We start from the raw sequence: 144,179 nt of genomic DNA on the forward strand, positions 1-144,179 counted from the left end.
CAGTGACTCAGTTTCACCAGTCCTGTCACTTTTAGCACTTTTTTTCTCTCTCTTTTCAGCTTGGGTTTTATTTAAGCAGCAGACACGTAGACCCGCAGTGAATTAGATCAGAAGCATTAGCTTGCAGAATATATGCCAATGAGCTAACGATTCTGACACTTTGACAATACTAGCCTTACAGCAAAGTACCCACACAGCAAAACCCATTTTTGTATCTCATTTTTTTAATTGTGAAATGTTTGTCAGAAAGAAACGGATTTATTTTCTGTCAATCCAGGCTAAATATCAGAGGTTATCCGGTTCCGGTCCTTAGGGCTTCAGACAACTAACAAAACACATCTTATTTCTGCTCCGATAGTTCCCTGCTATGCCTTTCAGATACAGGGAAAAGTAATGAAAGCATAAACTAGTTGAATGTGGCAGTACTGTGCCATTCATTGCTTATGAAGCATCACGTGATATGCCTTTATTTTTCAAACAAAAAAAGTGTACCTGCAAAAATGGGAATTTATTTAAAGAAAAATAAATTACAAAGAGATGTATGGTTATTTGCAAGAATACAACTTAAACATTATATAGAAAAATATTCTCTTTGAAAATATATACTTAGTTGAGTTTCTACATAGAGGGAAAATGCATTGCTTAAAAGCAATGGGAATTGTTCATGCCAGGCAAAAGTGCTGGTGTTTATACAAATTGTTGTAGATCTGTGTAGCTGGAGTATCTGCTGTTCAAAATGTGAGACTGAACTTTAATGTCACTATACACACACAGTTCAAATATGTATGGATGTAGGCCTTTCAGTCATTGTCAAAAGCATAAACTGCTCAAAATATCCAAACATCACTATCATGCAACTCAGAAATTACAAATCAATTAAGTCGGATTTACATTTTATTCTGGAGGATTCCAGCTGGGAAAATTAATGTTCCATCCCAGTATCATGTCAGGAAATTCACTGAGTGAATCTTCCCTTCCCAAATCATTCAATCCAACAAATACAACTGTTAGCACAGATTTAAAGTAGAATATCTGTGTCATGTTTTTTTCTTTTTGACAAATGTTTTCTTTTTGTAGGTCACCTTTTTTTGCTCCACTGTTTGTTCCCATACATATGGCTCCAAAAAGTATTCAGTTCCTAAACATGTATTTGGGATGACCTATGGATGACTTTGATTACTTACTTACTTTACTTACTTACAGTGTGGAAACAGGCCTTTCGGCCCAACAAGTCCACACCGACCCGCCGAAGCGCACCCACCCAGACCCATTCCCCTACATTTACCCCTTCACCTAACACTACGGGCAATTTAGCATGGCCAATTCACCTAACCTGCACATTTTTGGACTGTGGGAGGAAACCGGAGCACCCGGAGGGAACCCACACAGACATGGGGAGAATGTGCAAACTCCACACAGTCAGTCACCTGAGGCGGGAATTGAACCGGGTCTCTGTGAGGCAGCAGTGCTAACCATCGTGCTGCCCACCATCCAGTATCTTTGGGATGATATGTGCAAATTATTTTCCTCCTCTGCATCTATCCATGGGGGAAATGAAAGCATAGACTTCTCCTGAGCACTTATTCTCTCCAGCAGTTCAACCAATATTGGCTGCTGAACTGTTTGACAAATTGTGTCTCACCACGCTGCTACTGATTTCATTAAAAATGTTAAACAGTCTACAAAAAGTCTTGGCATCCACAGGGCTGCTTTCTTAGCACCTGAAAAAATTGTGAATCTGATGCTTTGAGCACTTTTTAAAATCATAAGTGAGGATCACTAGCAATCCTAGCATTTGTTGTCCATTCTCAAGTGCCCTTAAATTGAATGTTGCAAGGCCGATTCAGAAGACACTTAAGAGTCAATTACATGATGGTGGATCTGGAGTCACATGTAGGCCAGATCATGTAAGGATAGCAGATTTCTTTCCTTCAAAGAAGCTAGTAAATCAGAAAGGCTTTTAGAATAATTGATTCATCATTACTGATGACTAGCTTTCAATTCCAGATTTTTAAATTAATTGCATTTAAATTCTACCAGCTGCCATAATGGGATTTGAACCCTTGTCCCCAGAACCTCTGGGTAACCAGTCCAGTGACATTAGGAGGAGAGTGGAGAGTGGTTAAATAGTTTGTTCCCTTTGCTTGTTGGTTAACTACCGGGGAGAAAAGAAAGCGGTTGGATGTCTCTTAGCTTTTAGGCCTTGGGATCAACTAAGTGTATAGCTTAAAACAGATACAAAAGTTAGTCTGTTGTCCCAATAAATCTTACTGTAGAACTGAAGGGTATGTACAAGTCCTTAGCAAGAAGTCCTGTAGAGATTTTATGCACTCAGAAGGGAATATCGCAGTTATATTGGCCAGCACATTAACACTATATTCTGGTTTGAAAACTTATTCAAAATTACCCAAGAAAATTTACATTCATCACCAAAATGCCCATTTTTAAATTATGTGATAATGTATGTTTTTGAAGGGTACATTGTCGGCAGATGTATTGCTTCAAATAACTGACAGATAGAGTATTGTCAGTGTACTAATGTCCACAACATGGGTTTATTGTCTATGAATTCACATATCTTGCAGTGCTGCAATACCAATGTGACAATAACTTGCTTTGTGAATGTAAAAGAAGGTAGTGTAGGACAATTTTGAAACAATATAAGGCATCCAACATGAGAAATAGGAGCAGGATAGATTGTACAATCAGACTTCAACTTTACTTCACTTGCCTGCCTTATCCCCATTTCCTTCAATTTCCAGAGACACCAAACATTTGATTACCCCAGCATTAAATGTATTCAACTACAGAGTATCCATAACCCTCAGGAATAAAAAAATTCAAATAGTCAAAACTCTTCAATTTCTCCTCATCTCAATTCTAAATGATAAACCTCTTATTGTGAGACTTTGCCCCTGTGTTTTAGATTTTCCAATCCGTGAAAACAATCCCTCACCATCTACTCTGACATGTTACTTAAATATCTTATATGTTTCAATTAGATCACCTCACATTTTTCCAAGCTCTGGGCAACTTAGGCCCAATTTACTCAACCTCTCATTATATGATAATCCCAATGATCAAGGGACTAATTTAGTGAACCTTCAATGTGCTATGTCCAATAAAAATAATGCAATGCAACATAAGTTTCTTAAATATGGAGACCAAAGCTGCACGCATTATTGCGGACTTAGTCTCACCAGCCCCTGTACAATTGCAGGACAACTTCTACATTCCAAACTCCAATAATGTTGAGTAGTCTTGAAAGTTTTTTTAAAAAATGGCTTCTCTATCCTTACTTCCAAATTGTAAAACTTCACATTTTCCCACATTATACTCCACTGGCCATCTTGTTATCCTTTAAATATCTATATGTCTTTCCATTTCCTTTGTGTCCTACCCACAGGTTACCTGACCACCCAACTTTGTATCATCAGCAAATGTAGATGGAGGGACAGAGTAGTAACATATATAGGTAATTCATACATTACAGTGCAGGAACAGGCCCTTTGGCCTGCCAAATCTGTACCAATTCCTATTCCTTATTTAGACCTGCTATATATTGCCCATGCATGGTATCTCAACATCTGTTTGCCTCACATTCACGTGTCTATCAAGATGCCTCAAACATTGCTAATGTTTTGCTTCTACCACTTTCACTGGCAGTGTGTTTCAGGCACTCAGCACCCTCTCTGAGAAAGATTTTCACTGCCCTTCTCCCCTAAATTTTCCCCCTCTCACCCTGAACCTGTGCCATCTTGATGTCAGCCTTTCCACCTTGAGAAAAAGCCTCTGACTATCCACCGTATCTATGACTCTCATAATTTTGTAGACCTCTCAAGTCACCCCTCACCCTCAGTCTTTCCAGTGAAAACAATCCAAGTTTATACAGCCTCTCCTCATAAATAAAGCCTTCCAGACCAGGAAACGTGCTGGTAAACCTTCTCTGCATCCACATCCTTCTGGTAGTGTGGCGACCAGAATTGCATGCAATCTTCCAAATGTGGCCCAACAAAGTTTTCTACTGTTGTAACATAACTTGCCAACTTTAAATTCACTGCCCTGGCCAAAGAAGGCAAGTGTGCTATATGCTTTCTTGACCACCTTATCCACCTGTGTTGCCCCATTCAGGCATCTCTGTACCTGCATGCCCAAATCCCCCTCTATGTCAATGCTTCTAAGGGTTATGCCATTTATTCTATAATTTACACCTGAGTTTCATCTTCCAAAATGTATCCCCTTGCATTTGTTTGGATTAAATGCCATCTGACATTTCTCTGCTCAACTCTGAAATCTACCTATATCCAGCAATTTTGGTGTCATCCACAAACTTACTAAATATATAGTGTACACAGCTACAGCCCTAGCACTCCTCTAATTGCAGCCTGCCAAATGGAAAATGCCCTGATTATGCCCAGTATTTGCCTTCTATTCATTAACTAATCCTCTATTACCCCTTACTACCTGAGTCCTTATCTTGCCTGCTAGTCTTCTGTGTGGCACTTTATTGAATGCATTTTGTGAGTACAGATATACTGTATCTATTAGTTTCCCAGTATGTGCAATATTAATTACATCCTCCAAAATAATGTACCTTTTGCAAAATTATTTGATTTGTCCTAATTATACTTCTCTAAGTGCATTGTTAGGACACTCATCATCTATTCTGACATATCCCTTTCAAACTTACATGTTTCAGTGAGATTGCTGATCATCCTAGGAACCAAGTAAGTGAATCATCAATATGCCATTTCCAATACAAGTAATGCAATAGTATAGTCTCACTTTATCCCAGAGACAGATGTTAGGTTAACTGGACAGTAATTCGTTTTCTCCCTCCCTAATTTCTTGAAATGCAGTGTTATATTTGCATGCTTCTTGCATGTGTGGCTTGTTGAATGTGTACCTTGCCAGTTAGTCTTCATTGGGGTTGCAAGGTTCCCACACAGAAATCAGATAGCTTGATGAAATGTCTTATTTGTTTTATGGTTTTAAATAAACTAACTTGAGGAGTTAATCAAGCGATTGCCATAAACAGAAGCATTCCCAAATCTAAGGAATTTTGGAAAGTCATAGTTACAGCCTCCCGTACATCTGCATTAGAGGCAAGAAAACTGCAGATGCTGGATTCTGGGGTAGACAAGCAGGAGGTGGGAAGAACACATCAAGCCAGGCAGCTTCAGGAGGTGGAGAAGTCAACGTTTTGGGTGTAACTCTTCTTCAGGTCCTGATGCTTCCTAGCTTGCTGTGTCCTTTCAGCCTCCTCCTTGTCTATCCAGTACATTGCAGCGATCTCCCTTAGAAGCATAGGGTTTTATGCAATCAGTTCTAAGAGATTTGTCAGGTTGAAGTTGTAAAATACTTTAAATTATCTTGACTTTCTCACTACATATTCTCATAATCCAAGTATATTGTTTGATTCTTTTAACACCATAGTCTGAAAAGGTTTGGGTGACAGTGGTTGCTCATCTGATTTTTTTTTTGTCATGTACATTAACTATTTTCTAAATTTTGTCAATCTCATTGCCTGAATTGGGTGGAGGTGAGGGGTGGGTATAGGACAACCTGACCCTTGTTCATTCCAAGGAAGAGTCCTAGAAGGTAAGTAAGAGTTTGTGCTAGCTGGCAGAATATTTGGAAATCCCCTAAAAAAAGTTGCAGTGGTGTTTCTGTGTCAGCATTCTCATGGAGGTAAATAGAATTGACTTCCAATTCTATCAAAGATAGCAAATAACACCACCAGTCTATTCAATTCCTAGCTGTCCTTGAATAGGAAATTGCCTCTTGTTCTCTAGTATTCCATTATGGTTCCATTTTGTTCTATTGGTGTAACAGAATGAAAGTGGAATTTACTTCAACTTTCAGCTTTGAATATTGCAGTTGAAAAACATAAACTTTAACATTTATTTCCATTTTCTCCAATACTAAGTGCCACCTTGTAATCATACAATGTAGTTTGGGCCTCTTTTTGATGTTTGAATTTTCTGTTGGCAATCACTGTAAATGTGTTAAGTTGCTCAAGTAAACTCTGTCTCTATTAAGTGTACAACTACCGGAAAACATTGTTGAAGGAAGAATTCATGGCTTGTTGAGGGTGATATTGAATTGTTTTGAACCGCCACATATCCAGCTGCCTGATATAATTGAACTTGCTTCATTGTCATATCATTGCTTACATGTTCAATATCCAGTTGTATTTCTTCTAAAGTAATAAATTCTCTTCTGAGAATCTGGGAAAAAGGTTTTAGTAACATTTGTAATGGGTCCAAACCACAGCAAAGCCCTTTCTTGATGTCACATGACATGAATTCTCCCTGGAGTCTGTTTTTCTGAGGCTACTGAAGTCAACTACACAACATCTATCACTGCCCTTGATACTACCAAGAAACTGAGATCATAACTTCTATGTTAAAATGATCCCTATCCCTTCTGGTCTGTTTGCATATGAGAAAACTGAAAGCTTTTACATAGGTTTTAATGATCGTTATGAGTAATTCTGAAGATTTGCAAGTTATTGCAAACTTCAGTGTAAATGGGACTACAAAATTATTTCTTGCTGGCAAGTAACTCATTACAGTGTCTCGATCATACTGGTAGCAGACCAAGATCTTATAATTTATCTGGAAAAACCTTCTAAACTGAGTTTAGTATTATTTGATGACTAGCAATTAATTTTAAAATCCCTAACATACTGAATACTTCAGTCTTTTGAGGATGTCACATAAATCAAAACTCAGATTTTGGTCTGTTCAAATATGTCTGATTTCAAACATGTTCACTAGAAAGTTAATAACCAGTTTCTTGAATTAAGTTCCCATTCGAAAAGGTTCTGGATGGCTGTTTGAAATTTGGGTATGTACTATGGTCCTGAGCCGATGTATTTTCCTGGCATCTTTCAGCATTTATTGTTTTCTTTGCTTTTTCATTTTTTTTTCAGTTACTTAATTGAAATCATTGAATTGCAAAAGTGGCAGAGCTGTGGCTACCTATATGGTGATGATATATGTGTATGAATACAAGCTCAACTCATATCTTTACCAGAACAAGTGCCAGTCATTTTCCAAAATATAACCTCAGCAGACAGACATCAATTGTGTCACTATCCACAGGTGATTTCATAATGCACAACCAGGTGAAGGACAGAGGACAGTGTCAATACAGGAAGAGACCAGAGATGGTAACAAACTGACGGTATGTTAGACAGTGCTTGTACGTGGTCACAGATGAAAATGTTCCAGCTTGGAAATTGTATGATCAAGGGAGGAGGCGTGGTTGTCAAATATTCACTTAAAAGTAATTATAACAATATGAGTCATCTCATTTCAATTTCTCAGTCGTACTGTTATGTTATCAAGGTTTTCCATTATATTATTAATGTTCTGGTGGTGGTTTCCCAGAGGGAACTGGGTTCAATCCTAGTTGTGCACTGATCTCTTAACTCTAGGGATTTTAGTAGGACAATGAAAAGTGTGGTCTCGGCTTGGCTTGCCAGCTAAAGTATGGTGCTTTGAGTGCTGTTTGGCATAAAGCAAATAAACTAGTTTTATTCTGCTACCTGAACACCGCACGGCTTCCACTGGCCAAACCTGAAATGGATTATTTCCTCCTGATTGAAGATGAGGGAACTATGGAAAGGATGAAGTAAATCCATAAGGATTAAGTAAATCTAAGCCATATGTTTATGTCAGATCCCATGTTTAAGTAATTGAATTGTCTCAGTTGGTCACAATGTGGCACATGTGCACTGTAGATGAAAAAGCACCTGCTGAAACCCATAATCCATTGTCTTGAACTTAATGCATGGGGTGAGGGAACAAAGCTACATATAGACCAGCCAGCCCACAAATTGTATGATAGTCATGTAGTGAAAGAGAATACTACATAGTAACAACCAAAAGAGCACATTTTCAGCCACAATCACCTTTTCTAGAATATTCCTTTTCTGCTAAATGTAACAGTGACAAGGGTCAAGTGGAGACACAATACTGATCAAATTAAGGATCAATGTATTGATCTGATTAATAAGATATCCTCAACTATAAAACATTTATAATCAATAATTATGGTCAGCCATACTTGTAGCAAATAACATCCCTTTGTCCCAGCATTCAGGAACTTTCTTTCAAAATAAATTATTTTTTAAAAGAGTATTTGCACCTATGAATACCTTGATGTTAATTTTAAAATTAAGTTGTTCATGAGTTTCTCTATAACATTCTAGCCACATGTATTGTTAAACTATTGGCATATATGTAGAGTAATGTCACAAAAATATTTGGGAACATATCCAAATAAATGTGTTATAAGTCAGAAAGGAATCTAACAAGTTTACATTTTTTAAAAATTACAATATTACTACCCGTTAGTGCTTAATCTTGCTTGTGTTCTACAACATAAATAAACATTTTTAAGATATCCAAACAGCTCCAGTGAGACTGGACAAGACATATATTTAGTCATTTTGAAACAAAATGATCTGCATGGCCTCCTGCCTTACTCTGAATGTCAGCACATCATTTCTGCAATGATGCAGCTCAGTTATTTCCAGTTCTTAATTACAAGAATAATTTCTTGTGATCCTTTGCCATCTGATGACTCTCCTAACACCCCGCTGCTCACTTTGCTTCACACTTTTTCTTTGTTGTGTACAATTACTGTTTTCTAGAAGCATAGGATTGTGCCACAGTTGAGCAGAATTTCTTGTGGGGAAGATGAAAATGGGGAGAATCTGTAAAGTGCACAGCATTCTGAGAGTTGTAGCTTGTTCACCTATTGTACAGATATCAACAATATCACCCATAAGAATGGACTGCAGCTCCCAAAGTGCATTGCAATTATTGCAGACTTGCACTGGCGTTACATACGTCAAATTGCATCTGACTTCTGGTTTATGGTGATCATGAGATGGAAACATCAGCCAACCTACAACATCCTCTCAAGCAGAGGGTGCATTTTTAAGTACATGCACAATTTTATACTGAAAGGGTGGTGAGTTAGTATTAAATTCCATTCTTCTTTTGTTGACTCCTTCCAATTTCTTTCTTCTCCGTTTCTCCCTTGTTGTTTCTTTTCCCCTGGATGAAGTATCTGACTTTTGTTTTTCTGGCAGGTTGACTTCCTCACTTACAGGTGAAGACTTCAGTCCTTTCACTGCATGTGTTGCATTTGACGAAACAGCACCAGTGAAACTTGCAGTTGCACTGCCACACTTTGGTATACTGATGGGTATTGTAACCTCGACCACAGCACATCAGGTCACAGCCATCTCCGTGAAGAGAGGTGCGATTACATAGTCTTCCCTGTGTTCCTACACTTCCTGTTGAGCTATCCTCCTCACAATAGTTTGGTGATCGGTCAATATAAACTAAATCTGTATCCATGGGCTTTCGATAGGTCCTGGGCTTCTTGATTTTGAGAAATGTGGGCTGTCGTAATCGGGTGGCCCTGACAGCTTCAACATGAACAGCTTCACTGTACTTTTCTTTCAAAACATATCCAATCTCTCGGAATTTGGGAAGAGTTGTCCAACATGTCTTGGTAGTACACGAACCAGAAACACCATGACATTTGCATTCCAACTTCATCCTTTCTTCCAAAATCTATTGAAGTTAGAATAAGAAGTGTTACATGTGAATATCTTGACTTTAGCTATGCTTTATTTGAGATATTGCTCAACTGATATGAGAGAATACCAAGAATACCTCTGCAACTAGTATATGATTGCTAAAGTAATATTTGCTTATTTTGCTTGCTTGCGATCTTATAGAACTGTAAAATATTACTTGGTTAATGTATTTTAAAAATAGAACTGCTTTGCTACTGATATGTTTTTTAAATCTAAAAATAAACATCTTTCCGTTATTTATCTTCTCAGCTAAGATATGTCTGACTGGATTTGCCCCAACAAAAGTAAAGAAAGAACCAGATTCTTAACCAATTAGTTAGTTAGATACATGAAGTTTTCACTTTGGATTCCAAATTCAGGCTTTAAGAATTTTAATCTATCTTTTGCTTTCAAATGTTGGCAGATCTGATTTTTCTGTTCTTCTTTAAGATTCTTTAAATCTGCTTTAAATTGATGAGATTGTATTGAACCCTCAGATTGCCAGTGTTGGTTTTCTTATTGATTCCTTGAAATTCTTTATTCCACAATCATTTCATGTTGCCATTTCAGTGTGTTTTATTTGATTACCTGGTCCTTCAACACATTTCCTCTATACCTTATGTTTGTTACATTTGGTTTGATAAATTATACATAGTGAAGCCATCTTAATGTGCATTGGAATTGTCCATTGAGGGTCATTCTAATAAGTCCCCATGAGCCCTTTAACCAAATTTCAGTCAATGGTTGGTTAATTTTAATACTTTCCTTCTGCAGTTTTTTGACATGATCTATCTAATGGCAGCATCCCAAAACAAGTTATGGTCAGAGACACCATGGCATTGCCATAAAAGAAAACTGGTGTCCCTTCCCTATACATCTATGACTCTGCTGCTGGGATCATAGGTCCACAAAAAAAAAACTGGGTTTGAGATTCTACCACTAGAAGGCTTACTTAGCAGTCTATAATAAAGTCTCAGAATCTAAATAAAATAAATGCACAAACCTATGGGTGGTAAATAATGTTGGTGTTTGGATTCATCCTTTAAATCTCAGATGTATTGACGCACATTGTAACCAATGAGAAAATAAATTGTGTGCTCTAGTAAAGTCACGAACTTTGAATTTGCACTAATGGAGAGAAAGCTAACTAAGATATAATGCAAAGTATTTTAATTTGATCAAATATTCTGTCATCACAAACTTGTGTCTTCAATACAAGGTTCAGGATGAACCAGTTTTTCCATTTACTTCAGCTGATTAGCTTATTGCCCCTTCCCCGTTGACAGTTAAGTTTCAACTGGTATTCAGAATATGACTTTTTTTTGTATCTGCTTCTTTCTGTTGACAGTCAGGAATGTGGAATACATTTTGAGGAATGTGAGTTTTTTTTCTCATCTGTTCTTTTTGCTGGGGTTAACAAAAAATTCTTCTGCCTACTTGTCTCTTCACCTGGAATCAATGACCCCTGACTCGCCAATCAGTGGACTTCTAGCAGTATATGACCTTATACTAGTTACAATGTGCATGTTTCAACTGGAAATAATTTGGACTCTGAAACATTCTGATAATAAATTGATTACTGCATAAATTGGCTAGATAATAAACAGGCTGCAATGTATCCTTTTGCTTTTCTGCAATATTTGTTGATAGTTTTACTATCCAGAAGTTGCCCATGGTATACTATCATCCAAACTAAATAATTTCCAGCCCAAACAAATACAATAGTCAAGTACCCACTATAAAATTATACGTGTCCAGTCTGTAATGGGTGTGTAAAGATTGTATTTTTAGCTTCTTAAGTACTAGGTGGAAATGTTCATACTTTAACGCTGACATGGCAAATTCAAACAAACATCTGTACTTCAGCATGTTATAATTACAGAATTATGTTACAGATCATTTCTCTTGAAACAGATATTGACATTTTCAAAACTTGATTTAAAAATAATAGATTCCTCCAGAATCTAATGAAAGCAAGTAATAATTCATTTTATACATGGCCGTTCATGTTACATTTGCTGGATTACTAAAATGGGTTAACTAGTGAATTGACTAGCCAAACCAAAAACACCCAAGCTAAATTCCTGAAGTATCAACGGCATGAATCTCATCCCATGATCTAACTTCTATAGCCACTGGTAAGAAATCCCTTCGCTAAAAAAGCAGGCTACTTACAACTGATAGTAATGTGGTGATCTGCATCTTCCTTTAGAAAGTATTTTTGGTTCAGCACCCTTTTCATTGAAATTTCATGCTTATATAACCCTTCAGCTTTACATTAAAGTGCTAAAATTGTTAACTGATGCATCTTCTGTGTTTAAAAGATTTCCTTTCTTCTCCCCCTTTCCCATCCTATTCCATGATGTGGAGGTGCTGGTGTAGGAGCAGGGTGGACAAAGTTAAAAATCACACAATGCCAGGTGGTCTCTGCTCCACAACCACCTGATGAAGAATCAGCGCTTCAAAAGCTAGTTCTTCCAAATAAACCTTTTGGACTATAACCTGGTGTTGTATGATTTTTAACTTTAACCTATTCCACTGTGCTATTTCCATTTTCACTTGCTGTCTCTTGAAACAGCAGTGGAAATTATATTTCTCAAAGGCACTGTTCACGTTTCTCTGCAATAGATAACAGGAGGCTTGTATTTCAAATGTCTTTCACAATCATAGGACATCCTAAATTGTATTACAGCCAATGATGTATTTTTGAAGTGCAGTCATTGTTGTAATGTAGGTATTATGGGGTCAATCCAGGTTTTCTTCAATCCATGCATGAGTAGAATACCACACAGACTTGGAATAAGCTCTAGTTGTGCTGCAGAAAACTATCAAAGCCAAACAAAATCTGAGTATTAGCTTGAATCATTGGTAATATTCTCACACTCTGCATCAAAATGTTGAAGGTTCAAGCTCAGCCAGCCTGAGGACATACTGTAGCTGACATACTATAGCTCAGCTCTCACTCTGAGGACATACTACAGATGTTGGAGATCTGAAACAAAAGTAAAAAGTGCTGGTGAAACTCAGCAGGTCTGGCAGCATCTGTGAGGAAAGAAACAGAGTTAAATGTTTTGACTTGAGTCCAAAATAACTTCTTTGTAACTGATGTAGGGTGTAAGTGCCTTGGGTTTTATAGTGTGGGGTGGAGCAAATGGAAGAAAAGGGAAGGTCGAGGAAAGGTTGGAGGGCAAGAGAGATGAGAGATCACCGGTGTCACAGAGCAAAAGGCAAAGGGAGAGTGAGACAAGAAACAAAGCACAGATCCAAACTAGGTTTTAATCATTAAATATTGATCAGCTCTGCTGAAAACAAAACCATGAAAACTGTGGGGTGGGGGAGGAAGGAGGAGGTATCAGATGGAGGATAGTGGTCTGAAGTTGTTGAATTCAATGTTGACTTCTGCAGGCTGTAAAGTGCCCAATGTCAAAATGTTAGCAATTTATAAATTAAATCAAATACAATAGTGAAAGCAGGATAGGTGATGTGTTGCTACTGCAACATTTGGAAGTTGCTGGACATCAATGGGATCGAGAGTGAATATATCTGTAGTGAGTGTTTGCAGCTTGAGGAACTTCATACCTGAGTTGGAGAGCTGGAATCTGAGCTGCAGGCATTGCACAAATCAGGGAAGGGGAAGGGTTACCAGGACATTTTGCTCCAGCAGGCAATCACACCCTCAAACTAGGTAATTCAAAATTGGTTTGTGATCAGGGACAGGAGCATGGGACTGTAGGTAGGTACCAGGATGTAGGGGGTTCCAATTGAGGAGCCTTGACCCATACAATTGTCCAATAATTACAAGTTTCTTGTAAGCTGTGCAGATGAAATTGGGAACTGCAGGGAGAAGGAGCAACTGGTCATGATGCCTTAGCTCAAGGAGTCATTCAAACGGTGGAGCAAATAGGCATGTAGGTCAGGGAAAGTATTAGGGGGATAGAACCTGTTCCCTACCTCCATAAGCAGGCATTCCAAAGGCTGTGTTGCCTGCTTATTGCCGGGATTAAAGACACCTCCTTGCAGCTGGAGAAGAACATGGATGGGAGGAGAGGGATCCAGTTGTCATCATCCATGTTGATACCAACAACATTGCTAGGACTTGAAAAGAGGTACTGCTGAAAGTTTGAAAATTTGGGAGCTAAACTGAACAGCTGAATCTCCAATGTAGTAATCTATAGATTACGATGCGAGTCACAGGCAAAACTGATATAGGGTAAATAAAATCAAGGAGTTAAATGCATGGTTCAAAAGTTCGTATTGTGTCAGTTCATGGGTCCTTGGTACTAATACTGGCGTAGAAGGGAGTTGTAAGCGGGGGATGAGCTTCACTTGAACCATGGGACCAGTGTCCTGAGGAATCAAATAATTAGGACTATAAGGAGGACTTTAAACTAAGAGGTTTTTGAGTAGGGGTGGGGGGTTATGGTGGGTTGGGTCAGGGGTTGGTGGGGGTTTGGAATGCAGGCTTTTAAGCAAGAGGAAGTAGCAGTATCATAGGGCAGCTATTTGGATAACAATACCCACAGTAGGGTGGGAATGGGCAGAGTATATAAAGATAAAAAAGCAGATAGAAACAGAGTCAATGGGGAAAAATGATAAAAAGGCAAAATTAATGGTTCTTTGCTTGAGTGTATGGTGTATTCAAAATGATATAAATAAATTAATGGCACAAATAAAAATAAATGGGTATGATCTTATCACCAATATAGAGAAATGGTTACAAAGCTGAGAACTAAATACTCAGGGTTATGTGACTTTTCGAAAGGATAGGCAGGAAGGAGAGGGTAGTGGGGTAGCATTGTTCGTGCAAGATAGAATTAATATGGTAGCAAGAAATGATCTTGGATCAGAAGATGTAAAATCAATATAGGTGGAGGTAAGAAAAGAAATAAGAAGGGAAGACAATACTGTTTGGAGTAGTATTTAGGCCCCGAACAGTAGCTGTACTGTAAGACAGAGAAAATGGATATAGGAGCAATTCAAACTTCTCTGCTGGAGAAACACCTCATTATTCATCCAGAGAACTTATTGAAAAGCAAAGCCTTAATAAACAGGATAAGAGGAGAGTACATGCCATTCCATTGTACAAAATGCACTTAGAATGTGACTTAATATGCAGAACACTAAGTAGGAGTTTTTCAGAAAGTACGCATGGATAGAGTTGACTTCCTACGAAGTAAGAATTTGGTCTGAGTAAAAGTTATAGCTTTGCCATAATCAGAGAAAGTCTGAGTGAGGTTAAAGTGATGGAGCTATTACAGGAACAAGTTCCATCATGTGTGGTGACCAGGGCAATGACTAAACAACATCCATCACCAGAGGTAATATCACAAGCAAATGCCTTTCTTTAAGCAAAGAAAGCAGGTTATTCAAAGCAGGTGTCTTTAATTGAGGCAAGGAAAGCAGATCCAGAGTTAAGCTTGCACTGAAGCTAAGGCTAAAAGAGTTCCAGAGTACTAAAAATGGAGTTTTGATGAGAAAGTGGAGACATCCTCACAGACCTGCAGATGAGGAATGGATAGTTTTTCATCAGATGATGCTATTGCCCGTATCATACGGAGATATTGTAAATAGCAAATTCAGTTCCTTCAGGGCATGTATGAACATGGAAAATTCAAGCATCAATAAAGAGTCATTTTAGATGGCCAAGACTTCATCAGAGTGTAGTGCTGTTCTGTAAAATATACCATACGTATCAGGTAGTGGAAAAACCTCATCATGTAATCAAGCAGTGTATCCTTACTGTTATGGATATGACAACCTGATTGCCAGAAGCTATTACTTGGAAGATATTATAGAGTAGAGATGGAAAAATAAACTTTTTTTTAATTCCATATGGACTCCCAGTAGAAATACAGGTCGGACCAAGATTCCAATCATATATCTAAAGATTTTAAGGACATAGTTAGATATCAGACTTTTTTAACAGAAAGATGAATCCTCAATGCTAGATTACATGTCCATTCTTCTAGAGAGACTCATGACGGATGTAAAATAGCACAGGAATATTTCAGAAAGCTTCACAGGTAAAGACGCTGCAACTTTTCAAGCAGTGTTAGTGTTATTACCTTTACAAGGTGAATCTCTGAAAGTGACATTCAATAGTAAGGTAATTAAGAGAATTAGTACAGTGACTTATTTGATAGATACTCCAAATTGCAAGCAGAAGTATCAGTTGGAAAAATAAGCATGTTAAAATGATACCAGAGACCGGAAGATAAGAAACAACAAGTATGTCAAATGGTAAGAATAGTGGAGGTTGACAGACACTGCAAGAGTGAGGTAGGAAAGTGAGGAACCTTCCACAATCCAATTAGCCAATACTGGAAGTTAGACACCATGTTCTCACACTTCGAGGAAGAATAATGGAAGATCTAGTAAGGTTACTTAGAAAATTAAGTACAATTTGTAAGAATACACAAGAGTGTACAGTGTTAGCCAGGCACAATGTGGATGTAGCAAAAGCAGTACCAAAGAAACAACAGCCTTATTAATTAAGCCCAGAGAAACAAGCACAGGAGAAACTGAGATTCGGCACATGTTTAAAAAATCACTTGATTTAACCTAGTCAAGTCTGTTGGAGTTTATCAGTGGTGTTAGTTCCTGAACCAAATGGATTGGCTAGATTCTGCATTGATTATAGAAAATTAAACGCGTTAACTAAAACAGATTTGTATCCAGTCCTTTGGTTAGGAGACTGTATGGATAGGGTCGGAAGTGCTTCATTATTTACTAAGATTGATCTATTGAAGGGCTGCTGGCAAGTGCCCAGAGATCATTTAGATAATGTTTGGATATACAGCAATATGGGAGGAACATGTAAAAAAATTAGGAGACTTAATTTAAGCAATTACTGGTAGCTGACTGAGTATAAAATCTTGCTAAGTGTGAGTTTATGACAGCAAGGATGAATTACCTAGAGCACATTGTAAGGTAAATATTACCCTCCTACAAAGAATAGCAAAAGTGAAATCTCTAATAGAATTCAACATTTCTAAAACTAAATGATAAATCATGAGATTTCTCGGGATGTGTTGTTTTCAGGGAGATTTTTGCCTAATTTCAGCATCATAGCTATACCTCTAACAGATTTATAAAGAAAACGTGCAAAGGTAACATGGTCAAAGAGTGTTAAACAGCTTTTGAGAAGCTGAAAGCAATCCTAACTAAAGACCCTGTGTTAGCCACCACGGACTTTACTAAATCTTTAAAAATAGCTATTGATGTTAATGCCTTGGGGGTGAGAGTGCAAAAAGATGCATTGGGAATAGAGACACTAGTGAGGTACTTTTTAAATAAATTAAACAGTGGACAAGAAGACTCTGGGATTTTTACTGGCTTTAAACATTTTACAGTTATGTCTGCCTGACCACAAAGAAACACTGACTACAATCCCATATCTTTTTTTAGCAAAATTTATACCTCAAAATATGAGATTATTTTAATGCAGCTTGTTAATTCAACCTTTATATTATAAACGTTGTTCATAGAACATAGAACATAGAACATAGAAGAATACAGCGCAGTACAGGCCCTTCGGCCCTCGATGTTGCGCCGATCAAAGCCCACCTAACCTACACTAACCCACTATCCTCCATATACCTATCCAATGCTCGCTTAAATACCCATAAAGAGGTAGAGTCCACTACTGCTACTGGCAGGGCATTCCATGAACTTACGACTCGCTGAGTGAAGAACCTACCCCTAACATCAGTCCTATATCTACCCCCGCTTAATTTAAAGCTATGCCCCCTTGTAATAGCTGACTCCATACGTGGAAAAAGGTTATCACTGTCAACCCTATCTAACCCCCTAATCATCTTGTACACCTCTATCAAGTCACCCCTAAACCTTCTTTTCTCCAATGAAAACAACCCCAAGTGCCTCAGCCTTTCCTCATAGGATCTTCCTACCATACCAGGCAACATCCTGGTAAACTTCCTCTGCACCCGTTCCAGTGCCTCCACATCCTTCCTATAGTATGGCGACCAAAACTGCACACAATATTCCAGATGCGGCCGCACCAGAGTCTTATACAACTGCAGCATGACCTCAGGACTCCGGAACTCAATTCCTCTACCAATAAAAGCCAGTACGCCATATGCCTTCTTCACTGCACTATTTACCTGGGTGGCAACTTTCAGAGATCTGTGTACATGGACACCAAGATCCCTCTGCTCTTCCACACTACCAAGTATCCGACCATTAGCCCAGTAATCCATCTTTTTATTACTCTTACCAAAGTGAATCACCTCACACTTAGCTACATTGAACTCCATTTGCCACCTTTCTGCCCAGCTCTGCAGCTTCTCTATATCCCGCTGTAACCTGCCACATCCTTCCTCACTGTCTACAACTCCACCGACTTTCGTATCATCCGCAAACTTGCTCACCCAACCTTCTAACCCTTCCTCCAGGTCATTTATAAAAATGACAAACAGCAATGGTCCCAAAACAGATCCTTGCGGAACACCGCTAGTGACGGCACTCCAAGATGAACCTTTGCCATCAACTACTACCCTCTGTCTTCTTCCAGCCAGCCAATTCCTAATCCAAACCTTCAACTCACCCTCAATGCCATATCTCTGTATTTTCTGCAGTAGCCTACCATGGGGAACCTTATCAAACGCCTTACTAAAATCCATATATACCACATCTACCGCTTTCCCCTCATCTACCTCCTTAGTCACCTTCTCAAAGAATTCAATAAGGTTTGTGAGGCACGACCTGCCCTTCACAAAACCATGCTGACTATCCTTGATCACATCATTCTTATCCAGATGTGCATAAATCCTATCCCTTACAATTCTCTCTAAGACTTTGCCCACAACAGAAGTGAGACTCACTGGCCTATAGTTACTAGGATTATCCCTACTCCCCTTCTTGAACAAGGGAACCACGTTTGCTAGCCTCCAGTCCTCTGGCACTACTCCTGTAGACAAAGAGGACACAAAAATCAAGGCCAATGGCTCTGCAATCTCCTCCCTTGCTTCCCAGAGAATCCTAGGATAAATGCCATCAGGCCCAGGGGACTTATCTATTTTCACCCTTGCCAGAATTTCCAACACCTCTTCTCTACATATCTCAAAGCCATCCATTCTACTTATTCGTGCCTCAGTATTCATATCGACAACAATGTCCTGTTCCTGAGTGAATACTGACGAAAAGTATTCATTCAGTGCCTCCCCAATCTCTTCAGCCTCCACACGCAACTTCCCATTACTATCCTTGATTGGACCTATTCCTTCCCTAGTCATTCTTTTATTCCTAACATACCTATAGAAAGCCTTAGGGTTTTCCCTAATCCTACCAACTAAGGACCTTTCATGTCCCCTCCTTGCTGCTCTTAGCTCTCTCTTCAGGTCCTTCCGAGCTACCTTATAACTCTCAATCGCCCCTATTGAACCTTCACGCCTCATCTTTACAAAGGCCGCCCTCTTCCATTTAACAAGGGATTCCAACTTCTTACTAAACCACGGCTCCCTCACACGACCCTTTCCTCCCTGCCTGATAGGTACATACTTATCAAGGACACTCAATAGTTGCTCCTTGAACAAGTTCCACATATCAATTACGCTCTTACCTTGGAATCTACTTTTCCAATCCACACATCCTAAGTCATGCCTCAACGCATCATAATTTCCCTGCCCCCAGCTATAACTCTTGCCCTGTAGTACACACTTATCCCTCTCCATCACTAGAGTAAAAATCACCGAATTGTGGTCACTGTCCCCAAAGTGCTCACCTACCTCTAGTCCTAATACCTGGCCTGGTTCGTTACCCAGAACCAAATCCAGTATGGCCTCACCTCTTGTTGGCTTATCTACATATTGTGTCAGGAAACTCTCCTGCACACATTGCACAAACACTGACCCATCTAACGAACTTGAGCTATAGCTTTCCCAATCAATATCAGGAAAGTTAAAGTCTCCCATAACAATCACCCTATTACTGTCACTCTTCTCCTGAATCATCTTCGCAATCCTTTCTTCAACGATTCTAGGACTATTAGGAGGCCTGTAAAAGACTCCTAACAGGGTGACCTCACCTCTCCTATTCCTAACCTCAACCCAAACTACCTCAGATGGCAAATCTTCGTCCATCTTCCTTTCCACCGCTGTAATGCTATCTTTGACAAGCAAAGCCACACACCCCCCTCTTTTACCCCCACCTCTGACCCTACTAAAACATTTAAACCCTGGAACCTGCAACAGCCAATCCTGTCCCTGATCTAGCCACGTCTCTGTAATAGCCACAACATCGAAGTCCCAGGTACCAACCCACGCTGCGAGTTCACCTACCTTATTTCGTATACTTCTGGCATTAAAGTATACACACTTCAAGCCACTCTTCTGTTTACAGGCACCCTCCTTTAAGATTGATGCCATATTCCTAACCTCCCTACACTCCAGGTCCTGCACCCTAAAGCTACAGTCTGGGTTCCCATGCCCCTGCAGAGTTAGTTTAAACCCCCCCCCCAAGAGCACTAGCAAACCTCCCCCCAAGGATACTGGTGCCCCTCAGGTTCAGGTGCAGACCATCCTGTTTATAGAGATCCCACCTTCCCCAGAAAGAACCCCAGTTATCCAAGTACCGAAATCCCTCCCTCCTGCACCATCCCTGTAGCCACGCATTTAACTGTTCTCTCTCCCTATTCCTCGACTCTCTATCACGTGGCACGGGTAACAAACCAGAGACAACAACTGGAATTTTTAAAAAATTGTTGATACATTCTGAATAATGGGATGATGCTGAAATAGTTTGAAAATTGGAGAATAGTTGATAACCAGAAATCATACAAATCATGTGTAAAGAATGAGTAAGAATGAATGTATGGAACTTTTTGTCTTTGATTATATATGGCATGTTTACCTTGTTATGGTTTCCTTAACTGGACCCGGGGGTGCCACCTTAGCTGATTACACTCCCACTACTGTATCAGAAGATTCAAGAACTAATTCAGTTCTTAGAAACTCAGAAACAAAACAAGAATTGTTGGAGAAACTCACCAGGTCTGGCAACACCTGTGGAGAGAAAGCCAAGTTAACATTTTAAGTCCAGTGACCGTTCTTCAGAAATTACTGTAGAAGGGTGACTGGACTTGAAATGTTAACTCTACTTTCTCTCTACAGCTGCTACCAGACCTGGTGAGTCTTTCCAGCAATTTCTGGTATTATTTCAGATTTCTTTGTTTAGTTTTCACTTAGAAGCTCAGTATCCAGGCTGAGAGTCCAGTAGAAATTTTGAAAGATTGCCTTATTGTTAGGTCTTCAGATGAGATTTCAATCCAAGCTTCCACCTACTTTTTTGAATGTTGATGCAGAATATAAAAATTTGCTGGAAACCTATGGATAAATATAGGTAGTGTCCTGATCTTTTGACTATTTTTCCATCTTCCACTAACACTGAAAAAGAATTAATTATTTATCTCAGGACTGTGCACACAACCAAAGTAACAGCAACATAATATAAGTTTAAGTAGTTCATTGTACATTAAAGACTTGAATTTATATACTCCTTGTCATGCTGCAAGGCATCCCAAAGTGTTTTTAAAGCCAATTTTTGAAAGGACTTGAAATACAGTCACTGATGTAATATGTGTGAAATTTGAGATGTTTGAGATATCGCTGAGAAATAATAATAAAAGAAGGCACCAAATAGTTGCAAGTCTTTTTTTTCTTTTGGCTATCTTTAAATATTGGTTTTGTAATCTGATTAGATGGCTCTTTGTTTCTTCTGATTATCGGGCCTTTCATTCCTATTTTCAGATTGCTCTCCTTTTTTGGCTAAATGCTAAACAATCTGCTGAGAATGGTGTGGAAGTGGCACATGCAGAGTTGTCCTATATTCCTGTTTACCCTAATCTTCTTTGGTTTAGTTTAAATATCTTCCGAAGGATGGAGGTTGGCTTGATTTTTTTTCTGTTCATTTGCATATTGGGACATTTACTGTTTTTATTCAAGTGCAGCAGAAATTAACATTTCTCAAATAAGCATTGAACATGCTTCAATGGAACTGTGTTGAAATTCTTAGCTTAGCTGATGTTGGTCACACATCCATCCTCAAAATTACCTTTCTCCCAGCCTTGTTGTTATGCAGATTCATCAGCCTCCTGGCGTTTTTTTTAATTTCCCTTGCATCTACAAATTTCCTTGAGAACTCAATTCCATATTTGATGTCTGCCGAGCAGCCTCCCCACTTCCAGCCTTCGTCTTGGTTGTAGTAGCCCTGTTTCTCTCGATCACAGCCACAGTTGCTCAGGTTTCCTTGACTGCAGGCAGCAGTCACTGCATGAGCTACACCAGCTGCAGTGATGGCGTAAGTGAAAGCTGCTTCTCGACTACCTGGAGACACAGGATGTCAGCAGTTAGTGCAGGGCATCAGACACCTGTAAACTTATTGAAATTTATCACATTATTTTATTGAAATAAAACCCTTTTAAAGCATTAATGGAAAGATGCATGGCTGACGGTTAATTAAATTACAGAATATCAGAACAGCAAACAATCTAAGTGACAACAGAATATTCTTAATTTGTTATTGTGAAGACCATTTACCGGAGTTCTTGGAAGGCACCACCTAAATTGAAAATAAATTCTCCCAGTATTAAAAGGAGGAGCAGACTTTGATTTGATTTATCATTGTCAGACGTACCAAGTCACAGTGAAAAGTATTGTTTTGAGCACTATTCAGACAAATGGTATCTTACATAAGTACATGCGGGTAATAGAACAGAATGCAGAATATACTGTTACAGCTACAGAGAATGTGCAGAGAAAGATCAACTCTAATGAAAGGTCCACTCATAAATCTGATAACAGTGAGGAAAAAGCTGTTCTTGAATCTATTGGTATGTGTCTTCAAACTTTTGTATCTTCTACTCAATGAAAGAGATTATAACTGGGATGGGAAGAGCCTTTCATTATGTTTGCTGCTTTCCTGAAGCAGCGTGAAGTGTAGACGCAGTCAGTGGAAGGAAAATTGTTTTTTGTGATGGGCTAGGCTTCATTCACAACATGTGTAATTTCTTGTGGACTTGGATGCAGCAATTGCCATACCAAGCTGTGATACCTCCAGATAGGGTGCTTTCTATGGTGCATCAATAAAAATTGATAAGAGTCATTGTGGACATGCTGAATTGCCTTAGCTTTCTGAGGAAGTAGAAGCTTTAATTGATCTACTTATTTAATTTAATCTACTTATTCGTATAAACTAAACAGGAAGCAGCAAGAACAGTTGAGGCTGAGTTGGTCAAGTTATTGAGTACATGCTGGCAAACTACATAATCAGCAAAAATGTGATTGGTTCTGGAGATAGATATAGATTCAAGGGATATATCGGTTCTTGTGGTTTGGGTGGGGGTAACTTTGCCCAGGGGGCAGACAACTCCGTGTTGTTGATTATAGAGATGAATCAATATTCTAAAGTTACTTTGCAATCATCTTCAAGGCTCAGTGAATTTTTATTTAAGTTTATTAACTTTTTTTATTTTAGGATTTTATTTCTGAAAAATAAATACTTTGGGCAGAATCTACAACAGGTTACACTGTATGGCAAACCTCTCTTCATTTCACTAATGTAGCCCATTCTCTCCATGCCCAATCCCTCTCCCCACCAGTTCACCCAACCACTGAAACAATATACGGCCTACGCTATCCTTATGTTCCATCAGCAAGATGTTATATTGTAATCCCCCAAAGAGCTCCTTTGCTGTGGTTTAGGTCTTGGAACAGCGTGTAGTATAATGGAAAAAAGAATCAAAGATTGGCAAGCAATATATGAAAGACAGGCTTTTATTTACTTGTTTATGCAACAACAGCCTTAAACTTTGCTGCAGGGAGAACAAGACTTGATTTGCTCAAGATGATCTTAGCTGTATTTCACATCATGGGGCACTAATTCCAAGAAATCATCCAGCACATCTAGAGTGAGAGGGTTTGTATAAAAGGAGAATTCTTACAAGTGAGACAGATGCGAACTATGGCCAAGTGTTTTTTATCCTGCTGACTTCATGACTTCATTCTGAGAATACCAATTACATTAACAAGTTGGGAAGCCTCAGTCAGACTGAAGGAAAAGCAAGTCATCATAAAATACAAAGCAGTGTGCATGGTGGGTGAAGCGGAAGCACAAAATACCCAGTTTGTACAAAAGAAACGCCAATTTGACAAAATATTTCCAAGACAGCAATCAAATTCCAGTTTCAAATCTTATCCAGCTCTGCATATAAAATCTAATGGCTTATCATCACCTAAATATAAAATTAAGTTTCACATGTTGAGTTCCTCTGCAGGCTTTCTTTGAAACGTGTTATTTTGTTGGGTCATGTCCACTTAGAGCACTTTAACAAAAGTCATCATTCTAAAAGGGAGACCCACCATAGGCATCCTTCTTTATTTAACTTTGTTTCGAAATTTTTATGAAGTTAGCAACAAATGCCAAAATGCTGGTAACGCTCAATAAGTGAGATTAAAGCAATTTAGGACATTGAATCAACTTCTTTATTGTCATGTGCATTCAATATAAAATGCAGTAAAAAGTGTGTACTGTCACCATGTATAGGCGCCATTCACATTAACTTAGAATAAAATTTTAAAAACAGATAGCTTAAAAGAATCCAACTTTTCCTTCTCTGCTGCTACAGTCCCACTCAGGGCTTCACCAGCTCACAACCTGTGGTATTGAAATACTTTCTATATTCTCTCCATAGGTTTTGTCTCACCTGCTGTCTGTTTGCAATGTTTTCAGATTCGGGTTTACAAAATCTGTAGTTAATGTTAAGATTCCTTATTTAATGGGCTTATGTTTCTTTTCTATTCTTCTCTGAATGGTGTTGAAATAGCTTAACAGGAATTTGAAAGACACCTCACAATTTTGAATAGATTTACCCTCAACAGATTCACCCAATGCAGAGAAACAATCAACAGGGCCAAGAGAATATTCAACTTAATGGCCAGAACAATAGGATACAATTCATGGGAAGTCATGATCAAGCCATGGTCTGATCACATCTAGAATTCTGGTCTTTGAAGCACAAAAGGGACATTCAAGCAATGCAGACTTTATAAGGAATACCTGTGAGACCAATCCCGAGTTACTAAATCCTGTGTTTTACAAGAACTGACTGAAAACCTGAACAAAATGTGTCTGAAAAATGATCATGTATATAAATATGGTAATTACTGGACCATAATGGTAAATCTGCTACTATTTTATTTAAGTTTTATTTATTTATGTAAGACACATTTTGACAAAACCTTTTGTCTTGAACTCATCAGGACAATTCGCAAGAACACCAATATAAAAGGAAATACCATTTTTTAAATATATAAAACAGAGCATGCTGATTGTTTGGCAAGGAGAAAGTGAGGATTGCAGATGCTGGAGATCAGAGTCGAGAGTGTAGTGCTGGAAAAGCACAACAGGTCAGGCAGCATCTGAGGAGCAGGAGAATCAATGCTACGGGTGTAAGCCCTTCATCAGGAATGAGGCTTGTGGGTCGAGGCTGAGAGACAAGTGGGAGGAATGGGTTTGGGGAAAGGGAGCTGAGAAAATGATAGGTGGATAAAGGTGAGGGAGAAGGTGATAGGTCAGTGGAGGAAGTGATGGACAGGTCCGGAGGGCGGTGATTGTTTGGCAAGTGGATTCTGATTGGTTGTGGCATTGCAATGGAGAATACACCCATTATATGATGACTGTCAGTTAAGTGTCAAGCTTTTCTTAAATAATTAAATAAATTCTAAACTAGAAGTCTAACTAAACAAGCCATTCTCCTGAGGATTTGGCCAGAGAATGCCTTGGTTAGCTAGAGGTCAAATGCTTTTGCTTATCCTGTAATTTCTTCAAAGGAATCCAAAGCAATACTTTTTTTCAGATACTGTTCAATTTCAAAAAAAATAAACTCTAAACCTCAACTCTGGCTTAAAACTTAATCTTACTTTTTTGTCTGATACTTATAGAAACATAGAAAATCTGAGTAGTTCTATGGTTCTTTTAGGTTTCTCCCACTGATCATGCTGCCACTTCCAATGCAGTACCCTGTTCCTGCTTTCTCTCCATACCTCATCTTAACTAAAGTATTCAGGTGTAGTAATCAATGAGGCAACACTCAGATGCTGGAAGCATAACACAGAAGAGCCCTAACATTTAATATCCAACATCTGAGTTGAGGAAAGATTGGAGTAAAGTGGGCTTCTTAGCCTTCAAAGCAGGTGATACAAGTGATCCTTTAGCAGCATATAAAATAGTATATGTTAGCTTAAAAATAACAAAATTATTTCAAAGCAAATTATAAGTTTCAGACCAGGGGTCAACAGGTTCAACTCAGAAGGTGAGTTTAATATGTTACTTAAATAGATATTTAAATAGATTATTAAGGTAAAATCTTTGGAATTATACGGTACTTTATGGAGTCGATATTGTACTGATGAACCATATGATCATAATTTGGCTGACCTAATTAAATTGTCCATTACTGGTTTTATTTGTATTTACTTGAGATCATTTGGTTTTATCTGTGTTTTTCAAGACGTTATCACTTCTTGCTAAGGTTTGAATTCCTGGAATTAGCTTTGCCATCCTTCTCTGAACCCTCTTCGTAGCTTACTTCTGAAGGGAGAAAGTACAAAAGTCCTCCCAGGATCTTGCATATCATCTCACTAAAATGTTGTTCTAGATTAAAATAATATTGAATGTACAATCAGAAATCTTTGCACTTAGTGTGTTTAGTCATTGCTTTGTAAATATACACTGGATCCTTTCAGTGGTCCGGATAGGAACAGATTCTGTGTGATTTATCAGAGTTTGGAACATAAGAAGTAAACAAACTAGAATAATGGCATCAATTTTCAAGATGTCACATTTTAATCATGTATAGAACTAATTATGAAGAAGAGTGTGCATTTATACAATGCTCCAGTAACTCCTCAAATTTAGTGAACTTCAGTAACTGTTATTGCATTGTTAAATATGGCAGCTACAGAATTATAGTTTACAGCACAGAGGGAAGCTTTTGACTCATCATCTCTGTGGCAGTTATTTGATGAAGCAGTAAATTCAATTCACAGAGCAAATGCAGTGAATTTATTTTTTGGTGGTGGTGGTTGAAGGAACAATAATGGCCAAAGCACAGAGAGATCTCTTGCCATGGGATATTTTATGTTTATCTGAACCATGGTATAAAATCTAATTAAATGTAATTAAATTCAATAATGTAGCTCTCTCAATACTGCAGACACATTAGTCTCAATAGTGTGCTGCTGTGGAATTGACTTGAATTAAATTTCTTGATTCAGAAGAAATGGCACAAACTGAGATTAGCTACATCATCCAAAAGTTCTGGTTTAAAAACTTCTGAAGTGTAAGTCAAGTTAATAACTGTTATCTTTTCTCTCTCTGAACATTATGAAATTAGAGCTGATTTCAAAAACTGATAAATATGGACCGTAAACGTTATTTTAAAAGATCATTTTACGAGGTGGGGCTCCTTGAACAGTCACCTTTCTTGAAGGTTTGAAAGTTATGATGTTATTAACGGACTTGTCTCCTCAGGTTTTGAGTGAAATCAGCCAGTTCGGTGATGCTGCATGCTCCTACAGGAAAGTTCTTTGATGCTGGCAATACTAACATGTTCAGAGTTAGACAAGAATGACAGCAGGGAGATCAATAGGATGCAATTGAATAGACTTGACAATAGAATCTTGCACTAATCTCATGGAAACTGACATTATTCTTGTAAAATCAAATCAAATTTATGTTAATCCTATAAACGATTGGCTGTTCTCTGGTTGTTTGTTCACACACAACAGAAGTTACTACAGTGACCGAAAGATGTTGGCTGCCACTATAGTATTTTCAAATTAAAATTAAATCAGTATTCATTTAAAGAATAAAGATGCAATTTTTCTTTTAAATGAACCATATGCCTTAACTTTCAGAAAGTGTGATTGAATAGGAGCCATATACTCTACTTGTAAAATTAAAACTGATACACTTTATATCTGCTTTTTATCATCAAATCATGTGACTATCCCAAGTAGTGAACACAGATATAGGTGCACACTTCCAAGCATGTACAGATGTATTTATTGCTGTTATGATTGCAGCTGTTGTTACTGGACAAGTCAGATCCTAGACACAATCCTAATTTGATAGATCATGGAGATTAACAGAATGATCTCTTGCTGAAACATTAGCACACACTGCTGCAGCTTTTGCTTTAACGTTAAAAAAAAAGGAGTGTATTAACAAATGAATTGAAAATAAATTAGAGTAAACCAAACTATCTGCTTATTACCCAAATTCAAAGACTTTTAAACACACAGTAAAAGTTTAATTAATTCCAAAACACTCCTTCCCAAATTGAAAAGAAATAAAAAAGTTTTAGGAAAGTACCCAAAATACTCACATCAGAATCCCTGTAACTAAAACCCCAGTGGGTTTAGGTCATTTGTGATTTCAACCTTTGTCTAGAACTGCAGAGAGATTCTTCCTGGAGACATTATACACTTGAGCTTAAACGTACTCCCCTTAAATAACATCTTCAGGGTTTTAATTCTAGTCTGAGAGTTAACTCTTGTAAGGTTACCTTAGATTGAAGAGTTAATTTAAGTTCAGTAAATATCCTTCCCCTCTCAGGAGCACTAGTCTACACAGCCAGACTGATTAGCAAGGTTAGATCTCATGGAATACAGGGAGAACTAGCCATTTGGATACAGAACTGGCTCAAAGGTAGAAGACAGAGGGTGATGGTGGAGGGTTGCTTTTCAGACTGGAGGCCTGTGACCAGTGGAGTGCCACAAAGATCGGTGCTGGGCCCTCTATTTTTTGTCATTTGCATAAATGATTTGGATACGAGCATAAGAGGTTCAGTTAGTAAGTTTACAGATGACACCAAAATTGGAGGTGTAGTGGACAGCGAAGAGGGTTACCTCAGATTACAACAGGATCTGGACCAGATGGGCCAATGGGCTGAGAAGTGGCAGATGGAGTTTAATTCGGATAAATGCGAGGTGCTGCATTTTGGGAAAGCAAATCTTAGCAGGACTTATACACTTAATGGTAAGGTCCTAGGGAGTATTGCTGAACAAAGAGACCTTGGAGTGCAGGTTCATAGCTCCTTGAAAGTGGAGCTGCAGGTAGATAGGATAGTGAAGAAGGTGTTTGGTATCCTTTCCTTTATTGGTCAGAGTATTGAGTACAGGACATTGGTTAGGCCACTGTTGGAATATTGCATGCAATTCTGGTCTCCTTCCTATCGGAAAGATGATGTGAAACTTGAAAGGGTTCAGAAAAGATTGACAAGGATGTTGCCAGGGTTGGAGGATTTGAGCTATAGGGAGAGGCTGATTGGCTGGGGCTGTTTTCCCTGGAGCGTCAGAAGCTGAGGGGTGACCTTATAGAGGTTTACAAAATTATGAGGGGCATGGAAAGGATAAATAGACAAAGTCTTTTCCCTGGGGTCGGGAGTCCAGAAGTAGAGGGCATAGGTTTAGGGTAAGAGTGGAAAGATATAAAAGAGACCTAAGGGGCAACTTTTTCACGCATGGTACGTGCATGGAATGAGCTGCCAGAGGATGTGGTGGAGGCTGGTACAATTGCAACATTTAAAAGGCATTTGGATGGGTATATGAATAGGAAGGGTTTGGAGGGATATGGGCCGGGTGCTGGCAGGTGGGACGAGGTCGGGTTGGGATATCTGGTCAGCATGGACAGGTTGGACCGAAGAGTATGTTTCCATGCTGCACATCTCTATGACTCTATGACTTCACAGGACTGCCCAATTCTCAAAGTAAAACAGAAACTAAACATTTTCCCCTCTAAGATGTGGGTGTTTCCTTTAAAGAAAAAGTTCCATAAGTTTCTAATGAGGTTTAAGGCCCCATTATTTACTTTACTGAGTCACAAAACAATCTAAGTTAAACAAAAAAATCCATAGTTGTGTACACAAACCCATTCACTCTAGTCAGACCTCAAAGACTATTTTAAAATAAATCACATTCTCTACGAAATACTTAAAAGTTAATCATTAACTTCAGACTCATAGAAAATCCACAAGTTACTAACTCAAATATCAACCTAAACTTACAGTAAATGATATTAAATATATATCACACAGTTTACATCACCCTGAACACTGTGGTACTGTCTCAGAACCTAAAGGTGCATCCTATTAAATTACAGAGATTGTGAACTGTCATAATATATGGGGATATGTTTTGTAATCATAGTGGACTCAAATTGTCCATAAGCATCTTGATAGAGATTAAACACAAACAACCAGATTTACTTTGATTTTCTTGAACTGTACCATTTTTTCACCAATTGAAAGTATAATTAAAAGTATATTTCACCATTTTTTTAGGTGATAATAAGAAATCAGGAACATAAAATTAGGAGCAAATACAGGCCATTTGGCCCCTTAAGCCTGCCCTTAAGGCTAATCATATTAAGTCTGTCCTGCCCCAGGCCTTAACTGCTGTTTTCTGCCAGCCACTCATAACCATCAGCTTGCTGATATTTCAAAACTCTTTCTACTTTCTCTTTAAATATTTTAACTTCCATTACTCTCTGGAATAGAGAATTCCAAACATCTACTCCTATCAGAGAAGAATTTCCTTCACACCTCAGTTTTAAATGAGTATTCTTTTATTCTGTAGCCTTGACCTTAGCTCGAGACTCTCCACTCAGACTACTGTATATTTCAATAAGATCACTCCTTGTTCTTCTAAATTCTAATGAGTAAAGTTCAAACCAGTAGCTGCTCTTGATATGTTAACCCCTTCTTGCCAAGAATCAGCCCACTAAGTCTCTTTTAAACTGCTTCCAATGGCAGTACATCCTTATTTAAATAGCGGGACTAAAACTACACACAGTACCACAGGTACCACAACAACACGCTGTACAGTTGTAATGAGATTTTCCTATCATTAAATTCCAACTCCTTGGCAATAAAGGCCAAAACTCTATTTGCCTTCTTAATTGCTTCCGGCATTTACATGATACCGTTTTATGTTTCATGCACAAAAATATTGTGCTTTTCTGGATTCTCTTTCCATTTAAATAATAGTCTGCCTTTTGATTCTTCGTACCAAAGTGCACAAATTCACACTTCCCTACATTATACGCCATCTGTCCAAGTTTTTGCCCACTCAACCTATCTGTAATTCCTTATGTCCTCATCACTACCTGTCTCCCACCTATTTTTATATCATTTGGCTACATCACACACTGTCTCCTCCTCCAAGTCAATAACATAGATAATAAGTATAAACTTAGAAAATACAAGCACAAGTCAGCCAATTAGTCCTTCAAGTCTGCTCTGCCATTCAATCTGGTTATGGCTGACCATCCAACTCCATACTCTTCTTTTGCTTTCTCCTATAATCTTTGATTCCTTTAGCCCCAAGAACTATATCTGTTTCCTGGATGAAGGTTTGCTCGTGAGCTAGAAGATGCATTTCCAGACATTTCAATACCCTACTAGGTAACATCTTCAGTGATCCTCCAGGCAAAGCAGTGCTGATAATTCCTGCTTTCTATTTATATGTTTGGGTTTCTTTGGGTCAGTGACATCATTTCCTTTGGTGATGTCATTGCCAGTGGTGGTACCATTGCCGGTGGTGATGTCATTTCCTGTCCCTTTTCTCAGGGGGTGGTAAATGGGATCATTTGTTGATAGAGTTCCAGTTGGAATGCCATACTTCTAGGAATTCACGTGTGTCTCTGTTTGGCTAGTATGGATGTCTTAGATTAGATTAGATGCCCTACAGTGTGGAAATAGGCTGTCCCAGTTGAAGTGGTATCATTCGTTATCTGTATGTAAGGATACTAGTAAGAGAGGGTCATGTCATTTTGTGGCTAGTTGATGCTCATGTCTCCTAGTGGCTAGTTTTTTGCCTGTTTGTCCAATGTGGTGTTTGTAACAGTTCTTGCACGGTATTTTGTAAATGACATTAGTTTTGCTTGTTGTCTATACAGACCCTAGGCAGGTCTAGAAGTCCTCATTCCTTTCTGGGTGTGAGAACCATCATCGGCAACCGTATAGAACAGTTATCTCATCCTCAGTTCCCCACTCCGCTTCCCTACCTCTCCCCCAAAACACCCAATCCACAGGAGCCATTCAAAAAATTTGAGGGTTACTTGCCATCTGTTACAAACTTGTTGCTCTTCTCAATCTGAGAGGTTTTTTTTATCAGACCCTCCAGCTTTTTCAGCCCATCACCCTGAATTGAACAGGGAAACTGTCTCCATGTCAATTAAGGTGGCAACCCTGTGAAAATTCAAATGCGACCATTTGCTCCTCTGGGGTAGGCTTGGGACTTGAAAACACCCCCAACTCCTATTTCCTGCCCCATGAGAGAATATCCAGCCCTCTGTGTCTGCAGTATGTGAACTAAAAGGATAGGAGTGATTTAATCAACCTGCTAATCATTTACAGATGAAGTATTAATATGAGGGGGATGAAGGAGAATGTGTTCATCAGAACCATATACAACAATGTGAACAGTTGCAATTTCAATGAAAGTCTCTACAGTACAAAGCTTTGAATATTGAGCACTTTCTCCTTTAGCTCTTAAACATTAAATATGAACCTCCTCCTTCTTTTCACAATTACCTGGAGCATTCATCAATTATCTCCAACTTGAAATTATCAGAGTACAGTTCTGTGTGAAGGCAACTATTTAGTTTCTAAAGTAGAATTTGTAAAACTAAAGCTGTAGACCATTGTTTAGTTAGGGGCAAAAGAAAGGATTCATTTATTGATAAAACTATTCAGGTGACCTACAAAAGTGAACACAATGTGCTCTTGCAAAGAAAGCTGAGATTCATTCATAGTACTTAAATGCTTTTTTTTAGAAAGGGCAGAGATGTAACTCAATGCCTGACTCCAAAACAAAGATGGTATGTCTACCTTCATGCTGCGTATTGCTCACTTGCACACTGGAAGGAATTTCTGACGCTGTTCATATATACCAAAAATGCCTGCAAATTCCATTTTTTTAAAAAGGGAATGCTTCTGGGTGGGAATGAGCTGAAGATCTGTAAATCTTTTGCTGCAACATCTAATAATTCTGGAATGCAAACACAAGCAACAGATAGTCATCAGCACAGATAGCATCACCCCAGGCATCACACAAGGTGCAAGATCGCAGATAAATCACTGGTTTCAAAAACACATTGATTTTAAGTTCTAAAAATAATTCCTGGATGACCACAATATAAAATTGGTAAATTCTACGATACTTTACAGCTCTCAGTTAGAAATATCTAGAATAAAAGAGGAGAAGAATAAGCTAGCAAATTCAGATGGTTATTAGTATTACCTCACATTTTGGCAAACTGATACAATCCATAATATATTGATAAGCACTTGAGAGGCAATGGGTTAATCAGGTGCAGTCTGCATTGACATGTAGAAAACAGGTTGTGCTTGGATAATTTAACTGTAGTATGAGAAAATTGTAGTGTATATCTGAAGGGAATCTGGTTCAGTTTGTATGTTTTGGCAAAGTGCCACATACAAGACTTATGATAATTAAAACAATGGTACTAAAGAAATGAGAATAAAAAGTATAGTGAGGAACAGAACAAAGGGTAGGGGGTAAATGGTTATTCTTTTAGTATTGATGTAATTTGCCCAGAGCTGTTTCACCAGGGAAATGTTTCAGAAACATGAGCAGACTATGTAAAATCCTAGCTGCTTTTTCTTAAATTGAAACTTCTTCTGGATTGAAGTATCAGCAGATCAATAATGAAAGAGAAGGTGTCGGGATTTCACATTGTTTTATTAGCACCAGATGATTCCAACATTGTGTTCAATAAGGTTACCCAAGGGAAATACTTGCTGTATAAATTGGACATCTCTGGCCTCTTACCCCACCTTTATGTTTAAATTATGAATCTTAGATTTATTTTTTATAGAAACCATCACATTGATTGTGAATTTTGCCTCAATTTAAAGTGATCCTTGCGCTGGTGGGAATGCTGATGATGCTGGACATTAGTAAGTCAGAATCATAGAATCCCTGCAGTGTGGAAGCAGGCCATTCAGCTCATCAAGTCCACACCGGACCTCTGAAGAGCATCCCGCCCAGAACCACCCCATCCCTGTCATCACCTAGCCTTCACATGCCTGGACACTATGGGCAATGTAGTATGGTCAATCCACCTAACCTGCACATCTCTGGTCTGTGGGAGAAAACTGGAGCACTTGCAGGAAAGCTACACAGACATGGGGAGAATATGCAGACTTCACACAGTCACCCAAGCCTGGAATTGAATCTGGGTCCCTGGCACTGAGAGGCAGCAGGGCTAATCACTGAGCCATTGAGCAACTACTGTTACATCCAAAATATGTCAAAGTGTGCACAGCAAGAGTCCATAAACATTGATTTAGATGAATGATGAATTAATCTCTTTCAGTGGTTTTGGTTGAGAGATGGACATCAAGAAAACTTCTTTTTTTTTCAAAAATAAAATCCTTTTTTTATATCCACCTGATTAGCCTTAACATATAGCAGATACTCCATTGTTCGTTGGCATCCTACAATTTCATAGGGAACAAACTGGAAGAGGGGCGTGGGCTATTTTAGCCAGATTTAAACGAGGAAAACCTTACTAACAACTGAGAGAATCCTAAAAAAAAGCTCAGTGACAATGTCTCATGACAATGAATCAATAACAATAAAACTACCCCACATAGTCAAATGAGGCAAGCCAGTTCTCTCTCAGAGACCATGAATGTAATAATGGGAATGTCACATTTCAGCAGCTTTAATTATTTTAACAATGGGCAACTAAGTAACATTAGAAAGCACAACCTAAAATAAACATTCAGGTGGCTAATATATATATAAAATTTATTGGCTGCCTGGAACAAGTTAGTGGCTGGAAAATATATGAGAGTTAGATGGCTTATTTCTAGAATAATAGATACTTAAGTTTACCTTTCAGGGTCAAACCTAATCAATAGATTAATTTGTAAATTTATACCTGGATGTTCTTGGTGAATTTAATTATGATTTTGACCCAGAGACAATGGAAGAAAGGTTATATAATTCCAAGCTGTGATGGTGAGTAGCTTGCACATGGTTGTGTGCCCAAGAGGTCATGAATTTGGAAGGTGCTGTCAAAAGAGTCTTGGTGAGTTGTGGCAGCAATATTGTATATGATATATGCTGTTGCCACTACACTAGCAATGGAGGGAGTCAATGTTGAAGGTGATAGATAGAGTGACCGTCAAGCAGGCTGCTTTGTCCTGAATGGTGTGCAAGTTCCTTTGTATTCTTGGAGCTGCAATCTCAGCAACAACCAACTGAATTTATAAAAGTGCCTAAAAGTACCATTGCAATTTTCTTCACAGAAGTATAATCAGATGAAAGCTGATATTAAGCCAAAGAATTAGTCACCAAAAGCTCGGTAAAGGGCTAAGCTAAGGAGGAGACATGGATAGAAAGATTTAAAACATTAATTTGAATTAGCCTTTAAGATAGTAAAATGTAATTTCAAAGGAACTTTCTTAAATATACTTACCACTGATCTATTTAAAAATATACATCAGGTCAAGTAACCAAAAGTTTGACTAAATAGGTAACATTTAGGGGAAAATTTAAGGAGAAGAAAGGAGTCAACAGTAGTGTGATTTAAGAATGGTATTACACTATTTAGTACCTTGACAGCTGAAAGCACAGCGGTGGAGTGAAGGAAATCCAGATACACAAGAAATCAAATTTGGAGGAATACACAGAACAATGGAGGGTTGTAGGGCTGGAAAATATTACAAGGAGGACAGAGATTCCTTTTGACTGAAAACACAGCCATCAGTGGATGAGAGATGTATCCCCCTGAGATAAGTACCACCATCCCCAAATTTTTACTGTTTTAGTGGAAACAAAATCTAAATGCAGACTAGGCAACAACTCTGCAGAGCACCTACATTCTGTCTGCAAAAGTGAACCTGAGCGTTCTGTTGCTTGCCACTTCAACACACTGCTATGTTCCCTGGCCAACATTTCTGTTTCAGGCTTGCTGCAGAGCTCAGTATAAGCTGGAAAAAAAGCATCTCATTTTCCACTTGAGTACCCTGCAGCCTTCAGGATTTAGTATCAGGTTCAATAATTTCAGGGTCTGAACACCTTCTTCCATGTCCTTACCCCAACTCCACACACCAGGCCTTGTCATCCCACAAGCTGCTATCACAACCAACCAATTGTCAGCTACTAACAATCCCCATTCGCAGTTACTGATTCCCCGAGGCCGACCTTTACCCATTCTTTTGTCAGTCCAACTGTCTTTCTCTCTCTCTGGGCTCCATCTCCACCAATCATTTACTTCTTCCCACACCCCATCTTCAGCATAAATGCCCAAACTTTCCTAGCTACCACCAGTTCTGAAGAAGGGCCATTGTGACCCGGACCATTAACTCTGCTTGATCTCCACAGATGCTGCCAGACCTGCTGAGTTTTTCCTGCAGTTTCTCTTGTTGTTCCTGATTCTTCAAATCTCTGTCCTCAATTATGTGCTTTAATTCCTGATATCATTCTAGTAAACATGCATTGTTGCTTCTCCATGACTCTTAATATCCTTCCCTATAAGATGTTCAGAACTGCACACAATATGCTGACCATGATCTAACCAATCATGCTTTCAGTTTCAAATGTCTGCTTTTAGATTCAGTATCCCTTTAAATGTTTTTTTTTTGTGATCGTTAAATGTCTACTCTCACCTTTAAAAATCTATGATTTTCTGCTTTCAGAGGCTTTGTTGCCCATCCCTAATTGCCTTTGGGAAAGTCATGTTGAGCTGCCTTTTTTAACTGTTGAAATCCATGTGGTGTAAGTACATACAGTAGTGTTAGGAACGAAGTTGAAGAATTTTGACCCAAAGATGTGAAGGAATGGCGATATAGTTTCAAGTCAGGATGATGTGTGATTCAGTGGGGTTGCATGTGTGATGTTCCCATGTATCTTCTGCTCTTGGCCTTTTAAGTCAGAGTTCACAGGTTTGGAAGGTGTTGTTGAAGGATCTTTGGTGAGTTGCTATCATGCATCTTGTGGATGGTCTACACTGCTGTCACAGTGTGCCATTAGTAAAGAAAATGAATGTTAAAAGTTATGGATGGGGTGCCAGTCAAATGGGCTACCTTGCCTAGGATGATTTTGAACTTAATGGAGAAAGTACCGTAGCACTCCTGACTCATGCCAGTCAGTACCAGTTCAGTTCCTGGTCAATAGTAACCCCCAGGATATTAATACTGAGTGATTCAGCAATGACAAGTTCGTTGAACATCAAGAAGACATGGTTAAATTCTCTCTTGTTTGAGATCATCATTGCCTAACACTGTGGGTTGTGAATAGTACTTTGCAAATCAGTCCTAAACTGAATGTTATCCAGATCTTTGTGTACATGGACACAAAATACATGAGCATCTGAGGAATTGCAAAATATGTTGAAGATTATTGGTTCATCAAGGAACACCCCACTCCTGGTGTGTAGCGCAGAGGTGGACATGCGAGGTCATTGATGAAACAACTACAGATACTTGCATATCGTACACTATAGCAGGAGTTCCTCAGAGTAATGTCCTGTAACTAAGATGACTGAACTTTTTATTTTAATTCATTCATGGGACATGGCTGCATAACATTTATTGCCCATTCCTACCTTTGAGAAGGTACTGGTGCTCTGCCTTCTTGAACCATTGCAGTTTGGATGCTGCAGCTTTATCAACAATATCCTTAGGGAGGGAATTCCAGGATTTTGATCCAGTGACACTGAAGGAATGATGATATATTTCCAAGCCAGGATAGTGAGTAGTTTAGAGGGGAACCTGTAGGTAGTGTAAAAATGTATATACTGTCCTTGTCCTTCTAGATGGATATTGTCCAAATGTTGCATTTGAACACATAATGCTTCAGTATCTGAGGAGCCGCAAATGCTGAACGTTATGCAATCATCAGCAAATATCCCCACTTCCGACCTTATGATGGAGGGATGGTCATTGATAAAGCAGTTGAAGGTGTTTGGGCCTAGGACACTACACTGAGGAATTCCTTTAGAGATGTCCTGGAGCTGAGATGACTGATCTCCAACAACCACAACCATCATCTTACCTGCCAGGTATGGCTCCAACCAGCAGAGATGTTGCCAACTCATACCCATTGATTCTTGGGCTCCTTGATGCCACACTCAGTCAAGGGCTGTCATTCTTACCTCACCTCTGGAATTCAGCTCTTTTACTCATTTTGGAATTAAATCCATAGTGAGGTCAGGGGTTGAGTGACTCTGGCAGAATCCAAACTGGGCGTCACTGAGAAGGTTATTGCTGAGCAGATGCTGCCTGATAACACTTTTGATGACATCTTCCATCACTTGACTGATAACCAAGAGAAAACTGATGGGGTGGTAATTGGTCAGGTTGGATTTGTCCTCCTTTTCGTTACTGAATATACCTGGGCAATTTTCCACATTGAAGGGGAATTAGCAGTGTTACAATTGTACTGGAAGACCTTGGTTAGGGGAGTGGAAAGTTCTGGAGAAAGAAGTCTTGAGTCCTATTGTCAGAATGTTGTCAGGGCCCCCAACCTTTGCACTCTCCAGTTCTTCCAACTGTTTCTTGATATCATGCGGGTGAATTGATTTGACCAAAGAATGTTATCTGTGATGCAGGAGACCACTGGAGGAGTCCTTTAAGGATCATCCACTCAACACTTCTTGCTGAAGAGTGTTTCAACCTTATCTTTTGCACTGATGTTTTGGGTTCTTCCATCATTTAGGATGGGGATATTTGTGCAGCATCCTCCTCCAATGAATTATTCAATTGTCCAGCACCATACATGACTGAATGTTTTAGGACTGCAGAGCTTAGATTTGATCCAGTGGTTGTGCTCTCTCTATCACTTGCTCCAACAACCATAACCATCTTTTATGCTATCTATGACTCTAACCAAAGAAGGGATTTCCCCGAATTCTCCCATTGGACCCTTATTGCCACACACAGTCAAATGTTTCTTTGATACCAAGGGCAGTCAGTCTCACTTCATCAGTTCAATTCTTTTGTCAAGTTTGGACCATGGCTGCGATAAGGTCATAAGTAGACTTGCCCTAGTGGAACCCAAACTGAGCATTAGTGAGCAGTTTGTTGATGAGGAAGTACCACTTGATGGTATTATTGATCACTCCTTCCATCATTTTACCAGTCACCAGGATGACCAGGCTGGAATTGTCCTGCTTTCTACATTGCTAGATAGATGCCAATGTTACAGGTATAATGAAACAGCTTGGTTAGGGGTACAGCTAGTTCTGTATTCTCCATGGCAAAGAAGAAAAAATATAGGTCTTTACAATAATCTTAGACCACAGCCAGGATTAACTGGTAGTTAATCTGGTAGTTGAAAAATAGATTAGATTCTAAATAATAAAATTGCTAGATGGAAGACAGTCTAGAGTTCTAAAGCCAATCTAGCAACAGTATTAGCAGCAATATTTAGGGATTAGCCAGATAAATGGTACATTTCATGCCCTCACTTCCCTTACTTGAAGAAGAAACTGGGTGTGTTAGGTAACATTTGTTGAATTTATTTGACATAAAAACAAGGTTAAAAGAAAGTAATAAGGACAAGGTAATAGAGTACATGAACGTACTTTACAGCATTGGATACTGATAGTTTTTCTTTGGTAGATTTACAAAGTTGAAGGAGTTTTTTGATAAAATAGCAAAAGATCTCTACATGGGCAAGAATGTAGGGCAATATTTGGATTTTAGTGATAATTTTAATGAAGTCTGCTAGAAAGCTGTCACATAAAATCAGCATTTGTAATTGCTGACTGAAATTGGCTGGGTAAAAGGGAACACAATGTCTTGGAATGGGAAGCAATCTGGCAGAAAGTGTTATATATGGAGTTTCATAGGCTCAGTGCAATGGCTGACACTCCTGATACTTTGATAAGTAATCTGCAAGAGGTTAGTAACTACTTCTCAATATTTGTAGATATTTTTAAAATAGCCAATGGAGTTAGGACTATCAAGAATGGAGAAAAGCCTAGATTGTTTGCAGAAATGGGCAAGCAACTGTGATATCAGTTTAGTATAGGTAAAAGGTAAAGTAATGAATTTAGGGAAAAGGAACAAATGGTTATGTATATAGCATATAATTGCAGAATCAGTGGGAAATAGTAACTAAGGCAAATCATAGGAAAACTCTTAGAGCCTTAATTGGTCCCTCAAAACATCAAGGTAATACTTGGCAGCTGCCAAAAATCATATGGGATGTAGATCAAAGAGAGTAATTTACTCTTAAAGGGAAAATTAGTCAGACCCCACCTAGAATACTGTGTGCAGTTCTGAAATTTTTACCAGAAGGGATGCATGTGAATTAGGGAGGTATAAAATCAAGCTACTAAGATGATAAGAAGGTTACAGTCTTAAATACAGACTTATAACGTCGGATTATTCTTGTTGGAAAGGAGAATGTGAAGTGGTGGAGTATAATGTGATTGAAGTAAGGCTCAGAGATGTAAAAGATCAGTCAGGATTATTTGAATTAGCACGAGACAGCTGAACAAGGACGAGTTTAGGCACAGCAGTATTACCATCAGACATCATATCAGGGAACATTAGTATTACTGACAGAATAGTTGGTTATTGGAACTGCTAAATGAGGGAGGTTGAGGAGCATGATAGTTCACAATATCATGAAGGCAAAGTTGGTAAGCACCTTAATGGGAAACATATTAATGGGCATGATTACACGAGCTAGGTCTTTCCAGCTTTAACTGTCTGATTCGACATTAGCAAGAAAAGGTTACAAGGCAAATAACACGGCATTAAACCAATGTTGCTTGAAGATTAATGATAATAAGGTAATGTACATGTCATATTATCTGGTGAATAATATGAACATACAACATAGAAGCACTAAGTAAACCATTTCCCCCCTTAAGCCTGCTCTACCATGCAATAAGATCATGATTGATCTGGTTGTGTTTTGAATTCTATATTCCTATTCACTCCTGATAACCTTTGATTGCTCTGCCAACCAAAACTTTATGCAACTTTGTCTGAAAAATATCTGTTGCAGGCCGAAAGTACTAAAGTTGCATGATGGGTCAGGGGAATGTTCAACAGAAGATAACAAAAAAGATTGAGATGCATCATACATCAGGTAAAAAAGCTATAAACCACTTATTGGAGGCTGATGTGAAATGTAAGGGAATGTGTTTGACAGAGTATAATGAAGAGCTGGAATTAGCTTAGGTAGTGGATTATCTGAAGTCCATTAGGCAAAGAATAGTTGAGAAATTGGAATGTGGTCCACAGTAATTAACAGAAACCAATGAATATGTTTGATAGAGGATAATAACAAGTTGAAGTTACTCTCAGAAGACTGACAACAGTAGAAAAAGGACAATACAATGCTCATATGGATACTACTGTGTGATGTTTCCCAATAATATTATTTGGAAACAGAAGTGGAGAAATGATATATACTTTTATGTTTGATTTGTAATTCCATGATGTGATAAGAAGGGAAAGACCTAGTTTTAGTTTAATTTTGAGTTCTGAGAGTGGAGAAAAGGTTGGCTAGAATTTTGTTAATATGTGCATGTTAATGAAGGTTACTGTTTAAACTTGAGCTTGATATTGAATAGTACAGTATGTTATAAACAAAGATGTAAGAGTAAAATTAATTGCTGTCATCTAGTAAAAAGATGTCATTTATTTATTTAAGGATCTCAGGAAAGATATTAACTTAATAAAATAGCATAACATGAATGTAGAAATTTGGCAAAAACAAGCCAATAACAGTCATGCCAACAGAACAAGGAACTTTAAAGTTGAGACAGGGTGACCCTCCCGTAAGGTTTGAGTATCTGTAAAATTGCTGTTGAGGGTAAAGGGTTAAATTTTTATTTCTAATATTTGTAATGGGGCCATTTCAACTTGTTCACGTGTGGTGTAATATAGTTACTGTTTTTGTCCTTTTGTGTGGAATAAACTTTGATGTTCTTTGTTAGAACTATATTGACATCCTATTGGGAATATGTTCACTGACTGACTGTTAGGGTAAACAAATTGGGGAAAAAGTATGGTCCATCCAGCTAGGTTTGACTCTGGTCTCTGAATTGTCTAGTACGACCATCAACTCGGATCATAATACTGCAAAGAAAAATGAGGCAGTGACACACAAAGCACAGTTGAAGTTATCAAATATAAAAAGGAAGCATTAGCAATTTACAGACGATAAAAACCTGTATTCAGAAATGTTTCTACTTCCTTGTGAATTATTTGAGCAGTAGTTAAGCACACTATGATTGCAATTACCATGGAAGATAGGTTGTTTCCTGTAATATCATTATTGCAATGTGTTGTGTTATATAATACAACTCCAGGTGAGTCATGTAGCAGACTTGTTCATGAGAACTTATTTGCTTATCTGCACTATTGACTTTCACAAAGCAAGTAAGCATTTCTGCATTACCAGCATATTGAAACATCTATGATTCTAATTCCCCACAGTACTGGAATCATTGTTCTTTTGCTGTCAGGAAACTACATCTGTATTACACTACATTATGCTGTTTATGCAAACATAGTAACTTGCTTTGTAAAAGTCAGTAGTGCAAGTGAGCAGACACATTTTTCATGAATAACTGTGTTGCATGACTCATCTGGAGTTACACACCATATTGCCGTAATGTGAACATTTACAAAATATTACAAGAAACAACTGCCTTCTACAGTAATTGTATCAATCATAGAGTGCTTAATTACTGCTCAAGTGGCTCATATACAAGGAGAATTGTGTTGGAAAGATTACCAAAAGCTGGCTGGGTACTTTGCTTGGGATTGCCAGAGTAGAGCAGGAGCATTAATGCAGGTATTATGTATCACTGAATGGCACTGTGCAGTAATGCCACCAGCTGGCTGCTCCAAGGCAGATCATTAGGGTCATAGAAACATATAAAGTTGCAGCATGCAAACAGGCCATTCAGCCCATCAACTCCATCTGTCAGTTCTATCTCCACATTTGCTGCTGGTGTGCACATCAGGAGAGCAATCGCCAATCACTAAGAAAATAATTTTCAAACATTTGTATTTAAAAGGATCTTCTGGATAAAAAAATTCAACAAGTAGTTTTAATTTGAGAAAGAGATTATAGGGTCACTATCAACCAATACAAGTGATACATTTTGGCAGGTTCAGGTCACAAATTCCTATTCTTTTGGATGTAATATGGATATAACATACGTATATGAAAGACTTAACGGATGCTATTCGTTAACATCAGGCTTCCATAGTCCAAAAAGAGCATGAGTAATCATATTCCATCTGCACGTACACTTATTAAAAATTTCAGTTTAACACTTCTTTATTGGAAATGTTAATTGAAATAGAGTTAGTTTTATTGTTGTTTATTCTATGCACATAGTACATTGGGGAGAAGCAAAGAGGGGAAATTGTTCTCTAAGCTAAGGTTTGTTTTCAGTACTTAAATTGCTAGGATTTCAGCTTGATCCTCCCACATCAAGTAACTTATGACCTCAGCTATGTAGCTTTTACACTTGCTAACTGGCAGCCAGAATGTACTTCATTAAAGTGAAATGGGGTACAGTCAGCAGGAGACACCTCTTAGCCCATTCTTTCTGAAAGCCTTTTCAGATTATTAGAATCACTTTTACAGCTTAATTTCTGGAGTACGTTGTCTGCAGAAACAAATTAAGAAATTGAGATAATTTACTTCATGAAAATGGCAATGATTCGGTTTAAATCTCAGTCTCATTCTCTCAGCCAAATCTCTGAGAGGTCTAGTACCATTCTTCTGCATATATAGGGAAATAGTACTGAGGTACTCTGGTTTTCTGGTACACAGAAGCATGGTCCCAATACTTTAAGAGATCAAATTTTAGAAAATGTCTACCCCATTCTGATATGCCTTTACCATTATATAAGCAACTCAGCATCAATTTCAAGTATATATCAATACCTCAGGGGTGTTGTATTACAATATTGGAGGAATCCAGGACCATATCCCTAACCATTCTGCTTTTCTTAAATATGTTGATACTGCTATGAATGCAGTATTTTCTTTCTGCTTACCATAATATCAGAAACTAGAAATATTATTTATTTAGTTAAGAGTAATAAATTAATAATTTTGACAGTAAAGGAGGATTTTGAGAATACCATCCAGAATATGATTGAATTCAATGAGAAAAAAGAGAATCAGAAACCAAGATTTACAGATGAACCAAAGCTGTATTTGAAAGTATGAAGTTGGAATAAACAATTAAAGAGAAGAATATCTTGTTTGTTAATTCTATTGTTCAATATCAAAATCTATGGATGACAGCAATTGGATTACAAAACAAATGAAAGTGAAAGCAACAGTTCTAGGGAGATATAACAAAAGTCTACAACAATGCTATCCTGTAGGATTTTGTTAGTTGCCAAACTCATGATAATCAGGAAAACATACTTGCATGATATAAATGTAAGCAATATTACTAAAACATAATCTTTTTGTAATGTTTTGAGGTTTAAAACTGTCATCATTTAAGATCTATACAGTCAATGCTGACTTCAAAAGGACTTTTCAAAGTAAGCTTATCATAAATGTTCTCAGAAAGTGGTGACAATCTGTTAAATGAAAAATTTGCTTCCAACACACTGATCCAGCTTATTAAAGAAAGTGACAAATTTCTTAAAAAGTGACTATTTGATCATATTTTAGGAGATTAGGGAGTGAAAAGAATTGATAAATCTCTACAGATTAGCTTCTGTGTTGTGACTCTTGGCATGCTTACATTTATTATCTGTCTTTCGGAACTCAGTTTCTGGGCATTTATTAGACCTTTTGGCAAAGAACCAAGTCTGTTAACTTTCCTTTCACACCAACAGCACCCTATTCTTTTTAAGCACTTATTTCAACAGATCTGTTGAGGGGAAAGCTGAACACTTTTGCATGTTCCTGCACAGCCCCAGCTTACCAAAATTGTACATTTCAATCCTCTTTGGCAGTCGAGCACCTTAACTACCAGTTAAATAAAACCAGTTAGCTTGCCCTGTTCTATTAGATTCCTGAAGAAAATTTCAAGAGCAATGAGACCACTATCCCTCTGAAGTCTGGCCCTGAGTACATCACACTTCACAAAGTGATCCCATAGATCTGAATGGCTTATACTTCAGAGGTAACCAGAAAGAACAGGAATGGAGAAGGTAACAAATAGTAATCCATTTGTTTTTATTAATTGAGCAAGTAGCCTTTCAGTTTCCAGGTCAGTAGAAATCAAACACTGGAACAACATTTTGATAAATCTGACTAATATTTGATTTCTGTCTGACAGCAAAATGATCAATTCTTCCTCACTCAATTAGGGATGTATGACAATAGTGGACTAGAAAGTGAAACTTTTCCAACTGCTGCAATTTTAACAACTCATTATTGTATGGTGTATTGTATGGCTTTAAATTGAAGAGCATCATTTTGTCACATGTCTGTGACTGATCAGCCTAAGTACTGAGAACATTGGAGAATGCTGTTCTAAAAGAGTTATTTTTCTGTAAGGATGAACATGAAAAACAAAGAGTTTTTTTTAAGCAGGACAAAAATTGTGAAGGGTAAATAATTTTAAATAGGCAAAAGACAAAGAGAAGGACAGGTCAGAATAATTATATGAACATTTGGTTTAATCTTTACAGTGGAAAAGCATAATAGATATTCCAGAGATTTAATGAAGACTAAAGATTAGTGAAGAAGAGATTAGTATGAAGAAAGCATCATGCTTTTTGTAATAATGTGCAGAAGCCATGAAATCTTCCAGATACTAATGATTTCTATATGAGGATGTGAAAGAAATAGTCAAGGGTTTGCAATATTTATAGTTTATTCTAAGTTTAATAGATTTGGCCATTGCTTTGGATGATTACGACATTGTAAATGTATTCCACTATCAAAAAAATGAGAAAGGAAGAAAAAAAAGAGTGTTATGGGAAATGTTTGGGAACTGTGGGAATGGGCTTTGGAATGAGGAGGCTGAAAAATTGGCAGAGAGGGTAGTGGGTTGTGATGCCTCCATCATCTTTCCACAGATATGGCATTCTACAAGAGATGAGGAATGTAGAGGATGGCTCCTCTGTCCAGAGGACAACTATACTTCTTAAGTGGCCTTTTCCTCTTATAGCTTTCCTTTTTCCAGAAGAGATGGGTTCTGTGGCATGTGTGGAGACTGCCTAGTGAGCCCTGACCATCTCTCAAGTGGCTTGTTGGTGGAGGGGATTCTCCCAGTCAGGCAACCTCTGGCTCATGGAGGACCATCCAATTCCACAGAAATGGCTGCACAGCACCCCTCACCAGTAAATAAGAACCTCACTAATGTAATCTCCCAACCCAGACAGTCCTCACCAATCACCTGATCCCATTTACCTTGATCTGAGTGTAGTGGTCCATGTGTGGATCTCCCAGCAGTGGCCACCACTCCCAATGGCACTGCTGTATCTGAAGAGCTTCCAGATGGGAGGACTGGCACAACTTGAGCAATTAGGTCTCCATAGAGTGTAATCAAGGCTCTGCCAAATGGCCAAGGCAGAATTACCCCTGACTTTCTGGTCTGTCATCTGGATCACTGCCACTCCAACTGAATCCATCACCAGTAACTGCAGTTCAGTGGTAGGGAAAATCACAAAAATCCATGATCAAATAATATTTGGAAAAATCTGTACTGACTAGGTTTAAAGGAGAATGATTCCATTCTTGTTGCTAGTTTATTTTGTACAGTGTAAGTACAGAGAGTGTGATTGAAAGGATTACTCTTTCAGAGAGCCATTACAGCTACATTCGACATAGTAGCTTTCTTCTGCATTTTAAAATTCTAACGCTGACTTTTCTGAAAGTCCTTTCTGTCATTATGTAAGTGCTAGATTGAAAGGGATAAATACATCTCTCATGAGTTTGGATTTGCTTTGAATATCTTTTTGTATTTAGTGGCACTGACCATTCCTAAAAGAGGATCCAAGTCTTTGCATTTTAACTATCCAATATGTAATTTCCCAACATAGTGTTACTTGCAGATTTACCCCATATGCTGTTGCCATCACCTGTGTTGGCAGAGAATTTGAAAATAGTATCACACAGTGTCTTTTGTCACTCAATGCCTTTTGTTAGTAAAGAAAAGCTCTGTAGTGATAGTACTGAATAACTCCTGTCTGATTATTGGATCTCTCGGGCACACCACTTTTGTGAACCCAAGAGCTTCAAAGTAATTGTGTAACAGTATGATGGAATTGCCAGTGATAGTTTAGAGGGTATAAGAGCTGCCTGTCATGTCTTCAGCTCCATGCAAAGTTCTGCTGATTCCTACATCTCAAATTTCACCCTGCTGGACATCCATGTAATCAATTATCTTTTAACTTGCGAATCTAGGATGCATCCTGAATGTTTTATCCATATCCAGTGAACCCGCTCATGCTTAATGTGTTTTTTGAAGTAGATTATTGTTGATTTCTGACATGACTGCCGTATTATGTGTAGTTTTAAGCAGCACGTCTCAAAGGATATTTCAGCATTGCAGAACGTGCAGTGCAGATTAGCAGAATACACCAGGGTTGAAGAGATTAAATTGTGAGGACAGGTTGCCGAAATTGAGTTTGTATTCCTTTGCATGTAGAAGATCAAGAACTGATTTAACTAAATTATTTTGGAATTTCAAAAGAATTGATAGGATAAGTGAGAAATTCTTTCCTCTAATGGGGATGTCCAGAACAGAGGGTGTAACCTCAAATTTAGAGTGATGCCTTTGAAGCAAGATGTGAGGAAACATTTTCACACACACAGTAATGAAAATCTGGAAGTCAACTGAACATTTCAAAATTGAGATTGCTGAATGCTTGACAGGCAAGGGTATTAAGGATAACAGAGCCAAGTCAGGTCAATCGAGTTAAGGTGCAGATTAGCTTGGATTTAATTGTACTGTGGTAAGTACTGTGAATAGCCTACTTCTTCTATTATGTTCCTATCTGCAAACTGTGGCATTCCAGCAAACTGTTTCTCATGATGATCAGTTTGCTGATTGCATTATGATCACTTCATCTGTCCCTTTCTTTGGAACTGTTGCCCTTTGTCACTTTGCTGGCATTGCTTCTTATTGTTCATGCACAAATAATAGCTGCATATTGCTTCTGTTTTAGTGACAATCTGACAGGCTTCAGGTATCTTTAGGTTGATTTCAAATGAGTAATGTGGCTCCACACCACAAGTCAAAGTAGAATGTACTGTGCACACTCATGGATGCTTCCTGGTATGAATATAAACACAAAGAAATGCTGGAAAACTGTTGGCTATTTGTTAGAGGGTGGTGGTTTAACAGAAGTGTTTGACATTATGAGGAGATTAGTAAATGTATGTAAAGCAAAGACTCTAGTGGTTGAGGCATGTAGGAGGAGGAAATATACCTAAGATTTGGAAAAGGGAGCAAAAGAAACCTTTCACACAAGGTTGACAATGTACAACAAATGAAAGGTTTTTGAATCCGATTGTGTTAACATTTCTGAATAGATTAGATAGATGGTTAAAGGAAAAGGAGTTATGGGAATGAAACAGACATTAACCAATAGACAGTACGCACCAAAATGTACTAATTGAGCTAAACAACTAGTTTCCAGGTTATAATTTCAATATAGTTCTATGCAAGTATAATTATGAATTAAAAACCATGAGTTACTTGCATTTTTATAATATTTTTAATTGAGTAAAACATCCCAAGTTACTTCAGAGGTCCTTAATTAAACTAAATTCATAGCAACCAAAGAAATAGGCATGAGGAGAGGTGACCAAAGCTTGACCAAAGAGGTAAATTCTAAGAAATGTCTTAAAGAAGGACAGAGATTTAGAGAAGTGAAAAGGTTTAGGAAGGGATCTTAGATCATAGAACCTGGACAGCTTAAGGTACCTTGAGCCATTCCACTACCTTGTCCCTCTGTCAATGTTTTTTCTATTCACTCATGGGATGTGGATGTTGTTAGCTGGAGCAGTACTTATTGCCCATCTCTAATTGCCTGGGAGGGTAGTAGAGGTGGGTAACCTCTGAATCTTTTTAAAGTACTTGAATGAACTCTTGAAGTGTTACAACATTCAAGGCTATGAGCCAATTGCTGGAAAGTGGAACTAGTGTAGATTCTGCATAGTTTTGGCAGTACCAAAGGGCTTCTTCTGTATTGTATAATTCTCCAATTCGATGCCTTTCAGAAGGTGATGGGGAGCCACCCTCTTAAACCGCTGCATTTCCATTTGGTGTAGGTGCATCTAACAATACTTGTAAGGGAGGGAATTCCAGTTTTGTGTTCCACTCACAGTGAAGGATTGAAGCAAGGTGATAGGTTTGAAAATGTAATTCCTAATCATCCACAAAAAAATGCACACACACTCAACGCTTTAAACAATAAAATTACTGTAACTGGAATGCATGTTTCACTTTCCCAGTGGATCTAAATTCCCTGTGCAGTATAGTCAAATTGTTAATCAAACTTACCATGAGTGACTGTTATTTGCTTGGCCTTTACCCTTTGACTTTCCCTTTGTGGGTAACTCTAATGATAGCAAGGCTACTGCTGGTATAGCTCTTCATGAATGGGGGCACAGAAGATTTGTCACTATGTTTAGGTTGCAGAGAAAAATAAGGAACAGAGTATTTTAAAACATTTAAAACTCTTTCCAGAATATCAGAATATTACAGGCAAAGATATCCAAATACAAGATGCAGGTAAAACTCAATACTATAAGGACTTTGTTACAAATTAAGTGTTTCTACCAGTGATGAATAAAACCCAATGTAACCGCAAGCAACATGTTTACTGGTAAGTGTTCAGTATGAATAGGGATGTGTAAGGTAGGAATGTGTACTTATACATATTAGCCTTGGATCAGTGATAAGACCTGTGCCTTTGAATCAGAAGATTATCACCTCAGGCCACACTCCAGAGGCTTGAACCTATTTCTGTGACATGCTAAGGGACAATGCACTATTAAAGATGCTGTATTTTCAACTGAGAGGAACATAAAGATTAGAGGACACATTTTAAAGAAGAGATCCAGCAGTTTCCAAGTCAATATCTGTTTTCTAAACAACACATCAAAACATGGCAGTTTATCTCATTACAGTATGAAGTGTAGAAATGGGCTGCTGTCTTTCCCATCAACAACATGACTATACTTCACTGGCTATGAAGTTCTTCAACACGTTCTGATGGCGTAATAGGCATTACTTGAAAGCAAATTCTTTCTTTAAAAGTTAATTTCTCAAAATCAATGGCAAGTAATTCAGAATCAGAAATTGATATCTGCATTGACAATAATCTAATCTTTGCGCAGTTTACTCTATAGCAACAAACAGAACCTCTAGCTCACAGGAGCCGATATGATATTTGACAAAGAAATATGTTAACCAATGGGAAGTTAGGACTTTAAACCCCTAGTTTTTTTTTAATAATGGAAGTGAAAATAAGGTGAAACAGTTATTTATAGTGATCCACTAGGTGTCACTGGTTCACTTGATGAGTACACTGAACTTTCAGTATTTGGTTACTTTTTGGAATATTGGAAAAGAAAGTAGTAATGAATAATGAAATGCTACAAGGGTATTCCATATGTAGTTTACGTGGTATCTCTTCATGTGCGAGAGAGGCCTAATGTACCTAATCAAGACTGAAAAATGTATACAGTTGTTAGAGAGATGGTGAGGGTGTTTGATTTCTGTCACTGAGGAAACTGTGATTGAAGTGTGTTATACAGGAGTGTTTGAGAAGATGTTAGTCTGGTTCTCTATTACAGAGCTTTTGATGAAATCATTGTATGAATAGTCTATTCACTGGAACTCATTAATTCAGTGTTAATCGCTTTTTTTTTGTCTGTAAAGGTCAGAATCCCAAACAGCTTTTAGCTTGAGGACCACCCTCAGTAACACTCCTAAATACCGCTTTCTCCAGTGATGGGACCCCAGTCTGTGTCTACAGTTTCCAATGTGCTGAGCTATTCAATTCAGTTTCTGAGTGGAAGCCAAACTCCTCTCCACAGTAACAGTGTAAAGAAAGTAACCAACTCTAAAACCAGTTGTTTAAGTGGAATGATTGGCTTTTATGTTGTAATGGGAACCTTTCATTTGCTCTCTGGGTGTTTTCTCTTTGTTTGCCCTGGCTAAAAAGCAAAAGGAGAGGGAACAGCACTGAATCCAACTTTGGTGATATCATAAAGACTGGCTACATGAAGGCCCAAAGATTTAGACAGCAGCAAATCTGCGAATGAATGCAGGTGGGAGATGCTGTAAGTGGAGATACTGCATCACAAGTATTACTGTAGCAATAAGTTAGCTCTTCTTTTAATGAATACATACTCAATCATTCACACGTGCGTGCACACACACATTGCTAAACACACACTCTCACGCACTCAATAATACACACATACACATACTCACTCTCACGCATGCATGAAGACAATGAACAGTAGAAGCATTCAAGAATTTGATCTTAATTACCCCCAGACTACAATGGTGTCATTTTTAAATGGATCTTGCATGAGAAAAAAGAGTTAATCTTTTAACTAGATGAAAAAAATGCAATTCTAAAACTGATCCTGAACTAACCCAAACCAATTATAAAAAAAGGTTTTCTAGTTAAAAAATGTTTCAGTTACTCAGATGATGTGACTAAGAGCCTGTTCTGTTTGTTTTTAGGGCTGTCATCAATCATCACTGCATGCCAGGTTCACCTCCAGCAATCTGACAGTAGCCTGGGCTCCTGACTGCACCCACATGGTTGACTGATAATTCTGAAGTAAACAAGCGCAGGAACCTTAAATTTACAGATCAAGCGAAAGTGTCTACAGAATAGGTACTTACGAAATGATTGTTTTCAGGGCAAACCGTCACTGAATGTAATGCCACCAATTGGAGTCTGATCTTTTTCCACAGTTGGAGTTTTTGGGCTGTGTTTAATATTCACTTTATATTGCAGAATTGATTCAAGATGGGGTTCTCTTTTTGAGTAAAATCTTGTGGAATCAATTCTGATTTTTTCTCATGGTGAGATTCCATTGGAAGGTTCAAGTACCAGTTTTCCGTCCTATCTTACCCTATTCTTCCTGAGTTGTTCTTGCCATAAAGGGTATTGTCTGAAACAGATTTAGTTATCACATTCTGAAAAAATCCAGTCTTTCTCATCGCTTTCTTGAATATGGATCACAGCTTCTGAGAAAATGAATGTTATTGGTTTCATCTGTTCTTTAAACTTTGAGGGATAGCAATATAAGTTGTTTGCCTTCAGCCATTGGACTTGGTGATACAAGAGGTTAATGCATAGTCCTTTCAGATGCACATAACCTATGTTGATAGGATGAATATTTCTCTTGGATGCCTCTATGATATTGTGCGAAATAAATTTGACAATCATGATGGACTGAACAGCATACTTATGCGTCATTTCATTTCTTAAACCAAATTACTCAGCTATGAGACTGCTCACAAATTAGCACTAATTTGGCAGTCTTCTTAATGCCACTGCTGCAGGAAAAAGGTCCGTCACACTTATGCTGTGACAATTACTTTTGAAGCTGGATTGCACAGAAGGAACATTTTTCTGTATTTAAGCCATTAAAATAAAAAGACTTGCATTTACATAGAGCTTTTCAGAACCACTGAACATCTCCAATTTACTGCCAACAAGAAACTTGCTTTGAAGTTCTAGTCACTGTTGTCATGTTTTATAATGTTGTAACTGTGCTGCAGTGCACCTAATTGAGGAACATCTGATGACAAACCTTAGAACTGAAAACCTTTTCCATACTCTACAATCATCCTTTATCTTAAACAACCTCTTATAAAGAAGTTTTTAAAACCATTCACTCTTTCAAAAAAGAAGCAGTTTGAATACTATTCTATCCAGTTGCAGAATATAATGTGGAAAAGTGCTGTTGGAACTGACTGTACAAACAAAACACAAAACCAGCGCTGTCTTGTGTTCATGTGCCTCTTCAGGTGTGAATTCTGTACTTACTCACTGAAATAGGAGAAAGTTACCAGCTGAATTGTTTTGTACTTTCATTCGGTGAGAAGCAATATGTTCAGCTACCTGAACTGTCTGAAATTTTCTGGGTATGAATGCAAGCAGTACTGAACAGTTGAGAATATTGAGACTTATGTGCAGGGGGTCAACTGGAATCAGAATGGAAGCACTTCACTGGCTCAAGTCATACCTTGCAATAAGAAATCATTTTGGTTGTTTGATGTCAATCAACTAACCCTCAGGGCATTGCAGGAATTCTTCAGGGCAATGTCCAGGTCTAATCATCTTCTATTGCTTCATCAAGAACTGTCCCTCTACTGTAAGGTCAGATTGGGGATGTTTTTGCATAGTGTTCAGTTCCTTTTGCATCTCGTCAGATACTGAAGAAGTCTTTGCCTAATCGCAGCAAGACCTGGACAACATTCAGGCTAACAATTGCATCATACAAATTCTAGGCAATGACTGTGGGCAATAAAAAAAATTGAATCATCTTTCTTTAACATCCAATGCCATTACTATTGCTGAATTGTCATCATCAGTACCCTGTGGGTCACTCTGAACCAGAAATTTAACTGGACCAACTACATAAATAGTGTAGCTACAGAGAGAAGTCAGAGGCTGTGTAATTTGCAGAGAGTAGCTCGCCTCCTGATTCCCCAAAGAGTTTTCCACCAGTTACAAGGCACATACCATGAGCATGATGGAATACTTTTCACTTGTTTGGATGAGTGTAATTCAAACAACACTCAGGAACCTCAAAACCACGCACCACAAAGTAGCTCACATGATCCATCCACTATTTCAAATGTTCACCCCTTGTAGCATCATCATATAATGTGAGCAGTGTGTACTTCTACAAGATGCACTGCAGCAACTCAGCAGGTCTCCTTCAATAGCATCATTCAATCCAATAACATCTATTACACAGAGGAACAAGGGGCAGCACATATATTAGAATAACATTACCTGCAATTTCACCTCCAGATCAGAATGGTCTGTGACTTGGAACTATATCACTATTCTTTCAACACTGGGTCACAATCCTGGAATTTCCTCAAATACTGTGGGTAAACTATACAAAATGGAATGCACCAGTTCAAGAAGATAGCTTCCCATCACCTTTTCAAGGACAAATAATGGTGTTCACCTTGCCAAAGATGCTCTAATACTGTGAAAGAATTAAAAACATAAAATCTTTTTCTTTCCCAAAAGACTTAATCACTAAATAAACCACCACATGGGGCACTGAGACATCTAGAACAGAAACAATCAAGATTCAATTTCCAATCAGTGCTGAGTTTGATGATCTATGGTAATGTGGCCCGTAATAGGTGGAAAAATCAACCTACAGAAAATTGTATGTGAGCTGATAAGTAGCAAATAACATTCACACCACAGAAATCCCAGGCAGTGAACAACAGCAACAAGAGAGAATCTCCCCTTGACATTCAATAGCGTCAGGATCATTGAAGACTCCACTATCCTCATCCTATGGGTTCCCATTGATCAGAAACTGAATTGAACCAACCACTTCAATACTGTGATTACAAGAGTAGGCTAGAGGTTGAACATTCTGAAGTAACTAACTCACCTCCTGACTCTCCAAAACCTGTCCACCATCTAGAAAACATAACTCAGGAGTTTCTTGGAAAACACTCCACTTGTCTGGATGACTGCAATTCCAGCGCCATTCAAGAAGCTCCATAACATCCAGGAAAAAGCAATCCACATGGTGGGCATATCATCCACCACCTTAAACATTCATTTCTTCCATCACCAACACACAATGACAACAGTGTGTATTATCAAGATGCACTGCAGCAACTTGCTGAGCGTCCTTCAACAATAACCTCCAAACCCATAACCTCAACCATTTAAAAACACAAGCACAGCAGATGCACAGGAACACCACTATGATCTGCAAACATGCACTTTAGCAGACATGCAATCCATGGATAGTGAAGATAGATGTTCCAACCTGAAGAGTCATCTCGACTCGAAAAGTTAGCTTGCTTTCTCTCCATGGATGCTACCTGACCCACTGTGATCTCCAGCATTTGTTGTTTCTATCATATAGCTGTTGAGAACGCTCTAGTGCCTGCTATTAGTTTGTGTTGGCAGGGTTTGCAGATTGCTATCAACCTGCTTCTCCAGTTTTGAATGCATCTTCCTTGGCCATCAAGTCCTAGAGTGAATCTCAACCATACTGACTTAGAGGTAGAGGTGCTACCCATTGCGCACAAGACCTCCTAAATACAGGAGAGTCACAAATAAATCCATTCAGGAATTCAGAAGAAACTTGTTTACTCAGGTTGATTGTATTATGAATGTCACCACCATTAACATTCGTGGAAATGAGTAGTGTAATGTTTCAGCAGAAGCTAGATGAGCGCACAAGTGAGAAGAGATTAGAAGGATATGCTGAGATGGTTAGATGTCAAGGATGGAAGTCACTTTTTAAAAATTCTTTCATGGGACCTGGGCCTCGCTGCTAAGGACAAGACTTGTTGCCTATCCCTAATTACCTAACCAGTTTCCTCAGCCATTTCAGAGGGCAGTCAAGAATCTATCACATTGCTGTGGGCTGGAGTCCCTTGCAGGCCAGACCAGGTGAGGATAGCTGATTCCCAAATGCAGTTTTATAAAGTTTAATCATTATTTCATGGTCACCATTATCAAGTCCAGCTTCATATTCCACATTTAATTAAGTAAATTCAAATTCCTGTAGCTGCCATGATGGGAATTAAACTTGTGTTTCCATAACACTGAGCTGCATCTCTGGATTACTAGTCCAGTGACATTACCACTGTACTGCTGTCACCCCTCCATGTGCTGCATGAACAATGCTGTAGACCAGTTGAGCCAAGTGGCCTGTTTCTCTGCTGCAAATTCTTTGTAATTCTATATAGTATTTCAGAATTCAATTTGCACTCTTTTTAAGATAATCATGCACTGATCATTTAACAATGACATTTTAAGAAGGTTTGACCTAGCATTTTTTTTAATTTGGAAAACAGTTCTCAAAACATGCATAGATATTAATGCCTGCTGGCCAGCCAATTGCATAATTGAATTAAATTATCTACTGCTATGGGAAAATAGTATCACATCAATGAATAAACCAGTGAATCAGCGGATGTGAAAGCTCTGAAGTGATTAAAACCGGTTATGCTACATTTCAAACAAGTTTATCTCAATCAACTCACTTTAATCAAACAAGGAAGTAGAAATTTGAAACAATGCCTTGCAGACTCATGACAACTTTTCTCTTTCCATTACAGGTTGATGGGTATGGTTAACTATGACGTTGAGATCAGCAGTGGAGTCAAACAAGGTTGGGTTCTGGCACCGATACTCTGACTTATTCTCTATGTTGCTGTCATGTGCCATCTACAGTGGGTGTTCCACTTATATGCGAGAACTGATGGTTAGCTCTTCAGCTTTGCTGAACTGAGGTCCAAGATGAAGGTGTGCCAGCTCATAATCAGAGATGTTCTATGTTATGGGATGCCACACCAGCCTTCCACATCAAGGAACTTTCCTTGGCACATGGACAGACTCTGTCACACTTGTTATGAATTTGGTTTGACTGACAACATCAGAATTTGGTTTGGCTGAGTGACATGGTCCAGGATGTTGCCATACTGATATCTATCGGTATTAACAATGTGATCCTAAGGTTGTTGATAGCTTCTCATATCTGAGCTTTACAATTACCAATAATCTGTCACTTAATGCTGAATCAACTTGTGAAAAGGCTGATTTGTTCAAGCTGATTCAAAGAGTGTAGAACTACAGCAACCAGCTGAGGAATATCAAATAGTGAGTCTACCAACCCTGCAGCCACAGTGCACCTCTCTACAGTGGTGAGACCTGGACTTCGTTTGTCAAGCAGAAGAAAAGGCATTGATTTCAGATATATCCTCACCATCTCTTGGCAGATCAAGATATCCAACTCAGGTTCAGGAGAGTTCTAATTCCATCAGCATACACTTGTTGCTAAGTCAACAACATCTGCACTGGTTTGGCCACATTCATTGAATAGATGATGATTGTACATGCAAAGACAATGAACTAACCACTCAATTCACTCATGATCACAACTTCCTGGTGTCCATTTCTTTACTATTTATCTGAGGCTGACAATACAACATCACAGCAGCATGCTGACTCAAAGATGAATTGGGAAATAATAGCAGAACACTAGGTTTAATTTGAAAACATAAAAGGCTCATGAAGAATAAAATATGAAGATGGCTGAACTAAAAAAAGAGAAATTTCAATGAAATAAAATAGGATCTCATCCAAATTCAATGGGCAAAAATATGGAAACAGGCAACCTTGAAATATGAGGTGGACAGCTTCCAAAACAATTCTTTAAAGGCAAAAAAAGTGTGCTGGGAGTAACTATTTCTTTCTGTTTGGAAAGTCAGTGCTGAGCGGTTCAATAATTTAAAACTGCTACAGAGAAGCTAAGAATAATGTATTTTCACTGAAAGGCCATGCTTTGGGGGGTTTTGAGAAAATTTGTATCTCAGGTTGAGGTTTTGGATGTAGGTTTGCTTGCAGAGCTTGAAGGTTCATTTCCAGACGTTTTGTCACCCTACTAAGTAACATCTTCAGTGGGCCTCAGATGAAGCACTGCTGAAAAATTCCTGCTTTCTATTTATATGTTTGGGTTGGTGATGTCATTTCCTGTGGTGAAGTCACTTCCTGTTCCTTTTCTCAGGGGGTGTTAGATGGGGTCTAACTCATTGTGTTTGTTGTTAGCTTTGGGAAGAGTTGAGGCAGAGATTATTCCTTCTTTTAAGAGATTAGATAAAAATTTGATGTAGAGGAAAATACAGGACTACGGAGAAGGTCGTGGGTTTAGTTCTGGATTCTTATAGAAAAACCTGGCATTGAAAATCGGGCAAAAGCCTTCTTCTTAGATAAGAACATAAGAACTCGGAACAGGAGTAGGCAATTCATCCCCTCAAGCCTGCTCTGCCATTTAGTACAATCATGGCTGATCTCATCTCAGTCTCAACTCCACTTTTCTGCCCACTCCACACAACCCTTCGACCCATCACTAATTGCAAATCTGTCAATATCCTCCTAAATTGTCCTGGCATCACCACACTCTAAGTAGTGAATTGTACAGATTCATGACCCTTTGTGAGAAGTAACTACTCCTCATCTCTGTTTTAAATATGTTACCACTTATCCTAAAACTGTAACCTCTTAAACTAGGTTGACACACAAGAGGAAACACCCGATTTGTTAATCCCCCCTTTAGCATCTTATATACCTCAATTAGATTTTCTTTCATTCTTTTAAACACGAGTGAGAATGGGTCAAACTACTGAATCTCTTTTCATAAGACAAAACTTTAATCTCTGGAATTAATCCAGTGAACTTTCTCTGAACTACCTCCAATGCAATTATATCCTTCTTGAAGTAAGTGGACCAAATCTGTACACAATATGCTAGATGCAGTCTTACTAATGCCTTGTACAGTAATACTTCCCTACCTTTATACTCCATTTCTTTTGCATTAAAGCCAAAAATCCATTTTCCCTCCTTATTATCTGCTTTAATATTAGCTTTCTGTGACTTATGTATGAGGACACCCAGATCGCATTGAAATGAAGCACTCTGAAGTTTCTCTCCATTTAGGTAATAAGTTGCCTTTTCATTCTTCTGACTAAAATGGATAACCTCACACTTACCCACATTAAATTCTATCTGCCAACTTTTGGCCTAGTCACCTAAACTATCCATATTCATTTGTAAACTTTCTATTTCTTCATTGCAACTGACTTTCCTTCCTATTTTAGTGTCATCTGTAAAATTTAGCTATAGTACATTCTAACCCTGCATCCAATTCATTAATATACCTTCTAAATAGATGGGGCCCAAAGACCAAATCCTGTGGCTCACCATTAGTAACAGCTTGTCAATGAGAAAAAGAACCATATATCCCAACTCTGTTTTCTGTCGATTAACTAATCATCTATCCAAGCTAATGTATTAACTTTAACTCCGTATAATCTTAACTTGTGTATTAACCTTTTGTGTCGTAGCTTATTAAATGCTTTCTGGAAGTCCAGATCTATAGGACCCCCCCCCCCCCCCCCCATTATTCACTTTGCTTATGACATCTTCAAAGAACTCCAGCAAATTAGTAAAACATGATTTACTTTTCATAAAACCATGCTGACACTGATGGATTGTGTTTTGACTTTCCAAATGACCTGTTACTACTGCCCTATTATTGGATTCCAAGAATTTCCCAATGACAAACATTAAACTAACTGGTCTACAGTTTCCTAATTTCTACTTTCTCCTTTTTTGAATAAGGGCATTATATTAGCATTTTTCCAGTCGACAGGAACCTTTCCAGAATACAGAGATTTTGGAATATTATAACGAGTGCATTCACTATCTCGGCTACCATTTTGTTTGAGATCCTAGGAAAGAAGCCATCAGGCCCTAAGGACTTGTCTGCCTTTCGAGATGTAACTTTTTGTGATATACACCAAGTATCTATAGCTGAGAAAATAAAACAATTCAGAAAGCCACCAGTCCAAATGCGTTCAGAGCATAACACCATCATAAAAATGAGCTGCATAGGAACTACTTATTTGTACTTCAGTATAATGCACATTGACAAATATACTTTTCTAATCACTCATCTATATCATTGAGTATACTCTAATGCTGATACTAAAGCCAGTTGGTAATATTAAGAGCACTAGTGCATTTAATAGATATTGTGAGGATCCTCAAACATGGTGATATTAGAAAAAACTATATTTGTAATGCATTTATCATAGTCAAGCACTACAAGATGCATTGCAGGAGCAAATAAAGTAAAATGTGATATCAAACTTAAAAGAAATTAGGTCAGATGACCAAAACCTGTTCAAAGAGAACAAACACAATTTGCATTTTATAACTTTTACAGTAGAAAATGGTCTCAAGGTACTTCAGAGGGGTGTAATCAAGACAAAATAGAAGTTAAGCCAAATAGGCTGAGCAGTAGTTTGATTTAAAAGGTGTTTTTTGAGAGGGACCTTAGAGGAGGCGAGGGACATGGGGAGTATATTCTATTTCTTGTGGAATTGTAGTTAGATGTGGTGTAATGTTTGCTCAATTTGGATAGAATGTGCCTTTCTTTCTGAAATTCAATAGTTTACTTCAAAAGGATTGACCATGGAATTCCACATTGCCACTCACACAGGTACTGTGCCCAAACCAGAACTTGCATCCATTCCTGATGCAGCCTGACCTGCTGTTCTTTTCCAACACCACACTCTGGACTTAGAACTTGCACCTACCCATACTGTCCACACTCTTCCGTCCAATGTTTGTGGGCTCAACTTATTTGTCTGTCCATTAATAATGCATTGGTGGAAGGGGAAGCCTAGACATTTAGACTGCAGCCTTTAACAAAAAGGTGATGGAGTAAGCATTAGGTAGTTAGGAATGTACTTAGTGCAAGGAGTTAATAGAAAACAGTAATAGGTGGCTCATATACAATTTTGTGGTATTGGTAAGACATGCTTTCAAATGGTAGACCTGATAAGCCACAGTTGGAGTACTGTATGTAGCTCTGGTCACTGCACTATAGAAAAGATATGTTTGCACTGGAGGGGGTGCAAAGGATGTTTACCAGGATCTTGCATGGCTTGAAGTATTTAAGCTATGAAGAGATGCTGGATAGGGTGAGGTTGTTTTCTTTACAGCAGAGAATGCTGCGGAGGGGAACCTGATTGAAGTGTACAGTATATGATTATAAGAGGCATGGACAGGGTGGATAGAAAGCAGCTGGGTCCCCCGCAGTTGAAGGATCAATAACAAGGGGCATAAATTTGAGGTCAAGGACAGGAAGGCAATTTGAGGAAATGTTTTTCTCACTCAGGGTAGTAAGAATCTGGAATGCAATTCCTGGGACAGCAGTGGAGGTAGAAAATTGCTCAACCTTTAAGATAGATGTGGATAAACACTTGAAATGTCATAACATACAAGGTGATAGACACATGTTAGAAAATGGGATTAGTGTAGTTAGGTCAGTGCAGACTCAATGGGCCAAAGGGCCTCTTCTGCTCTGCATGATTCTATAACTATGAAAGAGGTATTCAAAGAAAGAAGCAGGAGCTTGCAAGAAAGCAGAATATAATCAAATATTTTATTGGGGTAATTTCCAAATCCTCTGAATTAATTACAGAAAAGAAGAGAGAAGTTGTTGGACGCTTGCAGAGGAAATCTTAAAAACAAATGTTGTGCCACTTGGAAAGAATTGACAGCAACACTGAATTCCAGAAAATGTTCAGTGATCAATTGACAGAAACATCTATTTGTCATTCAAGATTTTAAATTAATTAACTTCTCTAGAATTTCCATCATTGTGTAAAGCTTCCTTCTCCCACCATAGGATTTGCTTGTACTATCTAGAGGCAAGGCTGCTTTTTGTGTTTCATCTCCACTAATTCTGGAACCTTCTTTAGTAACTCCCTGTTCTCAACTCCATACCCCTGTGTCAATGGAAAAATAAGGCATGTGTGAAACTATTGTATGGCCAACCAGATAGGACCATAGTGGTTTTGTCATTGGATTAGTAATCTGGATTACATTTGAAGGCATGTTTTACCAATACCACAAAATAGTCTATGAGCCTTTTAATGTTTTCTGTTAACTCCTTGTGCTAAATACATTCCGCAGCTATCTGCTGTTTACTCAGTCACCATTTTCACAAGCTGCAGTGTAAATTATAAGCTTCCTCTTGGACCAAAGCATTACTAATGGACATTCAAATAAACTGAGTACACAATTTATGGAAGGACAAGTGTGGGTGGATGCAATTGGATTAATAACCAAGGATCTGCAGAATGAGCTCATATCCCACCATGGAAGCTGGGAATTTAAATTCCTTTAAATATAGCTGGAATAAAAAAGGCACTGATGAACATGCAACTACCAGATTAGTAAACTAGATGGGTATTAATCAATGTCCTTTAGGACGGAATTTTGTTGCCCTTATCCTGCGACTATAGAATACAGCAATGCAGTTAACTCTTACCTTCCTGCTGAAGTGGTCTACCTAGCTTGTCAGTTATGCCAAACCACAATGTAACTGTCTGATAAGCATTAAGCTGGCCAGATCACCCAGCATCAACATCAGTACCATACAAAATCAAGGTGCACCAGACCCAGTTGATCCTGCAAATGTCTCCTTGCTAACATCTGGGAACATGTCAAAATTGAGAGACGCCTCTAGCAACTAGGCAAGCAATAGCTTGGCAAAGTCATATTAACACAATTATACCTTTTCAGTCAACATCCCACCCCATCATCATTGTTTTATGCACTCCCTTTTTAGACTCTGCTATCATGAGAAACTGGCATATTCCCTTCTCCTGTGCAGAGTCTTGTTTCAATCTATTTCATGGCTATGATGACTTAGCTTTATCTAAAGCATGCTGCTGCTGTTTATTAAGTTATCCTATATTGTCGCTTTACCAGGTTGGCATTCCATTTTTATGTATATTTGGTGCTACTTCTGGCCTACTCTTCTAAACTCCTCACTGAATCAAAAATCATAACCTGATTTAATGATAAAAGTAAGCTAGATCAGCTAAGGACATGGCAGGTTTCTGTCCTAACAAGACATTAGTGAAACAGATGGGATTTTTACAACCATTAATAATAATTTCCTGGCACTATTACAAAGACTAGCTTTCAATTTCAGATTTAATTTAAATTAAATTGTTAATTTAAAATTAATAATTAAAATTTATTAATTAACTGAATTTAAATTCCACCAGTTACCATGGTACAATTTAAACCAATTTTGAAACTCTGGATTGAATCCAGTGATATTACCATCATGCCACCATCTCCACAGATAAAATGTCAGTTTGGGACTCGAACAATAATTTTGGGACATTACCAATAAATTGTTTAGAAAATGTCTGAACATAACTGGAAAGTGCTATATTTCTGGTACAGTGGATGATGCACCTTACTATGGAAATTTGCGACACCTCATTTATGTGTTTTTCTCTGTTTAACAAGGAAAAGGATTGACAGTCTTCATATGGTCAGAGTGGGGATGTCTCATTAAGTATGCAAAGTCCCCAAAGATCTCCACCAGTATTGCCAATTCTGTAATAATGCAACTTGAGGACACTTTGTCAGTCTGCACATAATGGCTTGTACGCAGATGAATTCTAAAGGCAACTGAAATAGAACCCAAGGCTAATTAATTTTATTCATAAAATGATATGAAAGTATTATTTTACATCATGCCAAGTTAGTGCCATATTGAGGTCCCATAGCAATACATTATGCTGCAAACTTAAAAGTACATTGTCTGCAAAACGTATTGGAGAAGCCTCTTTTTTTTGTTTTCAGAAAGTGGAGACTACTTAATTTTTATTGTAATATAATGTAACAATGCATGGGTGTGTTTTATGGGATCATATGTTTGTCAGAAAACTAAATTACTGAGAATTGCTACCATTGATCATAAACCATCAGGGAATCAGGGATCGGTGCCATTGTCCTATGAAACGTCAGGAAATCAGGGCAGTCTAGGAATTGGTGACAGTAACCATTGAACTTGCAGAGACACAGTCACTGTTTAAAGAAAAAGATATTCTATTAAAATTATGAACTCTGCTTTGTCCAGTGCTTCAGTGTTTGATGAGATTGTTGGCACAACAATAGTACCTCACAATAGGGATGGGAGAAAAGAATAAAAACTGTAGGAATAATGGGAAAATTTAGAATGTTGGACAAATTGAATTGTTCTTTGGAAAAGCTGGCGTGGATGATGGATCTGATGGCTTTCTTCTGTGCCTACTGTTCTAGGGGTTAGGCCATCTACACGACAGTAAAAACAGCAATTATTTATAAGCTAATTGTATTAAATTAATTTTAGTGTTAATATTGTCAAAGAACCAAAGTGAGCAATCAGGTTAGAAAGTTGTACCTGATTTTTTCAATTTTTGTTGAACCATGTGTGATCTGTTAAACCAAAGTGAAATAGGATACACAGGTGTATATAAATAAAGGCAATTTCTCTAAAGGTCAGATGATTCAATCTGCTAGTTTAATGTCCATGTGATGAAAATAAAATTTGCTCCTATATTGTTCTACATATACTTTAACTTTTCAGGTTGTCATAAATAAACTTAATTTAAACGAAATTTGATTTGTTTCTACAATACAGTGCAGTAGTAGAAGGTTTGGTTCAGTATTATAATACTTGTTGCAGCTCTGTGTTTAGTGCAGTAATGTTTTCAGTACATTATAAGTGCACAGTGGTGCTCAATGTGGTGTTTCAGTATTAATACAGTATTGTACTGATGCATCAGTGCAGCACCGAAGTAGTGCACCACTTTCAGAGAAGCTGCTTTTAAGATGAGATGTTAAATTGAGGCCCCGTCAACCTTGCATATAGATAATCCTGTTATGATATTCAAAATATCAAGGTGGACTATCTGTCATTGACCTAGATACCAGAAATGACAATGACAAATTCACCCCTGTCAACCTTATAAAATCCTCCATACTAACATTTGAGGATTAGTGCCAAACTTGACAGCACGGTCTCACAGAGCAGTCAAGCAATTGCTCAATGTCATCATTCTCACAGAATCACATCTTGCAGACCATGTCCCAGACAATACCATCACACTCCCACCAGCAGGACAGACCTAGCAGAAGTCGTGGTCTGAAGAATACAGTTGGAAGGGAGTTGCCTTGGGAGTCATCAACATTGATTGCAGAACCTAGATGAAATCTTCTAGTATCAGGTCAAACATGGGCAAGGAAACCTCCTGCTGATTACCAGGTAACTTTCCACTCTGGCCAGCTGATGAATTGGTGCTTCTCAATGTTGAACACCACTTAGATAAAGCACTGAGAGTAACTCGGGTGTGTAATGTACTCTAGGTGGGGGTTTTCACTGTCAATCAGAAAAAGTGACTCAGCAGCAGCACCACTGATTGAGCAGGTCAAGTCCTAAAGGATATTGCTACTAGAATGGGTCTGTGACAGGTAGTGAGGAAACCAACAAGAGGGAAAAACAAATACTACTTGCAGAACCAATGGATCTGATCTAAGTCCTGATACATGGAACTGTGAATGATAATGAACAAATTAAACAACTCCAGAAATATCCCCAATCCTCAATGATGGGCGGGCCCCAGTGCAGTTATCTTTAGCCACAAGGGCCAAGTGACGATACAACTCAGTGTCCTGCTTCAGTCCTAAACCAACTTGATCCATTCCACATGATGTGAAGGTACTGGAAACTGTAAAGCCTGTGGGCCCAGCGAACATTCTGGCAATAGCACTAGAGACTTGTGGTTCAGAAATTGCAACTTCCCTGGCCAAGATGCTCCAGTACAGTATGACTACAAAACTGGCATCAACCTGACAATGTAGAAAATATGCAGATACACAGAAAGCAGGACAAATCCAAACTGGTCAATTACCTCTCCATAAATCCACTGCTGATCATCAGCAAAGTGATGGAAGAGGTCATCAGTATTGCTATCAAGCAACACCTACTTAGCACTAACCTTTCATTAAAGCTAGGTTTGGGTCCTACCAGGCCCATTCAGCTTCTGATGTCATTACAGCCTTGGTTCAAACATGAGAAAAAAAAACTGTATCCAGAGGGGAGTTTAGAGTGACCGCCCTTGACATCAAGGCCCTATTTGCCTGAATGTGGCATTAAGATCCCCTCACAAAACTGGAGTCAATTGGAATCAGGGAAACTTTCCACTGGTTGGAATCATATCAGGCACATAGGAAGATGGATGTAGTTGTTGGAGGTGAATCATTTTAGCTTCAAGACATCTCTGCAGCAGTTTCTAAGAGTAGCCATAGGGCCAATTATTTTCAGCTGCTTATTCAAAGATCTTCTTGCCATCATAACATCAGAAGTGGCCCATTCGCAATGCCTCAGATACTGAAGCAGTTCATGTCCAAATGCGGCAATATCTAACCAAGATTCAGGCCTGGACTTATAAGTAGTAACTAACATTCATGCCACACAACAGACAGGCAATCACCACCACCAAGAAGAGAGAATCTAACCATTGCCCTTTGAACATTACCATCACTGAATCTCCTACTATCAACGTCCTGAGAATTACCATTGACCAAAAAATGAACTGAACTAGCCATATAAATGCTGGACCTACAAGACCAAGTTAGAGGCTAGAAGTCCAGCAGTGAGTAACCCACCTCCTGATTCCACAAAAGTCTGTCCATCATCTATAAGGCAAAATTCAGGAATATAATACAATGTTCTCCATTTTTCTGGATGGGTGCAGCTCCAACAACACTCAAGAAGCTTGATACTATCTAGGACAAATTGATTAGCACCACATCTAGAAACATTCACTCTCTCTACTTCCAAAACACCAAAACATTGGTGTTTTCCATGTAAAAGATGAAATTCATCTAGGCTTCTTAAACAGCACCTTCATTATCAATGACCATCCAGAAGGACAAGGTCAGCAGATACATAGGAACACCACTCCTCTAAGTTTCTTCCAAATTCAAATCATCCTGACTAAGAAATATTTTCAGTTCCTTCAATGTTACTAGGTCAATATCTTGGAACTCCCATGCTAACATCTGTGAGTCTACTCATAGCAAATGAACTGCAGCAATTCAGGAAGGTACCTCAATGCCATACCTTCAAGAGCAACTAAGGATGGTTAATAAATGCTGGCAGAGTCAGCAAAGCCAACATCCCACAAATGAAACCAAAAGCAAGGATGTTCCAAGGTGCTTCAGATAACCCTTATCTCTTAACCAGTACAATAAAATTAAAAGATTGTTTGGTCATTTATTTGATTGTTCTTTGAAGAACCTATCTATTTGTAAATTGCAAATCCTTACAACATTAACTGTAAGGTTTTATTGGCTGAGAAGAGCTTTGGGACGACTTGAGATCATGACAGTATTATATTAATGCAACTTCTTTATTATAATGTTATTGATATGATTGTGGTATGTGGCTGGGTGTTGTGCACAGAAAAGTATTGACTTACGGTTCAGTATAATATTATAAGATTTGATACAACACTGTCTGATCAGCATAATAGTATTTTATTTGTTTTCGCTGTACCAGCTTTGTTATAAAGCTTTGGCATTAGATCTATTTAAAATACTCAGCCTCTCTAAAATGCTCCCTTTTAAGATGATCCTGAAAATCTAACTCTGTGACCAAACTTTAATCATCTGCCCTAATATTACCTTATATAATTCAAATTTGGTTTGACCAGTTTTGAGAAGTGCCTTGGGTGTATTACTATATTAAAGGTGATATCCAAACTTAAGTTGTTTTATTGTAAAATGAACAAATTGCTACAAACTTAACCATTTTTGAGGGTTTTTTTCTACATGAAAAGCTGATTCAAATGCTATCCTTGAATTCTATGGGCAGGACTGCTTCATTCATCTGTGTGCAGAAGTTCGCAAACATTATTGATCAGCACCTGTTAATCAATAACTTTGGCTTAGCAGCTACAGTTTTCTTTGTTTTATGTTCTTTAATACACTGAATCCATCTTGCCCTGGTAGTTATATAGGCTGGAATGGTGAATAATCCAGAAATGTATTCTAAACAACACTCCAAATTTTATGGCTACATTTTCTTTAATTACTGCGAAATAAACCTTCACGAAGGCAGCTATTTTCAGACAATAAGCTTGAATACATAAATGTATGCCTCCAATTTGTTATTAGGGGAGTATTTGGGATTAACTGCAGGTCATTAAAAATAGTTGAATGAATGCTTACCTGCCTGTGAGAACGCTGCTTTACTTCTATGTATAAAACAGCCTAACCCCACCCATACAGTCAGCTGTCACAGTCCTGCAGAATAATACTTAAATAGTTTACACACACATTTAACTGCCCAGGATTACTAAAGGGGTCTCCTAAAAACATCTAATCTTGTAAGCTTGGAATCGATTTGCTGAAGAATGAAATATTCTGTTCAGGGCCAAGTAGACCTGGATACAGTTCAAAATGAAGCTGGTTGACTTAAAGAATTCCACTAAAGTTTCAATATTAAGTAACTGCCCAAGTTACAGACTACGAACTATAACCTGATAATTTTAAAGCATTTTGTAAGGAACCATTCTAAGCATTAATAGAAACTGTTGTGTAAGAAATGCACTGAATGCATTGTGTGTCAAAATCTCCACTACCTAATCTAGCAACACCTTTGGACCTGTTCATACTTCTTAGACTCTATAACTTTTTTTCTTTATTCCTTCCATCACTATTCTTCTCCTTGACCATTTATAAGTGTTCAGTACAATATATCCAATGCAGTATCAATATTCAGTACATACTGATGTTATTGGTTTGGTTTTGTGCTATATTGAACATTATAATATCATATTTAGCACTTCAGTATTGTATTGATCTCTGTAATAGGCCCTGAACACTTTGCTATTTTGAACACTAATTACAATGTTTACACAGTATTAAAGCATTCAATCAATTCAGTATGATGTTGTATTTAAAATTTTCATATTATATTAAAGGTTTAAGTAGAATATTGAACTCTTCCAGTGATTATTATTAGATACTGTACTGGACAAAGGCGGCACAGTGGCTCAGTGGTTAGCACTGCTGCCTCACAGCGCTAGGGACCCAGGTTCAATTCCAGCCTCGTGCGACTGCTCGTGTGGAGTTTGCACATTCTCCCCGTGTCTGTGTGGGTTTCCTCTGGATGCTCCAGTTTCCTCCCACAATCCAAAGATGTGCAGATTAGGTGAATTGACCATGGTAAAATGGTGTTCAGGGGTGTGTAGGTTAGGTGCATTAGTCAGGGGTAAATGCAGAGTAGGGGAATGGGTCTGGGTGGGTTACTCTTCGGAGGGTCAGTGTGAACTTGTATACAGAGTACAAGATCCTATACAGGAGCATAAGGCTCTGTATAGTATCATAGATCCCCATATAAAACTACAGTGAAAACTATAAGCTTAACATGTAATATTGTATAGTTCTGGCAGTCAAAATAAGTTTCAGTACAATATGGTAAGTCTTTACACAATGTTATGCATTTCTGTATAGTATTACGAATTGTTTTGTACAACTAGCACTATTGGATTTTGAAGACTGCATTACAGCACTGTATAGTATGGACGATTCTTGGGTTCAGTGTAGTATATGGTGTTTTGAACAACTTCTAGGCAGAGTATGCTCTAATTTCTCTGTTCTGTGCAAGGCTGAGGTTCTGTACAACCTCATATTTTCTCTGAGCATTTTAAGGTTCTATAGAGCTTTCCTGACTTCTCACGTGCAATAGAGATTTCTATGCAGCACAGTAAGGGTGGGTGCAGTGGAAAACTATGTGGCTCTGTTGACTTCTGTGTAGCATTGCAAGTTTTTTTTACAACTTCAAGGTTGTGTATAACATTATAGGTAACCTGAAAATGCAGTTTGTTAAATGTATTCTGTATTCAAAATGTCACAGTCTCTGGTATAATATTAGACACTGTGTTAAGTAACAGGTTATAAGATTATGTACAGAGTTGGAGCCCTCTGAAGTATTAGTGATCAGTGCAATACTATAATGTGCAGTACTGTAGTGTAGAAGTTTTTTGTAACAAAAGTTCACTAAAATATTCTAATTAGTTTAATTGCAGTGTACATCACAATATTAAATTGCACAGTATAATATAATATGAACCTTATAGTTCACTTGGTTTTAGTGTTCAGTGCAATGCCCAATTTAGCATAATACTGAAAGGTACATAAAAATTGGATCAATATAACTGGAATTTGCTTATAGCACAGAAGTCTCATGACCCTAAAATAAAAAGAAAGCCATGTCAACGTACATGGACCTAGTCCAGAATTTAAGCATTTCAGTTAAGTATGAGAAGTGTTTTTAACTTGATCAGCTTGGTGAGATTAGAGCAGTATGATGCTCAGCACAGTTATATATTGAATGGGATACAGTGCAAAGCCTAATACTGTTAAAATATCCAGTACTAGTGTAAATAACAGTATTAACACATAGTATAGCCCTGTTATGGTAAAAGCTATAGTGTATAAGTGTGTGCATTTAGATGTATTCTAGTATTCAGTATAGTGTTGTGTTAGGATGTATAAGGTCATATGTCATATCAGGTTCAATACAATATTATAATATTTGGTATAGGGCTTACTAGAATGTATTGCATAACATGCAGTGTGTTGTATATTATCATATATCCTGCTGAATTTTATGGCATTTGAATATGTTTCCCTTAGTGAGATAGTAAACTGATGGAAGAGTGAAAGTGAAATTTATCCCCAGAATATGCTTAATGATATAATTATATATACTGACATTAGCATAGAATGTCACATACATGTGATAAATTAAACTGTATTGATTTTGCAAATAATTGTCTTCATGTAACAGTCTGTTCTCTTATTCTTTTTGACTGTTGTATCACATTGACAAGAAAATAACAATGGGTTTCATACTGAATGACGATTATATCTCTGTAAAAACATTCACATAGCTATCATGTAAAACAGTGAGGCCATTTTGGTCTACTGTGTCTAGACAGCTCTCCAAATAAACATCACGCTTTGTGCCATGTCTTGCCTTCTCCCTGTAACTTTGCACATTGTTCTTTTTCAGGTATTGATCTGATGAACACTTCAATTGAAACTATCTCCACAGTACTCTCAGGCAATGCCTTCCAGATCCAGCTGTTTGAAAAGGTTTTTGTTTATATCACTTTTTTCCTCCTTTTATTAATTATTTTAAATCTATGCTCTCTTGTGCTTAATCCTTTTATGAGTGGGAACGTTTTATCTCCATTTATTCTGTCTAGACTGCTCATGATTTTGAATACTTTTATTGGAATTTCTCACAGCCTCCTCTTTAAAGAAAACAGACCCAAGTTTTCTAATCTATATTCATAACTCTCATTATGAGAATTCTCATAAATTTCTTCTAGACTCTTCCAATGTCTTTGCATCCTTTCTAAAGTGTATGTCCAGAACTTGACACATTGCTCCAGTGAAGTATGATAGTGTCCTCTTCACAATTTCCAATGTTTGCATGTTTCAGTAAATCTGCATTCCGAGGTCTAGATCTTTAATATATGTCACTGAAAGCAAGGATTGCAATGCTGGTTACTGGGGAGTTCCATTACAAACCTTCCTCCAACCCGATAAACATTTATTATCCATAAACTTTGTTTCCAGTCACTCTGACTTTTTTTTAATTCATGTTGCTACTGTCTCTTTCAGTTCACAAGCTATCTTTGCTCACAGGTCTGTTACATGATTCTATATCAAATGCTGCCCGCAAGAGTCCATTTATGCTACATCAACAGCATTGCCCTCATCAACCTTCTCTGTTACCTCTTTAAAATATTCCACTCATTGTAGTTAAAATTATTTTCCCTTTCAAAATCCATTCCAGCTCTCCTCAATTAATCTACATTTGGCCATCACTTTGCGCCAAATTATTATTTCCAGGAATTTCCCCAACAAAATAAATTGACTAGTCTGTAGTTGTTCTGTTTATCTTGGGGCATAGCATTTGTGATACTTCCAACCTAGTGATACCATCCCTGCATCTAAGAAGGACTGAAAAAAATATTGCTAGTACCTCTGCAATTTCCCTCCTCAATTCCCTCAGCAGGTTTGGATACATCTCATTCAGTCCAGGTGCCTTGTCAACTTTTGAGTACAGATAGCTAATCCAATATCTCCTCTTTATCAATTTTATACACCCTTGAAACAATGTTTTCCCTGTTTTCACCATGGCCTGGGTAAGGTCTTCCTTTTTGATTTAACAAAAAGGATGTAAAGTATTCACCTTTGGGTATTTCAATACCATTATAATAGTCTTAATACTTACAGTGTACATAGAAATAAAGAAACTAGGAGCAGAGATAGGCTATTCAGTTGTTCAAATCTGTTATGCCATCTAATATAATCATGTCCTCATGAGACAGTCTTGACATCTCCACATCAGCTTATTGAACCTCTGCTGTACTCCCTCAATGGCAAATATATTTTTTCTTAGGTAGGGGACAAAAACTGCACCAAAGCCCTGTATAACTGCAGTAAGATACCCTTACTTCTGAACTCAAATTCTCTTATCTTGAAAGCCAATTTACCATTTGCCTCCATTTGCCTTCCTGACTGCTTCCTCCATCTGCTTATCTACTTTCAATGCAGAGGGTGGTACGTATGTGGAATGAGCTGTCAGAGGAAGTGGTGGAGGCTAGTACAATTACATTTAAAAGGCATCTGGATGGGTATATGAATAGGAAGGGTTTGGAGGGATATGGGCCGGGTGCTGGCAGGTGGGACTAGATTGGGTTGGGATATCTGGTCGGCATGGACAAGTTGAACCGAAGGGTCTGTTTCCATGCTGTATATCTCAATGACTCTGTGACTCTTAGACACACATCCACACTTCCTAATATCACCATTTAAATAATACTCTTTCTTTCTGTTTTGCACACTGAAGTGCAGAGCTTTATGTTTAGCCACATTGTACTGCATCACCATGTCTTTGTCTACTCACTAAACTTGCTCCTTGCAACCTCCTCAACTCTCAATCCTTCCCAGTTTCGTGTCATAAGTGAAGTTGGAAATGTGGCATTGGTTCCCTCATTCATATATATCATGAATAGCTAGCACCCGAGCACTGATCCTTATGGTATCCCACTAATCACAACTTGCTACTCAGAAAATGACCCATTGATTCCAATCCTCCATTTCCTGACTGTCAACCAATTTTCTATCCATGCACATACATTACCCCCATCCCATTTGTTTTAACGTCTTATGAGGGACCTAATGAAAAGCCATCTGATAATCCAAATACACCACAACTACTGGTTCTCCCTCATCTATTCAACTAGTTAAATTCTCATAGATTTGTTAAGCATGATTTGCCTTTCACAAACCTATGTTTCCTTTGTCTAATCCCATTGATGCTTTCCAAATGTGTTATCACAGGTTCTAGCAGTTTCCCTACTACTGTTAGGCTAACTGATCTGTAGTTCATTGTTTTCTTCTTCTCCTCATTCCATGTCATTCCATGTGGAACCTACAGCCCAAAAGGGCAGAACATTTTAAATTGAATATTTTCAAAAGTGCAATAGAAATAGGTTTATCTCAATATACCATGTTCCATTCTGAGATATCTCAATACAAATTTCAATACTCCTCAATATTCACTGTCCATATTCCTTGTCAGATGCAAACTATTTAATACTCAGTGATGCTCTCTGCCTCTGTGTGTAAATACATATCCCCCCACCACTGGCCCCACTTTGTTTAGCAAGGCAGTGCAGAAATAGAGAAGGTTCACTTTATTTGATCGCCATTCATCAAGAGTCAATAAACTGCCTGTTAATCTGAAAACTTTCCTCAATGGCAGCAATTTACCTCCAGATAGTCTAGAGTTGTGCATATTTACAGAAAATAAACTTTATAACTTTATCAGCCCCTTTAAAGCAAAGCAGATGCATATTAGCAGCAGAATAATATATTGTGTGCTGTATCATATACGTAAGGACAATTCACCTTACTATGAGCAAACCTATGAAAGATCTATTTTTATTATAGTATGTTATTGCAATAAATGTTTTTGGGTGTTGAATGTTTTCCATTCTTGAAGTAAATCTAGTGTACAATCATTTATTATTCCCTCACCTTTTTTCACTGCCTTTTTCCATATGCACCTAGTTGCTGCAAATTTTTTTAATATACAAATGCAGGCCAGATGATTAAAGTTGTAAGTTGTATGATTATGAATTTATGACAGTAATTTAGCATGAATATTCAAAAATTGCTCAGCTGTTTGTGATAATATTGAAACTGCTGGATTGATGGAATGCATTTTGCATGCTGCTAAACATCTACTATATCGTGTCACACTGAATGGATAAAGCAAGACAGCATTTGCAAAAAAAACTAAAAATGGCAAAACCACAAGCAGGCGATAGAAATTGTTGGATCAATAGTGTAAATCATTTAAATGTTTTTAATTTAAAATTGTAAAATAGCCTGGGTCCTGAAATTACTTTGTTGGACCCTGACCTAAAGATATAATGTCTGCCTAAATTTCCTCTCCTGTTAGCTCAGTTGACTGAATGCAGAGAGATGCCAACAGCATGGGTTGAATTTCCCCATCAGCTGAGGTTAACATGAGTCCTGCCTTCTCAACTTCTCCTCTTACGTGAGTCGTAACGACCTTTCAGTTAAACCACAACCAGTTAACTCTCTCGAATGAAACAGCAGCCCTATGGCCAGGGAGGACTATGGCAACTTTACCTTTTTAACTTTTCTCAATGAAATTATTTGGAAATTGTTGCATCACAGCCCTTTGTGGAATTGCGTCTACAACATCAAATTTGTACAGCAGAAACTTTTAGTCTGTGGTTGAGAATAAGACACAATATCTGGCATCTAACGAGGATACACTTGTCAAGGTTTGGGTCCCAATCTCATAGAAGTAAATGGATTGATATATCACTGCCCAGCAAAGATATCCCTCATTCTAACAAGCACTAATTTGACAGCATACAGAATGCCCATTCTTAGGGACATACTGGAGTATACTGTAAAATATGTTGACAAAAACATCTTCATTTCTTAGATGACCTGCATCATAATCTTGTTGAATTTCCTAAATTGCCACATTATATAGAAGTATATGGTGGTCCATGGTTAAGTTACAGCAAAGATCGAAGTGGACACTTGTATTGAAACTTTAATAAGCAATTAAAAATAGAAAAAAAATTTAAAAAAGAAAAACATATTAAAAATAGAACTGACACCTTCAGAGTAGGGTCCTGATACATTTTGAAGGCTGAGCAGCATGAGTTTTGTTGTTGCAGTCTATAACATCTGAATCCCAAGCCTATATTACAACCTCCTTCAAATCACTACTCATTTTCAGTTTAAATATTTCTTACTGTTTTTTTCCTAGAAACAAATAGTGATGTTAGCTGAAGTTTAGGGACTTCATGATCTTACATCACATTTTTTATTTCCAAGTTAGATTTCCTTATTGTTTAGTTAGCTTTTTTTTGCCAATTGAAGTTTTCTCCTTATTTAAGCATTGATAATCCTGATCAAGGACATCCTTTTTTTCTAAAGAAATCATTCTTCTTTATCTGCCACTTATCACCACCTTCCCAATATTTTTAATTCAATTGTACTTATATATAGCAACAAATTGTGTTGATTTTGTGCCTTGACTATATTAAAATGATCTAAGCAGTTCATGGTAACGTTATAACGTAGAATTTGATACATAATGTGAAGGCAGATGGCCAAAAGCTTGGTCAAAATAGTAGGATTTTAAGGAGCATCTTGAAGAAGAAAGAGTGATGGAGAATCAGAAATATTCAGGAAGAGAATTCCAGTGTCTTTACAGCTTAAGATACAGCCAGCAGTGGTATAGCAATTAAAATTGGGATGCTCAAGAGACCATACATAAAGAGTATATATATGTTAGAGCATTGCAAGATAGGGGAGATTCTAGGGGTAGTGAGGGGCAAGGCCATGCAGGGATTTGAGGACAAGGCTGACAATACAAAAATAGAAGGAGCGGGAACCAATAGGGGTGATGGGTGAAGCGGACTTGGTACAAGTAAAGACATGAGGAGCAAAGGCTGGGTTCAAATTTGCAAAGGATAAAATGTGGGAGGATGGCAAGGAACATATTGAAGCAGTCAAATATTGTGGTAAAAAAAGGCAGGGATAAGGGCTTAGGCAGCAGCTGAACTTAGGAAAGGTCAGAATCTGGTGATGTTACCAAGATTGAATAGGTAATCTAAATGATAGTATGGTTGTGTAAACAAGGTCAAATATGATAGCAAGGTTGCAAAGATCTGGTTCAGCCTCAGATAGTTGTTACATCAAGAGATAGAGGAATGGAGTTTCCGTTAAAGACTCAAAGCATTGCATTGGTTTTCCCAATATTAAATTGGAGGAAATTTCTTCTGATCCAATACCAAACGGTGAACATACGATCTGATAATTTGACAACATTGAAGGAGTTAATAGAAGTAACTGTGAGATATAGCTGGATGTTATTAGTGTACATATAAAAACTAACTATATAGAGTCATAGAGATATGCAGCGTGGAAATAGACTCTTCGGTCCAACTCGTTCATGCCAACCAGACATCCTCAATAAATCTAGTGCTATTTGCTAGCACTTGGCCCATATCCCTCTAAACCCTTCCTATTTATATACTCATCCAGATGCCTTTTAAATGTTGTAATTACACCAGCCTCTACCATTTCCTTTGGCAGCTCATTCCACGCACACACACACACCACCCTCTGCATGAAAAGCTTGGGTCCCTTTTACATCTTTCCCTTCTCACCTTGAACCTATGCCTCTAGTATTAGGATCCCCCCCCCCTCCACCCACCACCCAGGAAAAGGCCCTGTCTATTTATTCTATCCTGCTCTTCATGATTTTATAAACATCTCTAAGGTCACCCCTCAGCTTCAGATGCTCCAGGGAAAACAGCCCCAGCCTATGCAGTCTCTCCCAATAGCTCAAACCCTCCAACCCTGGCAACATCCTTGCAAATCTTTTCTGAACCCTTTCAAGTTTCACAACATCCAGCAGGGAGACTAAAATTGCGTGCAGTATTCCAATAGTGGCCTAACCAATGTCTTGTACTGCCGCAACATGACCTCAGAACTCCTATACTCAATGTAGAGAAAAAAATGATGAAGAGCTTGTGCTCAAAACATCAACTCTCCTGCTCCTCATATGCTGCTTTTCCAGCACTGCATTTTTTGGCTCCTATGCTCACTCAATGCCACCAATAAAATCAAGCATACCAAACACTGTCTTCACTATCCTATCTACCTTCAACTTCACTTTCAAGGAGCTATGAACTCCAAGGCCTCTTTGTTCAGCAACACTCCCCAGGACCTTACAATTAAGGCCTCTCCCGATTTGCCTTTCTAAAATGCAGCTCCTCACACTTACCTAAATTAAAATCCATCTGCCACTCCTCCACCCATTGGCCCATTTGATCAAGATCCATTTGTACTCTGAGGTAATCTCTTTTGTTCTCCACTACACCTCCAATTTTGATGTCTCCCACAATGTCTCCTATATTCCACATACCTCTTATATATTTGGATAATATTGTGCAGTTGAGAAATAGGAAGGTTTGGAGTTTAGATCCTTGGGGGACACCAGATGTAACAATATGATCTAGGAAGAGAAGTCATTCATTCTAAGGTAGTATTCTGTCTTGGACTAGATGGATAACAGTGGAATCTGGCCAGTGAAGTCTTACTTAGTTGGATGATAATGAAGAGGCACTAGAAAAGAATGGTGTGCCATCAACTGTATCAAAGACTACAAATTGATTCAGAAGGATGAAAGTGATTAGTTTGCCTTTCATTGGATGACAGTTGTTATTTTGACAAAAGCAACTTTAGTACTTTGTGAAGGAGAAACCAGACTGGTTGAATTCAGTCATGGAATTACAGAAATGTTGAGCACAGGTTTGAGAGACAACACATCCAAGGTTTGGGACAGTGAAGAAAAGTTGGAGATATGGTATTTGCAAGGAAGATAAGAGGGAGAGCTATAAATCAGCTACTTAATACTCTAAAAGTTGTGTATCCATTACTTTTGAGACATTGTACATCAAAAAAATCAAAAGCATAAAGAAGGGAAAGAAAGGTTGTTTTTCTTTTCTGACTTGGGGTTAGGATATTTTAGGCATTTTGTAGTCAGCAAACATCCCTCACTAATTCAATTACATTGACCTCAGGATCTACTTATACCATTTTCTCACAGGGAGTGTCTGAGCAGAAGACTTAAAGGGATATATCAGATCAGCAAGGGAATAGCACCAAGATTACCTGTAAGTGGTATTTGGGGGTGGGGAGGGGTGGAATAACTTTATTATAGGTTTTGTAGATCAAATGTTTCCTAGGTAATCACCCTGAAACGTTAACCCTGCATTCCTCTTTCCTACACTTGCTTCCTGACTGCTGAATGTACCAGTATTTTCTGTTTATATTTCAAGTTTCCCTTTTGTACATCTCTTCTGAGAATGGAAATAAAATATGGTAGAGATGTAAAATGGGCTACCAATTTGTTGAGAACTTTGGGTTCTGTTGATTGAGTAACACAAGCAAAAAGAAACTATCATATACGACCCTCAGCTGGACATTCCCAAGATACTTCTTGCCATGTGTCAAAGTGTTACAGATTTTCCATTCATCTTTATATCAGATAAATGTCCTATTGTACAGACACTGATTACAAAGAACACAAGTAGAAATTCCTGGCTAACACTACCTTGAGGATATTTTGTCAGTGATGGTAAGACAAAGCTGTTCTTTCATGAGTGTATTTGATCTCTTGTCACTTTAAATGAGCAAAATAACTTGAAGCTCATCATCAGTGGTGTGACTGAACTGGAGATTCTGTTTATTCTAAGCATGTGACTCCTGATGACACATTCTTTAGATCAATTTCAGAAAGCCTGAATGCTACTGAAGGGAAATGAGAACTATGCAATTTTCCATGTTAATATTTCATTTTATGTATTTCTATTATAAATTCAAATGCTTATAAAATATTAATTTTTTAATGTTAGAAACAGGACTCCACCTGCCACCATTTAGTCCAATGACACCATGCTGCTTACATTCGTTGTGGGAAAAATAAAGGTAAAGCTCTCCTGAGTGATGTGTTAAGTCTGCAGAGAAACAGCCGTGTGTATAATTTTTCCACATTTCAGAGTTAATGGACATCATCACCATGGCATCATCAATTGAAATGACAACAAGCAGGAATCTGCTCCAAATATAAAGAAGTTAACCTTTATTCAGTAAGTATGTATGTTTAATTAAAATGTACTAAGGCTAACACTGAGAGACATGGCAATATGTCTTCCTACACTTTCCCTTTAAAGACATCATATGTGAGGCAATGGCCTTTTACTTGTGTATTTAAAATATTTAACTTTACAAAAGGTAATAAGTAAATATCAAATGTTGGATTCTTGTCTTGCATTGAAGCAGTGGAAGTGTCATTGTCTGATGTCCCTGATGAACAGCAAGAGATACTTGGGGATGTTGGGGCTGAGGCTAAGGCTTGGATGTTTAGGTACTCTGCCTCTGAAAGGTGGCAGTTTCAACTGAGTGGGTAAATATCTTGAATTAATTGCAGGATGCATCTGTGGCAAAAATTTGGAATGTGATCCATAATCTGGCTTTGTTCCACTATATGTCTTTCAAAGGGACTGTTTCTATGGTGAATATATTAGAATATTTCTTCTGTATTCACATCAATTTCTTATGATTCATGAGTCTATGAGGCTGGTTTTGCACTGGTTTGAGCAATCTGTTTTGGTGTGCTTGCCTAATATAGAAATGTTTCGGATACAATAGTTATGTTTTTTTTGGAATGTTTCTTTAATTGGGGTGGCATGGTGGCACAGTGGCACAGTGGTTAGCACTTCTGCCTCACAGCGCCAGATACCCGGGTTCAATTTCCGCCTCAGGTGACTGACTGTGTGGAGTTTGCACGTTCTCCCCATGTCTGCGTGGGTTTTCTCCGGGTGCTCCGGTTTCCTCCCACAGTCCAAAGATGTGCAGGTCAGGTGACTTGGCCATGCTAAATTGCCCATAGTGTTAGGTAAGGGGTAAATGTAGGGGTATGGGTGGGTTGCACTTCGGCGGGGCAGTGTGGACTTGTTGGGCCGAAGGGCCTGTTTCCACACTGTAAGTAATCTAATCTTTAATGAGTTTAAGCAATTACACAGCTTTATTCTGCAGACACAGCAAACAAACATTTCATTCCTGTCAATGCTCACTGCTGACACCAAAGTTGCTCAGTCTTGTGAAATGGAACTGAAGAATAACATTAATATGCAACATGCAATCTTTATTTCACACAGTGTAGCTCATGAACATAACTTTGGTGGAAGTTAATTCCTACTAGTGGAGGCATTCTGTCAGACTGAAGCTGTACAAAGTAACCAGAAGTTTGGTTTTCTGGACTTGCAGCACATCTGACAATTTTTAATTTGTGTATTATCATTGTTCACATTTAATTTCTGGCAACATTATTACTAAAATGTCATTGAATATTAAATACAAGAAATATAAGGTGACACCAAAAATCTGAACAGCAAACAAATTTATATTCATCACCCATCCCCAACTATCATCTTTGCTCCAGAATTAAAACTGCAATATTTTTATCTTTTCGATATTTATATTGTTTATATTACAGGGAATGTTTATTCACTTCAAACTCTAAATGTTATCTTACTCTAGTAATTGCATTTATATGTACTGGTGACTTTAAGCAGACTCTTTTCAATTGTAGTGATGTTCCCATCAAAATAGTATGGCCATTGCAACTTTGTCAAGAAATAGTTTTCCATGAAGTTATTCTCTACATTTCTTTTAGAACAATTGTACATTTGAAGAAAATGTAATGTGATATTGTTCTGTTATAAAGCAAACAAGATTCCTGTAAGATTTGTTCTCTTTGTTGATCAGAAATTAAATATTGATGTTAGTCACATTGTGTTGATTCAGTCAAGGGCACATTTAACCCATGACAACCTCATCAACAAAAATCAAAATAGAATACATTAGTCAGTAATTGTAAAGATTGCTTTCATCATACAAATGAAGCACACTGTGGAATGCATTTCATGGCAATAACATCACGATGTAGGGGGGAAATACACAAGTGGAAACAAATTGGAAGAGATGAAAGTTTTGTATTGTATCAAACATGTTGCTGTTTGCAAACGCAACACAAGATTGTGTTATATTCTATATAACACTATATAAGAAGTATTCTATATAAGATCACCTTGCCTAATTACACCTGATGCAAGTGAAACTTGAAAAACACCCAGCTATTACTAATGCTTTGGCAGTTATATTGATGTAAGTAACAATCCCTATAGATCATGGCAGGAAAATGTGGGATACCTATCTGTAGTACAGGAATTGTTATTGTAAAATTAAAGCTTGTCCTCAGTAACATTAAATTGTACAAGCCAGTGTTTTAAGCATACAGAGGTTTATTTGTAATAAGCATATTATGGGATTGGTATCGGAAATAAGTGTTTACATCATTGGTCTAATGTGATAATATCAAGCTAAAGTGTGACAACAGCTCAGAGCCTAGATATTAATATTTGATGGATTATCTTATATTGTAATTTAAGATTGTGGGAGTTGTGTTTTTCTTATGATCATGGTAATTGATATCCTGTTTTCAGACTAATTAAAGATATAAAAGAATATGCAATTTGGCACAGTGCTGACGTACAGAGTACTGGACTCTTTTAGCAGGTTGTTTCATATTTGGACCAAAATTTGAGATTCTGGGAGTTTATTGGAAGCAACTGGGAAACATGTAGTCTTTAAACACTAATAGTAGATGAAGGTGTTGTAAACTGCTTTTGGTGCTCTATTATTCTACCTGTATTTTTACATTTCTGAATTGCCCTGTTGAAAATTTAACTTGCCTCAGTGCAATGAGTAGTTTAAGCTTCTTCAAAGTAAATGTGGTATTTGATATCTTGTATCTTTGAAATCATGCAGACAGAAGCCTAAGAATTATTTTGACAATATCAGAAGGAAAATACCCAAGACTGATTCCTACAACTAAAATATTAGCCCATTCTTGTTAAGAGGTAGGTATATGTTGTCACTGAAGTGTCATTCATTTGCGTGTATTGCCTGAGCAGCATGCTAATAATACTAATGTAATTTTCAATTCTATACTGCAGGGCTTCCCAATCAATGAGAAGTGGACAGGATCTGGGGGTCACAAGGTCTAAGATGGCAATGGTGACCATGCAGCTCGGATTCAGCTTTGACAGCCATGGTCACTTTAAATACTTGCGTTTTTTTTTCCTGACCTCAGGCATAGCTTAATCATCTTGTCGAAAGTGAAGACTGTTAGATGCTGAGGATCGAGTCTAGATTAGAGTGGTGCTGGAAAAGCACAGCAGGTCAGGCAGCATCCGAGGAGCACGGAAATCGACGTTTCGGGCAGAAGCCCTTTATCAGGAATGAGGCAGGGGGCCTCCGGGATGGAGAGATAAATGGGAAGGATTGGGGCTGGGAAGAAGGTAGCAAGGAGTGTAATCTGTCCACTGAGGCCCGATTGCTGCTACAACCTCAACGGGTAAAAAGATGGCTGTTTACTTTCTTAGGGCTTCAACCACCCCTCCCAATTCTTACCCTGTGACCACACCAAATCTGGGGCATTAAAATGGCATCAGATTGAGAAAGAGATTAACAGGTATCGTGCATGTAAATTATAGTCTGCAATATTAGTGCTAAAGTAGAACTTTGATGACAACGTCAGCAATACAACGTCGAGAGAGGGTTTGAAATGAATCCCAAAAAGCTGAGAAATCGGTGTGTGCTATGTAGCCACTGTGCTGTGAGGTCACTGCAGTCCGGCAAAACCTGGGCTTTCACCTCCAACGCTGCTCCCTAGTCTGTCATGAAACAGTGCATTTCAAAGAGAGCTGCACTTGATCTATTTGCCGTGACTCACCCACTCTGAGCTCCTGTCCGAAGACTGTTTTCTCTCCGAGTGCTGAGCAGTTCCAGCGGCCGTGCCTGAACTGGTACTGACACTCGTTGATGCCCATTTGTGCCCCTTCCCCGATCACGATGATGGCATCCGGGCGGCTCTGACAGATCGCCCGCTGCCGGGGTGCCAGTCCTGGGATCTTGTTGCAGATGATATTCGCTCCCAAGGCCACCACTGAGGACAAAGCTCTAAAACAGAGAACAGAAAGAATCAACAAAATCACACAAAACTTACGGCCCGAGCAGCGATTCCAGTCAAATCGCGTCTATTAACTAAGGCGCTCTCCAGGCAAAATCCTATCGACTGTGTTTCCAAACCGGTGACTTGGCTGAATTGCACTTCCGAACAGACGGTCATTGTGTTGCATTGGACGTAAATCTACGGAAAGGTTGACATTGAAGTGATCCTGTTACAGTTTAACAGGGCGCTTACACAACGAACGGGTTAAACTAGAGAGCACATTCCCACCATTCACTGCCGTCCCCGGGAGTTCGCATTCTGTCTGCTTCCTTTGAAAGAGAGAGAAAAAAAACCAGAGATCTTCTGAAGGATTTGGGTTAGTATGTAATTGGGCTAGAGAGAGAGAGAGAGAGAGAGAAAACATGTGGATTAAGTTTAAACGGATGAAATGGAGAGTGAGATTGGGAACACAGAGAGGGAGGGGCGAGAGATTGAAGGCAGGCTCAGAAAGTGAGCCGGACTTTCCAGTGCACTGTACTGTACCTGGAGAGGAGTCCGGTGCTGTGCCAACCCCTCCGAGTCCACCAGCGCCCTGTGCTTTTCGCCATTCCCTCTTCCCCAGCGCACAGTAAATGGCTATTTGCCATCTACATTTAAAGTGGAGGGGAGAGGCAACCAATTGACCAGCTGGTGGTGTGAATACTGCAGTGTAAATATACAGGTAACTAAGTGCACCCGGGAGTCCGAGAAAGACCCAGAGACGGAAACAATGCAATCAGAGCACCCTCCCCCCACCCCCAACCAACCCGAGTATTAGCATTTCAAAGCCAAACTCTGAAGGTACGACTTAAATCCTCGAGAATCTTAAGTCATTAAAAGAAAAGGTTGTCTGACTTACAGGTAACTTCCGCTGGTGAGGATAAGAAACATCTGCGGGTAATAAATTGATAGCAGCACACTGCGGGATATAAAGATGATCATGTTCGCTGTTTGCGCCAGCTCCTACGGGATTTGTTTGTTTTATTAGAATAAGAATGCTAGATGCTATTTGTGCGCTGGGTCTTTGTTTAAGTCCTCGGTAGTTAGTCTTGTCCGGTGTCTTGACGCTAAGCTGGTGTTTTTGCCTCTCTTTCATGACGGAGCAGGGGTTTGCAGTTGTTCGGAGTTGCGGTTCGAATGGTTGAGTGTTTTGTGAGAGTTCATCTGCTCTCAGGAGACCGCCTGTTGCAATTGGGCAGACAGGCTAATCCCAGCCACTGCAATCCGCCCACTCCCTTTCAAATCACAATGGGGCAAAAATGACAATGAAAATTGCTCAGATCTGCTGATAGACAGTTAGGCAAGTTCCATACACAGCTTCCTCACATTTTAAAGGGAAATTAGTGATTAGCCATGGGTCCAGGATACAATACAACGTAACTATCCATGTATAAAGAGGCAACCAGTTATTTTGGACACTGCAATGTGGAGGGTTTCATTTAAATAGTCACACGTTATTTTAAAGACTTTTTCCAAAACAACAGGTCATACCTTGTATAATCCTCCCTTTGACATGGCATCCTAATCTTATTCAAGTACCTCGTTTGGTCGGTAATATTAAATTCAACACATCTTCGTAAAAGAAGACAGAGCCTTAAGAATGTAACTTCTGTATGTAAATCCATCCACCTACGATTACTGCAGCCATTGACGTGCGGCGTACGGCATTGATTTGACCGTCTTCGATATCCGGTGATCAGTAAAAGGCCAGTTATGGGGCAAGAAGCCTTACGTTGTGATACTTGTCTTAATTTTACTGCATAGAATTGATAATACGACTGAATTTCAAAACACAAAATATTATCATCTTTGAACCATTTTCCACTGACTGTACTGATAGCCTTAGGTGAACGTAATCCAGGTCCTGGAGACTCAGTACTCCTGGTGTAGGCATATACAGTAGCGCCAACACTTGTAGGTATTACAGTCGCAGTTTCACGAGACAGGTGCTTTCAGTGGGGAGTACACTAAATAGCGCATACATCACTTACACAATGGGTGGTGAGGCCATTAGAACGTATAGTCATTTGGAGATAAATAGCTCACGACCCACTTTAGGACAAGGACTGGCCAAACAAACACTGAGAATGCTAGAGAAGCTCAGCAGGTGTGGCAGCATCGGTGCAGAGAGAAATACAGTGTTAACGCTCCTGACCATTCTTCAGAACTCCAGGTCCTTCCAGACCTGCTGAGTTCTGAAGAATTATTAACTTATGAAGAACTGGCAAAATATTGTTGCTGTTAGGGGCAGGGGAGCACTTCCATGAAATATAAACTTCATCTTTTAATTTGAAAGAATGGTTTTGGAAGGAGAGCGTGTAACTTTTGTCAGTGTTTAGGTTAACCGGTGCCAAACAGGGAGAACCGAGAGGACGAGAGCTTATTTGAATGTTTTCTTTCTGTAAAAATGTCATTTTAGCAGTGTAACTGAAGTGATATAGGACCTGTCTGAATTGCTTCATTATAAGGTAGTGATATTTAAAAAATACCACTACCTTTTGAAGAATGGTGTGAACGTCCTGCTGCTAATATTGGGTTCCCTGGGCAGCACCCCGAGTTATTCCAGTCGTCTGGCTGTCAGCTAAGCGGAAGCCCAATATCAAGAGATAAGTAAAACATGATTGTAGATATTAGAAAATCAATCTGTTCAGGCACATTGTGACACCCCTGGGGCAAGTAGACCTTGGACTCGCACTTCCTGAAGGGCCTACACCTGATTGAAACCTTGGCGCTAAAAAGGTGATATACCGCCCAAGGATTTTGTCAACTTAAATATTTTTGCGAACATATCAAATATTAAGAGGTTGGTTTCACGGCTCTGACGTACCAATCTAGCTTCGTCAGCATTCGTTACGTTGCCATGCCCCAAAAATACCTTGTTCTCTTGGACTGGACCATTGCATCACCATAACGCCGCTCCATCCTAAAGGGGATGCAAAAATTCAGTGCAAACCTGCACATGAGGGACAGTGGTGACGTCTCCCTCTTGGACCCGAAACCACGTCTGCTACGGAGTTTTCAGAAGAGAGTTCAGCAGGTTGATTAGAAATAACCCGGAACGTGAGGTTTTAACTTGGCTGGGTTAGGGGCAGTGGCCGCCAATTGTGGTTTCACACAGTGGGCTGTCTGACTTCAGTGCGGTGCTGGGAGATGGGAGTTGTGACAGCAACACAAGAGCATACGCTGTTTAAACTGTCTAAAACATTTAGAGCCGGAGACAGTGTTCGCATTTTCCAAACACTCAAAATTAGATATTGGGACAGGGTTAAGCTGAAATGCGCAAAGTTATTCGGTAGTGAAGTATGATTTTAAGCCCTTCTGACTAGAACCAAGACTCCGGTGCAGCCAAAAAAAACCCAAGAACAGCCCATTCCGCAGTGTAGTCGAGCACGAGCCAACCAAGACTTAGAAGAAACATCTCAATATGCGAGATCGGGGACGTTCTGAGTGAAAATTTAACAAGCTTTATTGATCAGATTCTACTCTAATACTTCATACTTGACTTTGTACTGAAACAGAAATTAATACCAACAATACAGTTATCCGCGGTATCTGGTAAAAATGAGGGGTTTCGGGATGTTCCTCTCCACACCTGCGATACCTTATTGTTTTCCCGGGCTCCCGTGTGGGTTCCAATCAAGTTATTGCACGGGGCACTGTGGCTGGATGATTTGAAAGGGTTGATCTGAACCAATTAAAATTCGGAGATCATTTTGAGAGGGTGGTCATGTTGTCTTAGCCCAACTGGCACGGAGCCAATTTTAACATTTAAATGAAAATTAGCACAATATGGTTACGTTTTTAATGGTATTGGGTTATTGACAACTCTTGTGGTACAATGGTAGCGTCGTTACCCTCGGAATGGGAGATCCGGATTCAAGACCCACCTGCTCTAGAAGTGTGTCATAGCGCCTCCGAAGTGGTTGATGATGAAAAAAAAAGATTTTAAAAAAAAGACAGTTCACGAATGTTTTATTCTAAACCAGCATTGGGACAACATTAAGTTGAGCATTCCGCGCTTCTCTCGCCAGGATGAGACACGGCGGGAACACACTTCTAACAGCAAACTTGTGATCTAACGGTGCACTTCTCATAATGATACCCCGCCCTTGCGAAATTACTCTATACTATTTACCTCCATTGGCGTAGATTAGTGAAGGTCAAGTATTGCAGTTAAAAAGTCGAATGGTTAAGTTTTATGTGTGACTAGTCTAACTCGAACACTGTTTGATGTGTGAAGGCAGTGTTCGTCTTCTATGGAATGTTTCAGTGCGTGAGGGGTGCTGGAGAGGTAACATACTGTTTTCCAGAATTGACTTACTATTCGTTCAGAGAGACTAACTGCAGCATTAATGGAGAGTAACGATATTGTTGGTATCATCGAGCATGATGTGGACACTTTAACTAATTAAAGTTTCACTGTGGTGTAAAGCCAACTCTTGACAATACTAAAAATACAAATGATGGAAATGCACACGGTACCAGTAAAATAATAGCTACTTAAATGGTGACAGGTTATATACAATGATGTTGACATAACGATAAAAGTCGTGGCTTGGGTAGGGCACCAAGATGAAGAGAACTTTAGGGAGTAAGCTTTAGTGATTGCTTAATTCACTGCACTGACAGTCAATCGTTAATTTACTGCCCTTGAGGTTACGAGGTCACAACTGATAGATGCTCTTGCAATCTGTTGTCAGTCTGTAATATAGATACATATTATTTCTGGGCCCACCGGAAGTTGCCACTGAAGTTCAACACCTGGTCTAATAGACGAGGAATCTGCTTCTTTGCACCACGTTCATCCACCGCCGAATAGAACTTTGAGGTACAACTACTCCCTCAACTGCTCATTACAGGAACGTTTGTTTTGTTTCCAAATAACTCGTATCTTCCTGTTCGTTCTTGTTGTTAGTAAGCCTTGGGGATTTGAGGAACAATTTCTGGAATTACGTTCGCCCAGGTGTGATTGCAGCTGGATTTAACACGTACAGTATCTTTAATTTGATTGTCTCTTAGAAGCTAGGCAAGTAACATATTACTGACTAATATTGTAACATGGTTGAAACTATTTTCATTGTTGCACCTTCTCAGAACTAGCTAGCATTACCTCTAGGACCTTGCTATCCATTACCTACAACAATGAAGCCCATTAAAGTCACTTTACAGTTTGTAAATGATCGACGTTTTACAGGCAATGCCCAGAGTGAAACACCTGCATGAGAGAGACAGTGAGCTTTGTGTACAATTGTTTGAGATGCACCTAAGGTAGTCGGAGAATCTAACCCAATTGCGAGTTTAATCTGCTTAGTTTCACTGATCTCTTGTCAAACACCGAAACAATTAATTTGGGTTTATTTTGACCAATAAATAGTTTTAAGCAACATTTTCATTTTTCCTGATTACAGCCACTTTTCAGATAGTCCGACAAAGTCCCTCCGGAAAGAGCGTGCTTGAAAAGCAGCTTGATTCATGACCAAATTATCCCAAGAATTGAGTATTCCTGAGAATAAGACTATTCGTTCGAAAGTCAACCGAACTAGAACTGCTAAAGCTGGTTTATGTCCCGTAAGCTACTTGGTTAGAAAATGAGATGGGGACGGGGGGAGACGAGGGGTTGGGTGGGTGGGGTGGGGGGGGAGACATAGTCTGTCAATTATTTCATATAGTAAGCCGCGTGTTCCTGCATGAGCCATCCGCTTTGACTGGTTCCAAAAGTTTTTTTTTGGTCGAAATCCGTTAGAAAAATGGCAGGGATGCTGGGAGTTTGAAACAGAAAATGGACATTTTTAAGGGTCAGACATTTTCACGTCTCAATTTTTGACCAAAATCTAGAATGTAAAGATTTTTAAAAATAAGATGTTAATTGGTGTGACGTGAGGATTCGTTTTGTTTTTAAAACGTGCTGGGAGCTACCAGTTCGATACCTGAATACATTCCCTGCGTGGTATTCGTTAAAAGGCAAAAATCCCATCCTTTACGTTGAGAACTTTCTGATTGATAATGTCTTTGCAGTTTGTGTGAACTGAATGGCTGCTGCTGATGGAATGAACCCTGTTAAACGAACAGGATTATACCGTTCAATGAAAATATAAACTTACCCGAGTAGTGCAGTATCAGGAGGGTTAAATTTCTTGAGAGATAGACGTCCTAGTGAATGAACCGAGTGGGAAACTAGTCCCTCTCTAAATACGACAATGCACTTAACTGATGTTTCCTGACTCGCGGCTGATCACGGGTTTCTGTGTACGGTATAAATCGAGTACACATAGATTTAGAGCGATATTCTCGGGGCGTCATAATTTGGACATTCGTGCGGTATCGCCAGTGATTTCTAAAAAAAAATGGCGCGTTGTATAAAGACCCATTTGTGTACATTTAACTTCAGAAAGCAACCAACATGGGCAGCTCATCTGCTTTGAATATATCTTCTGGGCAGCTATTGGGTCACATTATCCGACTAAACTTCGAGTGTCGCTGTAGGTAACATGGACGTCACCATCCGGGGGAAATATTTCAACCCATGCCTTTAAGTGGCTCTCCGACTGGAAGTGTGAAATCAGGATATCCTACTTATGGTGCACGGAATGCACCGCCCAAAACTTTAAACTGGGCTGAATATTCCCCCCCCCACCCACTAAAAGAACGCCTCTAAGGAGGTAAATGACAGGGTCTCAATCCTACAATAATCACACCAATTCCACAAATGTCAGCTCTTCTTCCGCACCCTGGGCTTTGCCCTTCTGAAAACGGTTCCCCTTGGAGCATACACCTGTTAACGCCGCAACATCCACCCAGATCCGCCGCTACCTCGCCTGACCACGTAGCTTTCCAATCGAATTTCCTGCAAATCCAACTCCGACCGGCTCCGCTCGTGTCATTCCGTCTAATCCAGGTAACTCCGGAGCTGTTCCCGACCAGGCTTGGTTTGCCAAAAGAAGAGAGCTTGTGCTCTCCAGGTTAGCGAATAGGCGTGGCGGCGGCTCGCAAACCCTGACCTGTTCGGCAAAGTTTGAACTAATCTCCCGAATCCAAACATTCCCCTGGGATCTAGAGTGTGGGTTTCAGTGGGAATTGGGAGGTTTTTGTTCTGATCTTCAATCGGGTCGTTACACTGTGTGTTTAGTTGCTTGCCTCCTCGCACTGTTTCCACTCGATGTGAACTCTTAGGGAACTAACCGGACACCTATTTCACCCCCCCCCCCCTCTCCACCTCCCCCCCCCCCCCCCATCCCCTCCTTCCTCTATCCCTGTCCTCGGACTGCACCCCTCCAAATCCCAGAGGCATCGTCATCTCTTTATAAGAGACGGGATTTAGCAGAGTCGGGGGAAAAAAAAGTTGTGCATTCCTCATCCAAAATCCCACAACTATGTAGCGCCAAAAGTATTTGAGTTCAGAGGGGATAACAGGTAGCAGCGCATTCTAACAAACCGGGACTGTTGGGTTAGTGCTGAGGAATGTGGAAATACAACTCAGCCTTGCAACTAATAAGGGCACAGAGGCAGGCAAGTTGGCAAATATTCATAAACGCACAACCTGTGTACTGAGTTAAAACCTCCGCTTGACAGTAATGAAGCCTGATCACTGAATAGCAGGTGTCAGCACGTCAACACATTTCTACAAATTCGGCCTTTTTTTTTGTTTAAATTCTGCTCGCGCTTCTCCCCGTGTAAAACTTGATTTTTGTCTCCAATCTGTTGCATCAGAGGAGGGCAGACAAACCAGTTGTCAAATAATTTCAACACGTATGTATGATGGATAGCATCAACGGTTCTGCCCAGGCCTGTACATTCGCTATGGTTTGGAAACCGACTGCGAGAGATCTCTTATCGAGTGATTCATTTTTTAAAATTATGTTTTGAAAGCGATGCTGTACAAGCTCATTCGGAGGCTCACGTCATATTTAAGGGGAACAAATAAAAGTCTCTTTTACACGTGTGTCACTCAGTCACCTTAGTAGTGAGATCCAGAATGTATATACAGTTTGCAGAAATCACACCCGTTTGCACATTACAGGATTTTGAACTATTTCGCTCTAATTGTTTTCTGTTTTGTTGAAATTTCCAGATTTCTGAAAATTTCAACAAAATTCCGATTTCTTTACTTACCCTAACTTGACATAGATGAAACCCAGGCAGAGGAAGACATATAGGATCCACCGTCGGAAGTTCCTGTGCATGTTCTGGAGTCAGGGCTTCGCCGAAAAGGCTAAATTGTGCGATACTGTTGAAATTAAACACCCCGCCACGCAAACACACATACACACACTCAAACTCTCAGAATAGGCAATCCAGGTTCAGCGGTGGGGCCAGTCTCAAACCACTGCACAACCTGCTCTCTCGCGCAGTAGCAATGATGGGACACTCAGATCCTTCCAATTCCATGTGGATCTCTTCCCCATTTGTATTCAGTTCACATAAGGAGAGGGAAACAGACTGATTCCACAGTGTAACCAAGAGAGGACACCAGCGGGTTATTCCAGGTCTGCTCAGGCATTGCATTATATGTGTTGTTACTTGTCCCGAATTCTCCAGCTCTCAGCTACCTAGAATCTTTTAAAATCGTCTGGGGGGTGGGGGGGGGTGGGGGGTTCTTGGAGACAATCCTCAGTGGAATGGGTCTGAAATATCTCGCAGCTTGTTCACATCGACCTCCGCCTGGCGAGATCCATTTAACCTGCTGATTGAGGTTGCTGCAGAGCGACACGCTCGTCACAAAGGAGCGAAATGAGAGAGATGCAGACAGAGAGATACGCCTCTAATAAATCAAGATAGGAAAACGGTGTCTAAGCAAGCTGCTGCCCATAGCTCGTGAAAGCACGTGTTACTTTTGTTTGGAAACCCCTTCGCTGCCAAGTAAAAAGATAGGATGTGACAGGTTGTGTGAGACAAACGCTATTCAATAAGAATGTGATTCTTAACGCTGTCATCTGTCCCTTGTTTAAAAATGTAACACGTTAAAGCAAGCACCCCCTTTTAAAAAAAAGTATACGCAGTAGAAGACGCAGCTTTATCTCTGTAGCTCTATTGTCGAGAACAGCAACCCGAGATCTGACATTTCAAAGCCACATCTTTACAGCAGATATAAGTAGAGACGGGAAGACATTGTATGTGTACCATAAAGTTTTACACGCATTTCATGAGTAAAATTCTACAGTTTGTGCCAATGTGATTTATGCGAGCCTGGAGGGGGCGGGGCTCCATATTTTTAATTAATCAAATGTAAATTTGACCTAGTCTAAACTTGATTATTTTTCCATTAACTTCAGTTTGAATTTTCCTGCCCAGACATCTCGGAGAGAGAAATGAGGACGGGACTATGCTGGTGGTAAACACATTTTGGCGTGTTTAACAAGATAGCCCAATTTGCTTTCACGGGGCATAGCCGAGATGAATTGGAGCAGATACTGTTCAGAATCACACAACATTGTTTTTCTGAGAGTTTAAAAGGAGGTCGCTATTGCTGTTCAAACGTCAACTATCTGGTGTTAGTTATATGCCATTCTTGAATGGTTTCACGAAGGGAGTTGTGAGAGTGCCAAAGATTGTGCAGCCTGTTAGGCTGATTGTCTTATAAAAGGTGTAGGTCTGACTACAGCCGCACATTATCTGCGGTTATCCTGAGTGTTGACACACAAATTGCTTCCCAACATACGAACAACGAGCTAATTTCCACTTGGGAATAAACAATGCCAATTGCCCAGGGAAAACTGTACAATAACATATTAAAATAGATTGACCATGCACAAAGATAAAAGATTATGAGAACCACTTTCTTTTTACGAGTGTCTATCTGTATTTCTATGTGGACAAGTGTGTACCTGCGTACGTCTGTATATCTGTGCCGATGTGTATGCATTTGTTTGTTTGTGTATGTGTGCATGTGTATGTATTTATGTGATGTGTATATGTGTAGCCATGATGTGGAGGGGCTGGTGTTGAACAAGGGTGGACAAAGTTAAAAATCACACAACACCAGGTTGTAGTCCAACAGGTTAATTGGAAGCACTAGCTTTTGGAGCGCTGCTCCTTCATCAGGTAGTTGTGGAGCACAAAACCATAAGGTACAGAATTTATATCAAAAGATTACAGTGTCATGCAACTGAAATGATAAATTGAACAAACCTGAAATTTTATTAATTATTTCATCTTTTAGAATGGGTTGCAGGTTTCTGTTCATTAATATGTAATTCCCAGAACTACTTTTAAGTCACCTTCTCCAGATAACTTAAGGTTTTATAACAAAAGGTGACCTCTCAGCTCAGACTATGCATTAAAGGTGTGAACTTAGAGTCTGTCTGTATCCCAAGCAGACGCTACAACAACGGATGAGTGGACACTGTGCAACAATCACCAGAATGGGAACACTTCAGCGGTCAGGGACATTCGGCCTTGGACCTTAGGGTAACCATCCTCCAAGGCGGACTTCGGGTCAGACAACAACGCAAAGTGGCCCAGCAGAGGCTGATAGCCAAGTTCGGTACCCATGGGGATGGCCTCAATCAGGGATCTTGGGTTCATGTCACATTACAGGTGATCCCACTACATTATTTTCTTTTCTCTCACACACTTTCACTCTCTCTCTCCCTCTCTCACGCATGCACACACACATATAAGTCTATGGGGTGAATTTGTATTTGCAGAATTATATTTGCAGATGCATTCTATTTTACTCAAAAATGCACAATCTGGAGGCAGTCAATACATGTAAGATTTTGTACATTCCACTTTGGAAATAGAACCAGTCTGATTCAAGATTGAGATACAGACAGACTCTGATCTTACAAATGCATTGTCTGAGTTGAGATGTCATCTTTTGTTATAAAACCTTAAGTTATCTCGAGAAGGTAACTTAAAAGAAGTTCTGGGATTTACATATTAATGAACAGAAACCTGCAACCCATTCTAAAAGATGAAAGACTCAACAGCAATCCAGGTTTGTTCAATATATCATTTCAGTTGCATGACACTGCAATCTTTTGATAAGATTCTGTGTCTTATGGTTGTGTGCTCCACAATCACCTGATGAAGGAGCAGCGCTCCAAAAGCTAGTGCTTCCAAATAAACCTGTTGGACTATAATCTGGTGTTGTGTGATTTTTAACTTTGTAAAAATGTATCCTTTTTGATGTGTATGACTTTGTCTATTTGAATCTATGTATATTTGTGTATATGTGTGTATTTGCGCGTGTTGGTGTATCTGTTTTTGAAACCTTTCCTGTATGTGTGTATCTCTGTATGGATGTTGTCTGAAATCACTGCTCCAGCAACTCCCAGATTCTGCCTGAGTTTTCAATCATTCCTTCAAGCAATGTGTATCTGATCGTGGTAAAAAAATATCGCACCATCACTACCTGTTATCGTAAATTGTTGATCAAACTGAACCTGTAATGCATATCTAGTATTTTATCCTGGAGATACAATAGGAAGTTAGGCCGCACATATTTTTCACCGCCTCATGTTTACATTTGTTTTTAAAGTAGTTACCGTTTCTTTTACTTAAATATTCGTCTATGTTTGGTCTACCTCTCGCTTTCAACCTTTATTTTCAGCAGTTACCAGTTCACCTCAATCGTTTTCTGCACCACTCTGGCCATTTCCCTCCAGACCCCAATACAGATTTATAATTTCTCTACCTTTTCATTTCAGTGCCCTTACGCCTTCTATTATCTCACCATTCCCTTTTTTTTGCCCTCTACCCCTGACTAGTCATGCCATCTCCTTTTCCAACCTATCACCAAATCAACTATTGGTGACCCCAGCCTATACCGCCCCCCATCTCATGTTGTAATTGTTGTGATCACTATTGGGACACCAGAATCAGATTTTTTGGGGACCGCTATGTCTTTCCACACTCTGATTAATTGGTTCATTTCATATGCATTCATTCATGGTGGCTCAGTGGTTAGCAATGCTGCCTCAGAGCACCAGGGTCCCAGGTTCGATTCCAGCCTCGGGCGACTGTCTGTGTAGAGTTTGCACGTTCTCCCCGTGTCTGTCCGGGTTTCCTCTCACAGTCCAAAGATGTACAGGTCAGGTGAATTGGCCACATAGTGTTAGGTGCATTAGAGGGAAATGGGTCTGAGTGGGTTACTCTTCGGAAGATCGGTGTGGACTGGTTGAGCCAAAAGGCCTGTTTCCACACTGTTGTGAATCTAATCATAATGTTGTTAAATTGTCTTAGTTTATTTTTTTTCACTGTCTTCCCACAGTTGACACATTCCACTTCTTTTGCAGCTTAATTGGATTCATTATTCAATGAAGAGATATTACGATGTGTGTTTGGACTTAAAGAAATTACTAGATCCCAAGGACTAGACTCTTTGTTTCGGCCTAATCGAAAGTCCTTAAACTTGCTAAGAGTCTGAGGGAAAGGTCTTCTCTAAACCGAGGCGGAAAAAAGACTACAAACATTCTTAAATGACATTTTTGAAATGAAAAATAATTGACCCGTCCAACTGGCTGTGACAGATCAGTTGTTTGCTCAGATATAACATGCATCTAAGGATCTTATTTCCCATACAAGCCAGTCTCCAGTAACAGAGTTTTGAGTTTCTGGGGTGCGACGAAGATGCATGTTGTTAAGGGAAAGTCGCACCCTCCTGTGGTGAGAGAACTTCATTGCAGCGACTTTTTTTGTGCGTCGAAAATTCGAGCGAAAGATAAATCTAATTGTAGGTTAATACTGCCATCTAGCAAGCAAATTATTGAACAGCTTACGTGACTTTTTATTGATATTTCTTTAGAGCGGACTTAAGTCGCGGCAGTTTCCAGTTGAAGCTTTCCTGTCAGCACGATAGCATGTTCACCGTCGCTGTCTGCTCTCTGATCTGTCAGTCCTTTCTCAGATGCTAGCACGCCCGCCTCAAAACTACAAACAAATTAGTCACACGCCGGGAGTTTAATAAACAATAACAACAAAAAGCATGTCTGGCTGTCCAGTACGACATTATCAGATCGTTCAGGTAAGAGTTTAAACTGAGGCCACGCCTGCTGTCTTCCGTGCTTTCTGAAGATTCCAAAGCATTATTTCAAAAATGACCAAGGAAGTTACCTCCAGTATTTTGACCCTCAATCAACAATCCAGAAAAACTGATTCTTTCAAAATTACAGTTTCTGTACAAGTGAACTGCTCTGCTTCCTACATCCCAACATCACCTGTAAAGTCCATTACGCTAACTGATGCTCGTGAAAAGCACTGTGGAAAATGCAAATCTTTCACTGAAAGTTGAGGAATCAGTGATTCCGGTGTACAAATGGGTTAGATCCAAGAAATTTCACTTGTCACTTTACTTCTATCTATTACCATCAGCAGCAACAGTGGCTCCCAGATATATCTCCATAACACATTTTAATTGTTAATAGCCCCTCTGGCTCCTTCAGAAGCACTTGGATTAATAATTTTCCTTATCAGTTAGATATTAGCTTTGAACTCAATAAAATAAACTCGTCTTACTTCAGTGCTGACAAAAAGTTTTTAAACATTTACACAATGCAGGCACTGTTAGAGGTAACCGATTGGTTATATGATTTTACAGAAAATTCTTTATGACAGCAAATGGCTTCATTAAAGTTGTTATGCCTATTTAATTTATTCACTTTGAGTTATGAAACTACTCAATCAGCTATCTTAGCACTTCAAAGTTGTTCAAAATCAGTTGTTGAGGTATTCCTTTGTCTTTTGGGGTGTCCAGGGAGGGATGTGCGGCTAAGTGGATTAGCCATAGGAAATGCAGGATCATGAGGATTGGGCAGGAGCTCTTAGGAGGCTTGGTGTTGACTCAAACAGCTGAATGGCCTGCTTCCACACTGTAAGGAATCTGCAATTGGTTTTATAGCTTTAACAAAATTAAGATATGTTGGCTAGCAACAAGCAGTTTATGTTTAAACCAGGGCCACATTTCTTCAAAATATTCTCCAAAATGCTACTCAAGCAAGTAGAATCATCATAGAATCCCTGCAAAGTGGAAACAGGTCCTTCAGCCCAATAAGTCCACACTGACCCTCTGAAGAGTAACCCACCAAGACTTACTCCCCTACCTTATTTTCCTATATTTACCCTTGACTAATGCACCTAACCTACACATCCCTGAACACTATGGGCATTTCTAGCATGTCTAATTCACCTGACCTGCACATCTTTGGACTGTAGGAGGAAACTGGAGCATCCAGAGGAAACTCACACAGACACAGGGAGAATGTGCAAACTCCACACAAACAGTCACACAAGGCCAGAATCAAACCTGGGTCCCTGGCACTTGGAGGCAGCAGTGTTAACTACTGAGCCGTTGTGCCACCCAAAGTACATTTTCTATTTTTATGTGTACAACACAGATGGCAAATTCTGAACAACAAAATTCCATAAATAGCAACTAGATCAATGAATAGCTAATTTATTTTTTGGTCTTGTTGGTTTCATTCAAATACAGAAGATTTTTCTAATCCTCCTTTGATAACAACAACATTCATCAATTGAAGCAGTCAGAAACGGGCTCAGTTTAATATCTCATTAAAGAAATTAATGGAAGTAATGGCATGGAAACTGATCATTCACCAACTGTTTTGGTTACCCTTTAATTGCAAAAATAATAATGATAATAACTACCCACCAAGTTCTCATTTCCCTTCAATTCCTCTTCCTTTACCCATTTAGCTAACTTAATATTGATTATTGACATAGTTTTTGTCTCAATTATTAACATTGGAAATGAATTCCATAGTTTTTAACATTTTTGTGTAGAAATAAGATTTTTCTAGCTCTGTGTTCTATTACATTTACAAAAGCAGAGAAGTCTTATTGGAATGGTGTTGAACTTTGGTGGGACCACAGCCAGAGGACATTAGAACATTAGAGACAGGAGCAGGACTAGGCTACCTGACCTGTTGAGCCTGCTCCACCATTCAATAAGATCATGGTTGATCTTTTCATGAACTCAGCTCCACCTTCCCACTCGCTCAACATAACCCTTTATTTCTCTACTGTTCTAAAATCTATCTTTGCCTTAAAACATTCAATGAGGTAGCCTCAACTGCTTCACTGGGCAGGGAATTCCACAGATTCACAACCCTCTGGGTGAAGAAGTTCCTCCTCAACTCAGTTGGTAAATCTGCTTCCCCTTATTTTGAGGCTATGCATCCTAGTTGTAGTTTTACCCGCCAGTGGAAACAACTTCCTTGCTTCTCTTCATAATTGTAAATAAGCTCTGTCTCATTCTTCTGATTCCAATGAGCATATCCCCAGTCTACTCAATCTCTACTGATAAACCAACCCTCTCAACTCCAGAATCAACCTAGCGAATCACCTCTGCACCCCCTCGAATGCAGCACATCCTTTCTCATGTAAGGAGACCAAAAATATACACAATATGTCAGATACATCCTCATCAGCATCCTAACCAGCTGCAGCATAACTAGCCAATTTTAAATTTCATCCCTCTAGCAATGAAAAACAATAATCCATTTGCCTTCTTAATTACCTGCTGCACCTGCAAACCAACTTTTTGTTATTCATGCACAAGGACACCCAGTCCCCTCTTTGTAGCAGTATGCTGCAATTTTTCACCACTTAAATAAAAAATCCGCTTTGCTGATATTTGTACCAAGGGAATAACCTCACATTTACCAACATTGCACTCCATCTGCCAGACTGTTGGCCACTCATTTAACCTATCTATATCCCTCTGCAGCCTTTCAGTGTCCTTTGCACACTTTGCTATACTACTGGTCACCATATTACAGCAAGGATGTGATTGCTTTGTAAGGAATACAGAGAAGATTCACCAGGATGCTATCTGGGAATGAAAATTTAAATTATAAAGGTAGAATAAGCTTTGTTGTTTTTGTCGGAGCAGACAAGACTAAGGGACAATCAGAAAACAGTGTACAAGATTATGAGAGACATGGACAGAACGGATAAGGAGCAGCTTATTTGAAGGGTCAGTCATGAGGGGACATGGGTTCAAGGTGAAGGGAGGGAGATTTTGGAGGGGACACGAAGAAAAGCTTCTTTACCCAGAGGGTGATGATGTTCTGGAATGTGTTGCCTGGGAGGGTGGTATAGGCATGTTGCCTCACAGCTTTTAAGAAGTATCTGAAGAAGCACTTGGCATGTTGTAACATTCAAGGCTATGGGCCATGTGCTAGTAAATGAGATTATGTTGAAGGTGTTTCTCCAATGTCAGTGCAAACTGATCGGCTGAAGGACCTCTTCTGCACTGAGTGATTCTATTTTTATTCCAATTGGCCCATGTTCTTAAATCCTTAACTATTGAAAATAGTTTTCTATATCCTGCCCCATTCCCTAATAATTTCAAGTACTACTATCATGCCTCTGATTGACTGGCAATACAGTAGGATCTCAAATTTATTCTTCTGCTGACGTTTTATGTGTCATTCATGGTTCACACTCCTGACTCTGATCTCCAGCAGATTCTCCTGCTCCTTAGATGCTGCAGGACTGGCTGTGCTTTTCCAGCACCACACTCTCCACATGGTTCAACTAGTACCATTCTTGCCTCTCAGTCAGCAGGCTAGTTGGTTCAAATCCCATTTGAGCATAAAAATCTAGGGTCACACTCAACTGCAATAACCAGGGAGTGCTGCAGTGTCAGTGATGCTGATATTTAGAGGATATACTAAACCAAGAGCCTGTCTCCCCTCTTGGATAGTTGCAGAAGATCTCGTGATAGTCTACTGAAGAACAGGTAAAAACAATGACTGCAGATGCTGGAAACCAGAGTCTAGATTAGAGTGGTGCTGAAAAAACACAGCAGTTCAGGCAGCATCCGAGGAGTAGTAAAATCGACGTTTCGGGCAAAAGCCCTTCATCAGGAATACTGAAGAACAGCAGTGAGTTATTTTTGCTGTCCTTGCCAATATTTACTCCTTAATCAGCATTACAAAAATAGGATATCTTATCATGATTTCATAGCAGTTTGTGGGAGCTTGTCGAGCAAATAACTGCTGCATTTATTATTACCGCAGTGTTTCTACCTCAAATGTACTTCATTGGCTATAAAGTGTTGGCAATGTCCTGAGATCACGTAAATTGCTATTTAAATCCAGACCTCTCTTTGAATGGGCTTGAAAGTAAAACTTCTGACAAAATGTGTAAGATTAATAATACCTAGATAATTTGTACTTCCAGAAAAGCCTTTGAAAGCTCAAGATTTAAGTGCTAAGCAGCTTTGAAACACATGTACATTATCCCTTGCACCTACCCATGCTGTCCACTGTACTTATCCTTCCCAGATTGACTCCTCTCCACCCAGCAGATTTCTTCTACCTATTATCATCACTTTGCTGAAAGCACTATTTAACATTATGAAGAAAAGGTTAAAATATTGTAATTATTTGCAGAACTAACTGTTCTATGGAGCAGTTAGGAAGAAAATAGCTTCCCTCAAGGACCTAACTATTTTAGTTCTCATGCATTGCATTATGTTCCAGAAAAAATGTATTTTTCTCATTTTCTTCTTTACTTACATTTATTTAAAACTTCCTGAGAACTAGTAAAGTAGGAAATAAAAGGGCAGGAGCAAGTGGCCTGTAGGCAGACTCTTACTTCACTTTAAGTTAATTTACAAAATTGTCCTTGGTATAAATGAGAAGTTTCAAAAGTCAGAAAGAATATGAATGTTACTTTCATCTGGTCACACCCTAGTGCTAAACACAATGTTCAATGACCCATATGATATCCCTGATTGTACCTTTAACTTTACTCAGAGAAACTGTCAGGATTTTCTTCAATCTGTTGCAGAGAACCAAATGAGTAAAAATACATCTCAAATATTAAACACTATGAAGGAAAAGGAATCAGAATACTTCTCTCATAAGCTTACCCCAGGACCTTTGATGCAAAGCAAATAGATTACTTTGTATCACAAGCTGACCTCCTATATGCTTTCAAATCCTTCAAATATTCAACATTTTCTGCCAAAAACATTGAGCGAGTATGCTTTCTGGCACTCTTCAATCTGTTTCAAGCTTGTCATAAATACACCTACCTTTTTCCATTCAAAGTTTCTTGCTGATGACATAGGAAATATTGGAGATATGCTGCATAGTAATGTTCAAAAAGATACATTTAATTTGTGACTTTTACATTATCGAACCATTCACTGAATAAGAAGAAGGAAAGTATATAGATTAAAGTATAGGAACAGTGATATTATATGATATTTTATGAACAAAATCAGAATCACGGAGGTGATAAGGAAGGGAGGTGTTTCAACAAGTGCCCAAGACATCTTCCTGCTATAATACATTTTCTCCAACATGGAAAAGGACAGTTTTTAAGATATAGTTCTACAAAATTAATGGAGTAATAGGGAATGCATGTTTTGGGAACATCTATACGGAACATCACTCTAGTTAGGTTTGATGTAAAACTTGATAAGGAGCGCGAATGGTCAAAGATAAAAGGACAATGAAAAACAATGCTGTAAAGAGGGAAGAAAAATCAACCCAGAATAGCGAGGAAGGGAAATGACAAATAAATTAATACACAAGTGATGGCAAATCTTCAAACTGAGATGAGCAGAGTGCATATTGAACAGAGAGTAGAACTAAAGGTAATAGAACATAAGTTGAGTTGTTGGATAAGTCATAAATTTATAGTTTTAAAAAATGAACACTGTGAACTATCAAGCCAATATAATAGAATGTTAAGTTAAATATAAAGAGATAAAAAGAAATTTGGAAGGGTTGAGTGGAAGTACAAAAAAAGAGAAGGGTACAAAGGTAGCAGAATCATCTGATGAAGGAGCAGTGCTCTGAAAGATAGTGCTTCCAAATAAACCTGTTGGACTATAACCTGGTGTGTGATTTTTAACTTTATATGTACCCCAATCATTCACCAGCACCTCCAAATTACAAAGAAAGAATAAGAGATAAAGATGGAACATGCAGATCAACCAACTTAACATTAGTGTTATTATGTTTCTAGAAGCAATAATAATGGTTAAAATTAATAATCTTGGAATGAAATGTTAATGCATTTTAAAACCATGGAAAAAATTAAAGCAAGGGTGAAATCCATTTAAAAATGTGATTTTATGAAGACTGAAATATTAGCAGACATGCAAAACTAACACCTCCAGATCTTAAAGGCATGCTGACAGAATGTGCAGAAAAATCAGAAAGCAAATAGCAGAAGTTCTGATTGCAATCTTTCTATGTACATTGATAAAGATTATGACAACAGAACAGACAGCTGTTGAGAGTAATATGGTTGATGTAGTGTACATGGACTTCCAAAAGACTTTTGTGAAAATGTCACATAACCACCTTGTAAGTGAAGTTGGAGCTCAGGGAGAACTGTGGGGAGGATAGTGTTAAACTTCAAAAGCACATAGTTAGACTAATTGATTGGTCAGTCATGTTGCAGATGAAATGCAAAGTAATATCTTTCTGGGTAAAGTGGCCTGATTTTGTGGTGTAAATTTTCTATGATTTTGTGATTTCAAAAGATTGTTGACCTGGCAGAGATTATGGAGATAAACTGCGGCAAGAACATGGAGGAATTTAAAAACAAGGATACGTATTTTAAAATTGAGGTGTTTTTTTTAACTGAAAACCATTGAAGGCCAGTGTGAATAGGAGAATAGGTCAAAGGGGCTTGGTGTAAGTTGTGTCATTTTACAATATTAGAGGCATTGGAGAAATGCATATTTTATTATCATCATGTGGGATCCTAACTTGGGTATACTATGTTAAAATGTGTAGATCACAGTATAGTTAACTATGAATAAATAATAAATAACTCTAGAATGATTAGTAGATGCGGCAGATAGAAAATAAATGACACTTAATGTGGAGAAAAGTAAGGTGACATATTTTGGGAGGTATAAAATTCAAATTTTAGTTTCATTATATGTAAACTTATAGTTTTAGCACTGGAGACGACAACCATAGAAATTGGTATGGAAATTATTAAGTTGCTTTATTGCAAATATTTTCATTGGGAAAAAGATTTTAAATTTTTTATAGAATTACAAAACCACTACAAAATATTATAACAACCTTATAATGTAATGACCAAAACAGAAAACAAACTACTACTCTAGTCCACAAACCACTGAGGAGAGAGAAAAAACCCTATAAAATCCACAATTCAATAAATAATTTTTAAAAAGAATTAAACCAAGTTAAACTAAAGTAAATAAAGTTATATTCAGTTAAGTTACTGCACACAGTGCAATCCTACCAAAGCTCCCCACCACCAGGAGCATCAGTAAGCAAACCTGTATTTGTTAAGGATTCTTCCCCCAATGGGTCTCCGGACCGCCAGACATAGCCCTCATAACTACACAAAGACCCTGACCAATATAGCTGACAAGTCTGCATCTATATAATTCAGAAAGGCCACCATGTTCTATAAAACAGTTCCATTTTCTGGTGCACCATACTCGTAAGAAAGTCCAGGGAGATATGCTCCATAACTAACCTACGCCAACTCAAAAGTCCCTGGGGAATTTCCAACACCCAGTTCATTAGAATGTTCTTCCTCGCACAGAATGAAAGAATATTAAACAGTTTCTTCCCATGTGCGTCCAAAGGCAGGAGGTTTGGCAAATCCAAGAGGAGGGACACCAGATCCAACTTAACCTCAGTTCCCAAGACCCGTTCCAAAACACTCGTTATGGCACCCCAATACCTACGAAGCTTATGGCATGACCACAAGCAGTGGGTAAGAGTACCAACATCTATTTTACATTTGGGGCACATTGAGGATGCTCCTGCCTTAAATTTTGCAAGCCGCTCCGGTGCCAAATGAGCCTTGTGGAGTACCTTCAGTTGCATAGCCTGCGTCCTGTTACTAATGGAAATCTTCCTTACCTTCTCCCAAATATCCTCCCATACCTCTGACGAGATTTCCGTCCTCAATTCCCGAGTCCAGATTCCGCATAGCCACTCAATGTCCTTCGAAATATTGCTTCCTAACAAGCGATAGAGGCTGCTAACTGAGAGAGTGCCCGTAGACTGGAGAACTCTCATCTCCATATCCGACTTATAGGGACTAACCATCAATGTAGTCTTTTTCTGTATAAAGTCCCGAACCTGAAAGTAACGAAAGAGATCCCTCCTAGATAGCTTATATTTCTGATTCAGCTGCTCGAAAGACACCATTCCCTCCCTGTCAAATAAATCTCCCAAACAGGAGAATCCTCTCGACTCGCAGAGCTTGAAACCAGAGTTCGTTGACCCCGGCCGGAATCCTAACATTCCCACTATGGGAGTGTAAGGGGAAGTTTTTTGTAAGTTGCCCTCACCAAGCAGCATCATTCTCCACGCTTTGACTGTGTTAAGGACAATCGGGTTTCTGTAATGGTCGTTAACAGTCCTCATCTTGTTCATAAACAACAAATTGATGGGGGAGCATTTTGCCTTGGAGTCCTGATATCCAACTAGATTGACCGCCGGTCCTGGCAGACGCAGTCAGCCACACAGGATGGGAAGGAACTCAATTGATATTTCTTATAGTCCGGGAAATCCAAACCTTCCATCTCCTGCAGAAGCTGCAATTTGCCCAGCTTAATAAGAGGTCACATATGATGCAAGATGAAAGATCCAAGCCAACTGTAAAGCCTCTGTAGTGCTTGCTTAGGCAGCATTAAAGGGAGCATTCGCATGGGATAATAATAAGCGAGGAAGAACTTTCATTTTGACCAAAGATATTCTACCCAGTCATGATATCAGAAGATCCTTCCAGCGCCAAAGGTCTTGGTTTATCTTCTCTAGCAACTGCACAAAATTAGCTTTATATACTTGCTTGAAGGCCGGGGTAATAAAAATGCCTAAGGAGAGGAAACCTCCCTGTGACCACCTGAAAGGGAAATGGGTTCCATCCCCAAAATTGGATATTCTCGTAAGGCCCCCACAGGCATAGCCTCCGATTTCATAAAGTTAATTTTATACCCTGAGAACAAACCAAATCGATTAATCACTTGTATTAAATGGGGCACAGATGTCATCGGATCAGTTAAAAAGAGAAAACGTCATCCACATAGAGGATGATCTTATGTCTGCCTGACCCTCTCTCTGAGACAATTGTGTTGGGATCCCTCCAGATGGCCTCCACCAACAGCTCAATCACCACAACTGTAAATAATAGTGGTGAGAGAGGGCACTCCTGTCGGCTGCCTCTGCCGATACTAAAATTATCTGACCTTATACCATTTGTGAGAACCACTGCTTTCAGGTCACTATATAACACTGCCATGAACTTTGCAAAAACCCCTCCAAGACCAAAACACTCCAGTACCTAAGAGAGGTATGGATACTCCATCCGGTCAAACACTTGCTCTACATCCAGGGAGACTACCAAGCCTGGAATTGACCCTTGCTGGCAAATCCGGACCATGTTTAATACTCTTCTAATATTATTAGAAGACCTACAACCCCAAATAAAACCTGTCTGGTCCTCCTTTACAATGAAGGGCAAAAACCTTCTCCAACCTTAGCACCAGCATTTTCGACAGAATTTTAAAATTCATGTTCAGTAACGATATGGACCTGTATGAAGTACAATCCTCTGGGGCTTTCCCTTTCTTAAGAATAAGAAAAATATTTGTTTCTCTCAGAGAGGATGGGATGCAGTCCTGACTTTATGAGTAGTTGTACAAATCCAAGAGTGATCTGGCCAGCATGTCTATAAACTCCTCATAAAAATCACTTTGAAATCCATCAGGGCTGGGCACTTTACCACTCTGGAGCTGCCTCACTGCCTCCTGTGTTTCCTGGATTGTCAAGGGGGTATTCAGAAACGATGCCTGCTCTTAAGTTACACCTGGAAGGTCCGGGGTCTTAAAAAAGGACTCCATCTTCATCAGTCTGTTCTCACAGCCCTCCGACCGGTACAGCTCAGAGTAGAGCTTCCTAAATGCTGTATTAATCTTTTTGGCATTGCAAATAAGAGTACCAGCACTCTCTGTGATGGATGTGATAGATTAGGGGACATTCTTCTTTCTGGCCAGGTACCCTAGATATTTACCCAGTTTATCACCATACTCAAATAACCTCTGTTTCGCAAAAGAGATTTCCCTCTTTGCTGTCTGGGTGGGCGCAGTATTCAAAGTAGCCCTGAGGGCTGTAATCCGCTGCAATTTAGTTAGAGATGGTCTGTCAAAGCACGCTAACTCAGCTGCCTTCAGGCGAGCCTCAAGCATATGCTGTTCCTTTCCCCTCTGCCACTTCCGGGTCGCTGAGTAAGAAATAATCAAACCCCATGCATAGGCCTTGGCAGTCTCCCAGAGGACTGTTGGATTACTGGCCATACTCAAATTAATGTCCCAAAAGATTTTAAATTCCCACGAAAAATACTCTATAAACATGCTATAAAAGATGCCAGCGCCGCGAGCCTATCCCGTTACCACCGGCCTTGACCTCCATGTACGCTGCTGCATGATCGGCAATGGCTGTGTTCCCAATTCTGCAAGACAACACCAAACTCAAAAAGGTCGATGGGACAACAACATGTCAATTCTGCTATAGCACTTATGTGGATTAGAAGACATCTCCACACATCCACCAACCCCAGCTCCCTGTTCGAGTCCACCAGCTGCCTAGCTTGCGGGGACATACCCACAAGACCCCTATCATCCTGTCCACTTTGGGGTCAATAAGATGATTAAAGTCTCCCCATATAATTGTATGACATGCCCCAAGGGCCATCAATCTGGAAAGTGCATCTGTTAAAAATTTGAGGCGATGTATGCCGGGCGGGCAATATACATTCGAGGTCCCATACTCCTCTCCATGTGTTAAAGCTTTAAGAATTATAAACTGCCCATATTCATCCTTTATTTGGTCTAACATTTGAAATGGGAGATTCTTCCGGATGAGTATAGCAACTCCTCTACTTTTAGAGCTAAGGGATGAGAAAAACATCTGTCCAAGCCCTCCCTGCTGCAACTTCAAGCACTCCTTATCGGTTAAATGTTTTTCTTGCAGCAAGGCTACATCGACCCTCTCTTTTCTAAGGCTTGACAGTATCTTTTTCTCTTTTTTTATAGATATTTTTATTGAAAATTTAACATATTTTTACAAGTTTACAAAAAAACCCAAGTATAAACATTGATATACAATTAAATCTTAAATAAATAATAACCAAAATTTATCAAACAAAAAAAAAGATACCGAGAGAAGAAAAACAAAACTCAACTGACTATCTAACCTACAACTAACCAGAGTGTATAATTAAGTCTCTTACATTATTCAAAGAAGAGAAAAGCAAACCCGACGGATAACACAGAAATTGGGTAGTGAGATACGTGCTCGGAATGTATTAACATCAAATCGTAACAAAACCCGTATTCATGTGGGATTCCTGTCCCAAGGGGCCCGAACCAGCCAGGTTCGCCATCTCAATTACATAAAAGCCCTTGTTAAGATGGCCGAAATATCTATATTTATGTAATTCAAGAAGGGCTGCCATATTTTATGGAATAATGCGGTCTTTTGGTGCACCATATTTGTAAGGAAGTCAAGGGGAATACATTCCATAATTAATCTGTACCAATTCAAAAGTCCAGGGAGGGCCCTCAGCCACCCAGTTTACCAAAATATTTTTCCTTGCACAGAAAGAGAGAATAGAAAATAATCTCTTCCCGTGTATATCCAGGTCCCATACTCCTCTCCATGTGTTAAAGCTTTAAGAATTATAAACTGCCCATATTCATCCTTTATTTGGTCTAACATTTGAAATGGGAGATTCTAAAAGTTCGAAAAGCCCAAAAGGAGAGATACAGGGTCCACTCTAATTTCCATTCCTAAGATTTCTGTCAGAGCACTTACTACCTTTAGTCCAATATCTACAGATCTTATGACAGGTCCATAAGCAATGTACAAGAGTGCCCACCTCTATTTTACATTTGGGACACACTGGAGATGCTCCTGCCTTAAATTTTGCCAATTGGTCTGGCGCTATGTGGGCCCCATAAAGTATCTTCAACTGAATGGCCTGAGTTCTGTTGCAGATGGTGATTCTTCTGGCATTTTCCCAAATGTCATTCCATGTTTCTATAGAGATTTCCAGTCCCAAATCCTGATCCCATGTTTTAAGTAGATTGTCCATATCTCCCGATACTTCATCATGTAATAAATGATAAATAGTGCTGACGGAAGATACCCCCATTAGCCATAGCACTCTACATTTTCTATCTGATTTATAAAGACTATATAATAACGTAGTCTTCTTCTGTATGAATTTGGAAGTATCGAAAGAGATCACCATTAGGTAATCCAAATTTCTGACGCAGCTGTTCAAAAGACATCAGGATCCCTTCTTTAAACAGATCCCCTAAACATGAGATACCCCTGGATCTCTAGAGGTTGAAAGTGGCATCTGTAAGTTCCGGTTGAAATCCCCATGCTCCCACTATCGGAGCATAGGGGGATGTTTTATGTGAGTTGCCCTCATTTTGCCACATTATATTCCAAGCTTTAATTGTGTTTAGTATTGTAGGGTTTTTACATTGATCCGTAATGCTTTTCCTCTTGTCTGAAAATAAAAGGTTAATAAATGGGCATTTTACTTGAGAAGCCTCGATGTCCAGCCAGATTGATTGCGAGTCAGACAAGACCCAATTAGCTATGTAACGTAATAAGGAACTTAACTGATATTTCCTAAAATCTGGGAAATCCAATCCTCCCCTTGCCTGTGGAAGCTGTAGCTTCTTCAGCTTAATGAGGGGCCGTCTATGATTCCAGATAAAGGAACCCAACCAGCCATACAATTTACATAGTACCAGCCTCAGCAGCATCACCGGAAGCATTCTCATAGGGTATAGGTGACGTGGCAGGGCATTCATTTTAATTAGTGCTATTCTACCCAGCCAGGAAATTGGAAGGTCTCCCCATCGCTGGAGGTCCTGCCTTATCCTCTCCAGTAAATGCACAAAGTTAGCCTTGCATAACTGACCAAATACTGGGGTAATAAAAATGCCTAAATATAAGAAACCCTCCAGGAACCACCAAAAGGGAAAGTGGGATATACTAGCAAGGCCACCCATTGGCATAGCCTCCGATTTTGAGAAATTAATTTTATAGCCTGAAAATGCACTAAATGTATTAATAACTTGGATTAAGTGAGGCACGGACATCAGAGGATTACTGAGGAATAGAAGAACATTATCTGCATACAGGGTAATTTTATGTTTACCTGTACCAAGCCCATATAGCTTCTGCTAGTGGCTCAATTATTAGCGTAAAAAGCAATGGCAAAAGAGGACATCCCTGACGGCAGCCCCTATCCACACTGAAGCTATCCGAGCCTAATCCATTGGTAATCACAACTGCTTTGGGATCACTATATAGTGTTGAGACCCATTTGGTAAACACCTTTCCAATGCCAAACCTTTCCAATGTATAAAACAAATATGACCATTCAACCCTGTGGATTGCCTTTTCCACGTCTAATGAGACTACTACACCTGGTATCTTTCCCTGATGGCAGGCTTGAATCACATTCAAAACCCTTCTAACATTATTGGATGATTTATGGCCCTTAATAAACCCCGTCTGATCCTCCTTTATGATGTATGGCAATACCCTTTCTAGCCTCAATGCTAATGTTTTAGAGAGGATTTAAAAATCTACACTTAGCAGGGTTTTTGGTCTGTATGACGCATAATCTTCTGGTTCCTTTCCTTTTTTGAGGATAATAGAGATATTCGCCTCTTTCAGTGAAGGCGGGAGACAGCACTGACTGTATGAATAGTTATACATGTCCATAAATGGACCAGCCAATATTCCTGTAAATTCTTTAGAGAGTTCAGCTTGAAAGCCATATGGTCCAGGTGCCTTACCGCTCTGAAGTTGCCTGATTGTGTTAAGTATTTCTTGGATTGTTAGGGGAACATTCAAGACAGATACCTGTTCCAGAGTTAGGTCCGGAAAGGTCAGGTTTTAAAAAAATGACTGTATCCTCCTAGTCCTGTCTTCGCAATCCTGCGATTTATATAAATCAGAATAAAATTTTCTAAAGATTGCGTTAATCCTTTTATGATCATGAGTCAGAATACTTGTACTTTCCTTGATAGATGTGATAGTTTGAGGGGCCTTCTTTTTCTTTGCAAGAAATGCTAAATATCTACCAGGTTTATCGCCAAATTCATATAACCTTTGCTTTGCAAATAATATTTCCCTCTTAGCCATTTGGGTAAGCATGGTGATTAGAGCTGTCCTAAGGGCCTTAATCCTTTATAATTTGATAATAGAAGGTCTGTCAGCGTATGCTGTTTCAGCTGCTTTTAAGTGAGCTTTGAGCAGATGCTGTTGTTCTCCCTTTAATTTTTTCTGGGTCGCTGAGTATGAGATGATCAAACCTCGCGCGTAAGCTTTGATGGTCTCCCACATTATTGATGGGTTGCTAGCTGTACCTGAATTAATTTCTATAAAAGTTTTAAATTCTTGAGAGAAGTACTTTCCAAATTTACTATCTTTCATCAGAAAGGGGTCCACACACCAATGCCGGGGAGATGTCTCATTGTTCCTCGCCTTGATTTCCATATGTACAGCAGCGTGATCGGAAATTGCTATACTGCCTATTTTACAGGATGATATGGAATTTTAAAAAATCGAGGATGCAAAAAACATATCGATTCTGGTATGACATTTATGTGGATTGGAGTAAAAAGAAAAATCTCTGCCCTGTGGATGAAGGCATCTCCATACATCTACTAATCCTAATTCTTTGTTCAAATCCATCAATTGTCTAGATCTGGGAGATACTCCTGCAGTACTCTTGGGAATCCTATCTATTTCCGGATCCATAATACAATTAAAGTCTCCCCCTATAATTGTATGACGAGCATCGAGAGCCATCAATTTTGAGAAGGCTTCCGTTATAAATTTAAAAGGATGTGCCGGGGGGCAATACAAATTTAAGATCCCATATTCCTCTCCATTTATAAGGGCTTTAATCAGAATATATTGTCCAGATTCGTCTTTTATCTGACTTAGGATTTTGAAAGGGAAATTCTTCTGAATAAGAATAACAACTCTTCTACTTTTTGAGCTAAAAGAAGAAAAAAAGACCTGATCAAATCCACCCTGTCATAATTTCAAGTGTCGTAATTTCAATAAGTATGTCTCCTGTAGGAGAGCTATAATCAACCCTTTCTTTCTTAAGGTTTGATAATATTTTCTTCCTTTTGACTGGTGAATTACTCCCCTTGACATTCCAGGTGCACCACTTAACCGACTGATTAACCATAACTTCCGGGCAAGTCCGAGACCCCTCCGGAGGTGAAACCCGATCCAGAACATCCTGAGCATAGAGCATATAAAATTCACAAAAATAAAGGCTCTTTAATACACTCACATCGATATAATAAAAAATCTATTTATAAATAAATAAAATATAAAACGTATTTAAATGGATATTTTTCCCCTTGTTCCCGGGGGTATCACTTCCTTTCCAACAGTCCATCGTATCCTCTCCCAACCAGTGCCCTACTCTTGACCCAGGTGCTCCTCGATAGGATGAAGAAAATTCAAATATACTACAGAGCTAGAGTTAACAGTGAGCACCCTACCTCCCACCCCCCACCCACACCAACACCAACACCTGGATATATTTGATAATGTTAATACCATGTATAAACATATATAACTATAAAATTACAACCTCAACAAGTAATAATTAAATATAATAATACAAAATAACAGGGGAAAACAACCCCGCTCCTAAAGACAGAAATAAAACAGGATAAGGTAACCACCTCCCCCCACCAACATTAACTAGACCCCTATATATATATTTAAAAAAAGGGGGTGGGAGAAAATCGCTAAGTAGAGAACAAATAAATAAATCCCTCTCCCCACCCCCCGAAGATAATATTAAACAGTAAGGTTAAAAAAAGGGATTAATATTTTAAAAATGTAAACCGGAGTGGGGGGAGAGCAAAACAACATCAATTAACTCTTACAATTTATCTAAGAGAGTCCAAAAATTCCTTGGCCTTTTCCAGTGATCCCAAGTTATACACGGATCCTTCATGGTTAAAGCTTAATGTTGCTGGGTAGCGCAAGGAGTACTGACTATTTAAGTCCCTTAAACACTTCTCTGCTTCATCAAACGCCTTCCTCTTTCAGACCAGAGCTGGGGAAAAGTCCTGGAATAACATAATCTTGGATCCTTTATAAATCATGGTTTGGGGATCTTTCCCAAGATTTCTGGAAGCTTCTAAGAACATCTGCCTCTCCTTATAGCTCTGCAGCCGGAACAGGACCGGGCGGGGGCACTGGTTCGAGCCGGGCCCGCGTATTGCAACCCGGTAGGCCCATTCCACCCTTACCTGGCCTGATCCAGCCTCCAGATTTAAAAGCTGTGGAAGCCACTGTTCAACAAACGCTGTAAGCTGGCCTTCCCCTTCCTGTTCGGGAAGGCCCAGCAAACAAATATTTTTTCGATGACCTCGATTCTCGAGGTCAAAAATGTGATTCTCTAAGGTCCGGACTCGCTATTCGAAAGTCCGGACCCGATCCACAGCTGATTCTGCTGTAGTTTCGGAGGTCGCGGACTTTAGCTCCGCCCCTCTGACTTGGCACTCAATTTCCTTGATGTCTCGGTCGTGCTTTTGTAGCGCGGCCGAGAGTGAGTCCCATTGGCTCTGGGACTCTTCAATGAAGGCATCGATCTTCGCATCGAGTTTAGAGATTATTTCCGCGAGGATCGCCACCGTAGGTAAGTCCCCCTGGGTGGCTGCGGATGCCTCTGCTGCAGCTAGGGAGGGTGGGGGAGGGGTTCCTGCCTGCTGAGAATTGCGGGCTCCCTTCCCTTTAGTTATTTTTACTGGAGATTAAATTGTTTAAATGCAGTATTAAGCAAGTAATTACATTAAGTAAAAGCTATTTTGATTGATTTGGTGAGTGTGGTGGGGGTGGGTGACCTACTTTGCCCAAGTCTTGGGAGGAGCACTATAGACTCAGACTTGCTGAGTCGCCGCCATCTTGGATCCCCCAATTTTTTTTTCTCTTAATTGGTGAAGGACTCCCCTTAACATTACAGGTGCACCATTTAAATAAATAGCTAGCCATAGCCATCCAAAACAGTCCGTGACCCCCGGGAGGAAGAACCCTACTCAGAGCACGCCGAGTGAAAACAAGAAACAGTTCGTATAAATTTAAAAGTACAACTTCCAGAACTACCAAATCAAAACTTCTAACATCTACTTCTGCAACATACCAACATGTAACACAAGTGAAAGGAGACTTTACCCCTTGCCCACCAGGGGCGGGGGGGGGGGGGGCACTCATACCACCCATTAAACCCTCCATGCCTCCTTCTGGCTGGAGCCATGCCCCCGCCCCAGACAACACAAAGTAAGAAAAAACACACATATCTTACAACAAGAAAGTTAAAAGTGGGCACTCAACCCATTCCACTCCTAGTAAAACAGAAATATATAACCTCGTCCTGCCTCCCCAACTGCACCCCCCCATCCCATATCAGAAGAGAAAAACTAAAGGAAATGACAAGAAAAAAAGAACAAAGGATGACAGGAGGGAAGAGAGAAGGGAGAAGAGCGAGAAAAAGAAAAAAACACAATTATGACCCCCACATATATTAAAAAACCCCGACAACCAGGTAAACCAGGCAAATTACAGGGAAAAACAAAATAAGCAATATTGTCCACATTATTCAAGCCAGCCACTCTATTTTAAAGCATCCAGGAAGTCCTTTGCCTTTTCCGGTGAATCAAAATTGAACATGGATCCTCTGTAGCTGAAACATAATATTGCTGGATATCTTATGGAATACTGGATATTCAAGTCCCTCAGTTGCCTTTTTACCTTATCAAAGGCCTTCCTCTTACGAATCACGACCGCAGAAAAGTCTTGGAAAAGCATAATTCGTGATCCTTTATATATCAGAGTCTGTGGATTCTTCCCCAGTGCTCTAGAGGCTTCCAATTTCATTTGCTTGCCTCCATAATGCTGGAGTTGCACTAAGACTGGGTAGGGGTGCTGGTCTGATCTGGGCCTGCGCACTATGACCCAGTGGGCCCGCTCGACCCGCACCCGGCCTGCCTCGACTTCCACTTCCATTGCTCCAAGAAGCTGATGATCTGGCCTTCCTCCTCCCGTTCTGGAAGCCCCACCAGTCGGATGTTCTTTCGACAACCTCGAAAATCGAGATCATCAACCTGCTCCTCCAAGGCACCGTTCCAGTGCCTGGACCCAACCTGCCGAGGATTCTGCCGCGTTTTCGGATGCCACGGCCCATTGCTCCACCTTCCAACATGCTGCCCGAGTCCTGGATCTCCTGGTCATGTTTCTGCAGCATGACCGAGATCGGTTCAAGCCTGGCCCGGGTTTCCTCCATCGCTGAGTCAAACTTCTCTTGGAGTTTCACAAACTCCAAGACCAGGCTCTGCTCCATAGTTAAGTCCTCTGGGGTGATCGCAGAGGCTGATGCTACGGCCATGGGCATGTCCATTGTTGCAGGTAAGGGGGGTGTCCCTGCTTGCTGTGATCCTCGAGGACCTTTCCTTTGGTCATTTTCCTAACTATTTTAAACTAACACTGAACAATTCTAGGGGTGAAAAATAACTAATTCTACCACATTGAGTAATAAAAGAAGGGTGAGTGCATCACTTTGTCTGGGTTCTGGTGCAGAGCTTAGCAGGGCAGACCTGCTGGGTCGCCAGCATCTTGAATCCCCATTATTATTCATTTTACTGCTGGGAGTCAACAAGCAACCATTCAAGCTAGGGCTTACAACTGAACATAATGATTTAAAGTGTAGGGTAATCAGGCTGTTATTCTGGGAGAGTTGGCATGTTGACCAAAATAACCTTCTTTAACCTCTTCTTCTTGTACTTATTTCTAAGCACAACATTGCCAGCTATTTCGTTTGTGTTCTTTGGTTGGGCAGTATTCCAGATTCCTCTTTTTACTCAAACTGGAAGTGAACTTGGTAAGGTAATATTCCCTAATGGAGACCATGACAGTTATTATTGCTCACTGTAATAACCCAATTGGTTCATTAAAGCCCTTTAGGGGAGGAGATATGCCATTCTCTCCTGGTCTAAATGTGACACCATGACTCACAGGAATGTGACTCATAACTACCATCTAAAATGGCCATGTAACCATTCAGTTCAAGAGAAATTAGAGATGAATAACAAATATTAGCCTTTCCAGAGACGCTTATATCCTATGAGAGTCTTTTTTTTGACACAGCATATTGAAATCTCAGTATAAACGGTTTATGAAACCAAACTCAAAATTTCATGCAACCGTCTCATAGTTCCCCAGTGATTAGGAGGTTGACTTAAATAAATTCTTCATGTCCCTAAGACATCAATATCCAAGCCAATAATTCAGAGTTCAGGCTGAAATCTTTTGGTTTAATGGCTTTTAGTTTTAACTTTTGTATATGGTGTGTACACACATTATGGGTAGAAAGGTAGAAGAGGTAGGCAGGTAGTGCAAGACTCTTCTATGGCTATCCCCATTTCAAACAAGTACGCTGTTTTGGAAAATGTAGGGAGTGATGGATTCTCAGGGGAATGTAGCACGAACAGCCAAGTTTCTGGTATTGAGACTGGCTAAAATGCAATGAAGGGTATGTCAGGTTCCAAGAGATCGATTGTGTTAGGGGACTCTCTAGTCCGAGGCACAGACAAACGTTTCTGTGGTCAGCAGCAAAAAATCAGAATGGTATGTTATCTCCCTGTGCCAGGATCAAGGATGTATTGGAGAGGGTTCAGAATTTTCTCAAGGGGGAGATGGCCCAGCAGGAGGTCATTGTACACATTGGAACAAACAAAATAGGAAGGGAAATGGATGAGATTCTGAAGGGAGATTACAGAGAGTTAGGCAGGAATTTAAAAAGGAGATCCTTGAGAGTAGTACTATTTGGATTACTCCCAGTGCTACGAGCTAGTGAGGGTAGGAATAGGAGGATAAAGCAGTTGAATGCATGGCTGAGGAGCTGGTGTATGGGAGAAGGATTCACATTTTTGGATCATTGGAATCTCTTCTGGGGTAGAAGTGACCTGTACAAGAAGGATAGATTGCACCTGAATTTGTAGGGGACTAATATGCTGGCAGGGAGATTTGCTAGAACTGCTTGGGAGGATTTAAACTAGTAAGGTGGGGGGGGGGGGGGCAGGACCCAGGGAGATAGTGAGGAAAGAAAGCTATCTGAGACTGGTACAGTTGAGAAAAGAAGCAACTCAAACAGTCAGGGCAGGCAGGGACAAAGCAGAGAACAAGGTAGGACTGATAAATTAAACTGCATTTACTTCAATGCAAGAGGCATAACAGGGAAGGCAGATGAATTCAGGGCATGGTTAGGAACATAGGACTGGGATATCATAGCAATTACAGAAACATGGCTCAGAGATGGACAGGACTGGCAGCTTAAAGCTCCAGGATACAAATGCTACAGGAAGGATAGAAAGGGAGGCAAGAGAGGAGGGATGAGTGGCGTTTTTGATAAGGGATAGCATTACAGCTGTGCTGAGGGAGGATTTTCCCGTAAATAAGAAAGGGATGATCACTTTATTGGGTTTATATTATAGACCCCCTAATAGTCAGAGGGAAATTGAGAAACAAACTTGTAAGGAGATCTCAGCTATCTGTAGGAATTGTAGAATGGTTATATGGTAGGGGATTTTACCTTTTCAAACATAAACTGGGACTGCCATAGTGTTAAGGGTTTAGATGGAGAGGAATTTGTTAAGTGTGTACAAGAAAATTTTCTGATTAAATATGTGGATGTACCTCCTAGAGAAGGTGCAAAGGTTGACCTATTCTTGGGAAATAAGGTAGGGCAGGTGACTGAGATGTCAGTGGGGGAGCACTATGGGGCTAGTGACATAATTCTATTAGTTTTAAAACAGTGATGGAAAAGGATATATCAGATCTAAAAGTTGAAGTTCTAAACTGGAGAAAGGCCCATTTTGACAGTATTAGGCAAGAACTTTCAAAAGCTGATTGGGGGCAGATGTTCACAGGTGGCTGGAAAATGGGAAGCCTTCAAAAATGAGATAACAAGAATCCAGAGACAGTATGTTCTTGTTAGGGTGAAAGGAAAGGCTGGTAGAATGCTGGATGACTAAAGAAATTGAGGATTTGGTTAAGAAAAAGATGGAAGCACATATCAAGTACAAACAGGATAGATTGATTGAATCTTTAGTTGAGAGTGTGTTGCTGGAAATGCACAGCAGTTCAGGCAGCATCCAAGGAGCAGGAAAATTGACGTTTTGGGTCACAGGAATCCTAAGAAGCATATAAAGGCAGTAGGAGTATACTTAAGAGGGAGATCAGGAGGGCAAAAAGGGAACATGAGATAGCTTTAGCAATAGAGTTAAGGAGAATCCAAAGAGTTTTTACAAATACATTAAGGACAAAAGGGTAACTAGGGAGAGAATAGGGCCCCTCAAGGATCAGCAAGTCAGCCTTTGTGTGGAGCCACAGGAGATGGGGGAGGTACTAAATGAGTATTTTGCATCAGTGTTTACTGTGGAAAAAGACATGGAAGATATATAATGTAGGGAAATGGATGGTGACATCTTGTAAAATATCCATATTACAGAGGAGGAAGTGCTGGATGTCTTGAAATGCATAAAAGTGAATAAATCCCCAGGACCTGATCAGGTGTGAATTATTTTAGATTTAGATTACTTACAGTGTGGAAACAGGCCCTTCGGCCCAACAAGTCCACACCGCCCCGCCGAAGCGTACCCACCCATACCCCTACATCTAAATCAACCCCTTACCTAACACTACGGGCAATTTAGCATGGCCAATTCACCTGACCTGCACATCTTTGGACTGTGGGAGGAAACCGGAGTACCCGGAGGAAACCCACGCAGACACGGGGAGAACGTGCAAACTCCACACAGTCAGTCGCCTGAGGCGGGAATTGAACCCGGGTCTCTGGCGCTGTGAGGTAGCAGTGCTAACCACTGTGCCACCGTGCCGCCCATCCTAGAACTCTGTGGGAAGTTAGGGAAGTGATTGCTGGGTCTCTTGCTGACATATTTGTATCATCGATAGTCACAGGTGAGCTGCTGGAAAACTGGAGGTTGGCTAATGTTACACCACTTTTTAAGAAAGGTGGTAAGGACAAGCCAGGGAACTATAGACCAGTGAGCCTGATGTCTGTGATGGGCAAGTTGTTACAGGGAATCCTGGGGGACAGCATGTACATGTATTTGGGATAGTCAGCATGGCTTTTTGCATGGAAAATCATGTCTCAAAAACCTGATTGTGTTTTTTTGAACAAATAAAGAGGTTTGATGAGGGCAGAGCAGTAGATGTGATCTATGTGGAGTTCAGTAAGGCATTCAACAAGGTTCCCCATGGGAGACTGGTTAGCAAGGAATATTATGGAATACGGGGAGAACTAACCATTTGGATACAGAACTGGCTTGATGGTAGAAGACAGAGTGTGGTGGTGGAGGATTGTTTTTCAGACTGGAGGCCTGTGACCAGTGGAGGGCCACAAGGATCAGTGCTGGGTCCACTACTTTTTGTCATTTATATAATGATTTGGATGTGAGCATAAGAGGTACAATTAGTAAGTTTGCAGATGATACTACAATTGGAGGTGTTGTGGACAGCGAAGAAGGTGATCTCAGATTACAAAGGGATCTTGATCAGATGGGCCAATAGGCTAAGGAGTGGCAGATTGTGTTTAATTAGATAAATGCGAGATGCTGCATTTTGGGAAAGCAAATCTTTGCAAAACTTACACACTTAATGGTAAGGTCCGAGGGAGTGTTGCTGAACAAAGAGACCTTGGAGTACAGGTTCAGAGCTACTTGAAAGTGGAGTCCCAGGTAGATAGGATATTGAAGAAGGTATTTGGTATGGTTTATTTTATTGGTCAGGGTATTGAGTACAGGAGTTGGGTGGTCATGTTACAGCTGTACAGGACATTGGTTAGGCCAATGGTGGAATATTGTGTGCAATTATGGTCTCCTTCCTACCGGAAGGATATTGTGAAACCTGAAAGGGTTCAGAAAGGATTTACAAGGATGTTGCCAGGGTTGGAGGGTTTGAGCTACAGGGAAGGCTGAACAGGCTGGAGCTGTTTTCCCTGGAGTGTCGGAGGCTGAGGGGTGACCTTATAGAGGTTTATAACATCATGATGGGCATGGATAGAATAAATAGACAAAGTCTTTTCCCTGGGGTGGGGAGTCCATAACTAGAGGGCATAGGTTTAGATTTAGAGGGGAAAGATATAAAAGAGACCTGAGGGGCAACATTTTCATGCAGAGGGTGGTGCGTGTATGGAATGAGCTGCCAGAGGAAGTGGTGGAGGCTAATACAATTGCAACATTTAAAAGGCATCTGAATGGGCATATGAATAGGAAGGGTTTGGAGGGATATGGGCTGGGTGCTGGCAGGTGGGATTAGATTGGGTTGGAATATCAGTTGGACCGAAGGGTCTGTTTCTGTGCTGTACATCTCTATGACTCTGTTGGCGCACCTTAAACATACATATTGATGAGCAATAGACCTCCACTCTGTAGGACTGATAATGTCTGCACAGGATCCTGCTTAGAAAGATTAAAGCACATATGATAGGAGGCCATGTACTAGCATAGATTAATGATTGGTAGACAGAAGAGAGGAGGAATGAATGGGTAAAGCTTACAATGGCAAGCTGTGATTAGTGAGGCACTGCAAGGAACAGCATTTGGACTCCAGCTGTTCACAACTGATATCAATGGTTTGGAGGTGGGGACCAAATGCGATATTTCCAAATTTGCAAATGATACAAAAGATGTAAAGTGACTCAGGAGATTTGAACAGGACGTAGTGAATAGGCAAAAACATAGCAGGTCGAAAATGGGAGATTATCCACTTTGTAGGAGGAACAAATATGCAGAGTATTTCTTAAATAATACAAGGTTGGAAAGTGTAGTTTAACAATAGGACCTAGGTGTCCGTGTCAATAAGTCACTGAATGCTAATATACAGGTGGAGCAAGCTATTACAAAAAGTAATGGAATGTTTTTAATGCAAGAGCATGAGCATACAGGAGTAGTGTCATCTTTCAATTGTTTCGGAGCTTGCTTAAATTGCACCTGGAGCACTGTGTGCTGTTTAGTCTCCTTATCTCAGGAAAGATATTACTGCCATTGAGGCAGTGCAACGAATGTTCACCAGACTGATGTCAGGGATGGTGAGAATGTCCTATGAAGAGAAATTGGGCAAACAGAGCCTGTAATTTCCAGCATTTCAAAAAATAAGATGCATTCTCATTGAAATTTACAAAATACTGAAAGGGGTAGACAGGGTAGATGCAAGTGAGCTATTTCCCCTGCTGGAGGAGTCTAGAACCAGGGGGCATAACTTAAAAATAAGGGGACCCATTTATATCTGAGATGAGTTTTTTTTATTCCAGAGGGTTGTAAACCTTTCAAATTCCTGTGGAGAAAGCTGTGGAGGATTGGTCTTTTAGTATATTTAAGGTTGGAAATGATAGATTTCCAGTTACCAGGATGAATGGGATTGGGAATGGGGAGATGAGTAAAAGGCATTGAAGTGTTTAATCAGTCATGATTGTATAGGATGATGGAGCAGGCTCACTGGGCTGAATGGCTGACTCTTGTTCCTATGAGGCAGTGTGCCACTGGGAACCTTTACATTGAGGGAAGTATGCCTGATGACCTCTGATTTAATTTAGCTGCAGTTTGTTGTAAAGTTTAAGTGCAGGGCAGCCACAGATATCGAGATCAACATCTCTTCCCTTCCCCACCTCTCCGTGTGAGTGAAAAACAGATAAGCTCAGCAGGTCAGGCAGCATCCAAGGAGCAGGAGAACCGACGTTTCGGGCATGAGCCCTTCTTCAAGAATTCCTGAAGAGGGGCTCATGCCCGAAACGTCGATTCTCCTGCTCCTTGGATGCTGCCTGACCTGCTGCGCTTTTCCAGCAACACATTTTCAGCTCTGATCTCCAGCATCTGCAGTCCTCACTTTCTCCCTGAAAAACAGGTAAACCAAGAAAACTTAAGTGAAGAATTCTAACAAGAAAAGACTTAGGACCACTGGATCAACTACCAAACTGAAGAAATACCACTGTGTGACAAACAACAGCATGTCATCATTACTGAAATCAAAGGAATTGTGAAGGACAATTTAACTCATTTCTTGTGACTTTTGATCTCTGGAATTTTTTTTTCTCTGTCTATATCTTTTCCACCCATGATATCTGTATCAAAATTATTTGCCTATTGTTCACTTTAATCCTGAATAAATGAGGGGTATTTGTATTTTCTAAAGTATTATAGTTTAAGTAATGTAGTAGTCAGTTAGAAATCCTTTCTTTTCTCTGCCATATGTCAAATTAAGCATGTTATAAGAGTTATTTGCTGTGAATAACAAATCCTTTTGTCCTGAATAACAGTCAGCCAGGTTAATTGATTCTAAAGGATCACTAGACCCGAAACGTTGATTCTGTTTTCACTCCATATATGCTGCCAGACCTGCTGAGGTTCTCCAGCAATTTCTGGTTTTGCTTCAAGTTGGTCACCTTGGTGGTCTAATGGGATTTTGCAGTTTGTGATGGTTTGTGAAACAGTGTAGCATGATTTTCGGTGCAGTCTTTGCAGTTAAGTTGTGCCAATCACACCTTTATTCCTATCCATATAAAACTACCAAAGAATCTTACAGTTTTTCGGTTACTTTCCACAACATTATGGAAAAATGAGAACAATGTGTTGACTTTACCATACTTTGCAGTCATCTCTTTTAAGACACGTGAGGTCAGAATAGTAGCTGATTCTTACCAAACCAATTTTTCTACCTTTTAATTCCAGTACTCTTGATTGCTGTTCATCCACTTTTCAGCAGCTGCTGTCAATTTTGCTTTCACAATAATCTTAGAACGGACAGTTATGTCTAAGGATTCACCTTTCCTGCACTCCCCGGATTTAGATGAAGGCAATGTGCAATTAACTGATAACGGTAAGGAGCTACAATTGTTCTTTGGTCTAGGTTCATAAAATGGAATAAATTTGAAAGAGATTGTTGATTAGACTATTGACATATTGGCCAGGATTTTATGTTAGGAATAGTGATGACACTGACAGTGCTCATCCATAACACTGTTTAAATCAGGCAGTACATGAGCAGTTAAGCATAGAAATCTGGAACTGGTGCATCATCACCCCAGAAAATGTTATTTAAATTTAGTAAATTTCTGTTTCTATAACTAATGGTATAGGAAAGGCTACAGAAATCATTGTTTAATATGTTCTCATAATCATTAGTAGGTAAGAGTGAAATGAAGCAAGGAGAGGAGACGCAGAGTTCAAGGTGTAATGTACTGTGCCCCAATCAGAAAGCATGTGATTTGTGTCTTTGTTAGTGTAATGATTGGAACTAGGTGGATCTTATTGAATGGGATCCTTGATTGGGATTGTTAACCTAGGTCAATTAGGGAGCCCTGGATGGCCAATGTGTGTGTGTCTATATTATACACACACACACACACACACATACATATATATATAGTTAATCTCTTTCCTGTGCTGTGGTTTGATCAGAAACCTGATTGGAGAAATTCAAACATGCAATTGTTGAATAATTGGGTTCATATTTGGAAACTGACAACTTTCAGATTTCATTCGTTAGCTTTCTCCTGTGAACAACTACCACACATGAAGGTGAAGTTTCTATTTTGTGCAGAATGAATTTCATCACCTCGACTACTGTAGATAAGGGAAAGTGTTAGATAACTGAGTTTTCTAGAGATTGAACTTATGGTGTAGCTATTTTAGACATAGAATGAAATAAACATTATAATAAGAAACAATGTAGAGTGTATTTATTACAAATAATTAAATAAACTATACATCAAGGTAATTGTTATAAGTTCGGGTACCAATAACCGGTGGCTTGAGGTTAGGGGAGATCACTGCAACATAGCTACGCTGAGTCCAAAGTAGTCTAATTATGAGCTATTTTTTCAATTCACTCATGAAGCATAGGTGTTACTGGCTAGGCCAGCATTTATTACCCATCCCTAGTTGCCCTTGAGAAAGTGGTGGTGAACTGCTGTCTCGAACTGCTGCAGTCTCTGATCTGTAGGTAGATGCACAGGGCCGATAGGAATTCCAGAATTTTGACCCAATGACACTGAAGGAATGACGATATATTTCCAAATCAGGATAGTGAGTGGCTTGAAGGCGAACTCCCAGGAGATGATGTTCCAATGCAGATCTTTTCCTTCTTGATGGTAGCGGTCATGAGTTTGGAAGGTGCCGTCGAAGAATCATTGGGAAATTTCTGCTATGCATCTGTAGATAGTTCACACTGCTCCTACAGTGATTGAGGGATTGAATGTTTGTGGATGCAGTCAATCAGGCAGCTTTGTCATGGATGGTTTCAAGCTGGAGTTGCACTCATGGAAGCAAGTGGAGAGTATTCTATCACAACATCAGGCTTGTACTTTGCAGATGTTAGAGAGGCTTTGGGGAATCAGGAGTTGAGTTACTTGCTGATGTTCCAAGTCTCTGACCTGCTCTTGTAGCCGTTATTTTTATGGCTAGTCCAGTTGAGTTTCTAGTCAATGGTAAATCCCCAGGTTGTTGATAGTAGGGAGCTTAGTGATGAAAATGTCATAGAATTTCAAGAGGTGATAATTAGATTGTCTCTTATTGGAGATGGTCATTGCCTGGCATTTGTGTGGCACTCACCACGTATCAGCTCAAGTCTGGATATTGTCCAAGTCTTGCTGTATTTGGACATGGACTGCTTCAGTATCTGGAGTTGCAAATGGTGCTGAGTATTGTACACTCATCAGTAAACATCCCCACATCTGACCTGATGATGGTCATTGATGAAGTAGCTGAAGATGATTGGGTCTTGGACACTATCCTGAAGAACCCCTGCAGAGATATAGCCGAAGATAAACCAGTAGAATCTTAGCAAGAAGATGCACTTGCAATACATGACATATTTAATGCATGGTAGCAAAAGTTACAATTATCGTTAACTAATTCAGAATTAGTAACTAGGAGTGTGTTACAACTGTCTCCATTGAGACCTTGCTAACTGTTCCTCCGCATGATGACTGTGTGACATCATCAGTTTGGGTGGAAGGCTATACATCTCAACATTATTGCTCTATAAAGTGATGTCTGTAACAATTAATGTCCTGTGAAGCTTTGACGATAGATTGAGAGTGTGAATCTAAATGTTCCATTTTAATTTGTTCCAGATGGATTCTCCATGAAGAGCTGTTGTACAAACAAAAAACATAGCCTATTAAAATCAGGAACATAATAATTACATTCAATATTTCAAATCTACATCAAGCAAATGTCAAAACATTACTCTCCAGATTTGTTTTATCACTAGAAACTTTAATAATCAAGCCATAACTCTTGACAGTTTCACAGAGCCAATATATAAACATAATTTATGTTATCTATTTTCTCTTTCCTCTCTTGACACAATAGTTTCACTATTTACAGATGATGATATCAAAATGGTGCTGCAAATTGTCTTCATTTTCAGAGTCTCAGATATAAATCAGGAACACAAGATCGCCATTCTTGAGTCTGCTTTACCATTCAATTAGGTTATGGTGATCTGAATTTTAATTTCATCTATCTGCCTTGGTTTCATAACTGTTACTATCCTTCCTATTGTTGTTAGGTTTGAAGTTTTGAGTTGATATAGTCTGAAAAGGTAGGGAACATTCCATTGACATGTATTCAGAATTTATGCTGAATTTCTAGGGTTGGAAAGTGGGAGCAAACAGCTCAACTCCCCCAAGGACAAGTCTGTTCTGAGTATACTGAATTTAAACTCAGTTGTCCCACAGCCATAACTGTAGCAAATCTAGCAATGCTGGAACTGAGTAATGTGCACTACTGCAATCAGTTTCCGGGTGCACAATACATAGCTACTGAATTCAGGCATATCTGGGAATTAGGATGGGAGGGGGGATCCAGACACTTAAGGAAGAATACAAAGGGAATGCTGTTTTGAAGGTCACACGGGAAGGTATAAAGGGCAGGATGTTTCACCATTGTAGGCAAAAGTGAGGACTGCAGATGCTGGAAACCAGAGTTTACATCAGAGTGGTGCTGGAAAAGCACAGCAGGTCAGGCAGCATCCGAGGAGCAGGAAAATTGATGTTTCAGACAAAAGCCCTTCATCAGAAATTCCTGATGAAGGGTTTTTGCTTGAAACATCAATTCTCCTGCTCCTCGGTTGCCGCCTGACCTGCTGTGCTTTTCCAGCACCACTCTGTTTCACCATCATGCATAGTGCAGCACCTGAAGAAATAAGCTTATTTCCATCTCATCACAAAGTTGGTCAAAAATAAGGCTTCCCATTCTAGTTGATCTTATACTGGTCAGCATATTATCAGAATAGAGGGGTATAACTGGGCAATAATTGGTCTAAGGACAACTGGCTTTAGTGGGTGTCTTATCTATCCTTTTGTTTTGTGTGCGTGTGTGTGTGCGTGCGTGCATGTGTGCGTGTCCTATATATAGCAAATGTTCATAGATTGAGTCCTTGCTCAAAGCAGAAAAAACTTCCAGGCACAGCTCCTTACAGGAGTTATTAGTCACCTGATTTGATTCAAAATTGATTGAAAATAAAGTCATGATTTTAACCTAATTTTTTTTTTCAGAAAAATTAATTGAGTTTCTGGTCAGAAAAGCATAATGATGTTTCCTTAAAGATCTTACTCACAAATCTAGTCCCCAAAACTTCCAAGAAAACTATAACACTGATTCTGACCTCTTCTGCCTAACTAGAACAGGGCGAGGTATTTTGGTGACGGGGTGAAAGGGCAAGGGGAAAGCAGTGAAAACACTAACATAGCATGCAATGTACATGTTTAATGGACTCGTTTGGCTACATGTGGATCTCTTCGCACAGACTGGCAAGTCCCTCTTTGTGATGCAAAAGTTAAGGACTGATGATGTATTTAATGCACTGATCATATTGCAATCAGCAGCACCTATAGTTCGTTTCTGGTGTTCGCCTCACTAGTGAAAACTATCACATGGGTTAGCAGACAAAAAGGATAATCAAAACATGTTTTTTGAACATTGTCTTGGGTGCCAGGATGAATGTACTTACACTCTCAGGCAGCACTATTAATCCTTGACCCTTAATGGCCTTAGGATACTACAGTCTTTCTGGATGCAATTCCCCTTTCACTTATCTCGCTGGGCCATTCCCAGCTGTCCTGTGGTGTTTCGTAAAACTCTTGTCCACTTGCCTGATGCCATTAATGCCAGATTAAGAGGCCCTTGATCTGTTTACTTGACTTTTGGGAATTAAAATAGCCCAGGGCTTTTGCTGGTGAGTAGAGAGTATGTGGGATGCACACTTGGTTGGCCCTTGGACTGGCAAAAAGAAATAAACTAAACAACTTAGCATTCAGGGAATATTTGCTTGCTCGGTCTCATTTTCATCCCAAAACAGATCATTCTGTATAAAATTGTAGCTACCTTGTTCACTATTACACTCATCAATTGTTTAAATTTTACCTTAGAGGTAACAGACTTTTTTTATGAGCATTGATATTAAGTATATGAATATATTTTTATTTAAATCTTGTCTTCAGTATGTGCGCAAAAACTTGTCAAATGGAATATAATGTGAGAAAATGTGAGGTTATCCACTTAGGCAGGAAGAATAGAGGTGTTGAATATTGTTTAATGGAGAATGAATGCAGAAAGCTGCAGCATAGATGACTTGGGCATCCATGTGCATAAATCACAAAACGTAAGCATCTAATTTCAGATAATAGGGAAGGCAAATGGAATGTTGGCCTTTATGTCAAAGGAAATGAAAATATAAAGTATAAAACTATACAAAGCCATAGTCAGACCACAACTGCAATACTGAAGAACAATTTTGGGGCCCTTATCTAAGATATACTGCCATTGGAGACAGTCCATAGAGATTCACTAGGCATTCCTAGCTGTGGAGGGACTGTCTTATGAGGAGGATTAGCTTGGGCCTGTACTCATTGGAATTTGGAACAGGTGACCTATTTGAAACATTGAAAATTCTTAGGGACTTGACAAGAATGTAAGAACATAAAAAGCAGGACTAGGCCATCTTGCCCTTTGATCCCACTCTGTTATTCAATAAAATCAAAGCTGATCTTTTTGTGATCTCAGATCCACTTAACCGCTCTTGCACCCTTAATTCCTTTACTGTTCAAAAAGTTATCTATCTTAGCATTAAGAACATCCAATGAGGAAGCCTCAACTGCCTCACTAGGCAGGGAATTCCACAGAGACACAATTCTTTGGGTGAAGAAGTCCTAAATCTGCTCTGCCTAATTTTGAGGCATGCCCTCTTGTCCTAGTTTCACCCATCAGTGGAAACATCCTCTCTACTTCTATCCTATCTATTCCCTTCATAATTTTATATGTTTCTATAAGATCCTCCCTCATTCTTCTAAATTCCAATGAATATCATCCCAGTCTACTCAGTCTCTCCTCATAAGCCAACTCTCTCAATTCCAGAATCAATCTAGTGAATCTCCTCTGCACACCCTCTTGTGCCAGTACATCTTTTCTCAAGTAAGGAAGCCAAAACTGCAAACAGAATTCCAGGTGTGGCCTTACCAGCATCTACACAGCTGAAAAATAACTTCCCTGCTTTTAAACTCAATCCCTCTGGCAGTGAAGAACAAAATTTCATTTGTCTTCTTAATTACCAGCTGCACCTGCAAACCATTCATGCACAAGGACACCCAGGTCCCTCTGCACAGCAGCATGCTACAATTTTTTAACCATTCAAATAATAGTCCTTTTACTGTTATTCCTACCAAAATAAATGACTTCACATTTATTAACATTGTACTCCATCTGCCAGACCTTTGCCCATTCATTTAAACTAAGCTCTGCCACTCATTTTAGTGTCATCTGCAAACTTTAATAGACTATATGTGGTCCCCAATGCCAAATCATCTTTGTAAATTGTGAATAATTGCAACACTAAGGTACACCTATCGTCACTGATTGCCAACTGGAAAGCACTTATTTAGCCCCACTCTTTTCTTCCTTTAATTATTTAATCCTCTATTGACATAACACCAAGCATCTTTATCTTATGCAGTAGCTTTTTGTGCGGCACCTTTTGGAAATCTCAATACACCACATATATAGGGTCCCCATTATCCACTGTGCTCGTGATGTCTTCATAGAATTCCAGCAAATTAGTTAAGCATGACCTGCCTTGATGAGCCTATTCTGTAGTTGTCCAATGGGACAATTTCTATCTAGATGTCTTGTTATTTCTTCCTTGATAATAGATGCAAGCATTTTGCCCACTACGTAGGTTAAGTTAACCAGTCTTTAATTCCCTATCTTTTGTCTGCCTCCTTTTTTAAACAGTGGTATCACATTTGCTGTTTTCCAATCTTCTGGAATTGACCCAGAGTCTAGTGAATTTTGGAAAATTACCGCGCGTGCTTTTGCTATTTCTCTTGCCATCTCTTTTAGTACCCTGGGATGTATTCCATCAGAGCCAGGAGACTTGTCTACCTTTAGCTTCATTAGCTTGCCCAACACTGCCTTTTTATGGTCATTTCTAGATCCTCGCCTCCTTAGTTTTCTTGTCATCAATTACTGGCATGTTACTCGTGTCCTCCACTGTGAAGACTGACACCCAATCCCTGCTCAATGCCTTGACTATTTCCTCATTTACCGTAATTAAATCCTGCTTCTCACTATCTAAAGAACCAATGTTTACCTTAACCACTTTTTCTCATTTTATACATTTAATAGAAACTTTTGATGTCTGCCTTTATATTCTAAGTTAGTTTACTCTCATAACATATCTTCTTTATAGCTTTTTTTGGGGTTTTCTGATGACCTTTAAAGTGTTCCCATTCTTCTAGTTTCCCACTGGTCTTTGCCACTTTGTATATATTCTTTTTCAATTTTATATCCTCCTATATTTCCTTAGATATTCATGGCACATTAAACCCTTTCCTACAGTCCTTCCTTTTCACTGGTATATACTTTTCACTGGTATATACATTGAAAAATTGCTTTGCAAGTCCTCCATTGATCGTCATCTGTTCCATCATAAGGTTAATGCGGAAAGATTGTTGCCTGTTGTGGGAGAGTCTAGGACCAGAGGGCATATAGTCTCAGAATAGGAGTCACTCATTTAAGATCAATGAGGAGAATTTCTTCTTTTAGGGGGTAATGAGATAGATTTTGATCAGTAAGTGAATTGAGGGTTATGGGGAAGAGGCAAGAAAGTAGCAAGAAAGCTCAGCACTGTCCCCATGACTTGTCCTACCTGCCTACCTTATTTTCCACCTATCCACTCTACCCTCCTCCCTGACCTATAACCTTCATCCCCTCCCCCACTCACCTATTGTACTTTCTGCTACTTTCTCCCCACCCCCACCCTCCTCTAGCTTATCTCCCCACCCTTCAGGCTCTCTGCCTTTATTCCTGATGAAGGGCTTTTGCCCGAAACGTCGATTTTACTGCTCCTCGGATGCTGCCTGAACTGCTGTGCTCTTCCAGCACCACTAATGCAGAATTGAGGATTATCATATCAACCATGATCTCACTGAATACTGGATAAACTCAATGGGCTGAATTGGTCTATATCTCTTACATCTTGTGGTCATGGTATGATTTTGTCTTAACATCATTTCATATGATTAGATGTTTTGGGACTAGTGGCTAAATAAATAGAAGGTGTAGCATTGCTATGGATATTCCTGAACACTTTGGTTGGTATTATCTCAACTAATCACATCAGAAATTATTTCTAGGCAAGTAGTGAGGTTAGATTCAGCAATATTCTGAAATTAGGATATTCAAATGGATGAACAAAAAACACAGTATTATGAGCAGGGGACAATGTAGTGAGGGGGTTGACAATGTTTTCTGAAGTAAAGAGTGAGAGTCCAGATGGCTGTGTTGTCTACACAGTGCCAGGATTCAGGACATTTGCTCAGGAGTGGATCCATTTATTGTGGTCCATGTAATTATCAATGATATACACAGGACAAGGAAAGAGGTTCTGCATAATCAATACTAGGAGCTAGGCATCAAAATAAGAAACAAAACTTCAAAGATAATGATTTCCAGATTACTGCAAATTACCTTAGGACAAATCAGATTAAAGAGATAAATGTATGAATTAAAAGTTAGTGTGGGAGAAGTGGTTTCTGGTTCATGGGGCATTGGCATTGGTACCTGGGAAAGTGGGATGGTCTATATGTAAACTGGACCGATGTTCTTATGACCTTCATGATAAGGGAAATAGACAGGGTTTTGATCTAAATAGCAGGGAATTGGGATCAAATTCAGTAATACGTAGTAAATCATAGGAGACAGGGCATGAAAGAAAACTATTAGTGTGGGAAATGAAAACAGACCCACACAGGGAGGAACAAAAAGTACAGATTAAGAGTCAATCAGCATATAGAGCTAGGGGTTACAAAAAGACTAAAAGGACAAAACTCAAGGCTGTGTATCTGAATGCACATAAGATATGAAAGAAAACAGATGAACTCAGAGCCCAGATGGAAATTAATAAATATGATCTGGTAGCCATGACAGGCATGTGACTGCAGGAAGATGTAGATTAAGACTTAAATCTTGGGGGGTATGTGATATTTAGGAAGGACAGTCTTTTGATACACAGAATTTCCACCTCCCCCCATCCCCCAACCCCCCCACAAACCACCCAACAAGGTGAGCTTGTGGGTTTTGATGTCCTCTTAAAAGGCCTCATTATGCTGGTAGGGGAATTCATAAAACCAAATGCAGGTTTCTGCAGAGGGCTCTTGTTTTCAGGTACACGGTGGCTACTTGAGGTATCCAATATATGGATTAGGAAAGGGCCCACTGAGAGCCAATACACACACCAGCCCATTTTTCCAACCCCACTCTCTACAACCTCCAGCCAACGTTGTGGTCTGGTTGTCTTGCTGATTCTGGATCTGTATCACTGCCTCCCCCTGGTGGCAGTGACAGCAATGAGAAGCATTGGTTATTGCCACCTAAAATTGCAGCCATTTCTCAAAAGGAAACACTGTAGGGCTTTTGTTGGCACACTTTCTGGGAGGCAAGACCCCTGCCCCTTTGAGTAAATTCCACCCTACATGTGAAGCATACGTTTATCATCTTTGAGTTAGATTTTTTTCGTTATATGCTGTTGTCTAACAGACTGAATCGTTGAGGAAGTTTTGAGTCCTGGTCCATATCTTTTCAATTGTGGGTCTCTAAAACAAACAATTTAGTCAGCATGGACAGATTGGACTGAAGTGTCTGTTTCCATGCTGTATGACTCTATTACAGGGAGCTTGAAAAAGATGGAGGGATGGACCTGGTAATTAAAGATGATAGTACAGTGGAGAGGGACAACCAAAATAGTGCAGTAACAGTTTGGTTAGTGATGGGGAATGAGAACCCAAGAAGTGACTTGTGGGAGTGGTGTAAAGGCCTCCTAATAGTTGCCACGTGACAGGCAAAGAATATATATTGGAGCAGCTCTGCTCAATGGTTAGCATTTCTGCCTCACACCCAGGTTCAATTCTGACCTTGGGTGACAGTGTGGACTTTCGTCTGGGTGGTCTGGTTTCCTCCTAAAGTCCAAAGATGTGCAGATTAGGCAGATTGGGCAAATTAATACAGCCATAATGTCTAGGGATGTGCAAACTAGTTGAATTAGCCATGGGAAATGCAGGGTTACAGGGAAGGGGTGGGTCTGTGTGGGATGCTCTTCAGACATTCAGTGTGGATTTGATGGGCTGAATGGCCTGCTTCTCCACCATAGAGGTTCTATGATATAATGGAAGCTTGTCAGAAGGATTTGGTGATTATCATGGAGAATTTTTATTTACATACAGAGTGAAAATATCAGCTAATTAAATGTAACCAAGATAAGGAATTCATAGAAAATTTTCAGGGTAGTTTCTGAGATAGCATGTTCTGGTATCAACCAGAGAGCGGGCTATAATAGACCAGATATTGACTAACGAGATAGGACAAACTAATATTTATAGTGAAGGTGCCCTTAGAGTCTAAAACTAATACTTCACACTTAAACACAGATAATTATGAGGGCATGAAAGTTCCGCTAGTGAAAGTATTATGAAGGTTAAGATGTTGTAAACAAATATTTAAGATATTTAAATACACAAAACAGATACATTCCAACAAAGCAGAACCCATCATCAATGATTAACTAAATAAATTACAGATGGGAATAAACTGAAAAGGAAAAGCATATAATTGTGTAATATGCAGGTCAGGAGATTAGACAAAAGGTTAAAAAAAAGCAACAACTAAAAAGATTAAAAAAGGAGGGAAAATTATTTAATCGAGGAAATAATAAAATTAGCAATTGTCTTACAGAAATTCAGTCTGGGAAATTAATAATGGAAAATAAGGAGATGGCAGAAGAACAGAACAAGTAATTTGCAAGGAATAAGCAAACACCATTGTGCTCTTGGTCTTATTCTTTCCTTGGCTCCAGTGTGTAAAAGTATTGACCTTGAATGAACTGGTCAGCAGTGTTGGGGCAGTGAGGTGTACAAAACACAAGGAACCACTGCATTCAGTTTGTGAGGGACTGGGAGTCTGTAGGTCTGTGTCCTGTATGGTGCATGGATCTATGTGTAATATTTTGTTTTCTGAAGAGCCTCACATTGGTGGGTCTTTCATACCATTCCTCACAGATTGAGAAACCTACCTGGCCCAGTGCAACTGTGGTCATGGTTTCTTTTCAAATGCTGTTTCCAATATGATGGAAGGCAACAGCGAGGTCTTCGAGTTGGCAGGCACCTAGATACTCGAATAACCATCTCATGAATCCCCAAGGCTTCACATTGCCCTATCTAAAGGAACCTGCAGCTGCTCACCATTCCCACATGAACCCATCCCCATCCATGCTTTACCATGCACCCCCTTCTTGTAAACACAGTTCCACCTTTCATAACTGATAACTCTCCTTCTTCTCCAAGCCTGCAGCTCCCAATCCCATGAATAGGTTCCTGACTCTCCTTCCTATAGCCATTGCCCCCTTGTCCCCTCCCCCAAACCCCATTTCCTCCTTAGTGTTTCAGGGTAAACCAGACTGACTGTGGTCCAGTCCCTTGAGCAATCTAATCAGACAGCTCCAGTTGAGAAATGCCTGTACATCTCCTGGATTGCATTGACCTGAGATATGGACTGACCATGACCCACTTCCCAGACAGCAGAGGCACAGACTCCCTGACCAAGAAAACTCCAACTGGATGCCTGACGTATCAATCCCCTGGACTGTTACTGGACTCTGATGACCTACCATGCTAATATGTGCTGCCATGGACTTTGGTAAAGACTACTCCCCTAAGATGTGGTTGCTTTCTGCACATGCAGTGTGTTTGTCACACAAGATACTGGCGCATGGTACAATTATGGGATTGATGGAGCACACTGCCTCACAGCAAGGTGAACATGGCCATGGACTACTGACCAGCAAGGCAAACTGCCTGGTTTTGTGACTGCACTGATAGGCAAGGGAGGGATACTGTCAGTATGCAGATAGGCGCTAAGTGAACAAGGGCTAAGAGAACAAGTGAGCGGTCCTAAGACGCAGTCTATCTAAACTAACAGCTGAGTACTTACCCAGGAACATAAAGCCATCCTGCTGCAGTGGTTTAGCAATAATTACTGGTGTGCTCTGAAGTGTAAATCTCAACTTCCTAAGCATCCTAAAGGTAGGAAAGGTGCCACAAAGACCCTGAGAGTTTGGCAATTACTGGATGCCAATGTCAGTGGATGAGGGATGTTGCTAGTGCCCATGGATTGTGCCCAGAGATATTATCTATTTGGATGTCGTTTGGAGCTGGTGACAAGCTGAAGTCACTAAGTACCCGCTCTGACCTACTTGTTGAGAATTCTTGGCATCTCGCTTGTTTGGCAGTTTTGCTAAGAAAGGAAGATGAATATTAATGAAGTGAGTTGTGGTGTTATTTAAGCATTCAACAAGCTATAATCTCCCTTAATAGGGGACTTACCAATGCCTCGTGAGAATTCCACCTTGATGCCTGGAACTTAGTTGAAAGATATAGCAAGTTGTTCCCAATGTAACACGTGGTGTGCCACTGGAATCAGTGCTGGGCCTGTAATTCTTTATAATCTGAAGGGATTGAAGGTATGGTTGCTAAATTTGCAGATGTCATAAATATAGGTGAAGAGTACAGTAGCAAACTTCAAAACAATATAGATGGTTTAGATGAGTGAGAAAGATGCTGGCAAATGGGGTATAATGTGGGAAAATCTGGAACTGTCCATTTTGGCTGGAAGAATAAAAATGCATATTATTTCAAATGGTGAGAGGTTGCAGAGATCAAAGATGCAGAGGGATCTCAGTCATGATGCATGAATAATGGAAGGTTAGTCTGTTGGTACAGCAAGTAAAAATAAACAATAGAATGTTCTTGCTTATTGTGAGGAGAATTAAATATAAAAAGTAGGGAGATTTTGCTTCAGTTATAAAGGGTATTGATGAGACTACATCTAGAATACTGTGTAGAGATTTGGTCTCCCTGTTTAAGGAAGTTAAAAATCACACAACACCAGATTATAGTCCAACAGGTTTATTTGGAAGCACTAGCTTTTGGAGGGTGTTGTGTGATTTTAAGTTTTGTACACCCCAGTCCAACACTGGCACCTCTGACCCATGATGGCTATTTAAGGAAGGATATAAATGTGTTGGAGGCAGTTCAGAGAAAATTGACTAGACCAATACCTGGAATGGATGGGTTGTCTTATGAGAGAAAACTGGGCAGGCTAAGCTTGTATCCATTGGAGTTTAGAAGAGTAAGACATGACTTGATTGAAATATGCAAGATCCTGAGGGTTCTTGACTGGGTGAATGTACAACAGATGTTTCCTATTATGGGAGAATCTAAAACTAGGAGTCACTACTTAAAAATAGGGGACTCCCAATTTATGGCAGAAAGAAAATTCTTTTCATTCAGAAGGTTGAATGTGTTTGGAACTCTTCTGCAACTTTTAACTATTTCTGTCCCTAAAATAATTCAGATTCTTGATAATTGATTAAAGATAGCTACAAAGATATGAAGGAGGAGATGGCCAGAGTTGATTGAAAGGGGAGCCCAGCAGGGAATCCAGTGGAGATACAATGGCAGGAGTCTCTGGGGTAATTTGGGAGGCACAGCAGAAATTCATCCCATGGAAGAAGAAACATACTAAGGGGAGGACAAGGCAAACCTTACTGCCAAGAGCAGTTAGGGACAGTATAAATGCAAAAGGAAATGCATAGAATGTGAAAAGATTTTGCGGGAAGCCAGAGGATTGGGAAGCTTTTAAAAACCAGTAGAGGACAACTGAAAAAAAATGGGGTGGAGAAGATGAAATATGAAGGTAAGCTAGATAGTAGTATAAAAGAAGATTGCAAGAGGTTTTTTTAAAAAGACATATAAAAGTTACGAGAGGGGCAAGAGTGAATGTTTGGCTGCTGAAAAAGTACTAATAAGGAACAAAGAAATGGCACAGAATTGAATAGGTACTTGCATCTGTTTTCACAATGGAAGACACCAGCAGCATACTAGAATGTTAAGAGGGTAGGGGACAGAGGTGAGTGTAGTAGCCACCATGAAGGTGGTGGTGCTGGGCAAGCTGAAAGGTCTAAAAGGTGGACAAGTTACCTGGACCAGATGGACTATACCCAGGCTTCAAAAGGAGATAGCTAAAGAGATTGTGGAGGCATTTGTGGTAATCTTTCAGAAATCACTGGAGTCAGGAATGCTGCCAGAGGATTGGAAAATGACTAATGTAACACCCCTGTTTAAGAAGGGTGGGAGGCAGGAAATTATAGGCTGGTTAGACTGACTTCAGTCGACGGTAGGTCTTATAGTCCATTATTAAGGGTGACATTACAGGAAAATAGGGCAAATGCATAGGAAAATAGGGCTGACTCTGCACAGTTTTGACAAGAGGTAATCTCTGACAAACTTGTTGGAATTGAGTGGGTAATGATCAGGTTAGACAAAGGAGAGCCAGTGGAAATGATTTATTTGGATTTCCAGAAAGCATTTGACAAGGTCTCACTTTGTATCTGAACTCCACCAGAATCCCACCCATCTATCATTCCTGTGTGCACTGATCTATGTGGGTCTGGCAATGCCTTTATTTTAATATTGTCAAGCACATAATCACATCTGTCCATGAAACATCACTCAGGGTCTCTCTCTATTGATTAGCCAAACCCTTGCCAGTTGTTCATGTTTAAACTGTCTTCCTCCATGTGTGTTCTCTGTCAAACAATGATTTTCACATCTACCACCAACCTTCCTCCCCCCCCACCCCCCCCCCACCCCCCCCCACCCCCCCTCCCCCACACACACACACACACACACACACGTACTGGCGATACATTTAGGGAAAGACAACTACAAATTTGAGGGAGCTTCATTTCCTGTCACACACAGATGGGTTGCAAATCTCCCCATGCCAGGCAGTTATCTAGTACAAGTACCATACCAGTGTGCTTCAATGATCCCCATGCTGGACATGTTGTTCAACTTATTGAGCAACAGCAAAAAGATAGATACATTAATACATTAGCATTTTCTGCATAGCTTTCCATGCTGGGCTGACAGAATATGCCAGTTTTTGGTGTCTGGGCTGGTTATGTGAGGCAGATTCAGAATTTCATTTAAGGAACCATTTCAGCTGATCTGGCAATGTCTTTATTCAATGTTCCATTCTTGTGGTATGTTCCCTTCAAGATTTCACTCCTCCGGTTAGTTCAACTCTCCTGTCTTTTCTCCCCATATTTCGAAAACATGTTCTCGGTTATTTGTCTGTTTCTATGTTTAACTTGAATATTTCTGTCCCTCTGTATGTTTCTCTGGCCTTGGATTTTGGGTCCCTAATCTATTGAGTACTGTATTGTGAAGCTCAGAAACAATGAAATGTATTGGGCTGTTGTTCGCCTCCTGGTCTGTCCCATGTTGTGCTCCATCTTGGACATTTCTTTAAAACTTTGTCTGTGCCTGACCACTGAATGTCTGTTTGTGTGGTCAGTAACACAAGGAATCCTCTTGGGTATTATTCTAAAGGACCAGGCATCTAACGTTTAGCTGAGAGACTTCTGACTGACTCCCGTTATTGAAAAGTTAGTAGAGGTGCTGGAGATAGTTTGCTGGAGGTTGTGCTGTAAGCTGCCTCAGACATTCAGGGAGACTTGAGAATTAGGTGACCCAACTCTGGATGGAGCACGAAGACTCTAGTTACAGCATCTGGGTCTGCAACATGAACAACAAATGGAGCAGAGACTGCAGAGAAGGGAAACGTGAGCGTGTTTGGGGAAAGGGATCTGATGTATCCACTCCGTGTCTTCCAAGAATAGCTGGAAGTGCTAGGTATCTTGAAACAAATAAATCCCCAGGATCTGATCAGGTGCACCCGAACACTCTGTGGGAAGCTAGGGAAGTGATTGCTGGGCCCCTTGCTGAGATAGTTGTATCATCGATGGTCACAGGTGAGGTGCCGGAAGACTGGAGGTTGGCAAACATGGTATCACTATTTAAGAAAGGTGATAAGGACAAGCCAGGGAACTATGGACCGGTGAGCTTAACATCAGTGGTGGGTAAGTTGTTGCAGGGAATCCTGAGGGACAGGATTAACATATATTTGGAATGGCAAGGACTGATTAGGAGTAGTCAACATGGCTTTGTGTGGAGGAAATCATGTCTCACAAACTTGATTGACATTTTTGAAGAAGTAACAAACAGGATTGATGAGGGCAGAGTGGTAGACATGATCTATATGAACTTCAGTAAGGCATTCGACAAGGTTCCCCATGGGAGACTGGTTAGCAAGGTTAGATCTCATGGAATACAGGAAAACTAGCCATTGGATACAGAACTGGCTCAAAGGTAGAAGAAAGAGTGTGGTGCTGGAGGGTTGTTTTTCAGACTGGAGGCCTGCGACCATTTGAGTGCCACAAGGATTGGTACTGGGTCCACAACTTTTCATCATTTATATAAATGATTTGGATGTGAACACAGGAGGTATAGTTAGTTAGTTTGCAGATGACATCAAAATTGGAGGAGTTGTGGACAGCGAAGAAGGTTACCTCAGATTACAACAGGATCTTGATCAGTTGGGCCATTGGGCTGAGGAGTGACAGATGGAGTTTAATTTAGATAAATGAAAGGTGTTGCATTTTGGGAAAGTAAATCTTAGAAGGACTTACACACTTAATGGTAAGGTCCTAGCGAGTGTTGCTGAACAAAGAGACCTTGGAGTGCAGGTGCATAGCTCCTTGAAAGTAGAGTCGCAGTTAGATAGGATAGTGAAGAAGGTGTTGGTATCCTTTCCTTTATTGGTCAGAGTATTGAGTACAGGAGTTGGGAGGTCATGTTGTGGCTGTGCAGGACATTAGTTAGGCCACTTTTGGAATATTGTGTGTGATTCTGGTCTCCTTCCTATTGGAAGGATGTTGTGAAACTTGAAAGGGTTCAGAAAAGATGTACAAGGATGATGTGAGAATTGGAGGATTTGAGCTATAGGGAGAGGTTGGATAGACTGGGGCTGTTTTTTTGGAATGTTGGAGGCTGAGGGGTGAGTTTAGAAGTTTACAAAATCATGAGGGACATGGATAGGATAAATAGACAAAGTCTTTTCCCTGGAGTGGAGAAATCCAAAATGAGAGGGCATATGTTTAGGGTGAGAGGGGAAAGTTACAAAAGAGACCTAAGGGGCAACTTTTTCCACACAGAGGGTGTTGTGTGTATGGAATGAGCTGCCAGAGGAAGTGTGGAAGCTGGTACAATTGCAACATTTAAAAGGCATTTGGATGGGTATATGAATAGGAAGGGTTTGAAGGGATATGGGCCGGGTGCTACCAAGTGGGACTAGATTGGGTTAGGATACCTGGTCGGCATGGATGAGTTGGACCAAAGGGTCTGTTTCCGTGCTGTACATCTCTATGGCTCTAATAGCATCCTAAGCTACACATAACCCAGGAGCAGAGTGTGAGGGGACCCTGATTGACAAGGAGCAGGTCACAGAGTGGTGTCAACACCTTCAACACGATCTGCAGCTTCACACCAGTGGGAGGACAGTATTGCCAGGTCACAATTTCATTCAGCTTCAATGATCTGGAACTTTCCAGGCAGGAGTGGGTGACAGATTGTTCTGAAGTTGAATATGTGGCCCCACATTCCTAATGAAGAGCTTATGCTCAAAACATCAACTCTCCTGCTCCTCGGATGCTGCTTGACTGACTGTGCTTTTCCAGCATCACACCTTTTGACACTGAAACCAGGGAATCAACCCTGGTTCAATGGAGAGTTCAGGAGGGCATTTTAGAAGCAGCACCAGGCATACCTGAAGATGAGAAGCCACCAAATAGGACTACATGCACGCCAAAACAACATAAGCAGTAACTGATAGACTTAGCTAAGCGATCTCACAACCAATGGATCAGATCAGAGGAATCACGAATGGTACTGAACATTGTGCAATTATCAAACATCCCCACTTCTGACTTTATGACCTTTATGAGTAAGGAAGGTCGTTGATGAAGCAGTTGAAAATGGTTGGGCCATTTTCTGAGGAATCCTTAAGAACTCCTGCAGTGATGTCCTGAAGTTGAGATGACTGACCTCCAACAACCACAACCATCTTCCTATGTGCCAGGTATAACTGTAACCACTGTAGAGTTTGCCTCCTGATACACATTGATTCCAGTTTTGCTAGGACTCCTTGATACCACACTTGGTCAAATGAAGTCTTGATGATATGGTCTGTCACTTTTACCTCCTCTCTGGAATCCAGCTCTTTTGTCCACGTGTGAAGCAAGGCTGTAATGAGGTCAGGAGTTGAGTGACGCTGACAGAACCCAAATGAGGTGTCACTAAGCAGGTTATTGCTGAGCAGGCGCTGCTTGATAGCATTTTTGGTGACAACTTCCATCACTTTACTGATGATGGAGAGGAGACTGATTGGGCGTTAATTGGCTGGGTTGGATTTGTCCTGCTTTTTATGTACAGGAAATACTTGGGCAATTTTCCACACTGTTAGGTAGATGCCAGGATTGTAACTATACTGGAACAGCTTGGCTAAGGGAGCATCAAGTTCTGGCGCACAAGTCTCGGTACTATTGCCAGAATGTTGTCAGGACTCATAGCCTTTGCAGTATCCAGCGCCTCCAACCATTTCTTGACATCACGTGGACTGAATTGAATTGGCTAAAGACTGGTACCTGTGACGCTGGGGACCACTGGAGGCCAAGATAAATCATCTACTCGGCATTTTTGGATGAAGATTGCTGCAGCCGTACCTTTTACATGGATGTGCTAGGCTCTTCCACCATGGAGGATGGGGATATTCTGAAGCTGCCTCCTCCAGTGAGTTTAAGCATCCACCACCATTCATGTCTGGATGAAAGCTTAGATCAGATCCATTGGCTGTGGGATCACTTAGCTCTGTCTATCACTTACTGCTTATGTTGTTTTAGTATACATGTGGTCCTATTTGGTGGCTTCATCAGGTTGACACTCATCTTTAGGTATGCCTGCTTGTGGCATGCCCTCCTGCACTCTCCATTGAACCAGGGTTGACTCCTTGGCTTGATGGTAGTAGTTGAGTGGGAGATATGCTGGGCTATGATGTTACAGATTATGCCTGGAGTTCAATTCTGCTGCCTTTGATGACCCACAGTGCCTCATGGATGCCCGGTCTTGCATTGCTAGGGCTGTTTGAAGTCTATCCCATTTAGCATGGTGATAGTGCCACACAACACGATGGAGGCTATTTTGAATGTGAAGGTGAGGCTTCGTCTTCACAAGGACCGTGCGGTAGTTGCTCTTACTGATGCTGTCGTGAACAGATCCATCTGCAACCAGCACCTTGGTAAAGATGAGGTCAACTATGTTTTGCCCTCTTGTTAGTACCCTCACCACCTGCCACAGACCCAGTCTATTAACAATGTCCTTTTTTGAAAGGATCAAACAAAAAAGTTTTTGATAGGTGGATAAGGGTAATACAAATAGAACAAACATAGACAATTATTTTGAAAGAATTCAAAAATTCACTTCCTGAAGTAATGAGAACTTATGTGGAAGTGCAGAGAGTTAAAATAGCAGGACTATCAGCAGAAATAGCTGATGAGTATGAGTTGGTTCATAAATCAAAGTTTGGCTTCCAACATCAATTTCAGCCAGTGAGGGAGAGAAATTGGGGTAAAGAGAAATCCCCAGGTGATAAGGGAAAAGGAGATCTCATTGAAGATAGTAAAGATAGTTTGCCACAGGGTAAAAAGGAAACCCAAGAGAGAGAAAGAGAAATGGAAAAGCTCAGGGGTTTTCGCTGCAATAAAATAAGTTATGAAGTCACAGTGTTGGTGGTTTAGAAAAAGCACTGGGAGGACAGTTGTGGAAAAACAGGATAAGCCAGTGAGTTTTGTTGAAGTGGGAAAGGAAAGCATAGTGGAAGCTAAAAAGTTGTAACAGAATGTGCGACTGATTTGGTTGGTTGAGAAGATGCAGATCTCTTAAAGAATTTACTTGTGAAGGTAATATTTACTCGCACATGCCAAGAGGAGCGGATAAAGAAATTAAAATTTTAAGAGAAATGGGAGCATATCAATCATTGATGGTGAGAGAGAAGGAGATATGTAATTCAGAAGGATGATGGCCAGAAAACGTGGTAACACGTGGAATTCATGATGAGATGAGGAGTGCTCTATTATATAAAGTGAGGTTGGAGTATTCGGTGAGAAGTGATAACTGGAGGAAGTCTCGGATCCAGGAATACAATTTGTCCTTGGTAATGATAGTTGGATCATGAGTGGGAGTGATGCCTACTATGGTTGAAAAGCCAGTGGAACATCAGGCAACTGAGGTATTAAAGGAAATGTTCCTGACTGTATGATAACAAGGTCACAAAGTCCCAGATTGAAGCAGGGGGAGAAATCAAAGAATAAAGAGAAGGAAGTTGAAGTACAATTATCAGAGACCATATTTGATCAAATGGTTGAGAAAAAACAAGAGTGGAGGATAAAGTGGATATTTTTAGCTCAGAGAAATTAACTTAATTATTAAAAAAAAATCAAAACTAAAGCAATTGATTCTACACATAAAAAGAATCTGAGTGTATCCCAGAACATTACTTTCTTCAAAATGACGTCTTGATGAGGAAATGCATGTGAATTACCAGGTGGTCATTTGGGAGTAAGAAAATGTAAGTCAAAATCAAAGAACATTTTTACTAGCCTGGACTGCATAAGGATGTGGTTGGATTTTTCCAGACCTGTCATATGTGTCAGGTAATTAGAAAATCTCAGGCAGTGATTAAAAACAAAAAACTTTTAATACCCATTCCCATATTTGAGAAACATTTTACTTGATCACATGGCACCCAAACCTAAAACAAAAAGTGGGAATCAGTAATTCTTGACCATAATTGATGTATCCACTAGATTTCCAAAGGCCACTTCATTATGCAATATCATAGCTAAAAGGACTATAGAAGAGTTACTCAAATTTTTCACTAGATACGGACTAATACCAGGATACAAATCAGACCAAGGGTCAAATTTTACATTAAAATTATTCAAGGAAGTTATAGATTGCTTGAAAATAAAATCAAATCCACTGCATACCATCTACAATTGCAGGAAGCATCAAAATGGTGGCATCAACTTTAAAGACAATATTGAGGGCTTATAGTCAAGGTTATCCAGAGGATTGGGATAAAGGAATTCCATTTGTACTTTTTGCAATTAGGAATGCATCAAATGACTCTACCAAATTTTGTCAATTTGAATTAGTTTTTGGGCATGAAGTGAGAGGAGCACTGAAATTAATTAAGGAGAAATTGGTGAGTCAGAGACCAAATATCTGGACTTTGGGTCAAAGGAAAGATTAAATAGAGCAGGTGAACTGGCTAGACAGCATTAAAAAGTAGCAGGGTATATAATGAAACACGAGGCAAACAATAAACCAAAAATTTGTAATTTTGCAAGTGGAAGTGTTAGTGTTACTTCCAGTGATAGGTGAACCTTTCAAGCTAAGGTTTGGTGAGGTGAATTATTTGATAAGAATGCCAAATAGAAAAAAATCTCAGAATGTGTCATGTGGATATGCTCAAAAGGTATTTTGATAGGGAAGTAAAACAAACAGGCAATATGTTACTAATTACAACACAGAGTGAAGAATCAATTTTAGAGGATTCTAAATTGGACATTCCTTAATTAAATTGGATAATGACAAAGTTCTCAAAAATTGGGCTAAATTTATTGAGTTACCTTCCAAATGACAATCAGAATGACCTGAAAGAGTTATTACAATCACATGGAAAGTACAAATCTAGATGTAGATATAGGAAATGCTGTCCCAATTAAGCAACATCCTTAACCCTCCAAAGTTGGCAGAGTTCAAACAGAGATTGAATGCATGCTCAAAGACAACTTAATGGAAGTGAGATGCAGTGAATGGAGCTCACCCATAATAATAGTGCCAAAACCAGATGGTACCCAAAGATTGTGTGGACTTTCGCAAAGTCAATGCAGTTACAAAGTCTGATTCCATTTCTTAGTCCACATTTGTAAGTCTGTATTGAGAAGGTGGGACAAACAACTTATATTTCTAAGTTGGACTTACTCAGAGGATAATGGTAGGCACCTTTATCTGAAAAAGCAAACACAATTTTGGCTTTCATGCCACTGAATGGACTATACCAATTTAAAGTCATTCTATTTGATATGAAAAATGTGCCAACCACATTTCAAGGACTAATCAATTAAGTCATTTCTGGAATACCCAATTGTGTGGTGTACATCATAGACCTGGTGATTTTTAGTCACATGGAACAAACATTTGCAACATCTATTGGAACTGTTCGATTGACTTTGGGAGGCAGTTTTGGTGATAAACCTGACTAAGAATGATTTGCAAAAGCCCAAGTCACATTCCTGGACCATGTTTTTGGACAGGGACAGATGCACCCATGAGATATGAAAACAAGGGGTATTGGGTAGTTTCACATATCTTCAGTGAAGAGGGCAGTACTACGCTTGTTGGGATTGAGTATATTCTATCAGAGGTTCGTACTGAATTTTAGCAGTGTAGTTGCTCCACTGACTGACTTATTAAAGAACTGCAGAAAATTTCAGTGGATGGCGAACTGTCAGAAGGCACTTGACAGTTTGAATGCTGTGTTAACCATTGCCCCAATGTAAGTATGCAAAGCCATTCAAGGTGGCTATTGATGCAAGTGATGTGGGTGTTCAGTGCTTACTCTTACAAGAAGGCAACAAGAAGATAGAAAGACCTATTGTGTCATTTTCTAGAAAATTGAATGATCAACAGAAATATTCCACAACTGAGAAGGAAACCTTGAGCTTGGTGTTGGCGTTACAACATTTCAACATTTATATTGTCAGTGATGTGTCTAAGACAATTATATATACTGATCATAGCTCATTAAAATATTTGGAAAAATTTAAGGACAAAAATTCAAGACTGTTTAGATGGAGCTTATTATTGCAGCCATTCAATTTGAAAATTAAACACATGGCAGGATGAGAGAATGTAATTGCCAGAGCATGGTCACGGTTTTGATGAAGAAAGACAGAGGCAGTCAGTGGTGGGAACAGATGGACTGCAAAAGATTGGAGTGGGGAATGTTTGCAGGCTTAGAGTCAATGCAATGTTTCTGTATT

General features: G+C 39.5%; 1 protein-coding gene and 1 long non-coding RNA gene across 3 annotated transcripts in view; both read right to left on the minus strand.

Moving 5' to 3' along the window:
- Window positions 1–881: 881 nt before the first annotated feature.
- Window positions 882–91,226, minus strand: LOC140458153 (protein Wnt-7b). Of its 2 annotated transcripts, none has more exons than XM_072552315.1 (4): window positions 90,610–91,226; window positions 82,243–82,469; window positions 21,674–21,945; window positions 882–9,599 (listed from the first exon to the last, which is right to left on the minus strand). In XM_072552315.1, exons 1-4 carry the CDS (start codon window positions 90,678–90,680, stop codon window positions 9,120–9,122), a joined length of 1,050 nt encoding a protein of 349 aa, XP_072408416.1. In that variant the 5' UTR covers window positions 90,681–91,226; the 3' UTR covers window positions 882–9,119. The 2 variants fall into 2 exon arrangements, with proteins under 2 accessions (XP_072408416.1, XP_072408414.1); XM_072552313.1 differs by lacking the exon at window positions 90,610–91,226 and adding an exon at window positions 83,360–83,556.
- Window positions 91,227–122,276: 31,050 nt separating this feature from the next.
- The window catches only part of LOC140458154 (uncharacterized), a 57,969-nt gene continuing 36,066 nt past the window's right edge, over window positions 122,277–144,179 (minus strand). Inside the window, exon 2 of the long non-coding RNA XR_011953441.1 lies at window positions 122,277–123,712. This is a non-coding gene — a long non-coding RNA (uncharacterized lncRNA). The remainder of the gene's footprint in view (window positions 123,713–144,179) is intronic.

The sequence above is a fragment of the Chiloscyllium punctatum genome, chromosome 32 (genome assembly GCF_047496795.1).
Source record: "Chiloscyllium punctatum isolate Juve2018m chromosome 32, sChiPun1.3, whole genome shotgun sequence".
NCBI classification, from domain to species: Eukaryota; Metazoa; Chordata; class Chondrichthyes; order Orectolobiformes; family Hemiscylliidae; genus Chiloscyllium; species Chiloscyllium punctatum.

Excerpts from the sequence above, each read along its gene's own strand:
- LOC140458153 (XM_072552313.1), bottom strand. The coding sequence starts at position 83,442 with ATGATCATCTTTATATCCCGCAGTGTGCTGCTATCAATTTATTACCCG. Across the intron at positions 82,470-83,359 it reads CTCACCAGCGGAAGTTACCT|AGCTTTGTCCTCAGTGGTGG; the intron begins GTAAGTCAGACA and ends TCTCTGTTTTAG. Across the intron at positions 9,600-21,673 it reads ACAACAAGGCTGGGAGAAAG|ATTTTGGAAGAAAGGATGAA; the intron begins GTAATTTTGAGG and ends TAACTTCAATAG.